This window comes from Zonotrichia leucophrys, chromosome 3 (genome assembly GCF_028769735.1).
Source record: "Zonotrichia leucophrys gambelii isolate GWCS_2022_RI chromosome 3, RI_Zleu_2.0, whole genome shotgun sequence".
In the NCBI taxonomy this organism is placed as follows: domain Eukaryota; kingdom Metazoa; phylum Chordata; class Aves; order Passeriformes; family Passerellidae; genus Zonotrichia; species Zonotrichia leucophrys.
The window spans coordinates 19066577-19210755 of record NC_088172.1 but is presented as its reverse complement, the minus strand read 5'-3'; the positions used below and the strand labels follow the sequence as shown (position 1 = coordinate 19210755).

The window sequence follows — 144179 nt, the reverse complement described above, 5'->3', positions numbered from 1 at the left end:
TTGTAAGCATCCCCAGTATAAGGCAGAGAAAGTTTTAGTTGGACACAAAACTAATTAAGTGCTTCGAAGTCCTGTCTTCTTTTTCTCCTGAAGCAAACTTGGGCAAGTTGTGGTGATGTGCTTGTGATGGAAACAGTCTGGTGCTATGATCACTCTCAGTAACTTGCCAGTTTCATTCAGTTCCTACATAAATGGTAGTGAAATGCTTTAAATCCTTCTGAAGTTGCTCATAGGAGATAGGATTGTCCCATACTTCTGGAACATTAAACATTATAATCATGATGACATCCTTATAAACACGAGTGAATTTCTTTATAGTTTATTAATGGCATCCTCCTGGACTTCCACTAAGCAACTTAAAACCAAATCCAAATGAACTAACAAAAAGGTTTGTTTCAATATTACTGATGACTTTTCTTCATTCATAAAGAGAGAAAACTTCAAGTCTGAAGAGCATTTGCATAGTGGATGTTTTTAGGATAACCTGCAGCAATTTTTAAAATTGTATTTTCAGAAAATTAAAAAAATCTTATCTCTATAGTTAATACTTAAGTATCTGAGTTTGAAATTAAATTGTGTATTTACTGCTAGCAAAGTGTATGAGGCTTGCTTCCATAATCAGTTTAGGCAGCTTTTACACTGCCTCTCTTCCAGTGGAAGCACATTCAAGGATGCCTTTGTTTCAGCAGTGTTTTGTTTAGCTTTGTTTCATGTGAGTTACACAAAGCTTTCTTAGAAACAACCTTTTGCACTTTAAAAAGGGAATGAATCTGAAATAGTTTTTGATTAGTAGGATATGTTATGTATAGTTGTACTATGAAGCAGGAAAGTGTTTACGTTCTAGGAAATGCATCCTTAAAACCATTTTCTCTCCCATAATTGTGCTGTTTAAGCAAATCATCTTTTAAATAGAAATATAGGACAGAATGTTTGTTTGGGGTTTTGAGTTGAATTGTCGTAGCAGGTGTATGGCCATTGAAATGTTCCAGGTGGCTGGATTCTACTTGCCAGTGGAAACCAGGCTGTGGCTGTAAGCAGTGTGTTTCACTGTCAGTGTGATTTCAGAGACAAGGGAGGCTTTCATATCTTGGCTTTTATTGTTAGGCGGATTTGGATTCTCTTTCATTTGCCAGAATGTTTTAGGGTGATACATAGCATTTGCACACCTTTGTTTTCTGGAGGAAATTCATACTCTAGGGCATCTCTTAGTGAGATCTTATCAGAATAGACACCTTGTGCTTTATGAGAACAATTTGTCCTCTTAACTACAGGGGTATGATACACAGCAGTAGTTATGTTATGGAGAGACTGCCTTTGAAAAGATGAAAAACATGTTGAAAGGAGGTAAAAACGTCACTTGACTTGCTGGTGAAATACTGAAGCAAAATGGTCTGTTACCAATCAGTTAGGCTCATTAACAGTGAAAGGAGAAGAAAAATGTGTTTCCATGGAACATAATAACTGCTAGGCTGATAAATATTTTCTCCCTCCAAACACTTCTGGTTTTACAAAACAAGCAGTGTTACACCACCCACATACCCATGAAGCTTAAAGCCCTAAATACAGAATTTGCCTTCTTTTTTTCATTCCAGTTACTGCTAACAAAATGTAAATTTGTGTGCATCTCACTTTGTGTTTGTTGCTAATGACTGAAACCAATAATATTTTTAATTTTTGTTGATCTTAGCTTCCCCACATATGAAACACAAGAAAAAACTTCCAAACTCTACCTGTGTAGTAAGAAAACCAATTATAATCTGTAAAATTCTGTAAGGGGAACTGATTTTTCTTTCTTCATGTTAGGATATTTGCCTGTAGCCTCCTGTCTCAAAGCATGGTCCTGAAGTATTTAATAAAATGAGAATGAGCTAATAAATTACTGCAAGTTTTTAAAGAGAGCTTCATTTTTGGAGTAAAAATCTGCTATCTATTACCTGAACAACATTGAGGGGTAATGGAAACTTGCTGCCATCTATATCAGTTTTCATTAATACATCAAAATAAGGAATCAGTTTCATTTTTGGCAAGGAAAACAAAATCCAGTAAAAAAATCAGACTGAGAGGTTGAATTCACTATCATATTTCCAGCCCTCTCCCTTTTTTTCATCAAAAAGCATCAAGTTTTAAAAAAACAATTTGGAATTAAGATTTGTCTGCAAAATAATATTAGCCTGCAGTCACAGCAGTAGCATTCATTGCAAGGTTTCTCCATTTTACTTTGTGGAAGTATAATTCTTGTGTTTTGCATAGAGCAGGTACATGCAAATATAGACTAAAGGGCATTTCTAATTGTTCCATTCCATCTTTTGCTATTGATACAACCAAATCATGAAACTGCTTTCATAAATATAATGCTATCCACAGTACTGTGCAGACCTGGTGAAAATTCTTTGCCAGAATTGTTCCATTGTTTCTATTTTACTTTGTAGTACTGTAGATCAATAATATTAAAGAGTAAATTTTCTTGGGTACAGGCATCAGACAGGTACTGAATTTTCCTTACAGCTGAATGTCAGCATGAGGAAAAGCCTCCTGCCAAAGGAGAAGGCAGACAGGGAGCAGGAGTGCCCTTAGCTCTGTGTTCTCAGCTGAACTGCAGAGGGCATAGGGATGTAGAATCTAGTGATGTTCATCACCTTTGCAAACAGGAGGCTGCCACTGCAGCTGAATCTATGCCTAAAATGATGAAGGGATTGTCAGCATAAGCGTAATTTGAAATCTGTCTGTTACTTTGGGAGAATGGTCTTTTCCTGTTTTTACAGAATTTGGCAGGCTGAGTTCGAGAAGATTTTGTTTAGGATTAGGGATCAGGGTCGAACAAGGATGAGATGTTTTCTTGGAAGAAGTGAAATGCTTCACTGTACCTATGTTTATTTTTAGAGTGAAATTGCTTTATGTCTGCCTAATGAGCTTAAAAGTTGACAAGGATTAAGCTGTGTCTTGAAATACCCTGAACATTGAGAGATGGCACATTAGCTAGTCTGAAATACAACTGTCCAAGACGCTAGCAAACAATTTCACCTAGTGTACTGTTTGTCTGATTAGAATTGCTATCCCCCTAGTTAATATTCACAGAAAGCAAAGTTTCTGTTTAGGGGCACCCTATGTTTTCTTATTCAAGACAAGTGTGAAGAAATATCAGGAGATATCCTGCCTTGCATTTTGAATTGTCAGGAGGAAAGGGAGACGCTGCTGTGTTGTGATCGTTTGTGCTGCTTTCCCATTGATCAACTAAATTGACAATCACCTCCAGTGTCCTGAGCAATGTGGTTTAGAATAAGCAGGAATATGGGCTATTTACCAGCAAATAGCAGTATCACTGAGTGTCAGTGCCGTTCAAAATGTGGTTTAACAGCAAATCTCCTGGAGGAAAAGGCCAATCATGCCTTTCTTGTACAATACAAATAATCCTGTGATGGGGTTATCATCTCTTCAAGACTCACAGAAAGGTCTAGGCTGTTTTCCAATGAGATGCTGGGATACTGTCCATTTCCTAGTGTTTTCAGCCATCCTAAAACTGAAAGCAAATGAAGAATCCCAAGGGGACGACCTTCTTTGGCAGCTGAAGATGAATCAGTGTGTCCAGCATGAACAGTCTTGTCCTATTTCCTTGTCGTTTTCCACCTTAGATCGAATAGAGATGGTGACATCTGGGTTGCTGGTAGCAGCAGCATATCTGTGTGTGTGTGTGTGTATGTGAATGTAACCGTTCCGCATTTAAAAAGGAAAACAGAAACTTAAAGAACTGTTAAATCTGAATCAAATACCTGTTAAAACACATGAAAGTCACAATGTGCTTCTGGTTGCCCCACTAGAAGTTTTTTTTTTGTTTTGCCGGAAATTGTTTGTGTTTGTTTTCTCCATTGATGTACCTTATTTGGCATCAGGCTGCTTTTTGCCACTGGATTTGTATTACTGTAAGAAAATGCAGAAATGAGATTTAAAGAAAGCTTCAAAGAAAGATAAAGGTTACTTCGAAAAATTGCTTCTAAAATTCAGCACGTAAGCAACCTTGACACAACTTGTCATGTATAAACTTCTCAGTGAGAAAGGTGGAGTATTTTGGATACAAATAAGTAATGGACATTTTGGGATAACTGAACTATAATCACTTTGTAAATCAGCAATCCTTAAAAGATGAGTTAAGTGTTGTGGTTTCTATTGGTACCATTCAACAAATGAAACATTTTATTTAATGAATAATGAAGAGGGGAGTGACTTGATAGTTTTTTTAACTCAGGTCATGAGGTGAGATGGTCACTAAAGATCTGAGTATTCTTGTTTTTTTTCTCAGTACTACACTTTATTGAAGACTGTTGTCCCTCATTAATTCTTCTTTATGATGCTGAAGGTAGGCTTGGTCGCATGCTCTTACAAGTCCTTAAAGGCTTCCACTATTCTCAGCAGCCTCTGCTTGCTCTTTGTATCACCAGTAACACCCATTAACTGGCAAAGTGTCTCTGTGGGACTGAAGGTACTTCTAAAGGTAAAAAAGGGAAATGCAGGATTTGCAAGAATCTGAAATACCTTGCAGAACTTGCCATTAGTTTCTGCACTTCCATACCTCAACTGCTTGCTTAAAATCTATTCATTGCCTTTTTTTTTAATGTCCTCTTTCCCTCAGGACTCTATTAAGTGGCTTCCCAAGTCTCCTAAACTGCACAGTGGCCATAACTGGAGCTCCCAGGGCTCTCGCTGGGCCTCACTGAAAGGGAGGGAAGGTTTTCCTGGTGGTAGCCTGTACAAATTCAGCTCTGCCAATGGGAAATGGAGAGAAGGGAGGATCAGTCCCGAGCAAGAAGCAGAGGAACTTGAGGATCCTGATGATGTAAGTAGTCTTGAAATTGGGAGAGACAATGTGCATCTGTGAAGAGGCTGCAGCTGCTCATACTGCTGTGCAGCAGAGCACGTTGGGTCTGTGGGACCTGCACTGCTCATACTCTCATGTCCTTGCTTGTGCTGAGGGTACAGAGCTATGTTCAATATTTCCTTCACTTTGCTTGCAATTAATCCATCCAACCCTCAAGAGTACAGTTTGACCTGCAGGTTAAGATGGGTAACCTGAGCAGTGATGAGACATGTTTTGTACTTTACCCTGCTTACATCCCCAGTCACCGCGCTCCCTCCATCTCTTTCAGGTAAGTGGGCTGCTGGCAGCACTTGGGGCTCAGCGTCTCCCTAGGCCTGGATGCTAGAAAAGCGAGGTTGCAGTGCTCCTCCACTGCATCTTGATTTTGGGTGCTGCTCCTCCAGAATGCTGATGCCTCTGAGCCCCTGCCTGCTGTAATTTCTCCTGCCTGTGCCTGCCAGGTGTCTGTCACCTGTGCTGCAGCCTGCTTGTCCTCTTGGTCCTGGCCTGGGAAAGGGAGGTGGGGATTGCACTCTTGCAGCCTTTCCCTTTCAGGCCATTGCTCGCCATTCTTCCTGGTGTTAGCTGGGAGATGAGGCAGGAATTGGGGCTCCTGCTCCTCTTCCAGGACCTCTGCTTCCTTCCTAGCCCCTGTGGGTGCTGCTGGTGTGCCCCCTCCTCCAGCCTGCACTCCTGGCTCTTGCTCATGGCCTTCTTCCCTGGCACCCACAGCCCTGCAGAGTGTCCAGCTTAGTCAGCCTGGCACTCTAAAGAGAAATCTTTCTCAAGAGAGGAAAGGTAATAAATGTTTTATGTGAGTCAAAGCTAAGCAAATTCCCTTTTAAGTGAAAATGGGAAGCAATCATGCCTTTTATGCTTTCCCTGGGGTTGGCAATGCTTTTTTCCATCCTAACCAAAAGGAGATTGTGGGAAAGTGCCAGTATAGATTGAAAAATAAACTGTCCAGTGGGGTTCTGCACAGCTGTTCAAGGTAATACCACTGCTTTTTATTTTGGTATTAAACTTCCAGGCTTAGAAAAACACTTATGGGGTTTATTTTCAGAGGTGTTGATGTGTGTTTGCTGCATCGTTTTACTGCCAACAGGAGAGAGAAGGATTTGGGCAATACAAAGATCTGATTTGACAGGAACTCATCAAATTAAGGAGCAAAAATCAGCTAAATATAAGTAAAGCTTTCCTTAAATGTGAGCAGAATTTGAGCACTGTGTCTGAATTTAATTTAACCCCTTACTAGGAATAACTGATAGCTGGAAAACATCACTACATTTTGCAGTCAGACTTGTCTGAAGCTTTAATTGTTTGGTGGATGTATTTTAATTGTGTATACCTCTCTTCAAGCCCTTGTGGTTTAGCTAAGCATTGGGTGACATTGTGAACTCCTCACTGCATCTCAGAGTAGGTTCACCCTAGGGCCAGGCTTCAGAGTAGGCTTTAGTATGCATCACCTTTGAGGTTCCATTTCCAAAGGACTCCTAAATCATTTAAGTTTGCATCTCTCCACTCACTGCTATTTGCAACTGAAGTCAATCCAATGACTGAAACAAAGTCTTGGATACATAGATGCAAGGTAGGGCCTTGCCTTCCCTCTCACACCTATGCTCCCAAGAATGGAATGTGAGTTTTGAGGAACTATGAGAAACATTTTATTTTCTGTATGGAAATACCTTTCCTTTGCCCTGTGTGTGTGGTTCCTTCCCCCAGAAGAGTGGATTCAGTGCTACAGAGCTGCCAGAGGCTGCCCAAAATAGTCGAGTTCTCATTGCACTGCCATTTTCACAGGGCATTGCAGGATTTGTGCACATATGGATATGTGTGTGTTACCTGTGCTTGTGTGTGCCAGAAAATCTAGTGAAAGGATGTACAAAATCCCAGTCCTCTCCCTGTTCCCTCAAGTTCAACCCCAGCACTGAAGGCAAAACATGCCCAGAGAAATAACGGTAAAAGAAATCTTTGTATGTTTGCTGTAAAGTTCCAGTTTTGTTTTCAATGAAATAAATTCTATCATACAGCAATGTGAGGGTGAGGAATGAGTCCATGTTAGCACGGGTAAGGTGTGTGTTTCAGCTTCTCCTTGCTGTTGCTGTGTTCACCTTTTTTATCTTTAACCCTCAGGAACCTATCTCCAAGTTTTCCGGCAGCCTTTTTGATAGCAACGAAAGCGTGCGAGATCAAAGAAACAGCAGAGCAACGCTCCAAGAAAAGCACAAGTTGGCCATGAAGGGGAAGGCTCTTGCAGGGTCTAACAGCAGGATGCAGCCACCCGTGTCAGCAGCAGGCAGCTTCCCCAGCCAGGGCGGCCGTGCCACCGAGGAGCTGCGCGCACTGGATGTGCCGCAAACCCCGCTCAAGGTCTGCAACTGCTGCTGCTGCTGTGGGGCACTCCAGTGTCTGTGGGGCACTCCCTGTGTCTCCCTGTGGGGCACTCCCTGTGTCTCCCTGTGGGGCACTCTGGTGTCTGTGGGGCACTCCCTGTGTCTGTGGGGCACTCCTGTGTCTCTCTGTGGGGCACTCCTGTGTCTGTGGGCACTCCTGTGTCTCCCTGTGGGGCACTCCTGTGTCTGTGGGCACTCCTGTGTCTCTGGGGCACTCCCTTGTCTTTGGGGCACTCCTCTTGGGTGAGGCAGTTTATGAAAGATGCAAAGAAGGGAGGACATTGCATGGCAGATGTCATGAGGCTTACCTTAAAGTGAGTAAGCTGAGGGTTGTCATTGTTCCCCATGGCTTACATGGAAGAAGAATTTCCTCTTTAAAAACCCCAACGAAGCCCACTTTCCTTGCAGCCATGCATCTCACTTCATGTATCCAGCATTAGTATTTTGAGGCCTAGTCAGAGGTACGTGCAGGTGGGCCCTGAGCTGAATGCAGTTCATTCAGTCCATGGTTTCACAACAGTGATGTCTTGCATGTGCCAGTGTTGAAGCACCATTTTTCACAGGGCTGGGCTCTTCAGGAGCATGTCTGCTGGTGTTGAGAGTGGGAGGCAGATTTTCAATGCTCACATAATTAAGAGGCAATTTTTTTGATTATTCAGGTCACTTATCCATTATAATTCTTTTCCAGGTAACCATTACTGTGTGCAGTCAAATGGGGAGCCTTGGTATTAGCATTGCTGGTGGAAAGGGCTCATCTTCATGTAAAGAAAGTGATGAGGTGCATTTCATTATTAAAAATTTGTCTAGAGATTGTTACGAATAGACTGATGAGTAGTTCCTTGATTGTTGTGTTTTGTTGTTTGCTTTCTGACATTGTCCCTCCTGTAACATTTCCATCTTTCTAAAGCTAACAAGGGTAAACAGATGTAGCTTATTTCCCTGAGTAGGATCTGGCATTACATTTTGATGGAAAGCTCCAGAAGGGATGATTTGGGAGAGATACCCAAATGAAAACCAATGATTTTGCAAAGGCAACCTGATGGCTGAAACACTGTTGCCCAGTTCTCATTTTCTGCCTTAATTTGGGGTCATTCCCTTGGCAATCTACATGCCTCTCCCATCTCATTTGCTCATTCCCAGGAGCTAACTTGATTTGAGAGAAATATTTCACACATATTCTCACTGATTTTTCTTTTAAGTAAATCTTTGTTTTCCAGTCTGTTCCCCATGGCACAGTGCAAACAATTACTGACTTTTGTTCATTGTTGTATGTGTCTGCCATGGAGGCTTTTTTTATTTTGTCTAGCCAATGTGCTAAGGCATCTAGTTTTTAATTTTATGGAGGCAACAAAACAATAATTCTTGAAAATTAATTACTTCCCATTTGCTTTTTATATCAATGGGAGAACAATGCGAGAAACTGTCCCTTCTGAAACCTGTATTTTGTGTTACCAGGGGATCCTGATTGCACGGCTGCCAAAAGATGCTCCACCAGACTTGACTGGTGTACAAGCAGGAGACAGAGTGGCTGAGGTAGATGGGTTGTTTGTCACTGTGGAGTGTGTTCTCTTGTTGTTGTCTTTAAATCAAACCACTTAGAGTTGGGGAGCTTGACATCCACATCTAGGCTGGCCTTAGCTTTTTAGATGCTTGCCATTATGAAGAAATTATAATAGCATTAAATTGTTGTATTCCTTCTTATTGTGTTCTAGTTGTCAGATCTTTATGTTCAAAGTGCTTAACAAAATATTATTCACTTAAATGAATGATTTACAAAGGAAAACAATGGTCTTTAGTGGTTATGTAAGTATAAATGAAGTATTTGATCCAAGAAGCTTTCTTGTGACATGGTATTAGATTTACTAGATGAGTTCATTACACTTGCAGCAAAGAAATATAAACTAGATGAGCTTGTTTCCCCAAGGTAATTTTTGGTGGGAAGAGAACAGCTCAAAATAACTCCCCTGATGGAGGCTTGCAGTACCAGGGGAGAATGTGCCTCTCAGGCTGCTCCACATCAAGCCTCATCTTTCCTAGCACAAGCCACATTCTTGAGCTTCAGAATTTCCCAAGAACAATGGGGGAAAAATGGCCACATACAATTTTGTGTTACATACTTTTGATGTACTGTTTGCTTTCTACCTGCTGGGAATGGTGGAGTAGGAAGAGAACCTCTACAGAATTACTTTGAAGTGTAACTGGCCTGTATTTCTTTCAGCTCTTGTTCTCTTAAACTGTCATTTATACTTGGTTGTATTAATAGTTTTTGTTTCAGCATGGTCCATGTTGAATTAAGGTGGGATAGAGCAAGCAATATTGTCTGTCTGTTTAAATTGACAGGAATAATGATACAATCTGTATCAGCCAAAGACTTTAATGATAAATTAATCTAATAATTTTGTAAAACTATGCTATGGAGTTATTAATAGAGGGTGGTGTTCCATAATATGTAAATATTGTGATAGTTTGACAATTCTTAAAAGGTCAGCTGTAGATAAAAATCTGTATAATTTTGCATTTTTTCTTTAATAAAAAGTATTGTAACAAATGGGAGACAATGTAAATAATTCTCTACATATTTCACATTATCAGATGATTAGGGAAAAAAACCACAGGAATTTTAGTTACTGTACCTTTACTTTCTGAGCAGAGCTTCTGATCAATTTAGTATCTTAAAAATCAACCCCATTGCTCAGGTTCCTCCATAAGGCAATCATTAAATACTTATTTTGGGGACTATTTGGAATATACTAGGTGTTAATGTCTATTTACTTAATCAATAGTGAAATAAATGAAAAAGAAGAAATTTCTGTTCTGTCCTGTTCTGCCCTGCTGTTATTGTAAAAATAGTTAGAATTTCTCCATCTCCCACAAGATGGCAGAATCATTCATCTGTTTAAAGCATATAGAAAACAACTCTCTGCTTTTTCTGTGTGTGTGTGTGACAAGAAGGAATTAATGGGGTGTGCTATAGAAATACTGCTGTTTTTACCACAGGACTAATCTGTGTACAAATAACAAGCATATTTCTCTTGACACTGTGTGTTACAACTTCTTATTCTTGAACTGGTAATTTCAACAGTTCAAATATAAAATTCACCAAAAATGGGAAACAGCAGGAATTGCAATTTTATTTGCTTTTGCTGTGCAACCACATGTAGCAATAGGGCTAGGTGTTTGTATACTAACTTGAGAGGGAGGGAACTCCTCTTCTTAAACAGCATTCAGAATAAAAATATGTTCCTGGTGTTTTCTTTTAAAGGCAACCTTTGTTTCAGAGCCTGCTGCCCTTCATGCTGATCCTGCTGAAGCTTCCCCCAAGGGCAGCCCCTCCCCGACAGTCAACCATGTCATAACAGTGAGTAGGATGCCCTCAGTAAATAACAAATCTCTCTTACCCAAGAAATTTGTGTTGTCCTAATGTTTGTGTTGTTTTTACATTAATGGTAGTAAAGACTGGAGCAGAACTCAACACATGTCCAAGATCAGAGACCTACCAAGGATTTAGGTGGCTGTTCCTGCAGCTGGGACATGGCATCTGGAGGGGCTCAGCTCCTGGGTGAGCACCCAGCTTCTGAAGCACTCTGCTTTGGGGACTCCAGGGTGGTGTCCCTTCCCCCAGTTTGAATCATTGTTCTGTTGTCTGGGCTCTGTCTCTAGCTAATGCAAGGAGCAGCATTTCCAGGGTCCCTCTTTTAGGAGGGAGAGGGTGAGCTGCTACCTGGAGGTGGTGACCATTTTCCTCTTCTGACTGGAGGGGGAACTTGTGTCACAGGCTAAGCCATGCCTGTATTTTAGGTGACTGGTGAGAGAAAGCTCACTGCCCATGTCACAGAAGGCAACAGCTGGGCCTGCAGGGTGGCTTTTAGAAATGCACTTTTTTGAACTTCTCTAGCAAGTTCAACTCTCTGAAGACCTACCCTCATCTTGGTCATCTATGAGTACCACTGATGAAACTATGGCTTTACTAGGAAGATACAATAAGATCAAGGTATCTGAATAATTAAGGTCAAAAAGCATCTTACTTGTGTGAAGCTTCAAGTTCCAGGAAGCAACAACTGTTCCTCCTTCAGCAAATGCCAGAGGAATGCTTTGTTTGATTCGTCTTCTTTCAGTCTTTATTTAAATCTTTCTCCATGAATACCATTCACAACCCACCTAATCACAAAAAATGAAAGTATGTATATTATATAAAAGACTGTAATCAAAGACCATATCAGTGTTTGTAAACCATTTAGATAACTGAAGTGATTTGTTAGTTGACTGAAAAAGTGAGCACATAGATCATTCAAGTGTTTTTCCCTGGTTTCCTGTGTTAATCATTGTCACTGTCAAACTGTGTTTGACATGTTGAGCTACAGCTTTTGTCCATGAGATAGACTAAGCAAGGTTTTCCCTTCTATTAGTTGCTTAAGGAAACTTATTTTGAGGCCTCTGGCCTCCAACATTATCTTGCAGATCATCATTTAGACCAGTTTTATTTTTCACCTTAAAACACTCTGATAATTTTGTTGTTTTTTTGGTCCAGTTTTACCTGGTAGCTGTTTCTTAGTCTTTATCAGCATTGCATGAAGCATGAGGCTTCCTGTTAGAGGAACCACTGTTGGAAGGATTTATTCACACATTGGCAGTGGCCTGGATCTGTTGCAGTAGTGTCTGACTTTTAGTATTTTCACCCAAAAAGGAGAAATTACTGTATTTTTATGTTGGATGTCTCCCTTTAAAGTTCTTCAGATGTAATGGGGGGAGGAGGCAGATTAGACTGAGCTACTCAGAGCAGAGTACTCAGAGGGAGTAAACTGGCTGAATAAATTGAGTGTCAAAAGTGCAAGTTCTTTTGTGAAGAAACATTTGTATTTCTGGTTTTGTTTCTTTTTTTTGAAATCAAAATCTTTGTGCTGTAGCAAATGATACATGTTATTTCCTGTAACCTGGAGCAGCATTCATCAATTTTAGGGATTATGGGCTTGTGGGGAGTATCCTGCTGACTTGGGACTGTTCAATTTCTCATCTGTTCTCACTTTGAAGTCCCTCTTATTTCTCAGTAACTGAAAGAAATCCTATTATCTGAAAAATGTTTAGAGCCTGGCTTCTCATGGAGGACTTGCTTTGCATGTTCAGATAAGCAGGTGGCAGTAGGACCTTAATGCAGAATCTTCTTCTGTGCTAGGAATATAGGAAGGTTCATTTCCTCTGTGTTTCTGATCAGGTTTCAATAGAAGATGTTTGTGTCTACATCAGGGGAGGGAAGGATTGAAGCATAATGGCAGAGAAACCAGAGACTCCTATTAGTATTCTGCAAAAACTGAGTATGTGCCAGATGGTGTCATCCTTCTTCTCCCTCTCTTCCGTGTCATCATCCTGCCTTCCAGCAGATACTGTCTTCATCTGTTTATTTTTATTGAATTTTAATAAACATCCTCTTTGCATATGCTCTCTGTGATAATATTTGTCTCATTCTTGTAGGCACAGCCCAGCCCATCTCTGAGCCAGCTGCTCTGGCATTACAGCAGGCAATGCTGCTGCCAGGTTCAGGTTTCCTCTCTGTTTTCCCAGACCAGGCTTGGTTGCTCTAACTGCTTCTAAAAGGCTCATGTAATTGTCAACTCATCCAGCCAAACTCAATTTCAAACCCTTTGTGTCAGCTTTGGGATTTCATGACAGTGTGAATGACCAGTAATTAATTGGACAAACTAAATGTTTTTTCACAGTGAGTCATTGTTTTGCAAAGGAAAAATGAGAATCTTCCTTGGTTTTAATTATAATTGAGTATTTTGCTGACATGTAGCTAGAGGGCTCAGAACTTTAATTACAAGTAGATAGCTTTTACATACAGTATTTTATAAACTTGCCTCAGTTATGCTAATCACACTTCAAAATTATGAAAATGTATTTATATATATATTAAACAAAGTCTTAACATTTGAATTAAACCTAAACAAAAAAAAAAAGGGATATAAACAAATGCCCATGCTGACTTTAACAGAAGGAACTTTAACTTGAATTCTGAAGTCTTCATTTCCAGTTTTGTTATTGTTTCATATCCATCCTCTCAAACATAGAGCCAACTCTTCACAATCTTTCTCCATCATAAATATTTTCATTCAACCTCTGAGTGAAATTCCCAGAGGATTTTGTCTGACTGAATGGAGAGTGTTGACAGGTTTCAGCATTTTCTATAATTTCATAATTATTTTCTATAATTTAATTCTATAATTTCATCATCATGCCATCTTCTTTGACTCATTTTTGGGGCTATTAACATAATAAGGATATTAGGTAGATTGTAATTAAAATCAAGTCTTCAAGATATTTCAATCTGGTATTTAACTTAAATTGTTAGCATATTATTTGATTTAATTTTATGCCATTGCCCTGGGAATTTCCTCAATTGTATTTTTTCATTTAGTTCACCAGGGGTACAAGTGTCACTGATAGTGGCATTTTCAAGGATGGGTAAAGTAAGATTAACACAATTAAAAGTGATTGTGTGGATAAATAAATAAATAAAGGGTGAAGCTTACAGTACTGAAAAAAATCTGAAGAGCTTCTTTAGAAGGCTAAAAGCGCCAATTTTTTGGCTGCTCTGTTAAAAATCCAGAGATACCGAACGTTCCTAAATCTGCTGAGAAAACAGACAAGTGTACCAGAACCTGTAATGTGTATCAAAATGAAATCCTCTGGTGCCTGCAGAAGGTGCATAAGCAGGTACACCATCTCCCACACTATGCAGGTCTTCTGCCTTTGTCTCATATTGTTCTGTTCATGTCCAAGTTGTGAGAAGTCTTACATGGATGAGAATCCCAGCAGATCTACCTGCTTCATTTCTAACTGATAAAAGGCTTTCCAAGAAAAAACCTTGATCCACTTACATTAGTTAAAAATCTTCAAAAATCTAATTATCAAGCTCTTTCTTTATTCATCTGAGCATGTTCTAAACATATCAGAAAACTGAAATCATACAACATAAAATAAAACTTTTGTTGCTTCAATCATTGTCTTACTTTGTTGAAATTTAAAATCAAAGCCAGTGGAGTACTCAGGTCAGAGGAGCAGAATAAAAGGAGACAACTAAAGTGAGATTCAGAATGTCCTTATCATGAACAAAGCCAGGTTTCTTCTTAAGCTTGTTTCAAACAGGAAAGACCTTGCTCACATCACATAGAGTGTTTGACTGACCTATAGCACCATAAGATCTACTACTTCAAGTTTCTTATGAGGAACTGTTTTATCCCTTCTCCAAAACATTTTCATGACTCTTTTAATCTTACCAGGGAAGGGTGTTTGTGTTTTTATGTTATTCTTTTTTCTATTCTGACGAGCTAAGTTTGTTTAAGAAGTCAGGAATCCAACTCTCCCCTGCCTTGCATCTGGTGCAGGTTTACATGTGTTTCTAAAGAAGCCTGTGAGCCCTGTTGGGTGAGGTAACCTTAGTCCTGCTGTGAGCTCCAGTGGAGTGTGAGCACCCATGTGCCATGGGATTGCCTCCTCCATTTCATCTCCTGGTTTGCTTCTGCTTTTATCTAAGCAACTGAGTAGTTCTGAGTCACGATGAAAGATGAAACATAAAAGGTGTGTGTTGTAGGCTCTGTGTTTGTCTCCATTGTGTAGTGGTTAGGAACTTATTTTGTGAATTCGAAATTAAGTTCCTGCTCCCAACAAATGCATCTGTTTGCACAGTGTATCTTTTTCCTCTCTTCCTTTTAAGTAGTTTTGTCACACACTCAGTCAAAACTGACTCATTTCAAACTTTAAGTTCTTGGATTTTGCAAAGCTTGTAATTAACAATGCTAAATAGGAAAAACCTTTTAAAAAGACAGGACATTAATTGATCTTTTCAAGTTACCATATTAAAACACGTCCAAGTGAGAGAAAACCTACAAAGTGAGCCCATCATATGGTAGACAATATGAGCACTGCAGACAATATAAGCAAAAACATACAAAAGACAGACTCAAGCAAGGCACCTTGAACTGTGCTGTAGGATAGCATATTATTTGAGAATAAAAGAGGATAAGTATTTAAAGAACTACACAAATAATAAACAGTGTCCTCTCTGGTGAAAAGCATCCTCATGGACTCTGGGAGTGCTGCAGGGGAAGAGACTGCACTGAGTTCCTGCAGGCTTCCAGACAGCCACTGCCTTCCACAGGGGTGATGAGTTTTCTTCAAAAAAAATCAAAGGATTGGCAACTTGGACCATGGGTAGCACTGCTTATGGGGGGCAATGCCTTTTAAGTCTCCTGATGTGGTCGGAGCAATGCATTTTCTTTGATGTTTTCATAGCATCAGGCCATAAATGATTACACAGTTATATGAAAGCACTTATATAAAAATCTGTAAGTCAGGTTCCAGTGTCAGGGAAGTCACTATCCAGTGGTACATTAGAAGATGAAAGAAATGGACCAAGGACAATTTTTCATACACAATTTGAATCATATAAAAGCCTTTTGTGCTTGCCAGCAATGCAGATATGACATGATGAGAATTGATCTTCCATTTTTGTGTTGAGTTTGACACAGCTCCATCTTTCTTGCCTTGTGCATTGCCCTTGGGAGGCGCTTGGCAGAGAGCAAGAACAGAAAGGAGCTTTGCTCTAAATGTGACATGACCAAATGTTATATATACTGCATGCTGGAAGACAGATAAAATGTGCAAGATGTTCTCTTGCTATTCCAAGAAGTAGAGAAAATACTCAGTTTTAAAACTGGACTATAAAATATATCAGTACCTAGAAAATTCACTCAAATTTCCATAGAATCATGGAGTGGTTTGGGTCAGAATGCACCTTTAAACGCCATCTTGTACCTCACTTGTAGTGACCAGGGATATCTTCCACTAGAGCAGGTTGCTCAGAGCCCTGTCCAACCTGTCCTTGAATATTTCCAGGAATGGGGAATCCACATGTGTCTGAGCAACCTGTTCCAGTGTTTTAGTGCTTGTCTGGTTCACTGACTTCCAGGAAATCATACTGAGCTGAATTAGATTTTGAAATTAATCACTGTGCACAGTGTGGGAACAGCAACAGGGAAGAGGGATGGGCTGGTGGGGCAGCCCCTGCTCAGGCCCTCACCAGGGCTGCACACAAAACTGAGGCAGCACTTCCAGAAGCATGGTGCCAAATGCTCTGTCAGTGCTTGAGAATGCTGTGGCTGCTCCAAGGGCAAGGATGAACTGAATTATGTGCTGCCCTCTCCCAGCCCCGAGCAACAAAGGTGTTGTCATGAGCTGGTTGCTCCCTGAGTGCAGCAGCGCAGGTCACACACATTCCCTTGTGCAGAGCTCTTCTGTAGCCAGGTGTAATGAGGAGCTTCATCCATGCCTCACCAAAGATTCATCTTCCCCAGAGTGTAGGAGAGGTTTATATCTCTCTCTCCATCCGACTTTACAGTTTCTGGGGTTTGGCCAGAGGTCAAACACAGCAGTAAAATAACCTTGTAAAGTGCTGGGGAAAGGGATGCAGCCAGGGATTTCTACAACCAGGAGAGCTGAGGGTGCACCATAAAACACCAGCTTATTGAAACGTCCCTGGTATGCTGTGAAAAAGGAGCTGTGTTGAACGCCTGGACGGGGTTTCCAGGTTCCTGTGTTTCCATACCCACAGCTGGGCATCCGCTGGTTTGTGTCCCCTTGGCCCTGCCCCAGCTGTGCCCTGGCTGCTGTGCCCGCTCTCGCCTGGAGGTGGGGTTGCTTGTGAGTAATTAACTCACAGGGAGATAATTGGATCTCTTTCTCTCTTTTTGACTTGTATTTCCTTGTTTCTTTTTGGGGAGAAGGCTGTTTTTTTTCTATTGCTGCTGACATCAGTTAAGAGCACCATCAGATGCTGCTTTGTTGTGAACTGTGCAGCTCAGATCTGCCCTTTCTCTGATGTTCTGTTGGATGCATTTTTGCATCCTCTTATAAAAATTTTATTTAAAAGTCCAGCTGTGTAATGTTCTTTAGGCATGAGTAAATGCCCTGCTTTGCTAAATTCAATTTAGACAGTTTCTTCTGTGAATACAGTCATTATCAAATGTGATCTTTTGCATCTAGCAAAGGACTGTATTCATTGTTTAGTGAGAAGTCTAAATTTCCTGTTCAGGTCTAAAAAACTACTTCCATCCCCAGTGATGATAAAACAGGTAAGACTAAGTATGAAATCATAACATTATTCATGAGGTTTACATAAAGCCCTGCACATGCTCTCAACTGTATTAATAATTTTGTTTTCCCCAGTTAAGAGTACTATCCTTAACTCTGGGGTCAGTGCAAATCAGCTGTAAAGTCAAAATTTCAAAATATGTATTATTCAAATACAAATTTCAACATGAGCAGAGCTAGGCAGGCATTCCTATTATAGCTGGGGAATATTTTCTTTTAAAATTTACCTGTTTGAACTAGAGTTAAAAGTATGTCTGGTTTTCTTGCTAAAAAAGGTCAATCCAAATTCTTTGTTCTTGCCCTTATTCCATCAAATTTTGGCCTTTCCTGTGTCATTTCACCTCTGTCCCCAGCTGCTGGCCTTGCTGCCAGCTGTGATTTGCCCTGTCACTGCTGGCTATGCCTTTGATGAGAAGCTTGGGCTGTAGCTGTGACTGTTGCCTTGAGAACTTCCCTCTCTGGCTAATATTGGAGTATGGATCTATGGAAGGGAAAGGCTTATAAAAGAAAAACAAGATGCTGGGGTTTGTTCTGTTCAGTTTTAGTTTAGAAAAAAAATATGAAAAGACATAATGAACCATCTTTTATGGACTATTCTGCAATGTTTTGGACAGACATTTTGGCTAGAAGTAGGCAAGGAAAGCGTATGTGCATCTGGAAGTTAAAAATTATTGGATGTTAACCTGTTGGCAAGACATCTCATTTATCACATTTTATTTTAAAAACTGCTCTCAAGCATCATGGTTGTGGGATTGTTCCTATCCTGAATTTTTGCAGCCAACACTGCAGCTGAATTGCCCCAAGTTGTTTGGATGGCTTAATTTTGCTTCATCCTGCAGAGGACCAGGCGTGCACAGGCAGCCCCCTGTCTGTGCTCCAGCTGAAGGACTCTGAGTTTCAATGTAGAATGTTAATCCTATTAAATGAGAGCATCTGAAGTAATTTGATTTTTAGTTATGTGTGATTTAAAAAAAATTGAATTTTTTTTTAGCTTAGAAAGTCTTAGTGGTTATGTTAGAAAAGTGACAGAAACAAGGTAATGGAAGAAGTTTTCACAGAGAGCCCACTGGTTTTGCTACAGGACATGTCCATTTTGAAGTTTACTTTTTAGGCGCTGAAAATGTCATTTCGGAGGAAAATGGAAAAATAGTAACTTGTTTCAAGTAATTAATTATGCATTTTTCTGAAAGAGTATTTTATGTATTTTGACAATTTGAGATTGAATAGTAGTTCCAATATTATTTAAATAATGATATTTAAAGTATGATGACGGAAAGTGAGTAGGAGGACTTCGCAATTTCAACAGAAGAATTTTAAACAAGTTCAAACACTGCTGAGTAACCACCAGTAGAGAAAACAATGGAATAACAGGAAATCTAGATAATTTGTCCTCCTACACTGGCATCAATTTTTTCTGCAGAATTATCTACAGAAGATGGAAGTTTCACACCTTCCCACATGCCTTAGACAAGCAGCTCAGGTGCCTGTAAGGAAGGGTTTTCCATTGCCATACTAAATGTCTCTGTGTTGCCCTGTTTGTAATGGGCAGTGGAAATGCTTCCTCTTTGCTGTGCCGTTTTTTCACATAGGAAATCTGTCCTATCTTCCCTCAATCATGCTGCCCCAGGAAATGTACATTCAAATACAAATAGTAAAGAAAACTCCAAGAGCAAAGCTTTCCTATTGATAGGGTACTGCTTATGTCAGTGAAAATAAGCAGGGAAATAAGAAAGCAAAGGTAAAATCCCTCTGGGATTCTGGGAAGAGAAGCACTGGCTTTGAGAAAAGGATATAACAAAATATATACAAGTTTAGTGTTGGGTTTTGTTACTTTCATGGTGTGTTTTGTTCTGTTGTTGTTGTTTTGTTTTGTTTTCACAAAACTGAAAGAGTAAAGAAAACTGATAAATCTGGTATTGTGATATTCCTGGAGCTTGGGTGAATGTGAAGGCAGTGATAGAGAGTGCTGGGCTCTTAGGGGATGGTTAGATGAAGATGGTTAGGCCACTGTGGTTAGAAATGTGATGTGTATTGCTTACATTCATTTTGAGTTGGTTTTACTTTATAGAGGAGCTCGATTGATACCTCTGCTGCAAGAAGAGAGAGACTAGAGGCCTGAGCCTCTTTTCATTTAATTAGACCTCATACAAATGCATGCTCTGTTACTTAGCTGCATTTGGAATTGCATAATTGACACCATCCTCAGCTGAGAGTTGTTTTTTCATTGGTCCCTATGATTCAGGTTTGAGGAAATGGGCTCCTCAGCATCCCACCAGGGAGAGAGGCACAGAGGAGGAATGCCTGGCTGCAGAACGAGGAGCAGCCATGGTTCAGGGACAGTGGTGGCACAGGTTCACACAGGGGGGTGTGCAGAAAGCAGAGGGCAGAGGTGCAGCTGCACTGAGGCCAGGACATTTGACTTGTTAGAAAGACTCACCAGAATGTCTCCAAATCAGTGAGAGTCAGTGTCTGTGTGAGCTTTCACCTGCCTGGAGAGGGCACAGAGGGGCTGCTGTGGATCACACCTGAGCCCCTCTTCTCTTGGGAGTGCAGGTTTCCAGCCTCTGTAGCACTTCTGGGCTCAGACACTGTTCAGCCTCTGCTGTAGAAAACTGGTTTATTCCTTTAGTGCTGGTTCCTCTTTACCTGCAGCAACATGAAACACTAGATGTAAGACTTGCCCAACACCATGTGTTTTGTGGAGCAGTTACACAATCACCTCAGATATGTTGAAGGAGCACTTTTCATCAATTAAATTGATTTTATAATTTTCAGGCCTAGTTCCATCATAATATTTGGAAGACAGTATGCAAGCAGTCATGAAATGTTTGAAGAAAATCTCTTTTAGAGAATTAGTTTCAGTTCTTTGGGAATTGGGTAGTAGGAACCATGATGAAAAAGAGTACTTAAAAAACTGACATTCAAAATGGCTAGGTCTTGTCTTCAAAATGACAAATAGGTACAGGTGACTCTGCATTGCTAATGAGATACATGTCAGTCATGGGGAGGTGTGCACATCTCTATTTTTGAGCAGCACAGTACACAAAGGAAGGTCTTCCCTGAGCTTTGAACTGACAGCTCAATGAAATGCAAAGCCTGGTCCTGGATATGAGTGTAGGTAACTGGGAGCACAGACCTCTGCAGTAGTTCTTGAGCTGTCAGCATTTCATTATGTGACCCAGCAAAGCACCTGTATGTATAGATGTGCATTTGCTGCACTGCAAAGCAGCTGGCTGCTGGCTGTTGTTAAGCAAGAAGCATATTTCAGCAAAGATCAGAACTATCCAGTGCAAGGAAAGCTTATAAATTATGTCATGTGTGCATGACAAAAACACATCTTCCCAGGATTGTAGCTTTGCCAGTGCTTAGGATATATATCTTTAAACAGAAGAAGGGGGAAAAAAGGTACATAATTGGGTGCTCAGTACACCAGGGTATACACTAGATTTATACATGGTTTTAAAATTAGCTTGCATCTATCAGGGGTGAGATTCAGCTCTGGACTGACACCTGCACTTTGGTGTCTGTGTGTAGTGTGCTGTGAGCCAAGGGGAGTTGGACCTAATGCTAGGGGAGCCTGGGGAATAATTCCTTTTACTTCAATGCAGAATCCTCCTGGCTGAATGTGCAACACCATAAAGCATCTATATGCTTGTGTCATTTCCTAAATCAAATAATGGTCTGCGAGGAAATAATAGTTAAACAATTGAATTGAATTGTGTGATGTCAACATTAAATGTTCTCATGAAGTAGAAGTAGCTGATAAATAAGAAGTTCAACTTTCCTGAAAATTTTCATACAGCTAGTAAGATGGCCACTTTATTTATTACACATTATCCTCTTACCTGTTTGTTAGATATATTGGATCACCCTTATATTTTCATTACATGTTAAACTTTTTTGGAAAGCAGTAAAAAGGAGGATGATTTTGTGCATCAGAGTGAAATTTGTAATAATCCATTCATTGAGAAAAACAATTACTGATACATTATAGGACTATACATCAAAAGCCTGACACTGGGTTTTTTTCCTCAGTTACAGCTTTTAAATTAATTTTAAAACATTGCAATGATTCTCAAAGAACACAAAGTTCTTGTCCAAACAAAATACGAATCAAACTCATGTATGCATATTTTACTGTCAAATTTAAACATTTATATTTTCTCTTAATGTTTCCCTTAAATATGTTTTGTCTGTAAAGAAGCTGAAATATGCAATTTTTCAAAGATCAATAATTGATATGATTTATGGTTCTTAATTAATCCTTTATTGCTTTCAGGGGGATGAATTGAATGAATGATGAAGTTAAATTAATTTTTCATATTTACTTGTCTTTATTTTTCAAAAGTATCTTAATCTTCTTTTCACTTAGAGAAGGTTTTTTAAAAAATTAGCTAATGAGAGGAAAAGGCAATTTATCCTAATTTTGCTTTATCAGTGGCTTTTTGGCATAAAACAAAAAATGAAAGGAGGACCAAGGGGAATCATCCTTTATTGGAAATAGTAAGAAACAGAGAGAAAGGATAAGGAAAAGTCTGAGGTACTTAATGCCTTCTTTGCCTCAGTCTTTAATAGCAAGACCAATTGTTCTCTGGGTGCCAGTCCCCTAACCTGTAACACAAGGATAGGGAGTAGAATGAAAGCCCCATAGTCCAAGAGGAATATCCAACACCTGCTGCAAAAGTTAGACACACACAGGTCCATGGGGACTCCAGCCAGGGGTACTGAGAGAGCTGGGGAAGTGCTCACCGAGCCCCTTTCACCAGCTCTTGGAATCCTGGCTAACTGGGCAGGTCCCAGCTGACTGGAGGTTGGCAAATGTGATTCCCATCTAGAAAAGGGGCTGGAGGGAGCATCCAGGAAACTTCAGCTCGACTGACCTAATCTTCTATGAAAACGTGACCCACTTAGATGTTGTCTATCTAGAATTTAGAAAAGCCTTTGACTTAATTTCCCAGAGCATTCTCCTGGAGAACCTGGCTGCTGATGGTTTGGACAGGGACACTGTTGCTGGGTTAAAACTGGCCCAGAGGATGGTGATGAATGGTGCCACATTCAGCTGTGGCTGGTCACTGGTGGTGTTTCCCAGGACTCAGTACTGGGGCCAGTCCTCTTTAATATCTTTATCAATGATCTGGATGAGGGCACTGAGTGCACCCTCAGTCAGTTTGCTGGTGACACCAGGCTGGGTGGCAGTGTTGACCAGCTGGAGGGCAGGAAGGCTCTGCAGAGGGATTTGGACAGGCTGGATTGATGGTCCAAGGGCAGTTGTGTGAGGTTCAATTGAGGCCTAGTGTCAGGTTCTGTCCTTCAGTCCTTCAGTCACAACAGCTCCATACAGAGCTACAGGCTGGATGCAGCGTGGAAAAGGACCTGGGGCTGCTGGTTGATGCCCAGGTGCCCAGGAAGGGCAGTGGCATCCTGGCCTGTACCAGCAATAGTGTGGCCAGCAGGAGCAGGGCAGGGATTGTCCCCCTGTGCTCAGCACTGCTGGGGCCACACCTCCAGTGCTGGGTCCAGCTCTGGGCCCCTCACTGGGAGAAAGACACTGAGGGGCTGGAGTGAGTCCAGGGAAGGGCAGTGGAGCTGGGGCAGGGTCTGGAGCACAAGGGCTGTGAGGAGCAGCTGAGGGAGCTGGGACTGTTTGGCCTGGAGAGGAGGAGGCTCAGGGGAGACCTCATTGCTGTCTACAGCTGCCTGAGATTGTGAAAAGGTGGTCTCTTCTGCCATGTAACAAGTGACAGGGCAAGAGGAAATGCTCTGAAGTTGTGCCCGGGTAGGTTTATACAGGATATTAGAAAAAAAGTCTTTATAGAAAGGATGTTCAAGCATCAGAACACATTGCCCAGGGAAGTGGCTGAGTCACCATCCCTGGAGGTATTTAAAAGCCTTGTAACTGTGGCACTTAGGGACATGGTTTAGTGGTGGACTTGGCAGTGCTGGGTTAGTAGTTGGACTTTATGATGTTAAATGTCTTTTCCAACCTAAACAATTCTATGATTTTCTATGGTTTTACACCTCTCTCATATTTTTTCTCATCACCTGTTTCCCCTGTCTCTTTAAAATATTCCTATTAAACACTTCTCTGCTCTTGATCTGATTATTTTCTCTGAAATCTTTCCCATCTTGCTGAAGATACCTCGGATAATCCTCACACGCCCGTCCACTTCTGATGAAGATGCCGACCAGCTGCCCCCAGACCCGGAGGACTTTGAGCCTGAGGAGCCTGACAGCACAGAAGGCCATGCCTATTCAGACTGTCTGAGCAGTGCTTTCTATCCTCCCTAATAAAGTACTTTTCTGGCAGGAATTCATGGGTGGTTTTCTTTCCCATTGTTTGATGACATTTAATGTAGTACTTGAACCGCTATGCCTTATTTATAGTGAAAACCATGACATGGAGGATGGATTTGTGAGGAGACCCTGCTTGTATTTCTTTGCCTTGAACTTCCTTCAGCAAGAACTTGTGAACCAGGAATGCACTGGGTCAAGTTTTGTGAATGTCACCACATGTTTCAGTAGCCACTTGTAAAGGTACCCTGCAGCACCTAAATGTAATGAGAAAAATGCAGGTGATTTTTCTTCAGAAGGTACTTTACTCATTTGGAAACACACTGAAAGCAATTATATAGTTGGGTGGGATTTTTAAAATCTTGTGTCCGTGATTTGTGTAAACAGCTCATCCTTCTATCTCCTCCCAAGTTCCTTTGATTTGTCCCTTTTAATGTCATTTTCTATGAGAATTAAAAAAAAAAATCTGTCTTTAAATAGTCCTTTTTTTTACCCACTGAGAAATGTTATCTGTGTTGGAATTCTGTATCTCATTCTGTTGTAATAAAGAACAGTTTCTCCAGTTATATCAGTAATGTGAATGTATATCAAATTTGAACAGGACCTATAAGTTGTATTTTATTAGATCCAAATGCAGGAGGCACATTATGCAACCATGTACCTGAGAGTGAAGTGAGAAGCAATTTCTTATGCATGAGGAACTGTCTGAAACTTCTTTTTTTCCCCCCACTTGCATATAAGCAGAACACTTAATTTGCCTTACTGCAGTATGCCTGTGTTTCATGTATATGTGTGTGTGAGAGAGGTAAGCACTTAAGAGCAAATTGTCCTGTACAACACTTTTCAATCCTTTAATTCTCTTCACTGCTATTCAGTGCATTGGTTTCTAATGCATTTTAAGCTGTTTAAGAGGAACTGTTTGGGATTGTTCTTTTTTGGGGGGTTCCATGGTGCTGCCTTAACTTAGAGGTAGGGTCTGGCCCTGCTACACTTGATTGCCACGACTTTCTTTTCATGTACATTAAGTGTGCGTTTATGGTTTTTATGATGTTTTTACAGTTTGTTTTCCTGTAAATGTAATATAACACAACCCAGTGACCTGGTAAATGCTCATATTTTATTCACATTCCTGAGAAAGATTTCTCAGGTGATCATTCATAACTTCATTGAATGCTGGTAGCTGGCTTTTACAGAATTAAAAAGTTCCCAGGAGGGTATGGCTGTCACAAAGAGAACAATATCTCCTACTAACAAAAGGGATATTTTATTTTGAAGAGATGGATTTGTGCTAGCATTATGATACCAAGTCAATGGCATCCAGTTAGGTTTTTTATTATCTTGTACATCTGCATTTTAATTGATGATAGCAATAGGAATATAAAGCTAACTTCATTCATTTGCAAAATGAACATTATCTTAAAATCTCCTATGACTGTAATATTAAAGACTGTATGATGTGCATAAGCATAGGCTTAAATGATATTCATAAATGAAATTTTTTAAAAAATATTTGTTTCCCATCTCTTTTCTTCCTCCAAAATATACAGGGTTCTTCCACTATGACTTAATGTTTGATCAGTGCACGTTGTAAAAATATCAAACTCAGAACCCACAAATGCTTTGGCCCTCTAGCTAGTAATGTACCATTTACTACTACTTTATTGTGTCTCCCATGACTGCAAAAACCCACAAACCTCAGCTGTTATAAATCAGCCTTAGATTGCAGAACAAGTTGTAGTTGAAAGCTAGTAAAAATAAGAGTTCTGTTGAGAACTTGGTATTTTCTTCCTTTTTACTTCTCATGCACATGTGTTTGTTTTAGATTTTCCATTAGATCTTGGAAATCAAAACAGTTGCTAGCAAAAAGACCAGTTTTTAACCAAATGCTGTCGCCATTCAGGTAAGTTTTAAACACTGACATTTTTATCTGTCCTTCTTCACTGATTTTCAAGGCAAATTTCCTACTGCAGTGTTGAAAATTTTGCTATGAGTATAAACTTACAGTGTTAACACTCTCTATGGACATGCAGCTCTACAAAATATATCAATCAAAGCCTATGCTTATTCAAGCTTTCATTAAAAAAAAAAAAAAACAACTAAAAACAGTGGCAGTTAATTATGTTTTGCTTTTGCTCTGCCAAAGAGGGGCAGAGGTAAAGGTCAGAAGCTGGTGTCCTTATCAGCACTAAGTCTCTTGAGGTTTGGCTGTTTGATAAGAATGGGCAGAGACAGAAGGTGGAGAGGCTCAGTGGGAGTTGGTCTTTAATGACAGCTCATATCCTGTGTCCTCATTTCCTGCTGGCCTGGGAGTTGAATAGAAAAAGTTACTGCCTGGCTATGGACTACTTGGTTTCTGTGGGGAATGGGCTTCTCCTCATTCTCAGCTGCCACATAATTTAAAAGATAGCTATGAAGGTATATAATGATTTATTAGTGTATTTCATTAGCCCAATCTCGGTATTGTTGTATCCATTGTTGTGGAGGAAGGCATGGCAAACAGTACCAATCAATTTGGGAGCAAAGATTTTTCTTTGTGCAAATAATCTATTGATGGGTATTTACAGCCCAGGATAATTTGGTTTGCTGGGATTTAGCAGTAATATTCAGGGACATCATGTATATAGCTGAAACAATGGATATCTGACAGGAGAGAAGTCTGTTGTTCCATTCCTGTCTGTACTCCTGGAGGACAGTAGATGTAGGAGCTGCCAGCACAAGGATAGTCCACTTTAAAACAATTAACTTAAAAGACCCTCAAAGAGAAGAATGCATGTACAGCTCCCCTGGATTGCCATGTCAGAAAATTCAGAAAAGGACCTGAGCTCTTGGAATCAATTTACTGTAATGTTGAAATAATCTTCCTTGTTTTCATCCTCAAACATAAGCAAACTTCTCTCATTGGAGAATATTTGTCAAGGAGCCCTCTGCTCCCTGTCCATGACAGGTAGGACTCTGCTTGCTCACACACAAGGCAGGGACTTGTGGTGCCTGTGCTGTTTTCCTTTTCCACACCTGCTGTCTCCTGCTCTGTGAGTGTTTGCAGAGCCCGCAGGGCGGACCAGGGAGTGACAGCAGCAGCTGTCGGGTGCTGTGGCAGGAATGTGGACCCATCTCTCCTAAGGATCAGCTTCCCACCCTTGGCTCCTGGCTGCCTGGAAGGTAAGCCTGCTTCATATGCTCTGTAGCTCTGTCATGCTCTTGGTTTCTGCAGAGATCCTGCCATGGAATGCCAGCTCAAAATGCTGCTGGGGTTCTGTGATTCCAGGCGTGTGCATGTGACCTGGGGTAGCACAGGGAATGCTTGCTGGCAGGGCAGGATGGGGCTGAGAGAAGGGAGAGCACCAGAAATAATCTGGGAAGCTCAGCTTCTGCTGGACTGGCACTTACAGAGGCACTCTGCTGAGTTTGGTGCTTGTTGTTACTTTCAACTTTTTGATTGAAGTGTGGGACAGAAATGATCTCAGTATTAGAGCTTTAAAAATCACTGTGAGAGTATTAGTCTTAGTGTTGTTAACTGGTAAATGTGACTTACATAGATGGTTTTCAACTGAGTATGGTCTCATTGACCACATCAGTATTAGTATAATCAGAATTAATACTTCTGTTGAATTTTTATGATGTGTCTGATGCTGAGTAAATAAAAGCTACAGGCTTAGGAGAGCAGAAGTGCAGATGTGTGACGTGTGGTGCAGCCACTGGCTGGCAGCCCTGGGCTGCTACTAAGCCAGGCTGAAAATGAAAATGTGCAAATTTAAAGAATTGCAGGAGCCACAAGAGTGAAAACACAGCTGAGTGTGACACACAAACTTCATGATTGCATCACAGGCATTCACTTGCTTTCTTCTCCAGGAGCAGCAGATCAAATAAGCACAGAAAGCACATCTGTTTAAGTGCCTTATTTACACAATACTGTTATTTGGGATATTCAGCACTTGCATCTTACAAGAAAGCCCACAGCCCTCTTCTCCATCAGCTTCTTCTCTTGGCCTCGTTTCTCTTCTCCTGCTCTGAGAAGCGAAACAGGTGTCAAGAGATGAATAACTGTAATAAAAAGAAGCAATTGGAAATAGCACAGTAATTTAGGCAATGTCTAGAACGTGCTTTTTACTTTGCACCTGTTTGCCCTGTTTCCCCTTGTGAAATAAAACAGGAAATACACAGTTACTAACAGTGTCTCAGGAAGTTCTTGGAGTAGAATAACCATTATTTCTCTGTAGGAATAAGAAATGTACTATCATGATTGTATAAAACCATGGTCTTTCCTCAGGTTTGGTGAGGAAATGCGATGCTGAGCAAGGTGTGGTAGGTAATAAGGTGATGTCAGCTTTTCTGTGCTATCTCCAGGGTCCTTATATAATAGCATTTGGGCTACAGAAGATCTCTGCATCCACTGTTTCCTGGGCTCCTTGATTTTAGTGTGAGGGCATGAAGTTTGGTGTCATATTCCCTTGCATTCATAGCCTTTTTTTCATGTTCCCATCTCCAATGCAGTTTGCTCCAAGTGCCTTGCAGTTGCACAGGCAGCAGCATGATGCATCCAGAATATGAATTTCCATTCATGAGAAGTGGAGATTCTCAAGTGAATGCTTTGGATGCTGTTACAAGAATGTTAATGGGAAACCTACTTGTGAAATGACATACTCTCACCACTATCTTATGTTAAAATTATTGAGTACAGTTCACGCCATAATCAATTCCTTGTGTCTTTCTGTAGCGATTGTTTTCAATATCAAAGGGTGAGCTGACACATGAAAACAGTGTTGGACCATGCAAGTAAAGCCTATAAACATATTTGAATATTAAGTTCTTGGGTAGTTAGGATGAATGCTAAGTTACATGCAACATAAACAGCAGATAAAAGTCTGCCATTGCTTGCCTGTATACCTCTTGAGTCCTGCATTGCTGGTTTCTTCACCACTGAGAGCCTGCTCTCTTACCAGCATGGATGGATATCTGTTCCCCAGCCCAAGGAGGAAGTGACTCCCCTGGGAGCTGCTGTTTGCAAGCCTGCTGACACCCAGGGTGTCCCAGCTGCCAGAGGGACAGGGCTGGGAGGGCACCGAGCCACACAGCTGAATGTGCCCACCTGAGCTGCTCCTGTCCTTCTCTGTCAATTAAAACCATTGCAAATGGACTTCATTGCAAATGAAGATTCAGGGGGCTGGAGGGGCTTCAGGTTCTTCACCTGCACTGCAGGAATGGTCAGTAATGTAAGCAGCAGCACAGTGCAAGCTGCTGTTTGGAGCCCACTAAAGACCTCCTTTGAGGACTTTAAGTGGTGCAAAGCCATTATGAAGTCCCTTGTCACAGGGATAAGTCTCAGCCTCACAAAAAGATTATGGAGATATGAACTTCTTATTACTGTTTGCCTTCCCACTGAAGAGTGGAGAACTGCAGCTCTCCTCTGGGTATTATGTCACTTACTCTTGCTCCTTTTGTTCTAGTATTTCCAGGAGACACAGTGGGGTGTATTTTTACTTCATGACATCAAGCTCATATTTTTTCCCTCTGCTGCAGCAGCCCTTGCAGATTTGACTGGTTCTTTGCATTTGCCTTGCCATATTTACTCTTCTGATGGCTGTCTTATACTTCTGAAAACACAGGTAAAATAAAGGCTAAAGAAAACAATTGTCACTGAAGTAACTTTTTGTTCTGAAGAATGTTTCAGAACAGGAGCAGTCTAAGGTTTTAGCAGCTTTTCATATATAAGGTATAAAGACTGCTGGGAGACGACTGGCTACCTTTTCTTCCTATTCAAGGCTCTAAAGATCATGTGAGTATTGTGTCTCTAAAGAAACATGCAGAAAGAAGTGTGCCTAGTTAGGGCTCTTGAAAAATTATAGATGAAAAATGTTTCAATATTTATTTATTAATTTATCCTATCTGCCTATTTATCTATTTTATGAGAGTCTCCTTTTACCAGTGTGTTGACAGGAAGAGGTGGAAAGGATGTGTGTTTACTGGGGATTTAGTGAGATGCTTACACAGCCAGCTTTAGAGCATGTCTAACGAACCACAGATTACCAGAGAGCACATTCTTCTTTAAGAGTAGGAAACATTTTCTGTGTTACTCTGTGTCTCCATGCTTCCCCTTCCCTTGCAGGTACATGCAGAACCAGGCTTGTGTGTGAATCACACCTTAGACAATGCGAGCCCAGCTGATGTGGCAACAGAGGGGTGTGTTGTAAACCTTGGCATCCTCAGCAGAGCTGCTGAGAGATTCCTCCAGCCCTGCAGTTTCTAATATTGGCCTCCTGACTTTGTCACTGTGAACCAGAGCCAGGTTATTCTTCAACAGTCAAGTTACAAACTGCACAGCCACCCTCGTGTGGCTGTCGGCTCCATGCTACTTGTTCACTGGTCATTTCTTCACAATGCCTGATTTTGCATTTCAAAAGTGCAAGATGTCACTCTGATATTAGGATAGGAGAGTAGTCTGTGCTTGAGGGAATGTGGGGATAGCTCAGTCCCAAACACTCAACAGGGAAAGACCAATAGTTATTGTGAAACACTGTTTTAAAGTGCTTTTCTGGATGCTTTTGTCTTAGCATAGCACATGTGAATTATACTCATTATTTTGCTTGCTCTGTGAACTCAAGGTAGTGCTACTGAGACATAGCTATTAATTTTCATGGACTTTTTTGGTATGAGCTTTTGGGATAGAGAGGAAAAAGGAGAGAGTGAATGGGGCTGGTAACCAAAATCCATCCTGAACAATCTGCTGTGATACCAGCCCAATGTTTATTGTTATCAGAGGCAGCTGTCTGCCCTCTCTCCACACTTCTATTTGTGGATTTTTGATGGCTATAAATGGAAACACACGCTGACCAGAAATCACCACGGTGCTCCTGATACTTTTCTGTCCTGACTCCAAAAGTGCAGGGATATCTAACATGTAGTCAGGTTGAATCACTTCTGCTCAGGATATTAGGTGGTTTTATTCCTCTGGGAAATGGAGTTAGGAAAACATGAAAGCAAAGCCTCAGGAAGAGAAGCTTTAGAGGAAAAGCAAATGGTAAGATATGTTGAGAAATGTTGATATTTTAAATTTTTTAAAATCTAATTATAAGCAGGAAAATAAATAATCCATAGTACTATATAGGAGTATTTCCTGTCTTCCTTTAACCACTGACCTTGAAGATTAAAACTTCATTCATGTATATTAAATTAATTATGACAGTGCATTTCTGTGGAAATTATGGAAATTTGTGAATTCATTTTGTGTGCATGTGAAATGCCAAAACTGAAATGTGGTTAAACTTTGTTATCATAACCGAAACTGATAGCTAATATCATTGATTTTCTTGTCTTTTTCTTAAGGGACTATATCTTTGTACATTATGTTCCATAACTTTAGATCAGTAAATGGCAGAAGAAATTACTTGTGTCTGGAATGAATCTGAAACTTACTGAAAAAAGGTGTGACCAAAACATATTAAGAGAAAGTGAAAACAGTCAAAACACAGCTTATTCCTAATTAGCTGAGGCTTGCAATGCAATTTGTAATTTGCCTTGCATTAATGAGTTTTTTCCTTGATATCACAAAAAGGGCAGTTTATTCTTGGCTTTGCAAAGCTTTGAAGAAAAGTGGTCATCACTCCTGCTAAGAAACAAATTAGCACTGAATTTTTTAGCACTTAAATGGTGGTATTGCATTGATTTGGTTTCTTAGTGGGCCAACCTTTACTCCTGTTTAATCACAATGTTGGCCTCTACCAGCCTCAGTTAAATTAGTTTTGGCAAGCTTGTGTGTTAGTTAACAGTTTTCCATACCACTTCACCAAGGCAAGTGCATTAGGAAATAAGGAAATAAGAAAAGCACTAAAACTGAAAGTAATGACCTGGTCTTATAGTACCTTTTCTTTAAAAAAACACTATTTATCTAAAGAGTAATATCTGAAAGAGCATTGCTAAAGCTTCATTGCTTAAGTTCTAATGGGAATATTATTTATTGTTTTAATTGTTCATTTTCTCATTAATCAATGAATTAATTCTTTAGACAGTGCCCGAATTTTCAATTTGTGGCTGATATATAAAATATAAGGAAAACATCAAAATTAAAAACAAGTATAAAATCCACTTGATCTTTAAGGAAGGTTTTGAAGGAAACCTTTGACATTTTGTTCTAGCTCATGCAAAGAGAAAATACATAGCAATTTAATCAGCCTGTATGGTTATCTAATTGCAGACCATATCCTCATGCACAAAGAATTGAGCTGCCAACCTTAAGTAAGGCTTTTCCAGAATGCAGAGTGCTTCATTTGGAACACTAATGATCTGCTGTTGACCTTCTTTGTGTGCATCATTTACTAATTTTAAGAAGAGCAAACTGGAGCAAGCAGGGCCGCCGCTGCTGGGAGCCGTGCTCACGCCCATGTCAGGTCACACTCTGTTCAGTAATTTCCAGACTCAATCCTCCCAGCACGTTGAGCTGAGCGTGTCCCTGAGCAGTGGCAGGTCACGCTCCTGTGGGTGCTCAGCGAGGGGATAGAGCTGCCTTGGCTCAGGGGGTTTCGCAGCACGCTGTTGACAGTGGAGGGAATGCCTCTGCTCTGTCCTCCCAGCCCCTTCCCTGTCCCCTTCCAGCTGAGCCCCAGCCTCCTCTACTTCCCACCTCAAACTGCCTCTCCCTGTTCAGTCTCAATGCCTTTCGTTCTGTTTGCTAGATTGATTTCCCTTTGCCCCCACATTTTTTCCCTAGTTTTGCATCTCCTGGATTTTTATTGATTCTGCTCTTTACTCTTAGTTACATGCTGGTCAGGTCAACTGACTGCATGGGTGCAGTGTCAATCTGTGGTACAGATACTATTTGTACATGCTCTGGTGGATGCCTGTTCACATATTTAACTTCAGTAGAGCAAATACATACACTGTTCCATGCTCTGCTTCCAACTCCTGTGCTGCCTTTTTGCACTTCACCTCAGTTGCCCCACTGGTGTCCTGATAAGTCTGCTTGTATTCCTGAATCATGAACAGCCTTGCATGTGTAAGAGGTTGTTTTCAAGGACATGATAGCTTTCCCAAATTCCCTGTGTTTCCAAGCTGCCTTCTACAGTATCCCGCTTACCATCTATCTCCTGGATAGGCTGAAGTCAGTTTTCCTAAAGCCCAGGGTGTGTGTTTTGGTACTTGTCTTCCTCAGTTCCCCGCAAGGTCTTAGGCCTCACTCTTTCACAGTCACTACAGCCCAGCCTGCCACTGAGTATACACATCCACAACCACTTCTTCCTGGTTTGTGAATAACAGATCCAGCTGGGTGTGACACTGCTTGGCCCCTCCTGTGCCCACATCAAGTAGCAGTCCTTGATGCCCTGTAGAAATTGTCTGCATTGCTTGTGAGGTGCCATAATACCATTTTGTTCTCTGCAGGTGTCACAAAAGCTTAAGTCTCATGTGAAAAAACCCAAAAAACCAGGTGTGCAGTCCAGATACTTTCTTGAGTTGTTTAAAGAAATTGTGAGGAGCACTCTCCACTTCCTCATCCCTTCCATGCTGTCTGTAGCCCAGTCCCACTGTGATGCCACCCTCACTGACCTCTCCTCTGATCCTGACCCACAAGCACTCACCCAGCCCTGTTGTTCAACCTGTACAAACGTTCTCCACATTTTAGCTGCTGCTTCACACAGAGCTTGTCTTCTTTTCCCTGCCTTTCTGAAGAGCCTGTGTCCCTTGCAGCACTATAGCCATGTGAGCTAGCCCACCACATCTGTTATTTCTGTAATGTGGTAGTTCTATGACCTGTATATATTTGTGTGTGTAAGACCAATCGTTGGTTTGTATGCCTTGTTACAAATACTTTCTAGCTATTTTCAAAAGAACAAAGTCTATGTCATCCTGAAAATACTCTGTAGCATGTCAATCAAACAGCGACCAGTCCGTGCTCAGAGTCTAACACAGAAGACAGCATCACAGACAGTTTTATGAAGTGGTAGTGTACCTTTACATTCACTGCTTACTGTGCATGAGATAAATACTATAAAATTCTCTACCACTTCAGGCTATTTCACGTAATATTTGTGAAATTTATTGTTAAAGAATTCTTATCCTTGCTTCCTGGAGGAAGACTCAGCAGCCAGGATGAGAGAGTCTAAAAGTCTTTGTGTGGAGCTGACTGTGAGAATGGAAGATAATGGAGGGCCCATTTTGTGAAGGGAAAATAGAATGACTCAATATAAAATAGACTGGACTAAGTAGATGGACATATGTGCCCTTTTCAGAGCTTTGATAGCTCAGAAGGACCCAATAATTCCAAAGTTTCCCTAGTGAAACAACGGCTCACCTCAAAATACTCTGTTTTCATTCTGAAGTCCTCATCCTTTAATGCATATTGCCTTATTTGAATATATTTTAATTATATTTAACACTTGTCTCTTTCCTATTTGATCTCTTCTCTCCCCATGAAAAACAGCAGTATTGCATTTAAAATGTTTAGTTTGGTATATTTAACGGGGAACATTTAGTCTTTGTACTTTAGTTTGCATATTAAGGGTTTTTCTTTACTTTCTTCTTACATGGAGTAGCAACAAAGAACAGTTGTTCTATAGAGAAAATACAGTTCTATAGAGAAAATAGATCAATCAAATGGATATGTGAATCAGAAAGGATGCCATGCACTCCTTAAAAGGTTAGGTTTTGAATGATAGAGTTGCAGGACTTCATTCAGAGAATTAGCTTTGCTTTTCACAAACAGTATGTGGATACAGCTTTACAGAGCAGGGCCATTTGGATCAAACCAGCGCAAGTGAAGCAGTGGTTCATCTTCGTACTCTGGTAGCAATATCAGAAGTCCTGTCAATATCAGGCCTTCTCCATGGCAAGTGTGGGAAGTAGAGATTCCTTGAAGAAGGCAGCCTGTTTCCTGAAGGGTGCCGCCTCAGGGAGCCCAGGCAGAATGAGGATGGTGACTAATGAGGTGATGGCAGGTCCTGCTTGCAGGTTTTGTTGTTGATTTAACGACTGTAAAGCAGGTGAGAAGCGAGTGTGAGATGGGGAAGGGTTGTTTGAAAAGCAGCAGATAAGGGAGCTGGGTGGAGGCTGGTGGGATTGGCAGGGCAGGAAGCGCTGAGTACAGCGGTGCCTCAGTGGAAAGAAACCCTTCTGCCAGGCCACCCTCAGTGCCATGAGGGCTGGGGTCAGGGATGGCAGCACTCCTGGGGTCAGAGATGGTGGCACTCCTGCGGTCAGGGATGGCAGCACTCCTGGGGTCAGGGATGGCAGCACTGCTCCTGGGCTGCAGGGTCAGGGATGGCAGCAGTGCTCCTGATGTCAGGGATGGCAGCACTGCTCCAGGGCTGCTGGAGTCACTTCTTTTCCAGGAGCAGGCCCCATGGGCAGTCTCTGCTGCGCTCCCTGGCTGTGCAGCAGGCAGGTGTGCTGTGGCCAGAGGTGTGCTAAGGCTCCATGGGACGCCACAAGGAGGGAGGAGGAGCCGAGGGAAGAGTGAGTGTTTGTCCCACCTGGACAATGGGATCTTCTTTGGCACAGCAGAAATCTCCATGGCTGAGGAGCAAAGGGTAGTTTGATAATTTGGTGCTGAAGTTGGAGTATCATGCTTATTTCATGGCATAAAATTAAATAAACACAAAAGTATCGGGTCAGAGAAGGCTTTATATGAATACATATTTAAATTATTCCTGTTTCTCTAAGAGGAAGGTTTTGGTTCTTGCTGTGGAGGGTGTATGCGACCTCCTCTGGGAGATTTTGTCACGCAGCTGAATTCAGGTGGCTGAGTTGACACACTTAAGATTTTTTGTGTTACTTTGTCCTAAATTACAGCAGCTCTTGCAGAAAGGGTTGCTTCAGAAGATCAACTTTCAAATAACCTAGAGCTTTGTAGATCAGGACTGAGGCTTTGCAGTTGCTACAGCAATAAGATCTAACATGGTGGCAATTGGACCTTCCACACCTGCTGTACAGGTGTAGGAAAGTGAGCAAGGCAGAGCTCCAACCAGAGCAGCATTTCCTCCTGCATACCTAGAGCTGCATTCCTGCCTGTGTGCAGGCATGGGTTACTTCAGCAAGCAATCGCCCAGAAGGAGGAGGAGGAGGGAATTAATTGGAGCCTACACGTAGCAGCGTATTTTTAGCACTGTTGATGTGACATTAAACAGGACAAAAGAAAGTGGGAAGTGCTGAATCTTGGTCTGCCCTTCTTTCTAATCCTGTCACGGAACAGAAATGCCATGAGGCAAGAGGGGGCTTTTCTTTAGGCTGATGCCAGTCTTAGAGAGGCACTGCTGGAGCATTTGAGGCAGGCTTTGGTTGGAGGTTATGTGAAACAATACCATACAATATCACACAGGGGTTCAGAAGAGGAGTGCAGCAGATTCCTGTGGGGTCTTGAATGTTGTGGTAAAAGAGGCTTTTCATGAACAAGTAGCAATTTCCTATTTAAATGTTTTGGGGTGAGGAAAGATAGGAACCCCTGTAACAGTTGCATCAATTGCTGTCACAAAGTCACGCAGGGCAATTCAAGTGATTGAATTTTGGATGAGGCAGCAAGAAAATGCCTCATAGCAAATGCCTCAGTGTTAATATGGAGAGACAGCCTGTGTTGAGTAATTAAAGCAGTTCTGGGAAACAGTTCTAGACATGAAACTGTCTTGAAATCAGTTAAATATAAATCTTTTTCTGTGGTATTTTTTGAGACTTCCCTGAGTGATACTCAGGTATAACCTGAGTGTTATAATAAGTGAGAGACCATTTCCAGAAATAAGTTTGGCTATGGAGACTGTTATTTAGAAAAAACCAATTTCTTACAAAGATTTTCCTCAGGAACATCTGAGTTATGGGTGATACTTGTGAAGATGTTCACTGCTGCTGCTCACACTGAAATTCAGAATGAATTCTAGGAAAAGCTCCTTCATTAGAAGTATAGTGCAGCACTGGAACAACCAGGGAATTTTTGGACTATCCACTCTGGCAAGTTTTCAGGACTTAACCATATGAAATCATGGCCTTACTTTGGCAGTAGTCTGAAGTTGAATCCATATGCTGGAGTGGATAATTTTTTCGAGGTGCCTTCCAAACATTAATTTAATTTTGAACTATACTACAGCATTTGTTATGAAACATGCTTATAGCTTTTCCCATCTGCAAATCTCCTCACACATTAAGTATGGATACACAATGAGACTGGGCTTGTCATTAAGGCATCCTTAATGACATTCCGACATTTTAAGCCTGATGTTTTCAATTCACTCTTCTTTGAATTCTGAAAGCACTCAATAATACAGTGGCAGCATTAAATCTTTTGCTTTTGTATGACTTCCTGAAAACAGAGATTTTTGTGGTTTAACCCCAGACAGCAATTAAGTACCACACAGTTGCACACTCCTGCCCCTTTCCCACCCCACATTGTAGAGGAGAATAAAAAAACTGTAGAACTTGTGGGCTGAGATAAAACCAGTTTTTATCTATTTAATACAAGTTTAACAAGTTTATTTAACAAGTTTAGTAATGGAAACAAAATGAAACAATAATTGTAATTATAATGACAATAATGAAACAGAGAAATAGAGAGGAATAAAAGCTAACAAAGCTTTTATACACAATACAATTGCTCATCAGCTGCTGACCAATGCCCAGCCTGTATCTGACCAGCAATCAGCTTCACCTGACCAGCTCCTCCCAGTTCATATACTGGGCATGGTGTTCCATGGTATGGCTCATAGCTTTGCCTGGTTCAGGTCAGCTCTCGTGTACCTGCTCCCTGGCAAGCAAGGGAAACTGAGAAGTCCTTGATTTAGAGTAAACACTAGTTAGGAAACACTGAAACACCAGTGTGTTACTAAGACCTGTATCCCAGCTGAAACCAGCACAAACTACTTGACAATGTACAGAATTAAAAGAGAGGAACGGTTAATGAAAGGGATAACAAAGGCAGATGTTAATGAAGCTGGGCTTGGAGGACAACATGCATGTGGTGTCCCACATTCCTCCCTAAGGGGAGGGGGCACCCAGGATTCATAGGTGCCTGTGGTCAAAAAGGAGCAACAAAAGTCAGAGGGTCTACAAAAATTTGCAAAGTTTTATTAGTAAATGATACACATGGCAACTGGAGTGTTAGTCCCTTATGATATAAATACGCTGCAGTGGATTTTGAGTAAGGAGTAAGAAGAGAGGGAGAAAGAAGAAAGAAAGATCGCCAGTCCTGGCTCCAGCATCAGTCCTGCTGATGGGTGCCCAGGGTCCTGGATCACATGTGTGCCTAGGTTTTGTGGGGTTACGTTTTTATTGATACTTTTTGCCTGTTCTGGAGCTAAGTGTCTCCCTTTCTGTGCAAATTAGTTGCCATATGCAGTTCATTCTTCTAGATCCTTCTGGAAACAGATTGGAGGGCATTGGGAATCTTTGGTGGTCTTGGTCCCCCTCTCCTGGGTTGGCCTTTTGTTGGCAGCCCATTCCTGCTTCTAGACCTCATTCCAGTACTTGTGCTGTGCTGTGCTTGCTTATCTCCAGAAACCAGAACAAGGATGTTTATCCCAGAAAAGTGCTGCCCTACCTCAGTATGGCCTGCTTCTCCAGTCCCATTAAGTGAGGCATCAAGCCTCCCTCAAGTGACGGTTGCTTATTTTCATCTCTCCTTGAGAAGATGATTCCACTGGACGAGGAGAAGCTGGAGGGTAGCCTATATTTCACTTTTTAAGCATGTGGTCTGCTGCACTGAGGTTAGCAAAGGCAGGCTGAAGAAACACAAACTGTGTGGAATGAGTTTGTGCCCCAGGGATGATGAGGTGCTGCTGAGTACCTGCCACTTCCTGCCAGGATAGAAAATGCAGCAATTCCTGCTGCTCCTTAATTTCTAGGACCACCAAACCCTTTCCTTCCTGTGGCTTCTCCTTCAGAGGGAAGCCCTACCCTAACCCCTAAGTTCTCTGTGCCAAGGGAGCAGAGCTTCAGCTCTTGACTGAACATGAAGGTCCTGCAGGAAACCTCTCTGCATTTAATACTTCATTTTTGAGAGTTAACTGTTACCTTTTTTGAAAGAACTGATTGTGACCTGTAGTACATATTGCAAAATAATTTCTGATGAAAATTTTACTACACTAGTACCTTCCTGGTAACAAAGATCCATTCTTGAGGAAAAAGGATAAAAGCAAATTTGCTGAATGCCTGAATGTCGGTGAAAAATTAATTTAGCTCAACCACTTTTAATTTGTTCAGGGTTCTCAAAAGTAGAAAGTAACTGGTTGAAGCTTTTCCTGTCTTGAATTGTACACGAATGAATGTATTCATACCCCAGAACTGACAGAAATCCCTAAAGCAATTTCACATTTTTTTCTATGAGACAAAAAGTGAATCATTGCCATTCTCTCTTTGCTGTTTCATGTTTCTTGTTCTTGAAGAACATTTGGAAACCAAACATGGGAAAATTATAGTGTTTTATAAATGTTATGTTTTTAAATGATGTGAAATGAACCAATGGATTTGCTTTAAACATTTAAAACTGAAGATTCAGGGAAGAGCCATCAAAAGTTGTTCCCATGTTGAATAGATTTTAAATTGTTGTTATAGAAACTCCATGCATCTCATAAAATGTTACTGACAGTACATTTATCACCATTTTACTCCTTGGAAATACACCTGTTGGTGATGATAAAAAGAATGTTTGAAAAACATCATTAGATTTCTCAGCCTCAAGCAAGAATTAAATGGTTTAATATACTTTTTTAGTAAATACACTTTGAAACAAATCCAGATCAAACCCGAAACATCAACTTTGTTAAGTGATAATCAAACAAAGAGTAATTCTTAGCAAAGCTCCTGAGCCAAAACTCAGTTCTTTAAGTCTGAGACAACAAAAGCAAAATGCAAAGTATCTGTATTTGAAATTCCAGCAGAGGAAAGGGCATGATTTCTCTTTCTCTCTACTTTTCTTTTATAGATCATGTTTTCACTAATGTGACAGAACAGATCTCAGTTAAAAATACATCAGCTTTCCTTACAGCAATCTCATTAACAATCTTTTAGGTGAATTGACACTGATATTTACATATTTTAAAAAATCCAAAGAAAATGTCAGGTGGTTTTTTTTTTTGGGAGAGAAGTAGCTAAATCTAACAAGAAAGATTTCCTTTTTTTCATTTCATTTTATTCTTAATAACAATATATTCTAGTTTACAGTGTCTTTTTCTGAGAAATAAAGTGTATGTGCTGAAGGATTATAATGATAAATGATTCATGTAGTGGTTTTCAGCTCCTTCCCAGTTTCTAAGTCTTAAAAGAAGAAGTCAGGGCTGTGCACCTCCAACCTTGCCTATGACTTGTGGTGACACAGTGCTGCATTGTGTGATGGATTGCCTGGGGCTTTCAGAGGCTCCAGAGCACTTTAAAGTTTGGGAAAATTGATTATCAGAGCAAATTTAATTTTCACTTTTTTTCATTTGCTTTGTTTTATTCATAAGTGTTATGATAAAAGTGTCTATAACAGGATTACGGGCTATTTCTTTGTTCTCCAGTGGTGATTTTGCTTAGGAATCACCATGACCAGCTACATCAGGATACAATGGGATCTGAAAGAGAGTAGTTACCCACAGTGGTATTGTAACTAAAATGCTGTAAAATAAAACCTAGTATTTGATCCTTCTCTTTCCAACTGAATATTTTTTGCATTTTTTCAGAATGTGCTTCTTGACATATATAGAAAATCTAAGTCAAATGGTTGAGATGTCTAAAGAAAGGGAAAGTTGTAATTTTCACCCTTCCACATAATGACAATCAAAGGGATGTGTCCAGAAAATGGTTCTGCATACTGCAAAGTGCTCTCAGAAATTATCCCCTGGCAGCAAGTGTGTGGATAGCACTCTCCAAATTATTAGGGACAATTTAAACCAGTTTCTTAAAATCAGCTAAATTTGTAGATATTAGTCATTTTTAAGAAGTGTTAATGATCAGACTGCATGACTTCTAGGAGCACTGCCTCTATGAATTGCTCAAGTACTGCAGATAGGAGTGTCATGTAAAAGTACAGAAATAATTTTCATGATGCTCTGGGCAGTGTATGTCTTGGGAGGGGTGTGAGATTGAGATTAGGCTTTGCAGAAATAGGATATGCTTTGACACATGCTGATTTTCAGAATATCCTCTGGTGTAGCAATTTCTATGTTATTACATATTCCTCCAAATTCAAATTATTTGAAATAATAATTGACCCCAGTATTCTACAGGAATCTCTTTGCTGTTCCTATGCTGGAGTTTCTTGATAGGAAACTCTATTAAGGACAGAAGTACTTATATACTGTTATATTTACAGTGTATTGTAGATTTCCTGTAAAATATTATTTGTCTGTGAAATGGTATATTAATTAGAATTTTCTAATTAATGTTCTTTTGTTCTGTTTTTATTACTATTTCTCATACAAATAGACTACATGCTATGTAAAGTGATGATCTGTAGCATGTATGAAACACTGCCCTGCAGTAGAACAGATGCCAAACAATGAAGAGCAGTGCTTTTGTATTTGCAGGTGTGGGACAGAATTTTCAGCATAAAGTGTGAAGGGAGTTGATAAGCTGTTTTGTAAAACCAGCTTTCACTTTTGAAGCAGAATGCAAAGGTATTTTTAGCATTACTGGATGTTTCTGAGTTCAGTGCACCAGCTTTTCCTCTCGAAAGAAGAGACCAGAACTTGTTCAGAGTGTGACTGTCCCTGCTCTGAGAGAATCAGGCCATTCTGGAAGTATCCCTGCCAAATATTCTTTTTTTATCTGGGAAGTGGAGGAAATTGTGAGAGGGATTTGAGTACTGCAGCTTAGTGAACATAAAAGGAATCAGATAATATTTGAATTCCAAATGATTGCTTTGGAAACCAGTGAAGAATCAAAATCATTGCATAAATATTAATAATATTTGCATCATCATTAGCATTACTAACATTGTGATTTTCTGTGATGCATGTTGCAATTTCACTCATGAATCATCTACATCAGGGCCTTTAGCTCAAGGTTAGGAGTTGCCAATAACTACTCATCTGCAGAACACTTATATACTAAATTCTTCATATAAGTTCTTTGCAAATGTCTTTCTAGTTAAGATGTTTGCTTTAAGCTGCTATTGAATATGTAGAAAAGGCATAAATTCAAGTGATCTTGAAGCAATTTCAGAAGACTATGACCAACTTATTTCTTCCCATCTGATGCATGAATAAACATCCCAAACTGTTATATTCTTGAATTCAACAAATGGTTCTCTAATTAAATATGTGTAATTAAAAATATGTAGATTTCATGAACAGAAAGTTATTTCTATAATTTAAAATGTTTTTGTGCTAGAAAATGAGGCATGTTATAAAGCAGTTTTAATGAAGTTTTAAAACCATAATGATATAATTAGTTTAAAATGTTTTCTGTGCTGTTACTTTCATTTCAGAGGAATGAACATATCTGAGAAAAATAATCAGAAAGTACATTTATGTCTATTAGCTGTGTGCTGAAATCAGTTATTTAGAATTCCACTGAAGTGACTGGCTAGGTATTATTTGGAATGGCAAATACTCAAGCTGTTTGGGACCATTTACCCACACAAGGCTCTTTTTAACTTTAAAAATAGGTCAATGAATTATATCTCAGTGAAGTTTATTTGCACCAGCCAGTTACTTTTCAAATTTGTTTTATTATGTTATCACCTCCTTATTTCACATTTTTGGCTGTTATTTTGATGTGTCATCCCTGCCTGTCCTCCCCCAGCTGAGCAGCAGCATTCCCCTGTCAGGAGCATCTCTGGTGCTGGGTTTTGTAATGTGGATTTTCCTGAGCATGGCTGCTGCCTGTCAGGAGATGTGGTCTGGGGCACCTGAGTAACAAACCCCAGTCTGGATTTGGTGTGAGATGAGCACCCAGGTGGATGCTGAGCTGAGCCAAGGCAGTGACAGCTCTGCATAAGCAGCAGTGGTAGCCTGGGTGCCTAAGGATGCTTTATCCCCATATTTAGGCACATGTGAGTTTACAGGTGTGGAAGAGGGATGGGCACTGAATGGAGGAGGAGTAGGGACTGAAAAGTTGAACCTGAGAGAAGCATAAGTGCTATTTTGAGTTGCTAAATTTGTTTTGGTGGGGATCTTCAGCACTTCATTGTTCCCTGAAGCAATGGGACTTAACAAAAGCATTTTACTCTTTGCTGCATATGCCAGTAAAATCAGTGCTGCAGGGGAAAGTACTGGTGAAGGAAGAAGTGGGGTGAATCTGGGGGGCTCTCTGCACTCACTGGTGCTGTGGCAAAATGTGGCATGCACCACAAACCTTTTTAGTACTGCACCCCATAGACATGGTTGTAATACACACCAATTCGACAAAACTTGAGAAGAAAGCTGATAATAAGACAGGAGAGGCAGGGAGTCCTAAAAATTATTAAAAGAAGGTGGGAAATAAGTAATAAAAGTAATTCTCCCTGAAATGGGAGAATCGAAAGAAAAGGGAAAAAGGTAATTACTTTTGAAAAGTGAAGTAAAAAAAAGCCTACAAGATGGTGGGAGTGAAAATTAAATAGATATGTGTGAATGAAAGAAGTTCATGAAATGTGGGAATAGAGATGAAGAATAAAAAATAGGGGATGTGTTGGGCTGAATTTTCAGCAAGCTTATCTTTTAATAATTGATGTGTGACTAGCTTTATTTTATTTGTCAATGTAATAATTCCATCATTTGTACCTACTATTAAGTTTCCTCACACTTTTGGTGAATAACTGTGTAGAATGCACAGATTACTTGAGAGAACACCTGTAAATATCTTCTAAGTTATGGCTCAACAGCAGAAATTCCCTCTGCTAATGTGTTTATAGCAACCCTTTGTATTGGTAAAGGGATTCTCCCAACATCTGTTAATTCCCCACTAGACGCTTAGAAGCCTCTTTCATGAAAAAGTTTAGTTGTGTTTTTTCACATATTACAGGATAAAGGATTTCAGTAAGGAGACTAAAACCTTGTTGCATTTTTCTTGCTGGCTTCATCAGCACAGTTTTTCCCGTGGGTTGATGCTGATACTAGGGAAAAAAACCTCTTTTCCTTCTGTACAAACATGTTTTGCCATTGATTTCCATACCTGAGCCTTGCTGAACTGTAAACAAGATTTCCCTCCTTTCCCTCCAGCACTTCATATAAAGCACTCAACTGCACTTGTAACTCGGTCTTAACCAATTGTTTTTGTGCTGATCTATAGAAATAGATATAGATAGGTATACAGAAGATTTTATATCCTGCAACTGCTGTATAACTAGAAGACGTATTTCTGCTCAGGAAGCTGGGAGTGATACTTTGCATCATATCTTAAAGTGAGAATGCTTCAGCTCTTTTTTTGACTTATTTTGCTATTATTATTTCTATGGTTAATATCTCTCCAGCATTGCAGACAATCCTCCTTTGCTGCTACTCTTTCAGTGCCATGGCTGCCTTCTCACTCGACAGCACTAGGCAATGTGTCACATCTTTGGTTGACCTCTTGCTCTCCTGTATTTTCTGAAGTGTTTACAGGATTTGTGGCGCTCCTGCTCGCTGCACTCCAGGCATGTGAGGCAGCTCACAGGCTCTGCTCCAGCCTGGCAGCAGCTTTGGGCATGATAACAAGAAATGTCCTTTTACAGCTTTGCAGTGCTCTGCAGTCCCATGGTTGGTTCTTTATTTGAGTCTACAGATAACCTTGTATTTTTTCAGCATTAGGGAGCCTGAAGTAATATCAGATAATATAAATTAGGTGGTGTGGTTGCCCTTGTTGTTTGTGGGCTCTTACAAGATTCTGTTTGGGTTCCTTTATTTTCATTTTGGTTGTCTTCTGTCACTTTCAGGAGCAACAGACTGAGTGCTATTAATTTCTGACAAATTATTTATTTTTTTGGCATCTGGTTGGCACCTGTTTCTCTCTGATAAATACTTAGGGCTACGACTTTGTGTGGATCTGTGCACACACTTCATTAGCAGCACTTCTCCACTGATTTTGTTTGGATTGCTTCTGTGATTCACTATCCATAGGGAATGGAGTTTACAGTTGAAAAATTTGATAACTCCATGAAAATTATTGTTGTAAGCACTGTGTGTCTGGCTGCTAATGCTGAGATGAATGTAAGCACTGACTGTGTGTCCCTTTAGGAAAAGCACTTGCACTGTTAATTGCCAGTGCTCAGCTTCTTGTGGCTCCTTTTCTACAAATACAGCCAGCTTTGATTATATACCATTTTGATTTGATTGAAAAAAACAGCAACAAGGCCCCAAACACTACAGATTTTTTTAAAGCTTACCACCACAGAATGCAGGTTTATTCAGACAGCTGGCTTGCATCCTGATAGAGTCCCTGTTCTGCCTGTTATTATGGGCTCTCTGTACAGGCTTGGCTGCAATAAAATAGGTAAAATTTGAGGGGAACCCCTCAAACACACACAAACCTTTTTTTTTTAAAGGATTTTCTTGAAAACACTTGTATCTATTTCCTGGTCTTAGCAGCATTTAATAGTCCTAGGGTGTGTGTGTGTGTGTGTGTCTGTTTCTACACAGTTCTAAAATAACTAATGTACACTGAGTGTACTGGAAAATAATAGTAATTAATTTTTCGCTGAACCAGAATGGGATGAAGGAAATGGTAGTGACTTAGTGCAAAAAAAAAAAAAACTTATTCCTGTGTTTATTTGGATTTTTCATTATTTTTTTTCTGTAGAGTGGATTTAAAAGTGCTCCGAAGAAATTGAATTAGCATAATATGACAGTTTTTCTTCTCTAACATAATTCTTTCAGTCAAAAAGTATTTAATATAAAGGATATGTGTCTCCTTCAGCTTGGCATAAGAGTTCATATTTGGTAATGCATAGCAGCAGTGGCTGTTGAAATACAGTAGTTAGCTTGATGGCTAATTTAAAAGTAGAAGGAAAATGAGATGTTTGGATAGAAGGAAAAAGAATGTCATATGTAAAATACTTTTAATCATAAACATGTCAGAGCTTATTTTGTGTTGCAATGATAGCTCACTACTGAGTTCCAAAATATTATTGGGAAATCCCCATGTGTTTGATTCTTCAGAAAACAGGGTTTAAGAAGAGAGTTTTGAGCCCTGGTTTGGTGTTTCACTGTCATAGAAAATAAGGGACAAGAGACAATGGAGTAAAAAGAAACATTGCAAAAAGCAACCTTGTCTCTTACTCTTTGTGTTCTCCCCAAAAAGATGGAGGTAAAACTTCAATTAGCAGCATTAGTCACAGGCTAAGATTTGAGTTCCCCAGAAAAACACTCTGCAGTCAAGTTCTGCTGCTATTTTTAGCAATTTTTCAGCTTTGCTTGAAAGGGTGGAAGATGAGACCACTGCTGGTGAGTCACGTTGATGACAGAATGGATAATATCAAGTAGGTGTTTGGCTCCAACACCAACTCTCCTCACCAGTAAATATCTCTACTGAAATAATGTGTCAGGAATGGAAGACTGGACCAAGCACAAATGTTTTGAAGTTATATTGTGAAGGCAGATAAGGTGATGGCTTGCATTTTTTGTTTGTGCTTTGGGTGCTTCCTGGTGTAAAACTGAGGCTTAACCTGCATTTGGTCATCCTGGAAAAGAATGGTATGAGTGAGGTAGGACTATAATGTTCCGTGCTTGGCTCACTGCTGTAAGAACAGTGTTGGCAGTATGAGGTCAGAAAACAGGAATGGATGACTGAATTGGAGATCCAGTCCATCTAGCTCAGAGTCCTGTCCTCAGCTGTTACTTGAGGTTCATGTTTATCATAAGAAAGGCCTAGTGAAAAGAATAGATATTCCTGTGTCTTCCTGTTCCCCTGAGCTTGGTGTCAGTGAGTGGATCTGTACACTGTATTTTCTTGGGTTTTGATCTGTTTTCCTTTTTAGCATCTGGAACTTCCTGATGCAGCAAGTTTCATAATAATTATGTGTTATTTGAGCTGACACTTTTGTTTGTATGATAAATTCATGAGGTGCCTCATGGCAATTTTGTTCTTATCCCAAGAATCCATGACACTGTAGTAGAAACTTATCTTTATACAGACTTGTTTTTCTATACAATATTATAGTAGTCACAGTCTTGTTCTAAGTACCCACTAGCTCATATTTACAGGGAACCTTGTGCATGAATGGTCCAACTAATGTTGCTTAGACAGGAATCATATCTCCTCTTTGAGATGTCTATAATGTACATCTGAGTGAGAAAATAATCTGATTTTTTTTTGGTATCAGTTAAAAAAAAAAGAGACTGTGATTAATCTGACCCATATTAAACATTTACCTTTGAGTATAAAGGACTGCATCTCAGAAGTACCAATTCCTCTGTTTTGTATATAGAGACAACATGGCTTAGATGTAGATTTCTGTTCTGGACACCTCTGCATTTGGTCAGGTGAATATTGCTTTTGGGGATGTCATTCACTGTGGAAGAAGAAATATACATTATCCTGGGGGAAAAACTGCTTTATGAATCATTCACCATATAATAAACTGGTAAAATGCATTTTACTTGCTCTCCTACCTCAGACACTCTTTGGGCAAGTGGTAGCCAGACCCTTTGGCGCTAGCTAAGATGCTTTTGGAGTACAGAAGGAAATAGCAAAGGAGATTTTATACATGAATATACATGATTTATATGAATACTCTTTAGCAGGGTTTTTTTCCTTAATGCCTGACATCATGGTGTGCCCACAATTTATTTCTTTTTGGTGAAATTGTTTGTAATCTCAAGAGAGCCCATTCCTTGGATGATGTGCTTCATTTAGATTGTGAAGAGGGCTCCCAGCACAGCGTCTCTTCAAAGGTCACCCAGAACATTTTGATTAATGCTATCTTGTGTCTGTTTGGCAGCTAGCAAAAGGGAGAAAAAGAAAACAGACAAAAAAAGCAAGGCAAGGTGAAATAACCACTTTGCTCCTTTAACTAAAGCAAGGTGGCAGATAAATGTTATCGTCACAAGCACATGGTGTGCAGTGTGCTGAGGAATAAGAGATGATCCCAGGGCCAAGGGAAGAGGAGAGCTGGTCTCTGCACCTGGGAGATAGTGAGCCTCAGCTTGCAGGTGCCTTGGTGGTGTGCCTTTAGTTGAGAGCTTGCCATCTTAAATCAATTCCAAACATTTGATCTCCCTGATGGCTGAGGGATCTGTTGCTGCCACACTGAACACTGGCACAAACACGCTGCCTGCCGATTGATGTTGCCCTTCTGATGTCAAGTCTTTCCTGCTCCTGATGCCAAATCCATAGAGTTCAATTCCACTAGGTCACTGGAAACTGTATTTTGATTTTAACCATTTTCTAATGGGAAAATACGAGAGAAAAAATTTATTCAAAGACATAAACAGCCCTAGACCGAGCCACCTAAGTAAGCTTCAAAAACCTCTAGCATTTGCCTTACCCTAGTTAAGCAGTTTCTATAACTAACAGCAAATGATATTTAGTTCCTAGTTGTGCTTTCTGGCATTCTAGCACTAAGCTTTCCTCAAAAAAAAAAAAAAAACCAAAAAAGAACTTTGGACCTATTTCTTGATATTTCTTGCATTCCAGCATTCATTCCCACTACAATTTCAGGTGCCAGCATGATATATAACAGTATATATATACTGTTTAAATTTTATTCAAGATCTATGCTATGAACTTTGGATGTGGCAGGCAGGCTCTAAGTGTTTGAGACCTACAAAAAATTTCAATATTTTACTTGTCTTCAGAAATAATTGAAGAGGAGAGAGTGGGTAGACCCAAGGTTAGAGTCCCTTTTCTCCTACTAATTTAGTGTCTGACCTTGCCTCAATTATGTGATTTTCATTCCCCTAAATCAGTAATTTAGAAATTCTTATTTTGGCTAACAAGGCTAATCAATGGGCTGAGATTCATCTCTCCTGAATTTAGATAGCTGCATTTACATCTGAAGAGCTTGTCCAGGTAGGGACTTCTGGGGCATTATTCTCTGATGTAGTTTAGATGCCTGTCTTCACTCTAAGTGTCTAATCTCTCTCCTTTGGTCATAATGGAGCCTTGAGCAAGCTCACATGTAGATTTGGTAAATACCTATGTTTCCTTAATTGTCTGTATAGGAAATGCCCCTTGTAAGCTTGCAGAAACTTTGGCTTTTCATATTATTGCAATGCTATTTTTTTTCTGTTAAATTGAACTAATTTAATTAAATTTAATTGCTCAGAGTTATATTTGATGTGGAACAGAGGTACCAGCAGGCACACCAAAACTTTAGATGTGAATTTCAAGATATACACAAGTGAAAATGCAGGGAAAATGCAGACTGAAATCTGGGCACAGTTCCAAGAAACAGCCATTGGCATTCCTACTGCTGTGGAAAGTGTCAGGCTATATTAAGGACCACTGTTTTTGATTGATAGCAGAGGGGATTCCAGTCTGGAAAAATATTTTCAGCATGTTAAGTATGTCAGGCATTTATTATCTTACACACTCTTGTCTTTTCTTTATGTTTTCTGAAGCTGTTTTTTCCCATAACCTCTTTTAATATCCTACTACACCCTATATGTTCTTTCTGGTACATTGGGCAGGGCTCTGCTCGTGTTTCTCTCTAGAACAATAAAGGATCAAATGGTCAGAAGAGCATTCAATTTGTACTGTTAATTATGTGAAATTAAGTACGGCAGTTTCCAAGTTGTAATAACCACAACTCCTTCCTCTTAGGGAATGTTGCCATTTAGACATCACCACTGCAGTGGGATTGATCCACAAGGCTTGTAGATTCCTTTATTTAATTGTCAAACAGAATAGGCCTGGAAGGTTACTCTCGTTGCTGTGTTTGTGAATTCAGGACAGTCTCTGATTTAGTAGCTACTAGTCAGGAAAGAAAAAATCGTGAAGGGACATCACATGTCCTGAGAGAGGGCAATCACACCCAGAGAAAAAAAATGGCTGTAGGATAAATGTAATTATCTGTATTTTCCTTGGCAACCCTATTGTGTTTTGGGAAAATAGAATTAAGAAATGTGAAGAAAAAAAATCTGCTAATGGGATGATTTACATATATTTAATAAATGCTTTTCACCCAGTATTCGTTTGTTAGAAGGAGATGGAAATTATTTAACTACTGTGTATTCACTGATCATCATAGATACAGTCAGTGTATCTGCCCTCAAATAATCAATGAAAACTTCACTTAGACTGCAGAGAACTTTTCTATGCCTTTGTCATGAAAGTACAAGGCAGAAATATGTGGAAATATCCCACTTCCATTGCTTGAATTTTGGTTAATTTCAGAGTGTAAATACTCTGTTGACTATGAATTAAAGCAGTAAAATTAATTTTTTAATTCTGCAAAAATTCTTTCAAGAATTAACTGAAATTATAGCAACAGATGAACCAGTTGATTGTTCTCATCTAGCTTTCTATTTCTGTTAGAAAATCATAATGCAGAAAAATTCGGTTCTAGGGAAAAATGCCTCACAATATAAAATCTTTACAGAAAAAACAGGTTTTCTCATTTAAACAAGAGTGACTTTACAAAGGATATTCTGTCTACAAATAAAGAAGGACATTCGTAGGAAGAGAGAGAATTGTTATTGGAGTGATACATTTGTACCTATGGACATTTAGTGACACAGACAGAAATTAAATCCAGGATACTTATCAAAGGTACTGACCATGGAACCCATAGCAGGTAAATGCACTTAGTACCTGTTTGACTGAACCAGATACTCTGACTCATTGCCCCTGGTGTCAGATTAACCCAATTTCCTTTGTGCTTGCACTTATTGGACTGAAATCAGAAATCTTTGGCAGTAGTTTTTTGAAATTATTTTTTCTTAGGCTGTTTTGTTCAAGAAAACTTAATTCTCAAGGGAAAAATTCTACATTGCCCAAGGTAAAGCAAAAATCTGAACAGTTGAACTAAGGAGACAAAGAACATTACTTGCAGAGAAGGAGTTGGGCTGGAGGAGAGCTGGAAAAGAGCTGCTGCTCTTTCTCTCAGTCACATTGCTCACTGGATTGCTCCTCTTCAAATCAAGCAGGCTTAACTGAGCAGTTTCCTTCTTACTGCTGAAGTTGAGTAGTATGAAGTGGAAATAAGTATATATAAAAGTGTTAGCCTCAGTCTGCTGTAATCAGAATTGGCTACCCCCCCCAAAAAAAAGAAGAAAAAAAAAAAAGTGGTTAAGAAAAAAAGAAAAAAAAAGGTCATTTAGCCAGTTTTACTGACAGTTGATGTGGTTATTGCAGGCTCTCTAGAAGATTCTGTACCTCCACTTGACCCCAGACATGCATGAGACCATGGAGCTGGCTGCCTTCTCTTTGTTGTGGGCCCCTCCCCTGCATTTGTAAAAAGATGCCCACATTTGCCTCTTTTACAGCCCCAGAGGGGTGTCTTGGAGGGACATCTTAAGTTTTGTCTCCCTTCCCACCCCCGAGCCCACTGTTCTAAAGGTTCTGTAAGACTTAAGAGAGAAGGAAACATCAGCCCTGAGACAGAGCACTCCAAATTTCTGTAGATTATGTAGATTAGTCCAAGAGACAGTGCAATATAATGGCATGTAGATTATTTTCAGCTCATTTGGTCTCAAACAAATCTGGTCTCTTCCTATTTATTTTCCAGATTTATACCACAATTCTTGAGCTAGAGATGACAGAAGACAAAAAAATTAAATGGCTCTTACTGACCATATTTGCCAGCTAGCTTACAGTGCAGAGCAAGGAAGAAGTCTCCTTTTCCAGGAACAGAGATGAAAAGCTTTTCCCACCCAGAATAAGATTTAGACATAATTCAAATATCTCAGTCGAAATTCTGGAAAATCAATATTTAGTTCAATTCAAGTAATGGGTTTTCAAGGTTTACATATATGAAAATTTCCCCAGCACATCCATTTCAGCTTCAATGGCTCCATTTTACAGTATATTCTGAGTATTTTGGTGCTGGTCTGTAACCATATCTCTATCACAAATGCAGAAAGCAGAAGTTATTTTGATAAGTCCTTTGTTACTGTGAATTTGATCTGAGCCCCCCTCACAGAATAGAGATCTACAGGGTGGTCATTTCTGTTAAATACAAAGGGAAAGGGAAAAGAATAATAATTGTCCCCTTTCAAAAGGCATCCTACTGGAGTGGCACAGGGGAATGTGGGTGCCTCCAGCATCCTGGAGACCCAGTCTTTAAATAATTTCTTTAAACTAACCTAAAGATGCATCCAGCACCCAAATTTCATACTCTATTAATAATGTCCCTTTATTATTGGTGGCCAATAATCAATCATAAAGACTGAATATTTTCTGAATATAAAGTAGTGTAATAGAAGAGGGAATGAGCATTACCTGTTGCAAGAATGGCCTCTTGCCTGGTGGTTGGGGAATACATGGCTTTAAGTTTCTTCAGGCAGACTTTATTCAGAAAGCTGGTTTGCAAAGGAAAACCAGCTGCCTGTATTACACACCCACACTTGTTTGGTAGTGTTTCCATCTCTGTTTTGCCAGCCTTTTCCTAGTGTAATAAAAAGAATATTTGAAATTGAAACAACTTATAAAATCAAACAACTTATGGAGGATAGCTTATGGAGGATATGAATTAGATGCTAAACAATATTTAGGAAGGTATTTAGAAATGGGTTATATGCTAATGGGAAACATTGTGACAAATAAATTATAGTCATTGCTATAGATTCATGATAATGTTAGATAATATTTTATATAGGAAATACTTTTTGAGCCTTGCCTGTTTTCCTGTGCTACTAAAAGCCTGATTGCTGAAGTTTTGCCCAGAATTTGCATTACTGTCCTGAGGGGTTATTTCAGAGTGCTGGATGGCACTGGAAAATGTTTCCTGATCCCCAGCTGAATATATCTTCCTGCTCTGATTTTTTCCCTGCTGTTCTGAGATGTGGACCAGTGAAGCCACGGGGAGATACAAGGAGTGCTGGCAGCTCCCATCAGCTGGAGAAGAACCCCACAGTCCCTTAATCCACCTTCAGATGAGTTTTGCCTCATTAATGAATTCCTCCTCAGATACTTCAGATTTTTTGTGCTTTCCTGAAGCTGCAGGATTCATTCTTTACTACTGCACAATTTTAGCTCTATGGAAAGTTGCTCCATCATTATTGTAATGCTTTCTCATAGGCACAGCAGTGTCAGATTTTTTTTTCTGTTTTGCTTACTATTACCAACATATCCAGACAGCTTTAAAGAAAAAGAAGAGACCTGCAATGGTTTCTATGATGTTGGAGTGCTGCTCTGCAGCAGAGTGTTCTACAGGAATGGTGCAATATGGTATGTAGTGCTTTGTATGGAATTATGCATCAAGAGATAGTATAGATGAGAAGAAGTCTGAAGCTGATCACTAGGTGATCTTTGGTTTAACCAAGACCTGTGTTAATGAACCAAGCTTTGTTTTTCTTAAGAGATTCTGCACCCCAAAGGAACAAATATCACAGTGATTTTGTGGTTAGAAAGCTATTTGCTACTTTGTCACATTCAAGGTATAGTTTAGCATTTGCCTACAAGTTGTGGGGACTGTATAAAAGAAAACATTTGCTTTCCCTTTCCTTAGTGTCATATCCTTGTCAATTTTAAGGCTATTTGGTTTAATTTAAAATTGTCTTTCATTGCAGTACTTACTGCATGGATCAAGTATGTTTTTGGGAATGCCTTTAGAGAATTTGGGTTTGACAAGGTGCAGTGATATTTATACACATTTATGTACATTGAAGCATGCAATGGATTCTTTTTGGAGATAACAGACAGATCCTGAGACTATTGCATTTATAATGGTTTTTCTCTGTCACTAGAAATGAACTTGGCTGGCTGTCATAAAAAAACTTCACTTCCATAACAGGCAAAGAAATGTAATTGCTTTTGTAGATTTGCACACCATAAGCTCAAGGGCTCTAGTGTATTTTATCACAGTTGCAGCTGACTGATGGAGATTAACCTCATGCTAATCACTGTAAATGTAAAACCTTTGGTCTCAGATGGTGCTTACTGCAAAGATCACTGATGTAATTTGTTCATATAAACAATAAGGGGTTTTTTTAGTTGTTTAGAAGCCTTTGTAAAATCTGACAAACTAATACATGACTTCTGACCATCTCTAATATTTATGGTGCGCTTTCAGTCATACAAGATATACTGCTTCTAAATTTGGACAGAAAAGAGGAAATATCTTCCAAGTTGACAGCATTTAAATCCTTTAAGGCATAAAATTTGTGAAGTAATGATATTGTTAGCATTTTTGTAAGTGATTCTTCAAATATTTTACTCCCTGTCATGTGTCTTGCTTAATGAGATGGATATTTAAGCCAAAAAGAATAATAAAAAAAAAAGATTGTTATTCTGGAGACTCATATAAGGAGTAAGATATAATACATATTTTACATTTAGTTCTGAATTGAACACAGTAATAATATCTAGCCTTGTTAATGCTATGGTCTTGTGTCTCATGTTTTGGGAGGATCTAGTGCAGGATTAGATGAGGTTTCCATGACAGGATATAACCCAAGTCTACCCTGTGCTTTCTTTTCTCTTTAGAGAAAGTAAGAGCAGCACATCTGACCTCACATATGCATTTTCATTAAAGTATTCTGGAAAAAATTTGATTACATTTCTTCACAGAAATCAATGAAAATCTCGGAGTGAAAATCTCAGAGGCCCCTCTGGTCTCAGAATTTCCATCCCACCTCTCCCCTCCTCAGCACTCATAACTGGTTTGGGCAGGTACAGCACTACCTTGTCCCCCTGTGGTCTCAGTGAGCCATGGACACATGGTCAGGGGCTGTGACCTGGGCCCCTGCTGCCACCACTGCAGGCAGTGTTCACCAGAGCCTGTGCAAGTGGGAATGAGCTACAAAGGACTGGTCCCAAATTGCTAGAGATTTAGGGATTAGTCTTTCCTGAAGGTGATACTTGGGCCCAGAAAAGCTGCATATGAGTGTTTCTAAGGGGTGTTTTTATTTTATGAAGGCTGGAAAACAGTAGTTAGGCTAAAATGATGCTTAGTTTTTTTTCTCCTTTATCGACAGTGGAAAATGCACTATATCTCTTGCATAAGTGTTTGCAGTGGTCTTTAATAAAATCTTCACTGGGAGAAAACCTGTAAAATTATTTCAAGGTCTTCTATAGGTAATCAGACATTTCTGTTATACTGCCATTATTGTATTACTAGATGGTATATGTGGTACTAAAAAAATGAGGCATCTTCATAATATAAAAGCTATTAGAATATTCAGCTGCAATCACTGCCAGCCTTTTATAGTGCCTACATTGGCAGAACCTTAGTTTTCGTGTAATGCTTGAAAGTTCATTACTTATTCATCAGCATCTTAAATTAGACAGCCTCAGTATCTCAGCTCTCTGTAGCAGGGCATGTTGATTAGTGTTTCTAGAAAGATTTGGCATAAGTGAGGTTGATGCTGGCAGAGAGAGGTGGGTAGCATATGTAGTGCATTATCACTATACGTTTTCAGTGTTGACAGGAACAGAAGGAAGCTGACATAACACATCTTGATAAGTAATACTGCTATTACCAGTGTCACTTTTATCACCAGCCATGCAAAACATTGACCTAGGACTCTGATTTGATATTAAAATAACATTGGTGTGTATTGACATATATATCATATTGATTTTGTCATGACATTTCTTGGCAGGAGTATTATTGTATATTGCTTCAGTTTACTTGTTAGTGTTGCCCTTAATATCTCCTTCAGAAAGCAGTAGTTGTTTTTGTGCTTTTTTTCCCCCTAGTGACAAAGATAGTACTTATTGGTTTGGATATGAAATGCTTATAGTTAACATTTTCAAATGAGAGGCTGTCATACAATTAATTTCATTGCCAGCAATTCAAGTAGTGAAAGATTCAATGTCATTCAAAGATTTTTTTTCAGAATATAAATCCATTTTTGATAATTCCATCAAAATCTGGAACAGCATACTTTTTCTGTTAAAAATGGAATTTTACTATTACTTATATAATGTTTGATGCATCTTTAAGATGTGCCAATCATTTGATTGCAATTTAAAGATGATTAGAGGTTGCTAACTTCTGAATGTGAATGACTGGTATCAAAACACCAGGCTGATCTAGCAGAGGTACTCTGGAAAACACTATGCTGCAAATTGCATAACCCTCCAAAGTACAGGGATTTTGGGGTGATATAACTGGCATGGACTCTGAAGGGGTGGTGGGAACCTGAGCTGTGAGGCATTTGCTTGCACAGGTTCATGATGACACCGCTCTAGATCTCACTGGAGTTGGTTTGGCCGTAGACTTTTATTTTCACCATGTAGGTACTGTGGGAGTGTACAGAAAGTGAGGGGTTTTGTCTAGGGCACAAACAGCTCAGCAGCACACATTTGGACAAAAAAGATCTTTTGTCAGAACTGAGAGTTGCTTGCTGGAACCTCTGAGACGTGAGAGGTGGGACCACAGTGGCTCTTAGTCCCGTGTTGCCTTTGCAGGACTCATCTGCAGGTGCTGTGTGGTGTTTTGTTGGTGCAAGTAATAGGAGCCTCCTCGAGCCAGGTCTCATAAGCTCTTGGAGGTCTATTTCTCACCCAAGATAGCTCAGCTACCTTTGGAGGCATAAAATCAGCAGGATGGCTTCCGTTGCAATGTTGGAAACAAAAAGTTTTAATAAAAGGCAAAATAATAAACTTCTTACAGGGAAAAACCGAGACAGGTGCAGGAGGTTCTTGCTCCTGGTAAAACACCTCACAAAAGCAATTAGTTTCTTTGTTCTCTTCTTTTTCTAGTAAATTGCCCAGGTGGGACTTTTTGGCTCCAGTCCAATTGGCTATCCTTAAGTTTGAGGTGAAGTCCCCTAGGCCTATGAGGTGGCTTTTTCACCTAATTGAGGAGAGAAACTTCTGGGCTCCTTTCGTTTTTGAGGGGACAAAGGATAGTTTTGTCACTCTGTCAACAAGGGGCACAGTCCTATACATGCACACAGGCATATCCCCTCTAAAGCTTGGAGGGCCATGTTTGAAGGAGAGGAGACACCACCATGCTGTGACCATCTGGATGGGAGCCACTTTGGTGTGGAGGATGAGTCATTTGGCTAGCACAGAGCTGTGCTCTGCTTATTAAATTAGGTGACGTGTTACACAATTAGCCTGTTTTTGCGCGGCTGGTGACCCAGACTGGCTCAGGTCTGCCGAGCTCTGGAGCTTAGGAAGGGATAATTTGGATCTATCTGTAGCAATCACCCCGGAAAGTTGTGACTCTAGAGTGGTAGAGCTGCCTCGGGGAGCCATCAGGAAAAGCTGCCTGTGGAAAAGCACCCGAGCCCCGGCCCTTGGACGCGGTAAGGCCCTGACACAGCCCCGGGGAGCAGCTCCCCTGCTCGGCATTCTCAGCTGTGACTCCTTCCAAATTTAGGCCTCTAACGTAGGGATCAGTTTCTTACGAGAATGGGGCTGTGAAAAGCGCCCCAGTGGAGCAGCCAGAGTGGTGCAGAGTCCTGTCTCAGGCTGAGTCTGAGAGCTGACACCCAGAGAGCAGTGGCACAGAGGGGACAGCGTTAGAGCTGAGCTCACATCTCCCCATTTGCTGGGCAATTACAGTACTTCATCATTAGGCACAGAGTATGTCAGTGAGTTTCTCCTAATGAAAGTCTTTCATGTTGTAAACTAATTGAATATTCACTGGGCCAGAGCAATTTAGGGGACCTGAATTGTCCTTTCCATTCCCATGTCCTGATCAACACCTATTCCTTAGCTGCTTCTACATTGCCCTAAATGTTAATTATTTATATGGATTTTTTGGTGGAATTTCTATGTATTTGTTAAATGAATCCTTCTTTGTTACCTTTTACCTAGTAAAAGGTAGTACCCAGTTACCTAGTATTTTAACTTTTTTCCCCTTAAATATTCTGATTTTTGGCTTCCCCCCACCCAATGATTCAATTTTCCTGAGAAAATTTCAAGAAGCTTTAAATGTTTCTCTGCATTCTGAACAGAATTTGTGTGTTTGAAAATCTCTTACATTTGATGTCAAAATCTAACAGCAAACCAATTCTTGGTGAATTTTTGTGCACCTTCCTTTGCTGCTATATGAATAAATGACATTCTTTACATATTCTTCAAAGATGTCATGCCTCTATTTTATTTTAGATTAGATTTCATTTTTCAATAATTTTATTGTCATTTTATAATATGAATAAGAATGAAGAAGTTTTTGCATTGAACTAGCTCTCATTAGGCTCTCAGAAGTTTGATAATTTAGTGAGTGAATTTTTACAATTCCTGGAAAAGTCAATGTGAACAGGGAAGAAACATGAAGCTTTACCAGAGGGTTTATCTGACTGATCAGTTGCAGTGATGGATGCAGTGTATAAGAATTCTTTCCCAGAATATACTTTCTAAGTGTGTATTTTTGTAACAGATGTTTTAAAGTGGTGACAGCAAAGGAAAAAAAAGAGAAACAAAAAAAGCAAGATAAATATCTTAGAAGTGAAGTAGAATTCAATGTTGCTGGCTAAGAAATACTGCAAAAGAGTTTTTTAGGATGTTTCAGGCTTGTTTTACCAGTTATGAAAGGCCACATGACTGCAAATGCTTGACTAACACATTCAAATAAGTCATCCCCTGTTAGCAGAGACACATTCTCATGCTACCCAGGGAAGAAGTAATGGTAGGCTATTTAAATAAATCCATTTGCACCACAGTATTTTTTTTATTTTGCCGTTGTGGATGTCCAGCAGTCCCTAGATGATTGATTCACTATCTGTACCTCCACTGACAGATAATAACCTTTAAAAATAGTCTTGCAATCAGATCCACATGTTCCAAGAGAGACGAACTAAATTTGGATGAGAAAACAACTTTTGAAGTGTGCCCCATTGGTAATTAGGGTTGAAACAAGCTGATAGTTTAGAATTTGGTCTTCTGAAGTGATACAGCATAATTCTTATGGAACTGCTCCTTTCATTAGCCTTCATGGAATGAAGTGTATTTTTAAGTAGCAGGTGCAAATGCATGAAAGCCTATTTTATTTTTATTATGATGCAATCTCAAAAACACTATAAAATCTTGCTCAAGTCTATTTTTTTCATTTAAAAAAATCCATTAAACTATAGAGTTTCATGTGAACAAGGCCTAGTCTATTGTTATAGGACAAGTGTATAGTCTGCTGTTTACAAAAGCAAATCCCAAATTCTTGACACTTCACCTCCACCCACATAACATTCTCCTGTTTCTCATTTAAGCACACACACACAAAGACACACACTCACTACAGAAACCATGCCAAAGCCTCTTAATCCTGAATGCTCTATTCAATGTCTGAGGTTCTAGTAAATTGGAGTGAAAATGCAACAACTAAGAAATATTTTATGTCCTATGTAGCAGACAAGGAGTTCTTAAACCGACCTGATTTTGTTTTTGTAGCACAAATCACTGTCTATAAACCTTTTTGGCTGTTGAATTTTGCCAAGAACAGCTGTGGGTCAGAACAACCTTACATTTTGTGTTTATTTAGCATTAGTGAGGAGCCAAACAAAAATGTCTGCCAATTGCTTCAAATCTGTGGCTGTGTGCATTTCTCGTATGCATTGTTTTGGAAGAAGAATAAAGGCTGATGGCAGGTCAGATGTGCAGATCCTTCACCTGCAGCCTTCTGGCTCGTTTGTGACCATCAGGTGCTGCAGTGGCTCTTGGCTGCTGGCAGGGAAAAGGCAGGTTCCAGTGAGTGCTGCAAAACAAATCCTGTCACCTCACAGTCACCTAAAGCTCCTTTCTTGCTCCACAGATCCTTCTTCCAAGGCCTCAGTGTCAGGATTTTTGAGTCAAATGCTTCTCCAGCTCTGGAAGGTTGCAGCACCATTTTAACATTCAATAACTGTGTCTGACAACTCTGACTAGGAAAAGACTTTAGCAGGAGGAAGGTTTCAACCTTTGGCAATCCGTTTTCCGATGCTAATGGTGGAAGATGTCTCTCAGATCTTATTCTGAAAAACACATCTGAGAAAGAGACATCTGAAAATAGTCTGGTAGCTGGGTCATTCATCAGCACTGTAGGAAACATGGAGTGAGTTTATTCTTGTCATTCAGAGAGACATTTTCAAAAGTAATTCTGTCTCTCCATTCTGGTGCTTCCACCGATTATTCCCTCCTGGATTCAAGGCACCATCCAGATAAAATGAATGAAGCCAAAAGTTCTGTTAAAAGGTTTTCTTCAAGCAAACTGACTTTTTTAGTGTGGGAGAAAATACTTAAATGAAAAATTTCTGGTCCACTGCAGAACTGCAAAGGAGATGGATCTCCTATGTACAGTGGCAATACAGAGTCTGTTGAGGCAACATGCAACAAAACACAACATCTGACTTCTACCAAAATTAAAGGCAACCTTTTCAATTAGTGGAATTTCATAATCTACTAGTATATTTTGTAATTTTCTAAAAGAATCTTTCTTGAAAAGCAGTGTAAAAGTTTTTTTTTTGGTACAAGAGGTCTTTTAAGTTACTTCAAAAAACAACATCAATTTCCTTAACTTTTAAATTCTTTTCTTCATGCTGATTTCTGGCTAGTTAACAAACAAGACCTTATAGGCAGGGCAGATGCAAAGTCAGAGACTGGAGCTGGGAGACAAACACTGCATGAGGGAACAACTTTTTGGGAGAACACCTCAGTGGTTACACTTTATTTAAGAGTCAGAGAAGGGGTGTTTGAGGGAAGAGGGCTGGGCTTGTGGGTGTATCTGCCTTTTGCTCTTCTTGGGTGCCTGAGCTCTCCCCTTGACCTGTGTTCTCTGCTCTTATCAAAACCTCACCTGGATACCTGTGGCAGGACTGAGCTCCTCCTCATCACTTTTTTCCTGAAGAAAGAGCTGTAGCCAATAGGAACATGAAGTCCAACACTATGAAAAAGAATTTGGCATAAATGGTACAGCAGTGCCTTTTTTTCCGTAAAACTGAATGTAGAATATGGTAAAATAATCCAAAGATTTAGTGAAAAGTGTGCATAATTAAAATTTTATTGGATTACCAATACATTGCTGTTAGGATGGTCTTGATACATGACCTAAAGTTTCAGGAGTTTTAATTTTTTTTTTTTTAATTTGAGACTCACTATACTTCTGTGTAATGTAAACTAATTAAACTGTTCAGAAGACATTGATTATGAACCTTTCATAGATTGTGCCTTGTGCAGGAAGGTAGGAGAGCTTTATTAAAAATGCTTGTCATTTCTTAATATTATTCACAGGACATATAATCTCTGGGATAAAGAATACTTGCAAGAGTCATTTGCTGATGCAGAACAAGGACTTTTATTAAGTCCAAATCTGTTTATTATCTGTAAATCTTCTAACTTGTTGAAACATTGGATGAAAAAGTAATGCATGAGTTATAGGGTCTTTTCTGTTGAATTTAAATGAAGGATATATTTTTGATGTCTGGTTTAATGATCCCTGCTCTTGAAAATTAAAACTATGACTGATATCTCAAACTAACAAACTGATAACTGAAATGCTTTCACTTTTAAAACCTTATATTAACCTCCTATTTAACTTAATTTGAATTTCAGTTTCAATCTTCATCGAAGATATATTTCTTCCCTTTTCAAAGCAAAAACCAAGTTCAGACACTCAGAATCATACTTGTTTTCACTCAATTCTTGGGTGAAATTTGACTTACTTCAAGTAACTTTAAGAAAAAATGGTCCAAAGTTATTAAAAAAAAAGTAAATCACCATTTCTTCCGAAATCTTGTGAGATTCTCCTCAATCCAGACATTTTAGAGCACTGCACTAAGCAAGAAATATTTTCCCTGAATCTGTCAGCTCTGATTTTGGGAGATTACAGATTCATCTCCCATTAAGGCAAAAGGAGCAAAGGTCTCTTTGAATGGCTGCAAAATTTTGGGCTCTAAAGCCTAGAGTTTGAAGAAGAGGGCATGTGTCTTTAGCTAATAAAAACAAAGTGTAAGAGAACCTTGACTTATGGATGCTCCTAACGTCATCAAAGTGCTAAATCTCCTTTACAGGAGGAGGCACAGAATCCATCCTATGGAATCTATGTCAGGAATGTCACTTAATGCGCAGCTTGAGGGTAATCAGTTCTCCCTGGTGGTGAGGGTGGTTTAAGAATCTTATGAAACATACTGGAATTACTGCCAGAACCAACCTTGATTGTACTGAGTTTATTTTGGGGTATTTTAGGAAATATAGGCTTTGACCTGTTCTAAGGTGACAAAAATATTTATAAAATCTCTGATATTGTAGTTCTGTCAGTAAATAAATTCAATTGCTTCTTTAAACAATCTAAAGCTATGATTATTACATTCATGCCTTCCTCCAATTTCCTAGGATGAAGATATAACATGACAGTACAAATATACAGGAATTAAGTACTGAACCTACATTGTTTCTTACTACCTGCCGAAGTGTTTTCCATTGCATTGTCACTTGTATTCTACTACTGGGAACTTCTGAAGAAAGTATCTGGAGACAGCATGTAGATTTTTGTTAATTTCAATTAGGTCCGTTCCCTTTTTTATAATCCTTTGAGCCTCTGATCCTTTTAATTAGTTTGTAGCATCTGTGCATGAGTGTTATTTACACATTTTCAACCGAAACACCAAGGTAATTTTTGTAACACTGACAGGGTTTTGCTTAAATTTGAGAGACTCTTCTTTAGAACCCAGGCATTAGTAGCATACTTTGTCTTCAAGTGTTTTCTCACTTCCCAGATTTGTTGTCCAAAGAAATTATGCTTGTTCTTGGTGCAAAATGTACAGTCTGCTGTTCTCCTACAGTTCTTCTATTCTTTCTCCTACACTCTAAAATATCTGAGGAATGGTACATGACTGTATTTAGTGAATTACTATGCCAAAGTGGAAAAGTAACAATTTTTTTTAATGAGACAAAGTCAAGCTTGTATATATATAGTGTAAAATTATTTAATAACTAAAAGTTATTTAATTGGACCAAGTGTAACTATTCTTCCCAATGGATAAAGTCATATGAAAATGACCCTAGCACTGTCAAACATGCAGTATTCTTGGAAATCTATCTGGGAAAGCTCAAGTTAAATGTTTAAAGACAGCTGCTTTTAAATGATTAACACAGAGAAGAAAACAAGATTCTAAGTTTATTATCATGCCCTCCTGTGAATGTGCAGAAGAAGCCAACAGCCATTCAGCTTTACCTTATTGTTTGCTAGTAGCTGAGTGCCAGAATAATTACTCTTTGTAGCCAGCATTCTTCTGGGCCCACACAGACCTACTCAGAAAATAGCTCATTAAAAGGACCTCTGAAAGTCCTTGCTGAGAAGGGGAAATTATGACCTCTTCTTCAGTTTTATCATAGACATTTCGTTGCTGCTTTTTTAATGTTCATTTTTTATTTATCTTTCAACTGTGCTCTGCATACTACAGGCAGCAGTCTGCAGAAGGAGGCATCTGAATTATCCACCCTCTGAGTTTTGTTGGTAGGGGACAGGTAAGAATGCTTGTACATGAGCTTGTATTGATTATTCCTTAAATGCCTGGCACAGGTGACTGTAAACGGTGCAGCTTCTGATTGGATGCCTATTGCTGATAATACAAGATGAAATATTCCATTTCTTAGGGATTAAAATATTAACTGCCTTCCCCTATGTGTGCTTTGTTTAAAAGCTGAAAATGTAGCAGCAGATATTTCCAAAGTGCTCTGTGTATCCCTAATGTACCATCAATGAGAACTCTGTTCTCTTCTTTGTGGAAAGGAGCTGAGGAATATGGGCTAGCTGGTATTACAAGACTTTCACTGCTGTCTGCTGAAATGACAGTAGAAAAAAAATTATGCCAGATTAACTGGAAGCCCTCAGTCTGGGCATATGTGAAGTAGATAAAGACTAAGGTTTTAATTTGCCTGTGTTGAAATCTATGACAGCATTGCTGTTCTTTTTTCAAAATACCCTTTTCTGATTGATAAAAAAGCTTGTTAAATGCAGAGGTCAAATGGTTTTTTGAATATTGGAAAACATATTTGAGAGTATTTCACAATAATTTAGTGAGATAATACCAAAACATGGAAGATGTGCTATTATCTGTCATTGGTATGTGTGTGGCAGTTGTATTTGCCTTTTGAAAATTTAACACAACTCGTTATTAATATTCTTTGGATCCCAGCTCCAAAAATATAGTTTCTCAGCAGTACCAGTGCCCAGATACAAGCTGTAGCAGTGTGGAAAAGGAGATACCTATTGAAGATGTGATTCTTATTTTAAAATAATAGTAATAGCAGAGTCCAAACACATGAAAGAATCTGTGCTGCCAGAAGCAAATCACATCAGCCTTTACTTTCCTCCTGCCAGATCAACTATTTTTAAATGAATATTTACTTTCCACTTAAATAAAACTTGTCCAAAACATTTTAACTCTCAAGATCCATTGCTTTCTGCAGTTTTAAAAAATGAAAATATTTTAATAAACTAAACTGAAAAAGTCATCAAAAACTTAAATGTGTTTTTAACAAGTTTCATTTAGCTGAGAACAGACAGCAGTAATAAAAGAGGAATATTAGAGGAAAAGGAAACTTTTAGGAAATCAGAAAGTCAAAATGAGGAGACAGTAGTCAGTGGAGACATGCATGTAGTAGCTGTAGGTCATGTATAAGCATATCACTGCATTTTGGTGTTTGGATGAGAGCAGCTGGAGCTGGTTGCTTGTATCAGGGCAGGAGGTAATGACAGGATCTGTTAACCTGGGGCATGGGAATGGGAACATTAAATCTTACAGAGGTAGCTGCAATCTCTGAGGGAGGAGTGTTGGAAACTGCCTTCTGTTTCTCCTGGAAAGAATTTTCTTTGCTGAAAATGCTGGCAGTGAGAATGAATTTTAACCTGAAGCTGTAGTCCTCTGGGTTAGAGGACAATTTTTCTTAGAGTAAATGCTGCAATTAACAGGTGACCATGGTACAAAGGGCCACTGGTTGTTCATTTCTTCCTGTCAGTCTTGGGTGACTGGGGTGTTCACACTGTGCTGGAGTGTTTTGGATAGGGTTACACCTGGGGAAACACAGAGAAAATGCTGTTGTGAAACAAATGATGTTGTGCTTGCCAAAATATTGCTGAAGTGCTCTTGCTGACAGCAGGTTTGCCCTAAAGCACTGAGAGCCCTACATCCAGCATGTCCTCATAAGGGTCCATGAGGGATTTCACACAAAGCTGTTAACCTGGAGAAGTTTGAAGTGTAACTCATCTGCTGAAGTGGGGCTGTTCCAGTCCTTCAGTTGCATCTAAGCAAACCAGCAAAGCACTGCTTCAAAACTGAGCAGAAACTTTGCACAATGCTCAATTTCATCTGCTGTATCCAAATGACTACCAAACCTCAAGGGAGGTAAGATCAAATACCTTGTGCAACTCATGCAAGCTAGAGAAGCATCTATAGAGATGCAAAAATTTCTAGTTGCCCTAATTGGAAAATTAGCAGTCTAATCACAGAGTTATAATGTTATTAATTCCCTTTTCCCTGACAGGAACAAGTTGAAGGAAGCACTTCTCAAAAACAACATTTATATGTGCCCTTTTTCTAGTCAAGATATTAAGAAAATGAGCTGTTATTAAAGCAGATAACTTTTCACAGGGTGTGTTTGGTTACTGAAGCAGCTTTCTCAAACCCTCATGCACTAACTCATGCCCGGCTGGAGGCACAGCCCTTTGTGCAGAAGTAGAAGGATTTACTACTGTGCCTTTGGCTTCTTAGAGAGTGAGCTGTATGTGTAATCCTGCAGTCTTTGTCTGGGTACAGCAGATACAGGGGGGGTTCAACTTGTTCATTGCTGATTCCAGTGTGTCCTGGGGGTCTTGGGCTGATACTTGGTATTCTGAATTTATCCTTTATTTTGGATTCAACCTGACCACTAATCCCCTGAGTTTATCCATTTGGGAAAGACTTTTGTGCACTACCTCTCACACTTACCCTCTCTTCAATCTGTTTTCTCTTAGCACCTCCTCATTGTACTGTTCACCCAAGTGCACTCAAACTCTCATGTGCACTATATGGGGCTTATATAAAGGTGTAGTCTAGGTACAGACATACACTTAAAGTCCAAATGGTCCTACTATTGCAGCTCAATGGTCTCACACTTGAAAGCAACCTAGACAACTTTCTCTTTTCTACCTCTTTTATTTTCTGTGTATCGTTATGGAAGCTGCCAGCATCTGCAGCTGTTTGCAGGAAGGTGGATGATGGTGGTGGTGGGGCTTACCCAGTGCTTTGGGCCCACTTGAAGCTATTTTACTGTCTTTGTTCACAGTTTATTTGTTCCTCCTTCATCAGCCAGCACATCCTACATCTAAATGTACTGGTGTTTGATATGTTTTATATATGCCACATAGAATGTGTTCTTTTCTTGCTCTGTTATCCTTAATACTAGCACACAAGGTTACATTCCTGTAGTGAGTAACAACTTTTTACTAATGATTTGTGCTTGTAACCCTAAGGCTCCTATTCCACACTTGCACTTTCAAGACTTCTGCTATTATCTTGTCCTTGTACTTTTGGAAGCATCTTTTAAAATCCTTTGTTTTTCTTCAACAGCCTTCAAGCTACGATAGCATGACATGTAGTATTAGCACATATATATCCTTTTTCTGGAGTCACTCTGTAGTTAATCCAGTGTACAAAATTAATGGTATAATGGTCTGCTAGGAGATTAGCTCAATTGGTGAAAGCAAATGCTAAGAATGCTCAAGGCTGTGGGTTCAATCCCTGGCCACTCACAACACAAAAAATTAGTTGGACTCCTTGTTCCTTATGGGTCCCTTCCAACTTAGACTATTCTGTCAATAAGAGGGTGCAGTTTTCAACACATGCAGGGGTATGTGCAGGCACAGCTGTGATGCTGAGCACCACCTGCTTCCAAGATGCATTGCTTGCAACAACGTCACTGGTGTGCTCCCAAACTTGCTCTGCAGTGTGTTTTTGGAAGGAGAACAGCAGAGATGCTCACCTGTGGTGGCAGCACCACTGGGCTTGGTGCAGGCAGGCAGGACTGGCAGTGCTTGGGTGTGGTGGCACAATGTCATGGGAATTGGTGGCATGTGAGCCCCAGCTCTGCAGGGAGGGAGCTGCTCTGGCTGAAACCCCTCTGCCCTCAACCACCCGGATATTTTGCGATACCAAAAGGCAAATGGCTGATGTGGGATACTATAAAATTGAAGTTCCTTCCTAGCATGATCCCACAAGACTGATGTCTCAGCTCTGACAGATGTAAGGAGGGATTTATTTATCCTCCCAGTGCCTGATTTCAAGCAACACCCTCTTATTGATAAGCACAGCTTTTGGGAAAACACAATGAGGGGAATTATGTCAAATAGATTAATGAGAACATGCTTTAAGGTTGCTGTGAGGGTGACAGCAGCATTTTTGGGACTCTCTTACAGGGCTGAAATTGCAAGAAACTTACAGGAAAAAAGAATAAATTATAATTTTCAATTTCTCACTGAGTAATCAAGTTGGAATTGTTGAAAAATGGACTGGAAAATGGGGATCTGTTTTGCCTCTGTGCTATACTGATGTGACTGAGCAGTGTGCAGCCTTTTTTGCTGGGCAAAGGTATCATGACATTGCATAAGCATATATTGTGTATGTCAGTTTTTAAATGTATCTGTTAATGTGCTAGTATGAATCCTTTACATATGAAGGCATAAGTCCTGTGACCTTCAAGGACTCCAGTTTTAAGGCAGATATTTTTCTTTATCTGCAAGCACTGGATTTGATCTGAAGTCACATTTCCCAGGAAGCCTTCTGACAATGATCAAGATAAAAATATTTGATAAACAAACCATGTTCATGTTAGACAGCACCAGTTTTTTGTTTTGTTTGGATTTTTAAAAGTTTTCTTTTGCCTTAAAACTTTTTTTTGTCGGTCCTTGACTGCTTTCTATGGAAGGCCAGATGGCAAGCCTGGCCACACTAGTGCAAAATCAGCAACAAGATTTCAGCTTAATTTCTGCTTGATCCACACAGCAAAATGAACACAGGACAGCCAGAGGGAAGTGGTGATTTCCTGCTGAGGGAGAAGCCAGGGGCAGTGTGGGTGTGGGACAACCCAGCTGTGGTTTTGTACATGGGTGATGGACTAGGGCAGCTTGGGATGTTACAACACAGTGTTTTAACTTGGGAGATGTTGCTTCTTAGGGCGTTTCAGAGAGTGAAAGCAAATAAGCAGTTTAAGGGTGCCAGTGACACTAGAAATATAATTTAAAGACCCAAAAGACCCAGATCATCTTAGGGTCTAATATTTTATGACCATTTAGTCACACCGCATTTAATTAAGTCAAGTAAGCATAACAGACAAAGTATTTTACTTGCCTTTAGCAAAAGGAGGAAATTAAATGTTATTTTACTTACTTTTCATCAAACTTAACGGCATATGTGTAGAGCAGTATCAAAGAGCAATTACAGTTGTATAAAGTCTGCTGGGCTGAAGAGCTAATTAAAATGATGTTTGAAAAAAACCACTTAATCTGAATGAGCTCTTGCATTTTGAATAATAGATGAAATTTTTTTACTATTATTCATTTGCTCTTTCTAGTGCTTTTCACACATCACACATTAATTTTCAAAAGATACTTGTCTGCATTTGTGCGTGTGTTGATGTAATGAAAGAAGCACAAATGATTTGCTGAAGGTGATAAAATGGGCACATCATAAAGCTTGGGGAAGCTTCTGGGCCACAGTTATCCTAGGAACTTTGGCACAAACTTCTTCTTGACTGTAATTTCATTCTGGACCTTTGGAATGGGTTTAGCTTTTTCCTCTGAAGTTTCACAGAGAGAAAGTTGGTGTTCAGATGATCATCTGCTGCTGTTTGCAAAAGGTTTTAGAAAAGCCAGAGCTCATTACACGATAAACAGCTAATCCATATTAGCTTACTGTGATAGCTGTGACGAGTCAGGATATGAAGACAGGCTGAAGATTCTTACATCTCATTCACTGCTAGTTCCATCTGACTAGATTTTTCTCTGTATTTTTCTCTGTCTCGAGAAGGAGGCAATGTCTCTTTGTGGTTTGACTTTAGTCTGAACATAGAAAAGGAGTTTAAGGAGAGATTACAGAACTCAGACTGTGTTTTTGTATGGCCCCTATCCCTAGCTGGGTGAATGGTGTTAGCTGTGCTCTCTCTGAGTGTCAGAGCTATATTTATCACTCAGGAATTGTGGGCATGTGAATTTGTGCTCTGACCAAAACAGTGCTTCAGTCAACATGTTTCTATTTCATTATGTACACACTTGTTATTTTGCTATTATTTACTCATAATTTCCTTTTCTGTCCTTTAAACAAATAAATATCTTCAAAGGAAGAACTAGATGTTTCAAGAATGAGGTTTTCTCAGAGTGTTGTTTTATTAATAGAATGACTTACATTAACAAATCAGTGGAAGAAGTGGTAACGTGACCCAGCATATTGAATTTCACTTTAGCAATCTGTATTCCAGAAGGAAGTCCTGAGAAGCAATCATTGACAATAGAACCTCTATTTAAATTACAAAATAGGCAGCATGCTGAATGCATATGGAGCATATGAGAGATCAAATAGAAGTGTTCATTTATGTTCATAAGGTAACCAAGACAATAAAAATGGGCTCTACAACTAAGGACTACAGAAGCTGTGCTAATGAAAACAATAATTAATATAATTTAAGTTACTATCCCCAGGGCAGCTGTAAATTGATGGTATTAATTATGCAACAAACCTGTTTGTAAATTGATGACATAGGAGCTCATGGAAGTCATCTAGAATAAATTTTTTGTTTTGAAGCTTTTTGTCAATATATTATGAAGCTGCCCATAGGCACCAATGGATATATATAAAGGTTATTTATATTAAACTCTACAATTTCTATTCTTAAAAAAACTAGTTAATGTGAAGGCTGCAATTATAAACAATCTGGTATTTCACGTGCATAAGATTGATTATATAATATAAACCAGAATTCCTTAGTTATTGAATTCAACAGATGTCACATTTGGTATTTTTCTGCCACTGTAACTGTATTGATTCAAGTGAATTCCAGCAGCAGGGAATGTATGATATTGAATTACCTCTGCTGCTGCTACTGATTATGAAGGAAAGATGATAAGAAGTTTAATATATTTTTAAGATATACATTTGAATTTGAAGCTTTTTTCTTTACTGTTTACCTCTATATATCAGTGGCTATTAACAGATGTAACGAAGTGCTGGAGGTCCAGCCTGTTCATGTCTTTTCAGTTCTTCAAGGTTAGAAACATCAGCCAGAGAGAGAGAGATGGTAAATAAGATGAGTATACAAAAAACGGATAAAAATCTTTTTTCTAAATGAAAAATTAAATTTTAAAATGTCAATGTATTTTTACTTATTTTTAAAAAATATATATAAAATGAAAATAAGCACTTAAAAATAATTTAAAGCCACAAGTATTCATCTTTTGTTTTCCCTCAGTGGCAATGGTTGTGTTTTTTGGCTAGTCATGTGATATTTGCTTGTCTGGGTTTCTGTGAAGCAGCTTAGATTGCATGACCAGTTTTACCAGCTGGAAGTACCTGTTTCTCAATTGCTGTGAGTGAAACTAAGAGGAGCACAGTCCTGTCACTGCTCAGTGCAGTACCTAGCAACTTGAAACTGTCTGAAATGCAGTAATTGTAATTGCTTATGTATGCTTTCTAAACTTCAAGAAAATAATGTGCACTAGGGGAATATAAATAATGCCATGATTTAATGGCATCTCCCACCTGAAAAAAAAAAATCTTGTTTCTCTATTTTAATGTATTTTCCAATCATAGTTTTAGCTTGCAAGCAATTTTGGTGATTATTTCCACGATGTCTTTAGGCCAAAGATGGTAAGGTTTTCTTTGTGTGTTCTGTAATTTTTCCACCAAAGCAATAAAATGGGAAGTGCAGGGTAAGACACATACAAAATAAGGTGATATCAAGATATCTCCATTACTGTGCAACAGCCTGGAGCCTCTAGTCTAATTTCTTGTTTGTATTTCCTTGTTACAAATGTGCAAATAAAATAATGGGAGTTTAGCAATGCTGACACATTATATTGAAATTTGCCATAAATCTGTTTGTGTTTGGGCTTGCTATTGCACACTTATTCCCTTTCTTCCTTTTTCTTTTATAAGGAATATTTTGCCCTCTGACTTAATAATGTCCAGTGATACAGAACAGCTGCTGTCAAGTGTCAAAACAAGAGCATGACTAAAGGGTGATGTAGAGGGGGAAAATGTTTTTGAAGACAACGAAGGTAGTCAAAGTCCTCAGCTGCACTTCCTAATTAGAGAGAGAAGATGAAAGCAAAGCTACAGGTCTTCAGGAAAGCAAAGGCCATCTCTAGCTGATTTTAGTGTAGACCCAGGCAGGGTGCAGTGAATGGTGTCAGCTGTACAGAAATCACTAATGCTGATGTGTTGCTCCTGCCTGTGTGCAGGTAATCCTGCCCCTTGAAGGCCCCTTGGGCTGGGGGCTGCATCCCTGGCTGTGTCCTGGGGAGTGGCAGCTGCTCCCTAGGGAGTGCATCCTTGAGTGCTGATGGCACTTGGCTGGCTTTTATCAGGTGCACGGACCAAGTGTTTATTGTGCTGGCTAATAATAGTCAAAAATTGTGTTGGTCTGTTATGAAAAGCAATGATCAGACTCAAGTACCTTAGCTCCTGAGAGAAGGACAGAGCTGTTGTTTCTCCTTCACATAAAATAACATCCTGAGCTCCTGGCATGGTGCAGCATTTAGCTGTTATTCTTTCACTGTTGATTCAGGCCGTGCATTTTTTGTTCCAGTGCTTGGTCACTTGTGTGAAATGGAGGGGGAGGTGAAAGTAGGAGAGCACCTTGTACCTGCACACTTGGATGTGTCTGAGAGAGCACAGTTGTTCCAAACTGCAGAGGAAAGAGGAGTTGACTGCATTTCTACATATAACCTGCCTCTGTTTTGCCCAAGCACTCCAGGAGACAGCTGTTAGTAGAAGTAACTAATATTTGCCTAGAGTTTTTTTAAAACTAGAAATCTGTGTCCATCATTTTAATGTTCCAGCCACAAGATGATCAAGTAATGTAAACCATAATTCTGCTCTGTTCCATAATTGCTATTTGCTTATGGATGCAAATTACAATGAAGCATAATGAGAGTCATAGCTCTTCAATTAGTTTCACTTTAAACAAGCAAGCGAGCAAAAAAAAAAAAAAAAAAGAAGCGGAGGCAATAATCATGTTTTCCTGTATGATTCAATACAGTTCAACCCTCTGCATATTAGACTTCATTGAAAAGACAATTAACAGTCATAAGATTTACATAAGATATAACAAAGGAATATCAATCTACTTCATAGTTTTGAATCAGAAAAAGAAATTTTTTAGACCAACAAGTCATGGGAAAGTCAGCATGTCAGGTTCAATGGTTTGGAGTGTGGCTCCCTCTATTTACCTGGTCATGTGCAGTTCCAATTCCTGAAATCTGGCTAAGCAATTGAGAGCTTTACCATGATGTGGACTTATTCTTTTCCCTGGTCCATCTCCTGTGCAGGGGATTCAAGTGAACGGAGAGCACTGTGATAAAATCAAACATTTAGGTGAAAATGCCTTCATTTACCCTCTCTCGTCTTTGTGCATTCAGGCCCTATATACACAGTCCTGCTGAGAGGGCAACAGGGGGAAGGAGAAAAAAGCAGACAGACAAACAACTAGTTGGTATAGGTGGATGGAAAGCCCAAAGAAAATGGAGAAGATACTTAAATTGCAATTTATTTCTGATATTGCTCAGAATTAGCTGCATTTACATTAGAAAATGTGAACATATTTTGCTTTTTTTTTCAGAGCAAAAGTTTTTCCAATTTGGTTTTTATTAAGCAAATACTCTAGGGGCTGTAATTTGCCCAGATGCAGTGGTATAATTGAATTTTTGGTCTACTAAAGTGGAGTTAAACAAAGATAAAAACAGCCTTGAAATGGATTAAATATGGTTTCCTGATTTTGTTATGGAAAATTGAAAGAATAGCAAGCTATCAAGCAAAAGTTCTCCTGTCTGCTGAGCCACCACTAGAATATAGAGAATGTTGATGATTATAACCAAGGCAGTGTTTTGTCTGTTAAATAAGGCTTTAAAACACAATTAGCCAGTTAAAAACCCACACCAAAACAACTACAGCTAAAGTTAAAAACAGACACGTAAGTTATATAGATTCATTATTTCATGTTATTCATATTATCTCAACTCTGATAAAAATTGTCTTCATTTGGATAAAGAAGTTGAATTAATTTTTGTTTTGTAGGTCTCTTCTCAAGAATCTGGGACCAAACCATTGACCTTCACATTCGTACCATCCATTGGACAGCTTCCAACTCATTTTGAGGTTGTGGATATCTCTAAGTTCCTTGTGACAATTCCAGAGGAACCAAAGGATCTGAGCAACCAAAAAATTGTAAATAAGGTAGATTTTTGTTTGCATTACTTTTTCCACTTTTTCAAAAGATAAAGAAAATTTTATTCTGAGCATTGCTGAACTGAAGCCCTTTCCCTTGAGTGGTTCCTTGGCTTGTGCTTGGTTTAATTACCAAGATGTGGAATCATTGTGCAAGAGAAGGAGAGTATCTGCTCAATAGCTTGCTTTGCCTTTGCCAGACTTTATATTGGAAGGAAACCCTTGATCATCTCAATTCTGTGCTCTGTCAGTCATGCAGTGGCAGAGGGGGATTCCTTCTTAATCTTCATGACAGCAGGGGTGGTGTGCAAGGAGTGTTATTACATGGAAATGGACCAGGAGTTGTTCATTGGATCCTGGTTTCAACAAATGCCAGTGCTGTGGCTTCCAGAAAGAAAGGTGCCAATTCCTTTCATAGCTGCATAGTAATGCATCAAAGTGGAAGCGAGCTTTTGATTTTTGAAAACTTTTCCCTGTGATTTGCTGCAACAGTGAAGCCAGCAGTGCAGCATTCCTGGCTCTCCTTCTTTCAGTCAAGCCTTTGTTTGTTTCTTTCCTGCCTCACAACACTTAATGTGTTATTTTATTCCATGCTGCTTGGAAGGCTACCACAATCCTCAGGTTAATAGTAGTGCTCATGGCAATTCTGCTTTTGTGTAACAGCTCTTTCCCTGGAACATTGCTGGGGCTGCAGTTCTGGGTGCTTCTCCATGTAATAAACTTTTCAGAGGAGTTCACAGCCCTGTGACCTGAACATATTCCAGCATTTCAGTGACCTATCTCTCGAAAAGGGGTTAGGTCTGGGCAAAGGGTGGATGTATTTGTAGAGACATTCTCTGGAATATTATCCCCAGGTGGTTTAATGAATTAGTTACATTTACAGCTGCTCAGTATTGGTTTTGTTATAAGTAATGCCCAGGATAAAGCAGAATAAGGTTATCCTGATTCAGGTTATCCTCTTCCCCATGTGTTTCTCTGTAGACAGAGGAACCCTTTCTGGCCGTTGATGCAGTAGTGAGGCCTTCATAGCACAGATTAGTCCCTCTTCTAAAATGTCTAGAACCTGAACAATGTTTTGACAACCAACATCAGATAATTAACACTGTCAAACTCATAGTGCTGCTATCCCCCTTTATGGTCCAATATTTTTTCTAAGAACTGAACTCCAGGACTCATGGAGCTGCCAGTGAAGTGGAAATTTGTAATTACTGTGTTCCTCAAGCAGCACTCAAATATGAGCCCCATCTGGAGTCTTCCTCTTGCAGTACACAATATGTCCATTCATTTACCTGATTCCTCCTCTGACAGAAACATGATTTACAAAGCAGTTTCAATACTGAATGCTTTAATGATATGTGTGTCATGTGTGTAGTCTGTACTATTCCTGCTTTCATCCGAAGCATGCTTGAGAAGTGACATACTGGATGTGGAAATTGCAGCAAATACGAGGAACAATTGTGGTCTGTGCTCCGAAGCTTGAACATACAGCAAAGCTCTCTGACCTCTGAGTCTGTTTGCTCTCTTCGAAGAATGCCTTGTCTTAAGGGCCTTTGTTTCTTCGTTAATATGTATAGGTTTTGTCCCAGATTTGTCTGTCAGGCTGCTCTGAGGAGCATTGTCTGCTCCGTGGATGCGGCGGTCGGAATGCCTTCCCACCGTGTCTGGTGTAGTGCGGTGTGACAGCTCACTGGGTTCGGCTGCACCCTCCTTCCCAGCCCCTGAGCCGGCCCTGTCTGGGGCCACCGCTGTCTCAGAGCCCCCTGTTGCTCTGTGAGCTGCTGGGAAGGCAGCCCCCTCAGCACTGGCTGTGGGCTGGAAGCTGGGACTCCCCAGGGAAGTGGCTTCTGCTGTGCACTCATGCCTAAATTCTTCATTTGCCTACTGCACTTTTGGTAGTGCAGAGACAGCCACTACCTAAAGCCAAAATTGCTTTACATTTTGGGGAACACAAATAAAATGCAGTTAATTGGGATCTTTTTCCTTGTGTCTTTTGCAGTCTGACACAGTCTCTGATGAGCTGGTCTTAAAGAGTGGGGCCAAACAAGGCTGCGTGTCCACTGTCTGTGCAGACAGCACCCGAACGGCTTTCCCGTCCCTGGGCTGCCATTCAAGCAGAGGAGAAATGCAGGAGAATGACCTTTTTAAGGCTGAGTTTATCCTGATTACGGATTCCGGTGATGAAGATGAAGTAGCTGCTGCCTCAAGCAATGTTCATCAGCCTTCCAATGGCTACAGTCCCATCAGTGCTCAGCTGCTGACCACATCCCACCTTTCCCCTGGCACCGAGGCAGGGAAACCTCCTGGCGATGGGCACCTTCCAGGTGTTGCACTTTCCCACAGTACTACTGATCCACAAAAACATCAGGTAATGAGATCTTTAGAGATAACCCTTGCTTTCTAAACCTTTCAGGATATGGAGCCAGTTTGTGCAGCTGGTGGGTGAATTTGTTCTTTAATTAACATTTTCATTGGCCATTTCTGTAACGTTTGGACCTTAAGGAGGTGTCCCTTACCTTTTGACTTGCTGCCTCTCCAGCCTACCCATATGATTCTGGTGTGTGTGTGGAGCAGATAAGGCAGATTTATTCTTTCCTTTAAGAGCAGCTCATCATGACAGCAAGTTAATCAGGAGATGTTAGGTTCCTAGCTAGTCTAAATTGGGTAAGGTCATTGAAATCAATGGAGCCTCGAGATCATTTGAATTTTTAGCATCAGACTTCTCAGACCTAGATTCTTTTTTCTCCCCAGCACGTCTTGCAGTCCTTTATGCAAGAGAAAGAAGCTGTAAAGTCCTATTATTCTGATTGCTGGTTGGTACACCTGACTTTGCACAGGTGTAAAGAACTAATGAAGATGAAATTTCTATTTTATGTGGACCTTTATAGGTGCATTTATCGACTTATTAAATTTTCAGTTCTCCCTGGGGCATTTCCAAAAAAGAGTCTTTGAAATGTTTCATTTACAAAATACATCAATCCAAAGTACTGCATGAAAAGTTAATGTCTCCCCTCTTGGGAAGAACACTGATGTATATTGAAGGGTGCATATACAGTGGAAAATTCTACCTTTAGCAAAATAGCAATGTTCATGTCACATGAAATAAATTCAGGCATTTCCTTTGACCTTGACTGGGTTAGCATCACTTGAAAATGCAATTCTTCATTGATGATTTGAAAACAAATGTTAAGCATGGCTACTTTGTTTCTGAAAATGATTTCCAGATTTCCTATCTTGTGTTGAAATACTTTTTCTGCTCAATTTTTCATAAAAAATTCAGAGTCAATTTATGATAGAAGACATTGTGGATAAGAAATCCACTCTGGTTTGGGATTCACAGCATATGAAGTGTTCATTTCTTCTGAGAAAGTCCCAGTAAAGCCAGTGAGATTTTCCATGAGGAAGGTTAAAATCATAGATAAGCATACATAGAGGAAGCAGCCTGTAACAGAATACTTGTTCTGAGGAAATACAAATTTACTTTAGCAATGTTTGGGCTTACTTGGGTATTTTTTAAAAAAGCCTCTACAGAAATTGGGTAAATTTTAGAGTACTATACAGAAGAGTTCCTATGTTGAATCTTTCTTAAGTTTCTGATGACTTGAGAAGTAAAGAGGGGTTTAGCTGGTGAGGTTTAGCTGGAGAAGATAAAGATTGCACAGAATAAGAAATTAAGTTCCAACTTTTCTAACTGTCCACCTGAACAGGAAGAGAGGCACTATGTAATATGGGTAATTGCATATCTTGTCATTATTCTTTAGTGACAAATTTTCAAGACTGTGCTTCCTCAGTCTTCATTATCTCAGTATCTTTAGCCATCTCTATGGCTTCATAAAAAAGATGTTTTTACTAAGCTGCCTTTCACTGTTATTCTGGTTCTAAGATGTTTCCTTAGGCATCACTCTTTCTGACTTGTTATCTGATGAAGGATCATCAGTTCTGAAATGAGGGAATAACTACAAAAAGATTAAAGATATGCATTGTTTATCTGTTGGTACATTTCCTTTTTAAAAAGGACTCCATGTATGGGCTACTTTTTCAGTTCTTGGATTATAAGGGCAGTGTCATGTCCTTTTTAAGAGTTATTACATGTAACATTATGTTAACTTAAAAACATAATTAGACAATGAGCTTCCTGTCAGATGTGAAAAAAGCAAGGACCAGTATTGGGGACCATTGCATTGCAGAAGGGATCACTCTAACTGACCCAGAGGGCTCATTCTGCTTAATACATTTCTGACTTTGTTTAAACAAAACGAAAAAAGGAAAACACTAAAAAATTGGAAATTTCTGTTCTGTGAGACATAGAGGTCCTGACTGATGTTGGAAAATGCCACGCTATATTCAAAGTCTGAAAAAAAAATAACCTGTTGTTCTGGTCACATTTGGAACTTCTTGGTAATAGTTTAATGTTTATATGTTGTGTTGGGGTTCTTTTGCCCCCTTTTTTTTTTTTTTAATGTTAAAGAGAGTCTAGCCATGCAAGAGAGTCAGACTGACTCCTGCCTTTGGGAATTTACCCTTTGGCTTGAGGTGGATGTCTGCTTCCCAAATGTCAGGCATGGGCTCAACTTGGAGAAATTTCTTGACTTGCTGTGGGGGGTCAGTAACTGGAGGGATTTTTAGTTATTTAAAGTCACTTGATGTTCCTCAGTCCATTGAGTGCCATCTGGTTTGGCTTTTCCAGACAAATGAGTCGGGGTCCCTACAAAGTCATGCCATTGCTTGGACAATGCACCTTCCTTGTTGGGAGAAACTGGACTAAATAGCATTTATATCAATTGGGTCTCAACTCACAGATTTACTGTGTTGTCTCTAGGGATTTTTTCAGGTTTTCCACAGTTTCTGGTGTTTCCTTCTGACTTTCTGGTTCTCAGGTTGCAGTCTTTGTAGGTAATTTGTTTTTAATTTTTCCTGTCTATAAGGAGATTCTACTGAGGTCAAAGCATGGTTAACTGGGCCCAGGATCAGGTCTGAATTGAAGACATGATTCACTCAGACATGATTTCTGCCTTTTGGGGTCTCAGTTTGCACACTCTTTGCTTTTTCCTGTTTGACCAGCACATCTTTCAGGGTCTTGCTGATATAACTAACCACATATTTTGTGCCCTTCCAGAACAGTGTGACCTTACCAGAATGACCATTTGCCTTGTCTCCAGCTCAGTTCTGCCATTTCCAATGTGCTAAAGGTCTTCTAGGCAAGGCTCAATACCAGTATTATGTCCACTTTGAAAATTCTGGAATGATTAACTACAAGGCATCAAGATCTTTTTCAAGTGCCTTTATCCCTTTGTGCTAGTGTAACCTTGCCACCTATTTCAACTTTTCTCATACATTTCTGGAACACGTAGAGGTACTCAGGAGAAGAGAAAACGGCTTGCAGTTGAATCACAGACCAAAGAAGAACAAATCTACTTTGGTCACTCACTTCTGCACTAATCCAATTCACCTACAGGAGGGTTTAATCCAGTAAAGAAACTGAACAGAAAAATTCCACTGATTTAGGGAAGTTATTCTATCTCACCTGGCACTGCTGAGGCTGCAACTGTAAAGCCATGCTCAGTTTGGTGGCCAGCAACCTTCAAATTCAAGAGAGATGTAAGGAAGGGAGTGGGGTCCAGCACAAAGGTGTAAACATGTCTGGGGCACACGTGAGCTGAGGCTGAAGGAGCTGGCTTTGTTGACTCCCACCAAGAGACAGCCAAGGAGGCGTCTGGGAGCTGCCCAGAGCCCCTTGCAGGGCAGTTATGGACACAACAGAGCAAACTCTCCTCTGCAGGGGCAGGTGAGGCAGCAAAGGCTGCAAACCCCAGCGTGGGTGATCCCATCTGGAGCCCAGGAGCAGCTTCCTCAGTGGGAGGTGGTGCAGCACTGGCACAGGCTGCCTGGGGGTGCTGGAGCTCCATCAGAGCTCTGGGGACGGAGGGGACACAGGCACAGCTGACTGAGCCACTGCTGCTGGTGAGAGCCTGCTTTGGGTAGGAGGCTGCACTAGATGACCTCTGGAAGTTGCTTCCAAGCCACTTTGATTATAATTCCCTGATCCTGTAAATGAAGTTCATAATCTATGGATGTGGTTATTAATACTGCGTTGCAATAGCAAAATAATTTCTGAATACTTGATTAATGGCTCAATTAGCACAGCATATGAATGTTCAGTGGTATTTAAACTGGAAGAATTCTGCAAAATGTCTTTATCTTACTTGCGGGAGCATATTTGTCATCATTTGTTCACCATGAACATTTTTGTAGCTGCTTGTAAATCTTACTAAGTTTTAACTAATTAGAAGTCGGTGCACATCATAAGATTTTATTATGAAGTTTCATATTTGTTCCTCACTTTCTTTTAATCTGTTGTCTTTGTAAGGGAAATTTATCTATTCTAGTTTGAAATACAGAGATTAAATACCCTAATTCTGTTTTGGTAGTTGATTAACTTCCAGAATTCATTATTAAATTCAGGAAGCTGCTCCAAATTATCAGATTTATTACCCCGCTGCTTTTCAACTTGTTAAATAATTTTATCTTTCATGACATATTTAATAATAGTTTTTCATAATGATTAAATGCTGGTAAATGATTTTCAATTTCCAGTATTTTTGCTTCTTCTTAATTAGCAGCATTTTCAACAAGAGGCCTAATTTCTTAATTGAATAGAATATATATACAAGGATATAAACAACATTAATTTTTATATCCAATATTTTCCCTGTATACATCCATTGACTTTCCACTTTGAAATGTGACACCTTAACACGTGTAAAACAGGAGAAGTTAGTGTTGTAAAGGCATTTGGAGGTTTTGTGTTCATTCCTATAAATCAAAGCATTGACCTGGCTTTTCTGAAGTTACCTTGTGCAAAAAGCGTCTTTGGTTTAAAAGGCTTGCTATTTGTATGGTGTCATTTAGCAAGAAGAGCTCACTGATTTTAAGTTATAAGGGCTAATAGGGTTTTGAAGTGTGTGTTTAGCCTATATTTAGGCATATTTTTGCCTTTGAAAGCTTTTAAATCTTCCTCTTCTGTTGCAGCTTCTTCCAGCATATGCTCTCACTTGAACATTAGTTTTGTTCTTATTTTTGTTTTGTAATATATCAATACTATATTATATAATCATAATCATCATAATTCGTCTCTATTATGGGTAAGACATATGTGTTAAAAATATAATTAATAAGCTGAGCCAAAGCCATGAGAAAGTACTGTGTTGAAACTGAATCACATAATAATAGTCTTTCATGGAGCTGCATAATATTTTCAGGGTATCTAACAGCAGTTAAATAGGTGTTCTGATATTTACATCGTTTGATGAAATTGGAGTCAATTTCCCTGCTTTGAAATTGCTCAGTCAAATGTTAGGTGACAATTTGTATCCTTTTGGTTTTACAGTTGACTTTAATCATGATTTCATACTGCTATGCTTTATTCATATTGTGCATACCTCAGTTTTTAATTTCAGCATTATAATAACTTGGAAGATTTTGAGAGAATTTCTTTCTTTAGAAGCATGAAACTGTATAACAGGTTGATAATATACTTGTATGCTCTAATTAGTTTTGACAAATCCTAATTAGAATAGACCCAAGAAAAAAGACACTCATGAAAGAGCTCATTACTGTTTTATTAGTGTATCGAAAGACTGTGGAGAAGGGGATAAGGACTCTCACATGCCTGCAAACTGTCAAATGCTCTGCTCTGTGAATGACAGGGGAAGTGAAGAGCAGACTGGATGTCTGATTTAAGTAGTTCCAAGCAAATTTCTCATTCTGATATCACAGTGCTGCAGAAGGGCAGTTTGGTTGTTTACTGAATGAGAAAAAGAACACTTGGCTTGAATCCTACTTTCAAAAAGGCTGCTTTCCAGTGAACTGGCAAAGTGAGATTGGGCACTATTGCAATTTTCTTACCTTCCATTGTGTTTGCATAATGTGGATGGCATCCCATGATTCCGGACACTCATGGCACCCCTGTCTTGGCTTCCACCTAAAAGGAAAAATACTGTAGCCTTGAACCTTGTTTACATCAACAAAACTGAAGTGTCATAAATCCACAGTACCACATAGCTTGTCTGCCTCAGTCACCTCCCCATAAGGACCTTATCCATCAGGCTCTATGGCCAAGCTTAAAACAGCCCTATGCTTTTAACCCACACAGCAGTACTAATGGAACCCTATACGCATGACCACAGGACTGAAATGTGAGGTGTTTAACAGTTCCACAAGTTCCATCTATTTTAACAATTCTTTTTTTTTTTTTTCCTCTCCAGTTAATTTCTACTCTTTCCACCTCTGATCATCTTTCCTCTAAACCACCTGCTGTCCACTTAATTTCTCCAATTAATCAGAAAGTAGCGTGTGGTGCCGTGGTTAACATGAATCAAGCCTCTTCGCTGGAAGATTCCTGTAACAACTGGCAGTCAGCAACCAGGTTTTCTAAGCAAGAATCATCTCTCTACTTTCAGTCTGCTTCCCATAGCTCATCTCCCTCAATGTCTAAAATATCCTCTTCTGCATCAAAGAGTTGGTACTCCACTCCTCGATTGTCTGATAACCTACAAACACCAAGTCTCTATAACCCTGACTGTGTTTGCAAAATGGGAGGCTTCACCACATCCTCTGTTCAGACAAAGAGTCCAAATCTTTCCTCCAATCCTCCATGTTCAGCTGAAGTGCAAGGATCTTTAGCTCAGTCTATATCCCCGAGTTCCCCGAGTTCTTCCAAAAAATTGAGAGCTCTGTCTCCTCTTCCTGTACATATAATAACACATCCATTATCTCCTAGCCCTAAACCTTTGTCTCCACCCTCTCTTTATGGGTCCTCTTCGACCATATGTAGTATAAATGAGCCTTGCACACAAACGTTATCCAGAGGAAATTCAGCCAAGTCAGGAGTCAAATCCCCTCTGCCAACCAGACTGACTCTCTTAACTGCTATTCTGAGATCAGGCTCCTCTCAGCGGAGGCCGCTTTCTCCTGCTTCTTGTCCCACATTTTCCCCTAGCTCCCTTAGTTCCTCAACACTTGCAATAGATCAAAAGTTCAAAACAACTCCCCCAACCCCCAAGAAATCTCTTTCAAGCCCTCCTATAAGGCCAGATTCCCCCAGCAAAGAGGATTATTGGCTTTCAGGATGGGCTCAGCATCTGCCTTTACCTTCCAAGCCTCATCCCACCCCTCAAGTGAGGTCCCTTTCTCCTAAAAAGCCCCCTCCCATTCAATCGCTTTCTCCAGACTGCCGAAATTCTTTGTCATCCCCTCTCTCCTCCCATAGAAGATCAGTTGCCTCTCCAGATTTGCAGTCTTCACTGCGTCCTCCTAGTGCCCCAGCTCCCTCTTCCATTGCTTACCCCACCTCCCCTTCTCCAGAAGGGCTGGGCTGTTCTGCCTCCCGCTCCCGGGCACCTCAGCAGTCTCAGAGAGTGCACACTTACTCACCCATCTTCACTTGCCGCTCATATCCTTTGCTTGCTTCTACCTGTCCTAGTGGTGCATTGTCTCCTCCCTCAGAAAGACACTCATCTCCTTCCCCAAGTTTTTTGCACTCACCTTCTAGATCTAGATCAGATTCATCCCAAACATCTGTTCATGAGATCAGTGCCTCCTCTCCTACCCCTTCTGGCATCTCAAAGCAGTGGCCTCTCCCACGGCCTCACTCTACCCCACTGGTTCCACAAACTGGTAGCATTAATTCCCACCCACTACTATTGAATTCTTCATTGGTGCAAGCAAATTTTAGGTCTAACTCCTCCTCTCCGAGACCTGAGCATTCTGCCACCTCGTCAGTGTTAAAGTGCAGATCTCCCATCTCAGACAAGGCACCAGGCACACTGCCATCAAGACCCAGAGAGCTGACTTCACCACAGTCTTTTTCCCTGCCTCCTGGCCATGAAAACTTCAAACCCAAGGTACTCTTGGTGCATGCTTATTTTATAATATTTCTTTGTCCCTATAGGAAAAAAATCACACCCATGTTGCAGAATAGTAAAATAAATGGGATGTGGAAAAAATGTGGAAAAGGAACAGGTTTTGTATTAATAGTGAAGATAGTGAAAATTAAATCCTACCCTTCAAATTGCTAGCACTGTGTTCTGTATTATGGAGAAGATGTTGTAGGAATCCTTTAGCATAAAAAAGAAGATACTTTATTCTTGAGTATGATGATTTACTACTAAAGATGGATTTGTGTGCAGTGGCTTTGATGTACATTTGGTACACATATTTGTGAAGCTTGCCTAAAATCCTGGTGTATCAAAAATCAACCATGAAGCATGTTCTATTCACCCCCATTCTAAAAGAAATCCTTATGTGCTCCCAGGGAAAGTAATAGAAGTGTGGTGATCTGAGGTGCAGGGCTGAGCAAGAAGCAGTTTAATCTAGTTGATGTGAACTAGCTGTTCCACTGATAAGTGATTCCCAAGCACCCAATGCTGCCTGTCCTCCTCGCTTCCCTGGAGGCTTTCCTCACCCCAGCCACCCTGGGACTAGCCTAGGGCAATAATGAGCTCAGCCTGAGCAAAGGCTTTGTGGCCAAGGGCCAGCAATGGAAGATGAGGACAATCTCCTACCTCTTCCCTTCCTTTTGTACTCCTCTGATTTTGTTGTGCTAGACATTGGATGAGGGGGAAAGAAAAGCCCAGCTTCCTACAGCCCAAACTACTGCAAATACCAAAGTCTCACACCTGGCAGATCAGCCAAGCTCCTGCTGTTTGTCATCCCCCCAAAGGCGGGAGAGCCATTGCAGGGTGAGAATGAGCAACCGAGGCAATTTCTGCAGGAGGGCTTGGGAACCAGCCACACTGTGGATTTAAAGGTGTAGCTCAGAAAAGAGAAGGGAAGGGAAGGGTATCCCAAAACATGCAGCAGGTAGGTGAAAACAAGAGGAGCTACTATGCAAAAAGGAGGAGTTTGTTGCAAAAGGCACCAGAGCTGCAGGAGGCTTCCCAACATTTTTTATCTTATCTTTGCGCTCTGTGCTTTCCTTGTGCTGTGTTCCCTTCCTCCACTCACATCTGAGCTCTGTCCATCACACAAAATCTACCATAGTTTATTGATTTATTTCCTCCCAGCACAAAGTTACAGCCTGGTCTGCCAGATCAAGTTGTGTCAGATGTACTCAGTACATGTACAGTTTGGCTGTGGCAGGGGTGACTTAGAAAATGTTAATTGGAAATGAGAGGTTAAAATCAGCACAAAGTAGCAATTGTCATGAATGGTTCTTTTAAAATCCAAATGAGCCAAGAGGAGCCATTGTGCCAAGCAAAGCTGTACAGTGTTGTTACACCCTGTCAGTATTAGTTAATGAAACAAAAAGAGATATGAAATTGTAGAAATTCCAAGAAAAAAGACCCTGAGACCAAACTGTAACCCATGACCAAGCCTACAGATTGCAAAATAGTTGCTGTTCCTGCTGGCTGGTGCATCGAGCACTGTGAGGTTTCTGGCAGTAAGGAAATTCTCTGCTTTTGACACAGAGCTATTGCCTGAGTTTATATTTGCAGAGATTGTTATACTTCTGTCTTTCCTACTGTCCCTTTTCCTACTAATTCTGCTTTATCGTGCAATATGGTAGCAATTTTGAAACTGGCCCACCATCCCATGGAGACTGTGAGAGTGTCCACCAGTATAACAGACTTGGACCATTAGTCCAGTCTAATTTTTAATCTTGTAAACAAAGCTGACTCAGCTGGAGATGTGGAAGACCTAAATTATCCAAATCTAATGCAGCTGGGTGTTCAGTGCAAGAAAGGTCTCTCATGGCTTTAAAATGTGAGTCAGAGACTTCATCTACTGCTAATACTGCCCATTCAACCCCCAATCTGCTCACCTATTTCCACCCCTAGATTATGGTTTATTTTAGCTCGATGAGCTTTGCTGATGTATTAATGGTAGAAGGCTGTCCAGTGATACTCCAGCCTCAAATCTCAATATATTTCTAGAGAAAAAAAGAAAAGTTTTGAGGAAAGACAACTTTAATATCTTAAGCAGCATTTAGGTCTCTGTAGTAGTAATCAGCTCAGCTTTATAACTAGACAAAAAGCAGATAGCTTTATCTGACTGGTTGATTCATGACAAAATCTTTTCATGTACAAAAGTACTAAGTGAACATCAAGGGAAAAATACAGCATCTAGAAGTGCTTGCCTTGGTGTGTATAATTTGGCATGTGTAATTTTTCAGCCTTAATGTTGCTTCAACAGTCATTACAGCAACATTAAGGCACACATTAAACCAACATCTACTAAACCAGAATTCGGACTGGCACCAAAATAACGCAAATCAAAGGATAACCTATTCATTTGTTTAACTGTTTGTATATGTATATATAAGCATGTGCTTTCCCTTGGTTTGTATTTGTAAATGATTTAAAAATGGGAATGTTTTTCAAAGTTAATATAAACATGAATCCACAGATCAGCGTGAAGTGCCAGCTTTGGGTGACCACAGGAAATAAAAGCCCTCTCCCTAGACTTTGTAGATACTTTGATAATGTCCTCATGGACCTAATATAGCAAAATGGACAGTGAAACACAGTAGGGACAGATAAATTCTGCAGGAACAGTTGTTAGAATAACAACTATAACAACTTCTAGCTTTCTGTTTTGAAAAAAAACTTTGTAGTGGTTTCATGGGGTATCATTCTTCTACAGTCTTTGATTTTTCCTATTTGAATGTAGCTCAGGAATACATATAGGTCTGCACAAAACAGCTGGGGAACAAACTGACTTTAACAACATGGAGCTCAGCACAGCTGCAAAATGTACCATAAAGCAGAAAAGATTATTCATGAGGAGCTCTAAGCTACCAAGGTTGGTAGCACTGATTTTAAGCCTTTATAGCACATGTCTAGCAGATTTTGCAGTGCCCCATGGGTGCCCTAGGTGATCGTTTGAACAAAAAAGACAAAATTTTCCCCCAAACTCCACATCTGACACTTGCCCAAGCTCTTATGTTGGAATTGGTTTGCTTTTGGCTGCACTGTGGTAAAGGCCAGCAGACCTAACTGTCCACAGCTGTTTAAAATTATTCCTTGATTCCTATGAAGAAGATTATTATATATATTTAGGTATTGAAAAATTAATTTTAAAAACAATGAAATAATGTGTAAAGAAACATATTCATATAGGTGAGAAACTGAGTTAAAGACTTTCCACTCATCAAGACCTGCGAAAATAGCACATTGCTCACAGGTTCTACAGTATATAGAAGTCATGAAGCACATGAAAGCAGTATAGAAACTTTCACAATTTAAGAGTCTGTTATGTCTTTGTTTAGCTAATATAATAGTACAACTAACCTCAAAGTGATCATAGTTTTCTTTTCATATATGATGCACATTTTGTGATATGTCTTCACCAGCCTAGGAGCTGTATTTCACATGTTCAATGACACAATTTTAGTTGAATTTCAATTATAATCAAACAAGAATACATTTTGTGAATATGCCTATTTTAATATTTGGAATTCGGTCTTCTGTCTCAGTGGTCAGTATTTTATTTTAGTTTAAAATAGCTAAACAGAAGCTTAGTTATGCATAACTAAACTTTTCCATATAGTTTTTGTATATGCATAAATTCATCTATGGAGCTCTGCAGTGTTGCTGTCTAAATGTTCAAAGGGCAGGATTCACCTCACATGACTTGACATTTGAAAGTTACATATCCAAGCACAATTTAGGTGATTCTATTACAGCTAGTGGAGAGAATATGGTGTATTTAGAAGATGATTTTATTTTACCTTTCCATTTGCCTACATTGGGATTAGATTAATTCTATAGAAATGGCTATGATTATGAAAAGCATCAGCGTTGACTGAAGAAACTGAATGATAGACATCTAAGTTAGAATTGCTAAATCTCAAATGAATTACTATTACTATCCCATGCTCTAAAGCCCCTCCCACTAAAAAACAGAAAAAAGTTCAGTTCCAGAATTTGCATTCATCTGCTTTGTCAAGCTGTTCATTCAATATGATTGCTGTGATTACTGACTTCTTGAATGACTCATTCTCCAGTTTCCAACTGAGTGAAGCCAAAAGCAAACAATATTATATAGAAAGAATTAAAAGGTTGTTCCCTACACTATTTCAAGGCAGTTGTGTGGATAAATTTCTTATCTGAGTTAAAATTTTTCCCCCTCTGCTGTCATTGAGACCTTTAGTAGATATAAAGAAAATAAAAAGTAAACAAAAGAATGACCCAAAGTGCAGCATGCTGTTTCAGACTGTTATCTCATAATCACCAGTATTTACTGTTGCAGATTATGGTACATTAAAAAAACCTGACCTGATTAACAAATAACCTTATTTCTGGCTGACTGTCGCAGAAATAATCAATCACTAACTTAGAAGTCTATTTTTGTGTGAATTTATGACTTTTTTGTCAGATTGTTGCCAAAAAGGGAACAATGTAGCAAATATCTAAATAGTAATAATAATAATAATAATAATAATAATAATAATAATAATAGTAGTAGTAGTAGTAGTGAAAGTTCTAGCGGTCATGTGATTAAGAATCCTACCTCTTGAACTCCTCTAAATATAGAAGAGACTCACCAGTCTTCTAAAAATTACTGAATTCAGCCTCTATATTGATAAAGGAAATGTAAAAAATAGTATTTGTAAAGATTTAAAATTAACTGAGCAAACAGATATAGTCTAAAATATAAATTATTTGAAAAGAATAAATTTTAAGGTTCATGTTCGAATGTTCATACCCAAACTCATACATTTTGTATGTTTTGATTGCCAGTTCTGTTAGTTTTGTAAGAGTGTGAAAGTTCCTATGCTTATTTTGTTTGGGAGGTAGAGTTATTTATTCCGGAGATGAAAAGCTGCATGAAGATTTAAATGGTCTATCTACTCAAACAAGCAGTTCAGCATTTAAGGATCATAATCAGTCTCATGAGAGCCAATCACAGAAATCTCTCTGATTTCATGGTTCAGGACCACACCACTCAGCAACAGTTGTTGAGGTGGATGTACCGACAGAAGTAGCTGTACATTTTCATATCAATTCGCAAGAAAACTTGGGAAAAAAAACTTACAGCCTCCCCTGATACGCATTTAAGGGTAGCAGTCAGCAGAAAGTGGTTAAACTTACTTTGGAAGCTATAAGATAGAGGGAAACTTGTTTTGTCCTACTTCATTACCGAGAACAAAACATGTACATTACCAGACTTTAAAGCCTTGACAGAAACACTAGATTTTTAAAAATAAATAGTTTTTCTAGGAAATTCATAAGTGTTGTTTTGTTGCAACATGTCTGCAAGATGATTGTAATTGTCTTTCATTCTGTCGTACCTTTCCCCTCTCTCCCCTCTCTCTCTTCTACCCTGTTTTACTTCTCTTCCTGCTCTCTGGTTTACCCTTTTAGCAGTACAAGATCAAGACAAGCTACAAGGCATTTGCAGCAATCCCTACAAACACATTGCTTATGGAACAGAAGGTTAGTGTTTGCTCAAAGACATGGGCACTGCATTGTACATTTGAGACCATTCAACTTTGTGTACAAATTCAGACATGTCTGTTGGGGAATACTGCAGAATGTGAATTCTGGGAACTAACTACTCAGGATTGTAATTCCAGCCATTTTATAGGTCATCCACTTTCACTGAAGATCAAAGTTCCAGTAATCTGAATTTCTGAAAACCTATTTACTATAAAAAAGGAAAAAAAAATTCCTCTGTCCTAAAGGAATTGCAACTTTTATCGCAACATCTCAAAATCTGTTTTGTTTTTGGACAGTGTCTGAAGCACTGCTGTTCTGGGACCTGACAATCAGTAGATCTTGGTCAGGTAATGATTATTGGACAGCTGTGCCTATACCCATAAATTTAACAACCAAAATTATGATATTTTGACCTGCTGTTTTGTTAAACTGAGAATCATCCTGGCCAGTGTTCTGACCTCTGTTAACTTCCATTCTTCCTGAACACTGTGAGAGCTAGTGGGCCATTCTCATTTTGTAGTTTATGCTAGCAATCATTTTCTGTAGGACAGGCAGATAGATTCAAACCCCAGACTTCAGTGCATTGGTTTACCTCCAAAGTCACAGTCAACAAAGGCAGGGCTGTATAGTCTTATTCAGACAATTCAACTTGGAGTGTCAATTGAAAATGTAAGCTTTGCATTAAGGGTTCCAAATACCCACAGACATTTATTTTGAAAACATTTTTCCCAAATTAATTTACTCAAAAGAATAGCTAAGTTTAAGAAAAACTTTCTCTGATGATCAATGAGCTAAGTGTCTTGCATGTTTAAAGACATGCTTAATCATGGCGACATTCAGTTTGTAACTTTTCAGAAAAAGCTTTCTGTTCAGGACCTAGTTGAGGAATTTCCCCTCTGATTAATTTCTTTAAGCATTCCTGACTACACATCTAAATATTTATACACATATACAGCTCAGTTGTTTTCACTAGTAGTTTACAAAGCCTGAAGTTATTGGTTAGGGTGAACTTAACTGTGTACAATATTTGAAGATTATAATTTTTTCCTTGAAATGTTACTGATTATGATCTAGTAATGATCAGTTAAGTGCTATAAATCAGATTATTTTTCAGAAAAAAAAAGAGATAATCTTTTCCAATGTTCTTTTAATCTTGAAGGATTTTCTTAATCTTTTGAATAAAACCTGATCCTTCCCTTACTTAAATCTTGAATGCACTAATGAAGGTTATGTTTGCTTTAGCTTGCAATGTGTGCAATAGAAACGGCTCTGTAAAGGAAAATAGCTGATGCAGGAGATTCTACACCCCTACAGAATGTATTTTGGGAGGGTTTTGTTTGAGCAGAAAGCCTGTTAGCGGGTGGAAGAGTTTGGTGGACTCCTGAAGTACCACTTCACGGTTGACTTGACCTGAAAGGCACTGTTTGTGCCCTCTGAGGCTGCACCACCCTGCAACCCAAGCCAGGTAGGTGACCCTGAGCAGGACACTCACTCTGAGATCACACTCCTGATGTGAACTGGTGGGTTTATGTCAGCTGTCCGATTGCACTTTTTCATAAGAAAATGGATTTCCTTTTGACAGTCCTGCTGGCGCTGTCTTGGGCATTGACTCACAGCCTGCATGTTACTTAGCCCAATACATGAAACTGATTTGTGCAATCTAATGCCAGCACCTGTGGAAAAAGTAACGACTCAAAAGATATCTGTGTTTAGATAGACTTTTAGTCATCCATGGATTTACTGAAAATCGTAACTTTGGTGTATTCTTCAGTAGTGAGAACAGTCATGTAGTACTAATAAGAAATCAATTCTCTGTTATAGGATTTCCCTTCAGGAGAGACTCCTGACTAAGTAACTTTGTAAGTGTATGTTTCAGCATTGCCTGAGAACATGCTTTTTCCCATCTGGGGAGTTATGGATAACAGTCTCCTATTGATCTGCAGCAGCAGCTAATTGTAGTGTTCCTAAGCTGGTCCTGTTGTGTCAGCTGATGAGAGTTTAGAGTATGACTCCTATGAGAAAGCATGAAGAAATCACATGGCACACTCAGGCCCCATTGTACCAAGTCTTAATATCCAAATATTCTTCGGAAAATGTTGGGTAGGGAACTCATGATACGTTCTAGCTCAACGAGAGTAGTTATGCTGTTCCCATTTTATGCAAAGCATTTTATACGCAGCATTTAAAAGAGTGAGATTTAGGACAGTAAGATTTTAACTACATAAGTGATATTTTATTAACATCTAATTATTATTATATGATTAGAAAACCAACATAATTTTAGATATATTTTTTAGCCTAAGGTGCTAAAGTAGTGTTTTGCTATGTGATTAAATTAGAAATGCATGTTATCAGAAGTAGGCTTTTTCCCACTGTGTGAGTAATTATGTTATTTAATTTAAGTGGTCATGAGAAATAAAATTAGTAAGAATTATGTTGTGGGTGATCTTAGTAACAATTCATCTGCAGTATTAATTGGGTTCCATGACAGAAAACTGCTCCTCATGGGCCATGTAAGGTGCAATGATTTGACTGCCTCTGAATTTTCTGTTGATATCTAACTTTCTTTATCAAGTTTCTTTTCTGTTTGTGTAGATGTTTTAATTTAAACTGGCATTTTTCAACTTTAATTTAAACTAGCATTTTTCAACCTCTGCTAATGAAACCATTAGGCTGTCATCACCTTAATGTTTTTTTTAGAACATGCTCTTATCCTCCAATACTCTTACTCAAAGAGAGTTGTTTGAGTACGTGCCCATTAGTTGAGAAGAAAAGGCTGATTGGCTCTATATGTGTATACTTTGAGAAACCCAAAAGTGGCTTAACCTCATCAAGTCTCCTTATTGGCAAGTTTCCCAGCTGTTTGAGTTTGTATGAACCTGATGTTTCTCACATCATTTCTGTTCTCTGCTCAGAAAAAGTGCTACCCAGGATATCTCTTGGAAGACTGGGCTGTAACTTCCTACACAGCGAGAAGAACAAAGCTTGTTTTTAGGGGACTCACCCTCAGCATGGGCAGACTGTCAGGGGGCAGCAAGAGGGGACTGCTCCTCAGGGAACTGAGCTGGCAGCAAGGACGTCAGGACAATGTCCTCACCAGGACGGGCACATCTCCACAGTGCCTGAGCAGGGATGGCAGAAACGCTGATAATGAGCTGGTGATACCCCGGGTCACTCAGCAGTGCCATCACAGCCACACAAATCCAGAGCTTTGAGTCAGACCACAGGCTGTGATACTGAGCTCTTCAGCCCAGCAGATCATAGGATCCACTGGCCAGAAGAGGAAGCTGAACAAGTTTAAAATAGGCACAAGGCACAAATTTGACAGAAAGAATTAATTAGCTATTAGAAAAAATTGCTGGAGACTGAAATAAGCTTTTTATCACAAAAATTGAAAAATCAAGACAGGACAATTTTCTGGCTTCTCATATTCCAGATAGTCCTGTGGTTTAAAGACGTCATACTAGGTGAGCACTGTCATTCCTTCTGGCCTTATTAACACTGAAACAGTGAGTCACATTTCTGCAGACACTCACTCTTGTGTAAGTTCTACAATTATACGGATGCGGACACAGTCTAATTCAAAATTCCCTTCTGAATTGGGTATTATTTAAAAAGTAATGTGTCTGTTAATTTGAGGTTGTGTTTATTAAGTATCAACTACAATGTCTTTCAGTCAAAATGGATAGATGAAGAATTTATTTCCAGGCACTACAGCAAAATTCATAATTTTAAATATCTTGTGTTAAGAAAGAAAGGCAATAATTTGTGCAGTTGTAGAGTGATAAAAGGTCTGTAATAATAACCAAATGTGCTAATATAGGAACAGCCTCTGAACTCCTTCTTTCTTTCTTTCAAGGGCCTTGAAAATAGTGTCTTAAAACAAGTACAACTTCATCTTTAGGATTATGTAGAATTTTATATGTAACCCAAAAACTGTTGTAGGCTTTGGTTTACAAACCAAAAAATTATTCTCTTAACAGTTCAGTCTTCTTTGGTCTACAGCAAGCTCTATGCAGGTGAATATGGTTTTTTGTATTTGTCCAGCTACACATCCCCTCTGCATACTGATTGGTATGAATTTCTCTTGTCTGAGCATCATTTTGGTGGAAAGGAAACCTCAGGGCTTATCCCACACTTCTTCCATCCCACACGTCTTCTGAAAAACACTAGATAGGACTGGCTGTGGATGGAAGGCGTGCAAGTGTTGTCTCATTTGGATTCTGTTTATCAAGTGATGACAAGCAGACAGCAATAATTTCAATTCTAAGTAAATGTAGAAAAAGTAAAACAGTCTTTCCATATTTTGTTACACTTCTTGGAAAACTTCAAAGATCTGGTAATTGTATCACCTGCAAAAACAGACTAAAGGCAGTGCTGCATATTCTCTTTGTGGAAGAAAAAAACAGAAAAAGGTATTTTCCTCTGCATGCAGAAAGAGGAAAATAAGGGTATGTTGGTTGGGATTTTTTATTTTTAGATTTTTTTTTTTTAAGTGAAAAGGAAGAAATGCAACTGAGGAAGCATGGCAGCATGCAGCTGCATTGAAGACCCAGCTTTAAGTTCTTGCCTTTAGGAAGCTCTTAGTTATTGTATTATCAAAAATCCATTGCTATAGGAACTGATCATAGCAAATGCTATGGTCTCTCCTTGAAATCATACAGCAGGAGCCCGGAGGACAATTTTTCTCACTCAGGTGATTGACCTAACTGCTGGACAGTTGGCTATTATGAAGCATGTCAGAACTTTCTGGACCTTGAGAGCATTTCTGACAAGACTTTGCTGAGAATATTCTAATAAAAATAGGTTTTCCCCAAATATTTCTGGTGTGCACTTACTAGGTGAATTTCTTGCATCCAGATTATGTGTTCACATCAAAGTGTTTCTCAAGGCTAGAGACAAGTACCTCGTGGTAAGAAAGAAAGGCAATAATTTGTGCAATTGTAGGACTAAATAAAAGACCTAGTTTGTCTGAAATAATAATCAAATATGCCAGTGTAGGAGCAGCCTTTGAGCTCACTCATTTTTCATGGGCCTTGCAGTTTTCAATATTAATTATTTTATGGGACAGAAAATAGTAGGTATAATTTCAGTAAAATTTTCAGTGTAATTCCCCACATCTTCAAGAGAGAAGTTAAAGGAAATAATGGTATGTGAAGTTCCATTGTATGGTGGGATTTTTTCACACGTGCTGAGGTCTTGGGAAAAGATAGAGATGGGGAAGATATGCTCAGTCCAGGGTTTTCAGAATACAGTAAGAAGAAAGCTATGTCAGATCTAGGTCACAAAATTAATTTCTTTCTATTGATGTGGTCCATTGGTGGACGAAGTTGTTTTCTATATATCCTATATGTTGTCTGGACTTTTCAGTCTTCTAATGAAATACTAGGTGTTGTGCTTGGGTCATTTACCAGTATCCTTTCAGCTCTGATACAGTTTTAGCAATCAAAAAGGAAGAAAGAGGAAGGAAGGGTTGTAGTCATCAGTGATGTCAATGGCACAAATGCATCACACCCCCAAAATTGCCCTTTTCAAGGAAAAAAAAACAGTGGTTCAGCAACTGGTTATTTCATTTAAATTGCTTTACATTTTCATTATCTAAATTATGATGTTCTTTTAAATTGTGGTACCACTGTTGTTTCATATATAATCAAAAATTTGAATGTCTAAACAAGAATGTTCCACTTCTAATATTGTTAGGCCATCAGCATAGGAAGTGAATCTTGAGTACTGTTGATAGTGCTAATCAGCAGCATGTAGATAGAAATTAATCATAACATTTTTGCATGATGACACCAGTAATTTTGAAAATGTAGTTGTACATTTTTATCTCTTTATTTTTTCTATGTGGAAATGTGAAAGAAGGCATGCTGGGAAAAAATGAGATGTGTTTTGAAAAGCTAACAACAGATCAAACACAACCATTTATCTTAGTAGAGGTGGTAGGGATAGTTATAGAGAGTATAATTTCCTGTTTCTGCTCTTTGGAAAAATCAGCTGTTCAAATAAGAAAAAATGAAAAATAGGAAAAAGAAAGAGTGAAAGAGAGAAAGAGAGAGAGAGAGAGAGAGAGAGAGAGAGAGAGAGAGAGAGAGAGAGAGAGAGAGAGAGAGAGAGAGAGAGAGAGAGAGAAAGAAAGAAAGAAAGAAAGAAAGAAAGAAAGAAAGAAAGAAAGAAAGAAAGAAAGAAAGAAAGAAAGAAAGAAGTGAAATAGTGAATGAAATTAGATTAATTGGTTTGAAGATTAAAATTTTCTTTTCCCAAAAGTACAGTAAGGGAGAACACTGCAGCTTTTTCTAGCGTGGCTCCTGCATGATGGCTGTGTCTCAGGGGGACTGTGGAGAGCACAGACCTTGGTGCTGTGCTCACCTGCCTTCCTTAGTCACTGAAGGCTCCAAAATGGACAGATATTTGGGAACTGAGCTTCTGAAATGAATAGATTCTTAAATTAGCCATCTTGGCTCTGAGCAGAGACTTCTGGATGTAGCTGTAATTTCTCTGGAAAGATTCCCCCAAATCTTCAGGGTAGTTGTTTCTTACTCTTGATTTTGTTCACCCACTATTCTGGTGAAGTGAATATGAAACAGCAACTGTATTTTTTTTCTTAACAATCCCTTTATTATGTTTATTATCTTACTGGTTTATTGGGGGTTTTGAGAAGCTTAGATAATGCCCCATTCCAAATCCATGATTGATTAAAAGTTTTTCCTAACTCATATTCAAACTCATCATCCCTCTATATCAGGCTGTTTTGTCAATCCTGACCCTAATAGGTACTGAAATGACTTTTCTACTTAATTTTGTTGCTTATTGAACCAGGGGCACTGTATTTGAGTGCAGTGCTGAGCTCTCTTTGGCTGAGTCCTCCTCTTCAACAGGATTGTCTTTCTTTTTGAAACTCTAACTGGATGACAATGATGAGACTTCAGAGATGAGAAAGGCTATTTATCTTTTCTTGGTCTGTCTTGGGATAAGATTACATTAATTTCTATATATCAAAGTGAATCACTTACTTTTCACCTTTTGAACTGAAACTACTCTAAGGCCAACACATTTGTCATTTGCCAAGAGATAGAGAGAAAGGAAGAAATGTTTGGAAAGCAGTCACTTTTAATTTTAGTAGAAGACATGGTGTTCCATGAATGTGCTTTTGTGCAAGATCATTTGTGGGTGGTATTATAATAATATGAAAAGTAAATTATCACTAACTTTTTGCTTAGGTGTACACAGATGTATGCTGCCAGTAGCTGGACAAGGAAAGAAATAAAATGTAGTCAGCAAAGTAAAAGTCAGAAATAAGTGTGCTTCTTTTCTTTTTTATTTTTTAAATATTCTGACATTTCCATCACAGGTCCACATACATCTCCTGTATTTGGCAGCCCTCACACCCACCTCAGTGGCACCAACCCATGCACACAGAATCCCACATTCATGAAAAAGGGCTTAACTGGAATGCTCTTTTTACTCTTATACTTAAAAAAATAATTAACAAAATGAAACCTTACAAAACCATAATGTGTTAAACAAAAATACTCCGCAAACCCTGCGGTTCCCTTCCCTGTAGTCCAGCTTCAGCAGACACATCAGCAGGCTTCCTGAGTAATTTTTGGTCTCAGCACGGTGTCTATTTGAAAATCACTTCAAAGCAAAAATGGGTGATGGCAGGAAGAATGTGCTTCACAGATGCTGGATGAAGATGAAAAGGGAACTGAGCAGTGGATTTTGGCTTTTGAGGGTGTTTTGTGACCCTTATAAAGTGGAGGGATTGGCAAACTGATTTCCACTGTTCTCAGACCTGCTCCAAGTACCGGTAAAGGGAAGTGAGCGGTATAGCCAAACACAGAAGCTTGTGTTTTGTTTGGAGAGATTGCATATGTGCTTATTGTGAGATCACAAATACAGTATGGAACATATTTTACTGCATACATTTCTGATTTCAGGCTAAAATCCAAGAATGGCAAACACTATTTCTGTTGCAAGGTGACACCACCATCCTCTTTAAACAGGAGACACTTTTCACAGAAAACATCTACCGAAAGAAAGAAAAGGGCCTCCTGTGTGTTTGGGTCCCTGACTTGTCCATCTGCTCACAGGTGGTGGCTCTCTGTTGACACACAGCAGGCAGCCTCCAACACCTCTGTGGCATACAGTGCACACTCACCGTGACACATTTACTGTGAAGAAGGTGGCATTATTGAAGGAGAAGACAACTGGAACTGGTATTTTCTGATTTTCCAAAAGTGGAGATGATTCATTCTGCTTCAATACTCTCTTCTCTGTAAACCCATACCCATACCACTCTGAATCAGGTTTTGGGAACCTAAAGAACATTGCTAGGCCTGCAATTTCTTTCTTTTTCATCTTTCAGTGGTGAAAGAGAAAGTGCCACCTTTGGAAACAGAGTATTGGAAAAAGTGTATGTTTGTTTGGTTTTCAAAATTTTCAACTCAGTATCACATCAATATCTCTTGAATTGCAGGCATTAGAAGAGCCAACCAAGCCTGCTGGTGCGGCTGAAGGCACTGCTTTGGACACTCATTCAGAGGTAGTGTGTTATTTATCTTTCAGATCTACATTTGAAATCAAAAAGCAAAGTTTAACTGAGTGATCCATCCTCCCTTTTCAGATGTGCTCCCCTGCCCAGCTCAGACAACAAACAGAAGAATTGTGTGCTGTCATTGATCAAGTCCTGCAGGACCCCTTGACTATGGTAACCCATCAGTATGTGGAATGGACTTATTATCTCCTTTCCCTTTTGTCTTCTGTCATTAACATGTCTATTCTCTGTTGAAAATAATCTTCCAGCGCCGGTGTGAGTCTTCTCCAAGTTTTCTGCAGATGAGCACAGAGTCAGATGTTGGCAAGGTAGGTGGCTAAGTCCATATCCACAGCAAGGGCTCTTTTCAAGTAATTATAAAGGCAGGCAAATTCAGTAAAGGCAGTAGGGATGGCTGTGACAGTAAAACCAATGGCAACTCAGAGCTGCAGCTGAGAAATGCAAAATCAAAAGTGTTTGATGGCTAAAACAGCATGGAAAGACAGAACTGTAGCCCTGGACCCTGTGCAGTCTTTGCTGCAGGATGCTTTCCTGAAGTCAGAAGGAGATATATTATGAAAGAGAAAGAGTGCGTTAAGGCTTCAAAGGCTAAAAATCTCTCATACCTTGCCTGCCATAGGGCAGGATGTCTGGCCTTCTCCCAGACTTCATCCCATCCACATGTTGTTACTACAAAGCAACCAATGTTTCTAGCTTTGGTGGCTGGAAGCATCTTTCAGAACATAGGGGTTTTTCAAGTTCATTATTTATTTTAAAATAATGGGAGTATTAAATTAATAGTTGGACTAGTTCTGAAGTTCTGATTTCATTTTAAGTCTCACCACTCCTAGAAGGAGGATGTCTGCAATATCTCTTTCTCCTGGATGACTAAGAAATTGGTAGTGAGAGGGAAGGTTAATTTTCTACTTCTAAACTTCTGGTTTCATTAAGTTATGCTGATGTGCCTTCTGGGTTCAGAGGGATGGCTAACCAAGGGAAGAAGATCTTGTATTCAGTTTGGTCCAGGTAAATTAAAGTTACTCGTCTCAGCTATGTGAAAGTGAAAATGGCAGAAATGCAACTAAAAATGGCAGGAAAGGAATTTCTGGCAGATGAACACATAAAAAAGTTAATCCATTCAAAATATCCTGCTGAATATCCAGTCCACCATGCAGGAATAGGGCACAGGTCCAGCATTTCTCAGTGGCTATATTGAATATACAATTCAAATTTAATTTCTGTTTTTGAAAGTATTTCTGTCAATCAGCATGCAGGGGTGAATTGGACTCCAAGAGGCTGAAAGACAGAAATGTGATAGCAGGAGAAGGATGGGCAGACAGTGTAATTGAGTGTGTTTTCCAATGCCTGAAGAATCTGGAGTGGTTAAAATGCTGCTACCAAACTGAGTTAGAGTATCCAAAAACCACTTCCTTGGGCAATTGAGAATGCCAGGCATCTTTTAGCAGTCATGAAATCAAATAAAAGCAGCATAGGGACCAAGCTAAAAGTGTTGAGGATCTCAGAATGAGGTCAAAAAGTGCTTAACAGAGGGTAAAAGAAGGTCATAGACATGGAAGAACAAAAGAGCTGATATGCCTTAGAATTGTTATGGATTAGTCAAATTAAAGCAAATTCTTGCAAATGAAAGCATAGAGATGTAATATTTTGTATTCTGTGAGCAAATGTAACTTCAATTTCATGGGGCAATGATACTTATGGCTATCTAATAATAAGCATTTTGTTATGAGAGTTCTCATATTAAATGCCAACCTCAATAGAGCAGGATCAATGTTTTTGAGCAGTAAAATTAAGTAGTATTTTCTATAATAAACATACAAGCAAAGCTTAAATATGCCTTAGTCTCATGTATGGTGTGAATATTTCTGGAAAAATTAAGTTTTCCTGAATTTGAGCAATTAATAAAGTCTAGAATGTTGAAAATCTCTTGGAGTTACTGTTCAGAGTAGCTCAATATATTGATTATATATCTGTTTGGTTTTTTACAAGATGTCAACAACACTGCAGAGAGCAGCTGGGCGTGAAACCAGATATGTAAGTACTTTTACCATTGCTCTCTGTTTTGCATGCAAAAATGCTTACTTTTTCTGCTCCTAAACAATCCTGGGTGAGTCTGAACAAGCACCTGCTTCTGATATCAGATGTTGACTAGAATAGACAAGCAAATATATTATAGTGCTGGCATTTGAGACTTGAAGTGTCTCTGTAGGAAATCCATCCCAGCTGGAGTCTCTCTTCACTGCTGTGTCTGTTGATAATTTTACCTGTGTAAATATGATGTTAAAATTAACCTCCTCGCACACTTTGCTGTTGTTTCCTTCAAGCCTGGGGCAAGAGTTCAGCTGTTTGGTAAACAGACTGTTTGTTATGGGTGCTGAAGGGTGCATTTCTCTGGACTCAGCCTGCACTGTAGGGGACTTGCTTTGGTAGAAGTCCTGTAGTTCTTGCTTATCCTTCAGAATCTGGGATTGATCCAAACTTTTCTTTCCAAGATACAGAGCTGGCTGAAAACCCACGGTTTAGATGGATTGAAGCTGTTTTGTCACATACCAACATATGTTGAAAATATCTATATTGAGTAATTTGCTCAATTATTGAAACATTAAACCCAATTAACATATTAATTCTCTCTAGTGCACACACTTACTGCAGGTTCCACATTTTACTTGCAACTCATTTAGTCATGTGGTGAGAAATCTCAGCTTCCTATTCATCATTCAGCATTCCTATTGAATCTCAAATCAAAGCAGTACTGGCAAAGCAACAGAGCTCTCCCAGTTTTATGCCAGCACAATGCTTGACTGATCAATTCAATTTTGCTTCCTGAATGTGGCAGTATGCATATTTTATTGCATACTGTGATTTTTGCTTGACAGATTGTGCTGGCTCATACTAATTAGGACGAATATCAGAGGAGAGCTTTTTAATGAAATAAAAGAGTGTACTTCAGAGGTAGTCTTTGAGAACAGAGTGTATTTAATAACACTCCAGTGCAAATCTCCAGCTCCCAAAACTGAAATATGGACATATACCATAATTTCAGGCACCCAGCTTAGGGCAGCCTAGGGATGGCATGGAAAATCACCCTTACAAACAGTTTTTTTCTGTTTCCACCAGAACTTTCTAGGCGAATGAAACAAATCAATAGTTAAAAATGTATGTGGGAATAACACAGAGGTTTATTGGAAGGCCAATCTTTCCTATAAATTGTCCAGGTGTGTTGAACTTTTTGTGTGTCAGGAGACAGACTGGGGTCCCCAGGCTGGGTTGTGGTGCCTGATATATCCTGAGGGATGTATCCTGAGGGATATATCAGGTGTCTTTAATAGCATAGGTGCATCACAGCTCTTTCCTCCTCTCTCACTCTGCTTCCTTAGTAGGATGTAAAAAGGCTATTTCTGCCCCAGTTAATAATCCAGGAGTTGGTTTGCCCTCTGGCCTTTAGAGAAAGGACACACAGAAATGGTTTTCCATAGAGTTATCTTCTTTTTGTATTTACAATATCTAATATTGAGATGCTTGTCAAAATGTTGCTTTGAAGGCATTTTTGGTTAAAAGAGGAGCTTAAATTTGTTTATGAGTAATGATTAAGTGTTATTTATAACCACCAGATGTAAAGGTATATGTATGTATACATGGTAATATTTCTAATTACTTTAATAGGTTATAAAAATATAAATGGATGTTGAAATAGCCTGCCATTTAACAATTAAAATGTCATAGATTTGCCTTGGCCTCAGCTACCTTTTATATTCTCATGAACTTCAGAACCTTTCAAAGATGTAAATGATTGTACAAACAGCAAGTGGGTGTATAAAAGGTATGAAAACTAAATTCAGTTTATACCAGTTGACAACTAAGTACCACAGTTGTAATTTAATGACATTTAAAACTGTATGGTGTTTGATATGATTCTATTCATCATTTAATAATAATGCATCTCTGTTGGCTTTAGGGATGATACTGCTGATTTTTAATAATAATACAATTATTCTCTAGATAGGAATTTCTCATGATTAACTTGAAAAATAAATGTCCATATTACTGACATGTATGCTTAAACAGGATTGTTCTGGTTCTCCTACTATAAAGTAAGAAAAGGTTGAGAAAGTACTCAACCCAGTATTATTCATAATGTTAAAAACATTGATGTTGCAAATTAACAAACAATAGCAGGCTCAGAAAAATAAGATTTAAATTTCAAGATTAGATCAAGATGAAAACCAGAAATTTTGTTGCAGTTGGAAAAAAGAATTCCTAAAATCTTAACAGGCATTTGACTATATCTAGAAATAAACTGGAAACAAGAACGTTTTATATTCTTTCATACCACTGTGTCAGTGGGGAAACCTTCTCTAGCTAAGTTAAGCCTAGTGCTGTTCCTGAATTTTTTCTGTCATCATTGTAATCAAAAGATATTGCATGTAATACTGTATATATTCATCTTTTTTGCAGGCCAACCTTTACAAATCGGTGCCTATAGTAACTGAGAGTCAGCTGGTATGTAGAGCACAGCTGTGATACACTGTTTTCAAAACTTGCACAAGACAAAATTTTATTAATTATTTGCTTTCTTAGTCCTTTGAAAAAAGGACTAAGACTAAGAAAAAAGGACTCCAGTCAATATCTTTTTACAAAGCTGCATGGCTTCTACAGAACTGTATTGTTGTTTTCTTTTTCTGTGCTGAATTACACACCCATTTCAAGTATCTGTAAATCCTGTCACTGCTTGTAAACCCATGGGCCAAATGTCAAACTACAGAGTCATGCTGGATCTTGAGGTGCATGACAGCAGTAGAATCAGCTGCTGCTTCTTGGACTCTTTTAATATTCCACTTGTGCAGTTTTGTTTAAATGTGAAATGATTTTAGCATCTATTTTCTTCTTACACTCTATTTTACATCAAAGCTGCTTTAATGAGTGAAAAGCAAGGGTAAGATCAAGTAATAAAGGGAGATTATGTATCAGATGTTCATTTAAGCTCTGATCACAAATTCATCTTGTTGGAGACAAAATTTCTGAAGAAGAGTCAGAAGAGAAATCACGGAGCCTGCCCAAGTGACAGTGATCATTAATGGATGCTTAGGGAAAAAAGGAGATGTGGATGAGAAATTTTTCCCTTGTATTTTAAATAATGGAATCTTAGGGACTTCCTGAATCAATTTCTTCTCCTAACAAGCTTTGACTAAATCTGCTTTCATTATTTTTCCAGTTACTTTTTGAATTTTGTTATATTTTGATCTTTATTACATTCTCTAGCAGTAGACTTTACTTTTAAATTATCCATGGTGCAAAATAGTACTTTAGTCCTTTGTTTTAAGCCTATGACTTGACCTCAGTTCTTGTACTGAAATAGCAAATAATTTTTCTTACTTTCCTTTCTAAATAATATAAGTTTTTCTAGATATTGCAATAATATCTAGACGTAGCACTACCAGTCATGTCTTTTTCGTGTAGAAAATTAAAAATTGCTTTTTCACTCTTTGAAAAGTATGGATACTGTCCCAAATCACTGATGATCCTTCTTGCCCTTCTCTATATCTTTTTCAGAGATTTGTTTTTGAGGTTGGGAGACTAAAACCATAAATTTCTCTTGTATAGCTCTGAATACAGAACATTCTATTTACATGAGGATGTGATAAGGTCCTTTATTGCTATTTCTATTCCTTTCTTAATTTATAGTTCTTTATTTAGTTCTTCCTGCTTGTATTGAGCAGCAAGCCAATGTTTGCACAGAACTATACACAATAAAGTCAAGATATATTTCCTGAGTAGTGAGAGCTGGTTTCTCAGCTAATTAGCTTATTGGTGCATGAGCATGAGGAAATTTGGGATGTAGTTTAGCTTTTTGCTGTGAAATGTGTCAATGCTGAATTCAGTTATGTTTCACCTGCCTTTTATTATTCATTTACTCAGTATTTTAGGATCTCTCTGTAAGTTTTTGCACCAATAGTTTTAGTCCTCTAATTAGTATTACCGCCAAACTTTGTCACCTTACCAGACAATCTTTCTGTCTGATCTGCATCCATAATTCGAAGCCCAGATTCCCGAGCAGATTTCTCAGGAACTCTGTGACTTGTTCCAACCCTGGTGCTGGGGACAGGGACACCTTTGACTACACCACATTGCTCAGAGCTCCATCCAACCTGATGAGGGCTGGGGCATCCACAACTTCTCTGGGCAACCTGTTCCAGTGCCTCACCACTCTTAGAGTAAATAATTTCTTCCTAATACGTAATCTAAACCTGCCCTCTTTCTGTTTCAAGCAAATCTCCCTTGTTCTGTCACTGATGGAATGGGGTTGCAACTGGGACCTGACCCACCAGTTTCAGCAAGATCTCAGGAGCAACCAGGGTCATAATAACAGGGTAGAAAATTAGAGGCGAACGTGCCCATACCTCTGCCAACATTCAGTCTTCTCATTTTTTGGACAGATACTATGCAAGGCTCATTTTCATGAAAAGTTCCTGGGGGAGGGTGGCCATGTCCATGCTGCCCATAGAGAGGCACCCCAGCCCAGCCTGTAGATTATTTCTATTTGTGCATTTGCTGACCTGGGCCAAACCCATGCCAGACAATGCCCTGGCACTGGGTCAGTATCACTGATTATGGGTCAGCTCTGAAACTTGTGCTTTGGCCCTGTATAATTTGCTGAAAGTTCTGCGCACATACAATGGCAGCCCAGTGCTACCATGACAGCCTTTAACCATTTTTTCATGTTGTTGTAGGAAGACCAGCGATTTCCTTGGCAAAACTTAGTTTTAAATTGTTTCTCAGCATGTCAGCTGTGACATTTGTCATCAAAGAAAGAGTTCAAGTTCTTAGTTTTGGATCAAAGATTTTATGTAGTTTGTCAGAGTGCTAATAAAGTGTTTAGAATTCTGGTTGCTGGCTGATATCTGTCACTGTTAGCAGAGTCAGACATAAACATATGACTCAGTCAGCATTTGAGTACATGATGTTGTTTAGAAAATGCTTCCTTAAAAGCATTTCTACAGCATGCATTTGGAAGAGGTTTCTTACAAAAGGAGAGTAGTTTATCCTTGATGATTTCAGGTACCACAATGGGCTTTTGATTGCATGGTTACATGGTGTGGAGGAGTGCCAGAAGACCACATGTCCTTTGTCTGCATAATAATGACTTGATAGCAACTGCACCTTTCTTTTTAAATTTATATTTACTTTATTTTGAAATCCAGACATTTTACAGATGCTTTTCAGAAATATTGATAGAAAAATAAGCATCTTTTGGTGAATCCTACAAAGATATAGTCGTGAAATATGGACTAGAAATTCATTGAATAAGCACTGCATCTTTGAAAGAGTTGATCTTTGTAATGAAAATATTTTTGATCCAGCTTGACAGTTACTACTCTTTAAAAAAAATTAATATCACTGCATGGCTGATTTTTTGCTTTCAGTTGATTTTTCATGCTTGATGAGACAAATGAAAGGGCCCCAATCTGTGTAGAGGATGGTGAGTAGAAAACACAAATCTAAGAGAAGATATTTTGCTCCCTGGGCCTTGCTCTGCCCAGGAGTGTTGCACTCATGCCTGCCTCTGCTGCCTTCACCTCAGACCCTGGGCTGAGCTCTGTCCTTTCCCAGGGCAGAAGCAGAGCACAAAACACCCTCCGCACCCTCCCCTCAATGGACATTGCTGGATGCCTGCAGATCCTGTTTTAAGGGGATCCATGACTCAGTTTACACACTACATCCAGCAATCTCAGCTGAATCATTTTAAGCTTACTTTCATAGTAAACTTCTCTTTTTCCAGACTGACTGATGAACTGTATTGCTATTATAAATAGACAGCAGGGTGTTATTGAGTATACATATTTATTTTATAAATAAATCTAATAGTGAATCAAGTTTCTTCTCTGCATTTTTATACCCAGTTGGATACTGTAGATGGGAAGCTGTGACAACACTTATTTCTCAGTCCCAGCTGGGCAAGCTGCCTCTCTGTGCTGCAACCATAGAAGGAGCTCAGTAGCAGTCCTGTTGTTACTACCTTCATCAGTTGTGACATAGACCACATATTTTCTATGGGTTAGTCATAACAGAAGAGAATACAACTGACTCATTTAAAAGTTTAAATTCAATCATGGATCTTGGAAGACTTGACTGCTTTAAAAATTCCAGTGAGAAAGTGTACTTTTTCTTCCTTTTTTGGCTCACTGAACCTGTCTATTTTAAAATTATCCCTTAGCCTCTGTTTAGAGTTTATGCCACAATCCATCTTGTCAGATTTTACAGTAAGAATTAAAAAAAAATATCACAGATATACTAAATTGAGAAGGTAATAGTCAAATTTTTTGGTTCACTGGTTGACAACCAAGGAATATTTTCTTGGTGAAATAATCAAATTTGTCTGAAATGATAGATATCACATATCCATGCTGATCAGATCCTCTAAAAGTGTACTTTTCTGACTGAATTCTTAAAGATACTGTCACTGTCACCGAGGTGAGTGGCTCCAATGCTGGCATGATTGGCAGTGGAGCACTGCAGTGGGGTGCAAGAGGGGCTTCCTGAGCCAGGGGAACCTCAGATGGAGCTGGAGAGAACTGCTGGATGGTCAGGCTCAGAGAGTGGTGGGGAAGGGGGTTAAATCTGGCTGGTGGCCACCCACAAGGGGTGTTCCCCAAGGCTCAGTATTGCAGCCTGTTCTGCTTAGTATCTTTATTGATGATCTGTGTGAGAGGATTTAATGCACCCTCAGCCAGTTTGCAAGTTGGGTGTTGATCTTCTGGGTAGGAGGGTTCTGTGCAGAGGGATCTGGACAGGCAGGGTAGATGGGCTGAGGCCAATTGTATGAGGTTCAGCAAGGCCGAGTGCTGGGTCCTGCCCTTGGGGCACAACAGCCCCATGCAGAGCTACAGGCTGGGCCAGAGGGGCTGGAATGGGGCCCAGTGGGAAATGGCCTGGGGGTGCTGGTCAGCAGCAGCTGAACATGAGCCAGTGTGTGCCCAGGTGCCCAGGAAGGGCAGTGGCATCCTGGCCTGTTCCAGCAAGTGTGACCAGCAGGAGCAGGGCAGGGATTGTCCCCCTGCACTCAGCACTGCTGGGGCCACACCTCCAGTGCTGGGTCCAGCTCTGGGCCCCTCACTGTGAGAAAGTCACTGAGGGGCTGGAGTGAGTCCAGGGAAGGGCAGTGGAGCTGGGGCAGGGTCTGGAGCACAAGGGCTGTGAGGAGCAGCTGAGGGAGCTGGGGGTGTTTAGCCTGGAGAGGAGGAGGCTCAGGGGAGACCTTACCACTGTCTACAAGTGCCTGAAAGGAGACTGTAGCAAGGTATTGATAAGACAAGGGGAAATGGCCTCAAGTCATGTCAGGGAAGGTTTATACTGAACATTAGGGAAAGTTTCTTCAGGTTGCACAGGGAAGTGGTTGAATCACCATCCCTGGAAGAATTTTAAAGATATGTAGATGTGGCTCTTAGTGATATAGTTTACTGGTGGATTTGGCAGTGGTAGGTCATTGGTGGGACTCTATTATCTTAGAGGCCTTTTCCAATAAAAAAATTTCTATTTTACATATGTATCATTTACAGCACCTGAAATCAATATTAAGTCTTTATTTTTGGTACTCTGTCTTAAAATTTCCACTCATTGGGCATAATATTCTGCAGGTATTTAAAAGATTTGTAGCTGGAGTGCTCAGGTACATGGTTTAGTGGTGAACTTGGCAGTAGTAGGTTTATGGGTGGACTCAATGATTGTAAGGGTCTTTTCCATCCTGTGTGATTCAGTGACTCTATGACTCTATAAAATCCAGGATTCAGTGGCTCTATGACTCTGTAAAATCCAGCACACAATCACTGGTATTATTGCCCAATAAGACTTTTCCTAACATGCTTCTGCCTGGGTGTAAGTTAACAGCATCACAGGTTGTCCTTGCTTCCTTCACAGTTTTGAGGAGCCCAGTGTAAAAGCAGATGTGTGGCTGTGCATAAAGTGTGACTTGAACTAATCAGGCTGCAGCTGAACAGCCAGAAAAAAAACCAAAAAAAACCAGCCAGCAAAACCCACAAACCATGGTCTGACAGCTCTGTAGCTATTTTTTGTCAGTCAAAAACACATGCCAGTGATGAAGTTCTGTGCCTAAAAGCAGCTCTTGGCACTTTTCCCCACTATATGTATTAGAAGTAGTCCAGGCAGCATGACACCTGAATAATTTTGGTGGTGAAACACATAATTAAGAAAATTTTTTAAAATATACAGTACAGCCCCACCAGAATTGACTTGTCTAACAAATATTCTGTAAATGGTAAGGTGTTTTATGTGATTCTTCTTCCATCTCTTTTCTCCTGGGTGTGCTATGGGTCAAGACAAAACCTGGTGTTATTCGTCCTGTGCTGGTGAAAGCAAAGAGTGCACAGCAAAAGGAGGAGCCCTATCAACCCAATCCTTTTAAAAAGTACCTTGAAGAAATCAGTGATCAAAATATTGAGCAGGTGAGTAGCTCTCACTCTGAAGGATTTTGTAGCCTCAGCTAATTTCCCTAAAGATGAAGGAATAAACATAGATCCTTGTTTTGCTCCTGTCTCTTCCTTTTTTTTTTTTTTTTTTTTTTTTTTTTTTTTTTTTTTTTTTTTCTGCAAAGTGAGATGATTCCCCAAGGGGCACCTGGCTCCTAAAGGAAAGTCTTCAAGCTGAGATGGGCAGCTGGGCTTTCTACAGGGCATTTTTTTGGTTATGTAAACACCTGTATGTTGAGGAGAGGGGCTTTTCATGATGTCTGTAAGAAACATTGTAAAAAAGAGGATTGAAATCCTTCATTTCCCTGTCAAACAGATATCTAGGTCATATCTACTAGAAAGTGCTTCCTTCATCTGGGGCCCAGACCTGAATTCTCTCTGAAGCAAATGATAGTGAGAACTGGGCAAGGCTCACAACTTCCTCTCCAAGGCAGACTGCAGAGGAGCCCCAGTGTGTTTCTGTTTCACTTCCAGTCCATATCTTCTCCAGTCCATATCTCCCCCAGTCCATATATAGCCCAGTCCATGTCTCCCCCAGTCCATTTCTCCCCCAGCTCCATGTCCATCTCCCTCCACAGACTGAGGGTACAGTAGTACCACATGTGATGCTGGGGCAGCAAAGATGCTGACTTCTCCCACAGCCCTCTGCCTGAAGCTGTAGGATTACTTTGCAAAAACACATCTTGGGCTGTGCTGACCTGTGTGAGGCATTATCTCAGAGAAACTCCAGATAAATGGCTGTGAGAGCCTTTCCTCATGCATTTGTGTTTGTGCCCATTATTGGGAAAAAAACCTTACATATGATGCACAATCTGAATGTCCCTGTAAGATTTTGTTATTAACCTATCCAGTATGTTCCAAATCTTCCATCTGGAGGGAAGTAAAATGAAACCAATAGTCCTCTTGTCAGACACAATGTGAATAAAATACCTTACTAATTGAATTTCTCTTACTCCTGTGTCTCCTTACGCCTCTCTACTCATATTAGACATTTTTGCAATGGCAGTTCTCTCTTCTTCCTTTTAAAACAGAATTTAATTAAGAATTTAATTTTAGCTCTTTCCATTCCTCTCCATAGCTCTGATTTGATGTAGAAAAATCCAAGAACTCCTCAAGAGTACTGCAGCAGTACAGAGTTAAATAATTGTGGTATGAGTGAGTTCCAGCAACACATACGGGTGGCATCAGAAGGTTTCCATAGAATGTAGAGTTTATATAAAATATAGGAAAAAATGAATAAAAAAATAGTGATTTTCAGTTTGACTTTGAACTTTTGAGGTTGATAGTGAATATTTGAGTTCAGTGACTACAGGTGAGTTGATAGTGAGTTATTTATGCTTTAACTTACTGAAAGCCTTCAGATTCCAAGGTGCTGTGCTGCCATTTTCCTGGGATGAAAGAGCAGGAGAGTTATCTGGACATTTTACTATAGAGCTTTTGCCCTAGGCCACCTCAGCAGAGCCTTCCTGTAAAGGCAGGGGCAGTTCCGACCTCCCTTTCATCAGGGCTGGACACTGATTATGCTGGCTATAGCTTTACTGATGAAAGTATACCAAACTTCCTCTTTTCAGACAGATATAAACCTGGGGTTATTGCCAGGGCTTGAAGCATTATGACATTTGAAGCTGTGGAAACCAATCAACTTATACTTTATAAACTACTTGTGGCACGTATTACTGAAATACTGACAGCATAATAAGTCTAATGTTGTTGTTACAATAGAAGGCAAAGTTATTTATGTGAAAGCTACACATTAGAATGAACAAAAAAATACTGCATTGTCTTTAATAGATGGAAAAGTTGATTTCTCAATTAATAGGTTCAGTTTTGCTTCCTTTATGTAAATAAATTATGTTGTACGCTTTGTAGTACTAACAAATTGATATCTTTGTCCTAAGCTAAGTAATATTACAAGTTCCTATAAAATACATATTATTTTAGAAGATCTTTATAAAGACATCTTTGTTCTGAAAAAAGAAGTAGTGACTTGTATTCAAATGGATTCACTTAACAGAAACTGGTTTTGTTTGTGTGAGAAATGGCTATATGATTCTTGTGGTCTCACAGAACAATTAATAGTATAATATTATGCTGATCTAGGGAAACACTGAAGTACCAAACAAGACAGCATATGCTCTTAATTTCAGCTCCTGCCTCCCAGATCAGGTTCGTGGTACTGATATCATATTCCTTGTGGGTGGAGGGGACTTGGATGCCCAAGTGAGGATGTTCACAATCTTTCAGCACCTGTGAAACTCGCCTGAGGGATTTTAGTGCCTGTAGGAAGGCTGCAGCACTGACTGTGGAACTGGGCTTGGTGCCAAGACAACAGCTTGAAAATTGCTCTGGTTGTCTCTAACTGTGGGGTTTTTAGCCTGTAAAGACTAATGACTCATTCTCCCCCTTCACCTGCTCTCAGTAAAAGCATTTTTGGCTGCATATTGGCTGACTTCTAAAGAGGGGGAGTTCTTTCTACCAATATTTCCCCCAAATTGGGTGAATTAACTGCTTGCATGGGATATAAGAGCTGGGAAATAAAACTAGGAGACTGGAAGTTAGGCATTCTGTTCTCTGTGGAGGAGCTGGTGCTAATCTGTCCTCAGATAAGAATTTAGGAGGCATTAATTGTGGCTGTGGGCCAAAGTGCTCATGCTGTTACAGATTTTCTCTGTTTTTCTTTGCAGATTTTCCCAGTCATGCATGGGAGGTTCAGCTCTTACATTTCTATTCTCTCTGAGTTTTCTTTTCCTTTCTTTCTAATACTGTTGCCAACAACAACCTCTCTAGGTAACGTTGCTGCCTCTCCTTCATGTAGCCCATCTTGAAAGGACAGACCCTTTCAGGCTGCATCTTTGAGGAGGGTAGAGAGTAGATGTGATTCCAGATGGCATCAGATTTATTAATTTATCTCTTTTGATTTTTCTTAGACCTCTGCATTACCTCCCTGCCCTGCTGAACCTCTCAGTGTGACACTGAGCACTGGTGACTGTGTGGGTGACATTCAGTTTGAGACATAATGATGCAGCCAGCTGTAACTGCTGACCTTCAGCTTCACATCCCTCTGTTGAACACACTGGGTGTTCTGCACACCATAGTAGCTTGTTTGTTTTTTATTTCATTGAGAAATGTAGTTATGTGGAAAAGTCAATTTCCTTTAGAATGGAATAGTTTTTCATTTAACAGGTAGATGATCTCACGCAGATAATCCAAAGTAATTAACAGAGAAAAAAATATCTAAATTAGCAAAGATCATCTGGAAAGGATGTAGTTCAGCTCACAGATATCTTTCATCATCTGTGTTCTGAGCACAGTGTGTATAGATTTAGACTCAAGTGCCAATAAAATTTATAAACCAAGGAAAAGCCCCAATTTATTTTGTTTTTTTTTTTCATGTTAGCATATGCTGCCACCTTTTCTTTTTGTTTTTTCCCCCACCCTGAGGGCCTTTAGAACTGGTATTACTGTTACCTAGTGGATATCCACACCTCAAACAATTTTTACAGAGAGAGTGTAATGTTTTTGAGGTTCCAATCCAACACTATTAAGCTTCCCACATTTTTAGATGCCTTTACTGGAGATTGTATTTTTCCCATCATGAGAAAGAAGTTTTTTTCCTCTTCATCCATTTCAGTAGCATTCCAGGATTTTTCTAAGTATGTCCCACTTTGTTCAAAAAAGAACCATGAAATACACTGGACCTGGAAATTAATCTGTAACAGTGCTGATATGACAGCTTTATGAAGATTTTGATTTGAAATTGGGGAAACAATATTTTTTGCAGGAAAGTTAAGCATTTTGCTACATAATTATGTGAAATGACTCATAAGGAATGTTAGACAATTCATGTGCTTGTAAATATTTATTAGCAAGAATGTTTACAGACTCCTTTGTAATTTAAAAAATAAATTACTTTGGGCAATGGAAGAAGGAGATAAAGATGAACTAAAGAGATATTAGCTCCATTTGGTGTGAACCTGTGTGACCAGTTTGCAGAAGTTTAGCATTAATAGGGGCAGGCCTGGTGCCTTTGAAGAGGCACGGCAGGAGGCAAGGCTGGTGTGAAGTGGCTGGGCTGCTGCCCAGCTCTGATCCTCTGCTTGCTCATGCTCACTCTTTTGGAGGGCAATGCATTAGCTTCTGCTGGAACTAATCACAGCTCTTGTCACAAATTTTCTGGTTCTTTGGCTCAAAGGCACAGCACAGTGAGTTGCTGGTCTAGACCGCCAGCCAACTAAGTGAGAATCCAGGATGTATTATGTCAACAGCCTTGATAAAATCTAAGTGCAAGATGTGTGCCAAAACCTGGGTATGCCTCCTTGACTCTATCCCAATTCTTTTGAAAATCTCTTTTTAAGAAGGGTTTTATCCTTAGGTGCAAAAAGAGCATACATATTGGGTTTTCTTAACGAGAAACACTACTAACTACTGACAACTTAGAGCAGCAAAAATTATTGTGTATGCACCTTCACTGGTTTAACACCTCAATGTCTCAAAAGTCTTGTTGGAGTCTTGCTAAAAACCCTGGAGTGCTCCTGCTCATATACAGATACAGCTGTCTTTTGTACCTTTCAGACATTTTACATTGGTTTTGTTCCTGTTTTATTAAATTCCCCAAACATGATGATTTTATCCTAGCACAGGATCCTTTAGGGATTTTCTTTTCTGTTGCTTGAGCACCAGTTGAGCTGCAGAAGGGAGTTGCACTGGACCCCAGTCAATCGAAGTATAAGTGGTTTAATGGGATATCTGCTGCAGGTTTTTGTGTGTGCACTTTCATGCCAATCAAAATGTTAAGTGTAGATCAATTGTATTGGCATAAAAGTTCAGTACCTTTCCTGGATCTATCAAGATCTAGGAGACATAAAATGGTGCAAGAAAAGCACTTTGCTTTCTGCCCAGACTTCTTTTTTATTTTTCTGCACCCATTAATTTGTTTCTGTTTACTTTTTCATAGACAATTGTCTCCTACACCCTCTGTATCCAACTAAACTGATCCCTCCAGCTAAGTCCCCTTTGTGTCCTTCCTCCATCTCCCCCACTGACTGTCCAAACTCTGGACTTTCAGCCACTTCTGTTGTGTGTGATGTTCATGAGAATCCTTATAGCCCTTACAGACACAACTTTTTGTACAACAAGGTGAGCATCAAGTATAGTGTGATTCAGGATCTGTGTAGGCTGTTATCCTTTTAATTCTAGGCAGAATTCAGTTGAGTCATTAGGATTCAGTGCTGGCAAGAGCTATGGGAGATGTATCTCACATGAGCCTGTGTGTCCAGCTCCCCTGGAGATATTACAGCTTTTCCTTTCCTTGACACGGCTCGTGTTGGGTCTGGCTTTCTCTAGATCAGCTAGGACAGGCTCCCACCACTTTTCATTCAAACTATTTCTTCTCTAAATCAGTAGAAATCTATTTCATCCCTCATGCTAAGATTAGTTTTAGTATTTCCCCTCACTAAAGTAATGGGGTATTTATTTTTTCCTTGGTGATTGAGAAAAGGGAGACTAATCCGAGAGAAATATAGACTTTTCCAGTGGCTCTCTCTGTCATGCTGACAAGCAGTTTTCTCTCGCCAGTGCAAAGTGAATGATATTCTTGCTGACATTTTTATCTTCTTTGAAACAGCACTGGAGAAGTTGGACAAAAATCTCTGTAGTCCGAGGTGTGTGGGTAACAGGGCTGGCTAATGAGTTTGTAAGGTGAAAATTGAAGTATTTGTGCCTAAATTTGCGCCTAAATGGAAGTATTTTGATGAGCAGCTGACACAAGATATTTACAGTACCTCAAGAGAGCTCCTGCCCTAGAAAAGCATCAGTTGTGGAAGTTCATAAAAGATGCTGTTTGAAACCTCTCAGATGCATCTCTTCTACTTCCTCTTTTTCTAACGCAGAATCTGTCTGGAAATGATCAAACCTTGTTTCCAGGAGAGACTGTCCCACTCTGAGCTGCACAGTGTACATTGTTTGGGATGCAAGAGGTTAAAATGTTGGCATTGGGTGCTGTTTATTTAATGCTGTGTCCTGGTTTCCTCTTCAGGGGAAGTACCAGGCTGAAATATGTGTCACTAGTTTCAAGCACGTTTGACAGGGAGTCAAGACTGCTTTGGAAAAATGTGTAATCTCTGCAGAGTATACATGTTGATCAGCTGCCAGGCTCTAAAGAAAAACCTGGAAATGCCTTTCTCCATTCTAGAAGCATGGTTTAGGTTAATAGGCAATGTCAATAGTGTTTGATATTGGCCCCTCCATCCCATGGGATTTACCATTTTACCCACTTATGAGGATAAACCAGGAATAAAACTAGAACTAAAATCAACCTTCCACTCTTACTTTGAGACAGCCTGAACAAAAGCACCTTTTCCCATCTGAGAGACTGGTTAAAACAGAACAAAAGTTCTGTTTAAATTTTTACTGAACTGGGCAGACATATTTGCTTAGGCAGAAAAGATTTTACAATGAAATATTTTGGAGAAGTTTCCTGGTTCATTGTAGGCATGCACATGAACAAACGAATAGTTCACATGACCAATAAATCCATTTCTATACAAGGAAAATGGATATTTACTGTTGCTAATGAAAACAATGCTAAAAACTCAGAAATTTGAATAGAAAAGTGAATAAGTCAGGAAAAAAGTGTCTGAAGGTAACTAAGAGAGTGTAATTTTTTGGTATATCATGTCAGCTGTTCTTTGGCAAACAGAATAATCAGATGTCAATACTGGGCTATTTTAATACAGACAGAGTTTTTTCCACCTCAGAAGCAAATATTCATCAGTTAGATTTTTTTTTATGCTTCTGTTTTGGTCTATAATATTAACATTCATTGATAAACAAAGGAATATTAATTTTGATTTTGTTTTCATAATCAATATTTAACATTTGATTCAGTATATGCTGATAAAATTCCTAACAATATTTGCCTACTATTTCCTGAACCACCCAGCTAAAGTCTTAAGGTAATAATGTTTTTAAAAAGAAACTATAAAATTTATAAAAAAATATAAGAACTTGCAGTAGCAGAAAATATAGCACAGCAGACACAGGATAAAGTGTCGGCATTTCAAACAGTTAGACCCATTCTGTAAACAACATCCTGACAGCATGGGAATTTCTTTCTGTTCTCTACTAAACCTGGACTATTTTCTCTGTTAGTTTCCTGGATTTTCCCCTTTCCACTTGCCATCCTTTAGGATAAGGAATAACATGCAGTGACTCACCTGCTGTCTCTCCAGCCACCCAGTAAACACGTGGTCAGTGTCCACAGGGTCAATCTATGAACGATGATAAGTTTCTAATTACGTGTTGTGTTTTGCTTCACCTTCCACTAGAGGGCAAAACCAGCTGGTATAAATTCTTATAACCATTCTAAATATGTTAAAAATGCAGTATTGAAAAAGGACAGGAGGTCACATTGAATTAAGTTATTTTCCACCAGTGTTGCCTCAGAAATGGGAAATGGAAACAACCAAAACGATTACCTATGTCTTATATTAGGGAGACTGGATATGGTGAGGACCTAATGCCAGGATCATGTCATTTGTTGGCTCAGGGTATAAGATAATATCAGCTTTATTGATCTGAAATGCTTATTGTGGTGTTGTTCAGGCAGGCTTGACTTGGTGCCAGATTGTTTTTTTGAAGTACCTGAATCTCCATAGGTGATGAAATTACAGAGATCAGGCTGAAAGATAGACCGGGCAGTTTTTGTGGATTATAACTGTTTGAAGTGATGAAATACATAATCTGTATACCAATAATTTCATAATGTGCTTTTAAGATTTGATAGAAGGAGGCAGTGGGAACCAAGGTATTGTGTCTCTCTCCTCACATCTGTGCACAGGCTACTTCTGAAATAAAAATGTTGTCCACTTAATTGAGCTGATTCTGTTCTTACTTGCCTTGTTATCTCTCTTGTCCTCTCCTTCCCCACTCTGTTGCCCAGCCACCAGGTGCTTCTGCTCTTATTTAAACTCCCCAGACTTTAATAATTACATGATTTAAAAGATTTATTGCTTAAAAAGCTCCTTTTCCTTTTGATTGCAACAAAAGAACTCAGGAAAAAGGAATGACATAAAAGTGTTGCAGTGATGGAGAGTCAGAGGAAATGTGGAGCTCTGTGGTTTGCTCCAAAGCATAGTTCTGATGGGAATTCCTCCAGTCTTTAAGGGAGAAATGTGGAAGAGCACAACTCTGCACCTGGGATACTGTGTCTAATTCTGGTCTCTGCAATTCAAAAAAGATGCAGACAGGCTGGTAAGAGTCGAAAGAAGGGCCACAGATGTGATCAAAGGACTGAGAAAGAGAACCTGCCCTAAGAGGAAAGACTGAAGGAGTTAGGTCTTTTCTTCCTGGAGAAGGAAAGGCTCAGGGAGGACCTCTTCACAAGATTCTAGTACTTAAAAAACAGTCAGGGAGAGGACAGAGGCTTTCTCTTATGGAGCCACATGGAGAAGACAAGGTACAATAGGTTCCACTAGCAGTAGGAGAGAATTAATCTTGTTATACAAAAGATTTTTTTTTTGTGACAGTGACCAATCACTGTAACAACCTCTTTAGAGATGTTCATAATCCCCACCAGAGGTAGTTTTCAAGACGTGTTTGGACAGGGTGCTAGGTAACCTCACCTAGGCTCTGTTTCCCTCAAAAGGCAGGGCCCTCCCAAACGGTGCTCTTCTAAGATTCTGTGCTTTATAGGAGGCACAGGAATAGATGTAAATACCTCTCAGGGCAGAGACCACTAGCTTTTAGAAAATTAGCTATTTTTTGAAGGAGAAAGGAATGACCTGCTCAAGCCAAGAGACAAGAACTGGATGAGTGTAGCTCCCTCAGTCTCTAAGTCTCCAGTGCCTTTCAAACTTTTCTTTCTGGCACCAAGGGCTGAATACACAATTTATGAACACTCCTGTGAAAATCTCCCTGTTTGTTAAATATTTAGCGGCACAACCTTTGAAAATGGATTGGAGGGAACTGCCTTTTTGCAAGCAGTGTGAGAAATGTTAAAAAATTACCATTTCTGTCTGGTCAGGCATTACTTATAACAGTAGCAGAGGACAAGTTCTCTTTAATCTCCAACTTTGTGCTCAAGCCAATTTAATTTTTTTCCTTAATGGTCTAAATGGAATTTTCTTGAAACCACTAAATGCAATCATGCCAAAAGTGTCAACTTTTCATAATCACTTGCAGATTTCCAGGCTCATAGGAAAGCAGAATATTTAAAGGGAGTCTTTATTATTTTTTAAATGAAATCTGTGGTGTTTACTTCATCATCCAATCTCCTACTCATTGGAGTTTGTATTTGATTAATAGTAGCATAGTGGGAAGTGACATTCTGTGAATACAGCAGCCTTTCAAGGTTGCCATGGAAAAGCACTTTTCTCCCAGACATCATCCCAACAGCTTTTATTTTCTGGAAGACAGTTTCTTTCTCTGTTTTGAACTTTGGTATTTAAATGTTGCACTTGTGTAGGTGTATTGTGGTTGATCAGTCTACTATCTGTGACCCAGAAAAATTGCTTTGGTGTAAAAAAGATATCAGAGTCAGTTCATTAGTGCTGAGCTACAAATTGGACCTCCTCGTTGGGAAAATATTAATGATTAATATTGCTGTGTCTTTGTATATTATTTTATAGCATTCTTGGGCTTAATGATTTATTTTAATGATATCATATTTATATGATATTTCTACCACTTTTGACTTGGTTTGATAGATTTTATAGATTTTATAGATTTTATAGATTTTATACTGTGTCATTTCAAAAAGTCTAGGGACATTGAAAACATAAATTAACCCTTTACATTATATAATTTTATTTCCCCTTAGTTGAAAGTATTCTTTTCTGTGCTTCTGTGGGTGGTTTACCATTTATTGTACTGAGTATTTCATGTTCATTGTCACTCAGATAATGCAGAAAGACATAAAACTGTTTAATGAAAATATTTGCTTGTTGTACATGTTTAAATTAATGTTTTAGTCTTCCTTCCTATTGTGAAGGAATGTATCTATGTTTAATATGGGTCTAGAGTGCCCAATTTATTTTCAAAGAGTAACTTGACAGGGTAGTGTAAATGTAAATGTTCTCTGGTTACTATAGTTGAAATATTCTTACTTCCTATGTATGTTATCTCTCAGTGGTTCCAGTTTTAAGCTGGTGCCTCAATTAGCAAAGGCTGCAGACCCTCCAGAGAGGGACTTGGATTTGTGAAAAACATCTTACACTGAGAACAATTCAGAAAGCTTTATATTAGTTCAGAGGCAGCTGTGATTCATAGCACGATAAAGATCAACTGACCTTTTAAAGGCAAATATGTCTTGCTGATTACAGAACTAAATGAGCAAAGGTCTAATGAAGATATTATATAACCACCTCTTTCTAAGCCTTGTCTTAGTCTGTAAGAGGTTATTTTGGGCAGGTATAAAATTTATCTTTGAAATTACGTGCTGCAAGTACTTATACATTGTAAAGATACTCTGCTGTCCTCACTACAAATTTGCAGCCACAAATGCAGATTTGTCTGGTTTGCTCTTTCACTGTTCTTAGAAATAATAAAGAAAAAATGCCACATCAAGAGAAATCTGAGTAACATCTGGAAAAGTTAAAAATTGTTGATTAACCTTGTAAGAGTAATGCAGAATTTTTTAACTGTCACAGGAAAAAAGAGTGGTAATTATAAAAGCAATATTCATCTCCCACCATCAGCAGACACAATATTTTCACATTTGCATAGGAGATAGGACTTCTTGCCAGCTGCTTTGACCTGAAGATGGAAGAATGCCAATGACAGAGTTTGATGAGGTCTCACTGATACTACACACCCATAAAAAGTACAAAGTCCTACTTGCATTCACATCTCAGATCTGGTGGAAACAAGCACATTCCTGCATGACTCTGAGGGGCGACAGTGACACAATGTCTAGTAAGAAAGGGCTAATCCAGCCTCATTCTGCCTACTTCATATTCTGAAGTAGTATTTGGAAGTTGGCTGTGTCATGTGCAGCCAAGAACACAATAAAAAATAATATTTTTAAGGAAAAATCAGTAAGAACAAGATTCTGTAGCCTTTTGGTTAAACTCAGGACAGGTATGGGACATTTTCTAAACAAGGCAGACACATTTTGGTTTACACTGACACTTGATGGAAATAACACATGTAATCAGCCTCTGGGTCTTTGGGCTGGTGTCAGCCAGGCCAAGGCATTTGTTTCCTTTGCAGCTGGCAGAGGCAGAACTGAATGATTTCAGGCAAGATCTGAACACCTTGCTTTCAGGGACCTGCAAGACTAAGTGTTATTTCAGCAGAAAAAGGGTGCAGCCCTTGGCTTATGTGTTCTCTATTCACTAAAGTACTACTTAAAGTTCTTTATAAATGAGTTATAAGTTGCTTCCTTAAGACTAGACCCACCTGGCTAGTAGAATGCATAGACTCTTCTATGATACTTCAAGGGGTTTTGGTCAGAGAAGCCTTGTGGAAACAGAGAGGACTCAATATTGTTTACTAACTATTTTTCTTCATTATTATTTGGTTGCCTTCCTTGCCTTCTTTTAATTAAATATCTCCAAACCAATTAATATTAAGAGTACCTCTCCATAAAATAGAAATAATTTTCCTCCCTATGGAGACTGTCACACAGTTTGGCTCTTAATTTGAAAAGAGGATGCTATCAAAATAAGAGAAGAAATGCATTTCTTGGACAAAAAAAGGTAATTACTCTTGTCAGGTCTAAGGATGGACTTGAGACCTCATATTCAAGAAAAAAGGTAAGGCAGAATCATGACTGAGAGGGGCATTTCAGGTTAAGAGAGCAGGCAGTGAGTACCAGCAAGAAAGGCCAGGATGAGATAACACAATAGAAGTGCATTTTTCATTGATTTTCTCTCTGTGCAATTTGAGGTGTTCCTTTCTCAGGTCACTGCCTGACTACAGAGCTTTTCTTTCTTGTGAGCAGTGGAGAATTCTTCTCAGAGGGCTTAGTTGTACATCAGAAAGTGAACAGAATATGAAAAATACTTTCCTTCTTCTCTTTGAGGTTGACCCTTCTTACTTTGTCTGGGATAAAGATGTGCCATATTCTGATGAGGCAATGAATATCTCAGCTCTAGGGTTTTTTCCAATGGGATACACTTGCCAAGATGCCACAGGTGTTGCTAGAACTTTGTACCTGTATGTCATCAATAATTGCCTAGGCTTGGTAATCGTGGGTTGCTGGGTTTGGAAGCAGAATATCTGTTCCACGCAGACCATCAAACACCTCCTGTGAGTGCAGCAGCAGGAGGTGGTGTAAGGTCTGGGGGAAGCCTTGGCCTGATTGACATTGGGAGCCACAGGAGTGTCAGAGGGAGGGATGTTGCCATTTGGAGGACCTAGGTACCTTACCCCTTCCTTACCCTTCTTTTGCCTAAATTTACTCCTTTATAAAAATCTATTGAATAAATAAACTTGTTGCCTAAAATTGTTCCCTTCCCTTTTCATTTTTGGGAATAGTAATCACAAAAAAAGGAAGTTAAATGGCTCAAAGCTTCTGTTGTCGATAAAGTAGATGCCTTCTTCTCTGGGAAGAAATCAGGGCAAATTTGCAAAGGAAGAGAGAAATATATAACACATTCATAAAGTAATTGCAGAAAATTAGAGTATATTCCACTTCAGTATATTTCTTTGTGTACACAGCCAGTTTAGCAGATCAGTTTTGCTTCTCAAAAAGCACAGTGTAAAAATCAATTTTCTTAGAAGAGCAATATTTTTAAGCAACATGTAATTCGCTGGTTTACTATTTGATCTAAATGCCAAAATAAATTAATGCCTTTGATACACTGGAAATAGCAGGCTTCTTCCAATCTTTTAGAGAATACTCAAGCATTCACATATCAAAACTTTCAGCAACCTTTTCTTTAAACATGATGTCTCTATGTCACACTATAAGAAAATGTCAGAAGCTTATGATCTTAACTCTGCCTTTATAAACTCGAGCTGATTTACCTGCATTCTAATTAAATTCTCATTGATATTGGTATGGTTCTAGTTTGAAATGACTTTAAGTGAATTATCTCATACTAAATGTATCATAAAGTAGGTGCTTTTGCTGTGATTTTTACTTGAGATGCCTCTTTGAAATTCAAAAGGAATTTTCCCTTCCCCACCCTTTTAATTATGGGAATTTAATATAACAGAAAACAGGCCATACCTTGAAATAGATTTTAAAACAGACAAGGAGTAGTGAGAGTCTGCTGAGCACAGATCTCAATGCCTTGCTATCCTTAGTATGTCTGAGGGTATTTGCTTTAATTTTAAATTTTAGTGATATTTTATATGGAAATTGAACTGATAATGGATTTCTTTTTCCTGTGTTTAACCTCATGCTCTCTCCAACCTGTGACATCTTGGCTTGGCAGCCCAGTTTTTCCATGGTGCCTATTCCAGAAAATGAGATGCTCATCTCCAAGGAGGTAATCAGTTGACATTTAATGGGTTTAAGCATTTGCATGCTAGCTTTATCTTCTATTTGCATAGCCCATATAAGGTTGACCAGTAAAAATGTGCTGAGCTTCCAAACCTGCTCTTTTTTCCAGAGCAGACTACATAAACATTAATTGTTCTTAATGATCAATGAAGGAAAAAACCCAGAGTTGTTTTGCCAACTGGTGCTCATGTGAATTTGAAATAACAGTAACATTTATACTCCAGGTTCCTGATATGTGCTGTTGGGATGTTAGCAAGTGGGAATGGTTAAATTATGCAGCCATATTTAAATAACACATTCCACAATTTTCAGTCACTAATATAGCTTCTGTTTTAAATACCAGGTACTACAGCTATCAGAAGCACTTAGGATAGTTATTAAGAATTTCATAAAAGACAGTCAAGAAAACATAAAATTTAATTCAAGTATCAAAATTCAGTGCCAGTTAGTTTTTTTTTTTTACTTTGAAGAAGAATAAAAAACTTTTCTTGAAGTCTAAATTCAGTTGCCAATTTCCTACTACATTTATGTGTCTAAACTGTAGGACCATAGTGGTTACCACTGTAGACAACTCATTCAGTGAGAGAAGATGCAATCTATTATTCATTATCAATTTTCTCTTGAGACAGAGCATATAGAAAATAAAAAAGGCCCAGCTGGCACTGGCAAGTCCTTTTTTCCAACAAGATCATGAGCATGAAGATGAATTATAGCCTCAGTGTCGGAATAGACATATGTAATTCAATTAACTATCACGCTCTTTATCTGGCTTTGGAATGTAATAGAACACCACTCATACGGGACATTTTCAATACTATTTTGGAAATTCACCCATGAAAGCATAATTTAGTACCAATAATAGCAGTATGAGAATGTTTATGACACAAGAATGATTTCTTTACTGCCAAGACCTCTTTTACCAGGTGCATTCTCACAATTATTTCACTAGTTTTTTAATGAATGTAAAAATACAGATATGAATGGTATTTGCATATTTAGAAACAGTTTTTTAAAAAATTTATTATTTTAAAATTAGTTCTAGTTTGTCTGAAAGCAGCCACATGATAATTTACATATATGAAATGCATGTTTGCCAGTCATTTCTACCAAATGAGTAACTTCCTTTTACTTTTGAAAAATACTGTGGGAGTTTTGGGGTCAAGCTCTTCACATTTTGGAAGTGGAGGATTTGCCTGAATTCTGAGTTTGTTGACAACATATCAATATATCCTCACAGTTTATCTCAGTTTCCACTGGAAAAAAGATAAAAATGAAAAGAGGTTGATATCTCAGTGCTTGGGTGGATCAACAGACTGCAGTTCTGCACCAGGAGTACCTAGGCATGACCGTAGCCTCTATTTTCTTGTGCATCCCTGGCCTCTCTGCACAGGGTGTCAGGGACTTGGAGCTGTTTCATATCTCTTTTTGTTTGAATCTCCATCACAGCCCTCCAAATCTCCTCCTTTGTTCCTTGCCTTTGACATTTCTGCTTGTTTTTACACCATCAATCTCCTTTCCTCTGCCTCCCAGGAGCCACTTCTTGATTCTCTCAAAAGCAGGTGTTACAGTGTCTGCTATTCAAAGAAAAACCCAAAATGCCCTCACAAGGTGAAGTTAGACTAAGAAAACCTTTCAGATCTTCTCAGTTAGGCTGGGTTTTTTTTCCATCTCAGCTGTAAAGTTTTGGAAATATTATTGAAGTAATGGTATATCATTAGAAGGCAGTGAGAAGGACTAAATAGTTCTGAGGATAAATTTGGTTTTGAGATTAAGCAGATTTGCAGTACACCAGGAACTCTAAAAAGGGTATATATGCACATACATGTATAAATGTGTATGTGTGTGTGTGTGTGTATATTTGCAGCCTCTGATGATGTAGATGATTTTCCTGTATTTGAAAACAGAGGGAAGCAAAAAGCTAGATCCTTGTGTCTCATCCTTCTACTTTACAATTTGCACACTGAGGAAGAATTTTGCAAATCTAATGGAAAGACTGATACTTTCAAAGAGAATTCTTTAAGAGACAAGACACATAATTCAACTATTAAGATTATTAAGATCATTATTAAGATCCATTCAGAAAGTGAAGGATCTTGTACTGACATAGTAAAGTCAGACACAAAAAAAGTGCAAAATTTCTTTGGTTAGAGGCCAGCTTGGTCTGTTCCAAGGCAGGTAAAATATATTAAAACTGTCCTCTAAAAGTTCCCTTATATTTTAAACAAGCACTTTGAACAGAATTTCTATTTACATTTTCAACAAAAGCTTAAATGTAGTAAAACAATGGGACAATTTGTACCATGATCTGTAGAACAACTATATCTGATGAAACTGTGGTTGCATTTATAAGGACCAAAGACGATTGATGGGAAAGAAGATTTACAAGTGCTGTTATCAGTACACTTAGTATGTCCTTTGATTAACATCTTATTGGATGACTTATAATAATGTTAGCTAGAGGCAAATAATTAGCTTTATAGTTGAAAAAAAAGTGTCAGATATCATTTTGTACAGCTGAGCAAGCTGACTGCTGGTTCCCTGGGGCGTGTCACTAATGAGTATTTTGCCACTGTGACTATGCAAGTGGACTCCAGTCCATGCAGAAATATCAGAAGAATTGTGTCAGGCTCACCACAAGCTGCTTGGGAAGTAACATCAAGAGATGACATATTTACTGTTTTCGCTATTACAAATCAAAGAAGGCCTTTTTCATAGAACTGTTCAACTCGTAAAAAGCAAATGATCCAGTATTTTCCCAAATTTTTAATCACAGTTTTAGAAGGAGGAGGTGACCAGGGCACATCAGGCTGGCCATGTGAAGGCTGAGCAATCTCTTTGTCACTTTAATGGGTGTCAGAGAAGACATAAATGCATCTAGAGATGACCCCCATTTTTCATTCTCAGTCAAGAAGAACTGAGCAAAGGCATCTGTTTCCCTTGAGATCTGTTGCTTGAAATGGAAGAATTCAGCATTGATACTCAGAAGGAAATCAACATTTATGCTGTCTTGGAGACAGACAGGACAGCAACACAGAATTAGGTGCAGCTCAAGTTATGTGGGACAGCCCTCTTAGCTGACCTGAGAGTAGTGGCTTCTTGGAGATAAGTTGTTGTCAAGCTATGTCTGAAAAACGAACATATTTTCACCACTTTCTGTTTTATGTGGTTGGGTTTTCAGAATTGTATGTTATAATGCTTTCCCTTTCTAGTGCATTAAAAAATGCAAGGAAGGTCTTGGTTGATGATTTTTAAAATCCCAACATCTTTCAGGCACCTGTGTTGTTCCTTTTTATTTGGGAACCTATCTTGACTCTAAGAACAGTTTATACTGAATTCCTACCTTATGAGTTTCGTAACCTACAAATCCTCATCCTAATTTAATATGTCTTCTTTTTTTTTATCAGTGAATTCTGTTTGGATGATGAACTGATTAGGAAAAAAAATCTGCCAAGTCATAAATCCAATATTACTCTTACTGCTATCATAAGACCCTTAGATCATTCTCCTATATTATCTAAATTATTATCTACTCTCTTTATCTAAAATTTATATAGGCTCATACTTAACTTTTCCTGCAATGTTCCTCCTTCAGAATGAGAAAGTAAGTGTGATTTGTGCACTTCCAAAAGAACCCAAATGGATGGACAGATGCTCTGTGAAATGTAAACACCTCTAGGAAGGAGTGAGAGAGGAAATGAGGGAAATGTGCTGCTAGTTTCTCCTTAGTAATTTGTATTGTTTTCCTCAAAGCAAAGTATTCACTGGAAATAATAATAATAAACAAACAAATAAAATGGAGGTACCTTCTATTCAGAAGAATAGCATTTGTGTAATTTTAGCATCATTCTGTTACGGCATGCACCAAGTAAGACCTGTGACTTCCCTGTGAAAGTAAGAAAATAAATAAGTGATATTCTCCTCCTTGTGAAATCCTTCTCTACTACCAGTGCATTTTAAATGGAGGAGGTGTGAAGGATACTCTTTGAAACATAGCCAAGTAATATGCCAATAATTTCTGTCTTCCTTTCAAGAAAAGCTAGTGCTTGCCCATGCTATGATGTGTGAATGGTGTTATAATCAGTCTCAGAATTTTACTGAGTCAGGACCTTTAGAGTGAATGTTGGGCATATGTACCTGTATAAAGTAAAAGTATGTCCTCATTACCCTTATTCATCTATGATTTACAAAATCCCAAGTCTACAATTACAATTACTAATAAATGACTAATTATAGCTACCAATACAATTACTTCAAGTCCATGTAATCTTTTGCTGAAGTTGAGTAATTACTCAGTTTTATCTGTTTGTTTTGTTCATGAAAGATCTGCAATAGTTACTTGAGAAATCAATAGCATTTCTAAAGTCAACATTGTCCTAAGGATAAACATTTATAAAAAGACCCCACAAGAGAAAGTTGATTCTATTGACTTTGGTGGCGACAGGATTTTACCAACTGTCTTCTGTGCAAAGTAACAAAAGTTCTTGAAATTTGAAATTCTATGAAAATGTCAATATGGTCCAAAGTTTTGTTTTGCATTGCTCTTGGTCATTATTTACTGAAGGAGTGTTCCTGCTCTGAAGTAAACAATAGTATTAATCATTGATAGAGTCTACCTATAAGAGGAAAATGTAGCCATTTTATGAAAGTGTCCTTGTACTACAGAATTTATGTAAAGGGTTTTACTGTAAACAAAAGCTCCAACCTAAATGACATTATCATGGCAAAGTGATGTTCTTTCAGTTAAACACTCTCCTCAGTGGACCCTGAATTATTCTGTAATGATTCAGCTCTTGCTTACTGCTCAATACCTTTTCAACTTGTAAGGAAGATTCCAGCTTGTCAAAGCAAGGACCTAACAGAAGCAGAGGGAGCCCCACTGGAAACACTCCCACTCACAGGTCAACTTTATGAGAGAACCTACTTTTTCCATTTGGCAGATGAGATAGATCTTTCCAGACATGTTGCAGAAAAAGAAGAGTTGCTGCTTGTGCCTTCCTAGGAGACATAACCATGGGCTCTTCACGTGTCACATCACAGATGTACTATTCACTTTTTGCTTTGCATCTTGCACATGTTTGCAGCCTTGTTCCTCAGGCAGTGGAGCTGGTGTAGACTGGTATGGCAGAACATTGCCGCCCCTTCCTCTCTGAAGTAGGGGTCTCACTGCCCTTGATTTATTTTGACCGAGCTAAGGAGTGCAACCCTAAGCTCTCTCCATAGACTTATAGCAGTTCATTTAGCTAAAAATGTAATGACCCTGAAAATGAATATTAAATGTATGAATAAATACTGTTTTTACTGAAGGAATGGGATTTTCAGGTGTTAGTGGTGACAAATTCTTTAACCTCTAAATTGGATGGGCCACTGAAACAGTTAACTGTTGCCTTCTGACATTTATAAATAGAAAGGCAGGTCCAAACAATGCACACTCCTAAAATATCAAATAAAAACTTAAAACATCAGCAGAAAACCTTTCTAGTTACTTTATACTTGAACAGTGCTTTAATTTTTTTTCTTGAAAATTTTGTATGTTCAACAGGAAATTTATATTCCAACAGGTATTTGGGCAATATTTTAGTCAGTTTCAACTATATCTTCTTGTTTTAAGTAAAAAATTTCAATTATAGCCTACTGACTTGAAAGGTCATATTAGATCACCATGCTGTAACAAGGAGAAAACATTTCATGCATTTATAGAATTTTATTTGTATGGGGATTGCATAAAAATATTTACTGTTAGTATATTAGCTTTATAAATTTACATTTAAAGGTCTGAAAGGGTAGTAATATAAGAATGATAGAGAAAGTTTGAAATATCAGTATGTGATTCAAACTGCAATTGGAATCTAATTCCACCTGGCATTAAGAAACAGCTGTTGTTTCTGGTCCCCTTCAAGGAATGGCAGGAGTTCTGAGAAGCAGTTTTAGAGGAAAAGAACTTGCCTTGAGTAGCTAGACAGAACATAATTGTAGGCTGAAGAAGTTTTTTTTTTAAATTATTCCATACTTAGGTAAGGCATAAGTAATTAGAATCATAGAATCAGATTTAAATTAGCTATAGCGTTTGACCACTCCTGTGATATAAAATATGTTTCTTTATGGCTAATTAAAATTTCCCCCATTGCTGCCTTGTTTTCTTTCACCATGAAAATCTGGGCTGTCATTAAACCTTTCTTGAATGGCTGGAAAGGCAAAAAAAATACCCCATGGTCTACTCTTTAGGTTAATTAAGTGCTAACTGTAGCCGCCCCTCATCTGTCACATATCTTTCCCAGAAATCCACAAACACTTGTAACTATCCTGATACAACCCAGAGAAGTGTTGTATAACATTTACAACTGTTCCTGCATTTGCAGTTTTTATTTTTGTCTTCACTTTGTTTTCACTTTTTATTTTCATTTTTCTATAGGTTTCAAATGAAAGAGGTTCTGTTTAGATATGATGGTGAGTATTATTATTTTTAAAAATATGATTACAATCAAAATTAGAATATGTAGCTACTTCGGTGTCTCTTTATCAAATTTTTATACTTTTATTTGAAAAGATGATAGGATGCTTTAGGTACATGATTCAGTGTTTGGACAATAAGATGACTACATTTGGTGAATGATTTTCTATGAATTATTACCAATGCAAAATAATTCCAATTTTTAGCATGACGGAATAAAGTCACAATAGAATTAATTTTAAGTGGGATTCAATCAAATGGTTGTAAGAAATTGAGGTATACCCTGGAACTAGATTGTGAAAGGATGTCAGGGAAATAAGATAAATTTTTTTCTATTTGAGCACATAACCACATACTGCCATTAAATGAATGGTTTGCTAGAGTTAAATACATTGCAAATAATGTACTATGCTTTAGAGCTGACTTAGCAAGAGAGACCAGAAAATAGGTGATTCTGAAAAGTTCAGTGCCTTTTATTCCCTCTTTCCTTGTTTCAGTCTTCACAAAAAAACAAACAAACAAACAAACAAAAAAAAACCAAAAAGAGATTAATTATGAATAAAATTTTATTTCTATTATTATTAAGAATTTGTGAGTAGGATCATGAAGAGAAATGGAAAATGACACCTGAAGGAATACTGAGGTAAATTGGAGTATTCATGATGGAACAGCCTAATGAAATTTACCCTTAAAATACTTAACCTACGTAATTTCTCAAACACTAGTGACTAGCAGGATGAGTAAGTTTCCAGAAAACTGGAGAAAGGTAAACACAATGTTCTATCTAAGCAAAAGAGGAAAGGAAAATCTGAGGAATCACAGAAAATTCAGTCCTAATGGCATTTCCAAGACACTGGAACAGAGTATTAAACAACACATTTGTGGGCATCTAGAGAATGGTAAGAAGATAAGATTATTTGCACAGGGACGCGTCAGAAACAAGTCCTATCAAGTTGATCTCATTTCCTTCTGTGACAGCAAGGCAGATACAAGGACGTGTTTTATACAGTGTATCTTCAATGTAGTCTCACATGACATCCCTAAGCAAGCAAAGTAAATTAAATTCACATAAGGTAGATAGGTACTTGATTGGAAAGCAGGACTCTCAGAAGGGTTATTTGCTGCCTGAGAGGGAGAACATCTCAGTGACTTCCAGAATGTTGTCTTCTAGCTCTAGCACTATAAAGCTTTGCTATTAACTACTTTCTCAATTACATGAACAGTAGGCTTACCAAATTTACAGATAATGCCCAATTGGGGGTATCTGCAAGCAACATGGAAGCCAGGATTTTAATTCAGAAAAATTCACTTATATTAAAGGAATGGCTTGAAATAAATATGATACAATTGACTGAAGAAAAATACTAAGAAATGTGATGTGTACAGACAGAAAAAGAATGACAATAATACTGCAGGTTAGAACCTGAGGATTATAGGGGAGGAAAAACTGAGTCTGAGTAGAAGAAGTGATGCTTTCAGGGAGATGTTGAAAGGAATGTTTATAATATGATGAAGATAATTACTCTTTTTATCACTATTAGTGCAAAATCAGTGGCATAAGATGTGGGAAACAAATGGGAGATTTAGAAAAGATGTAAAGGCTTCAGCATTTTCACACAGAAGATAAGGACATAAAAAAAAAGGACAGAGTAGAGGCACAGCAGTTTCTCTCTTCATAATGGAGTATTATAAAGGGATATTAGTCACTTTTTCATCTTTCCTATGAGTAGGAGAAAAAGAGATGAGTCTAAATTTCAGGGAGAGAGATTTAGTTTGAATTTGAACAATTACAGCTCTGTGAAAATTTAAGTCGCAAAAGCAGTTTGCCTCAGGCTGCTGCAAAGACAGGCAAGCTTCTCACGAGATAAATCTGATCTGCCAGCTCTCTCTTCTCCCACAACTATAGGACAAAGGTGGAGTCTGAATATATCTTTTAGGTTGTTTGTTTTTTTTTTTTTCCTGTGAAACTATGAATTCGATTTGTTAGCCAGATCATCAGGTTGTATAAATTAGGAAAACTAAGTGACCTCAGTGTGTGTTATACATCTTACTAATCTGTATTTTTGACAAATTGTGTTCATACGAAAATTCTTCTTTTGCAGCCCCAAATTAGGATCAAGAGCAAAAACTGAATTTGAAGCCTCTTTCTATATTAAGAAGGAATCCACAGCACTGGTCTTATTTGAAGCACCATTAAAAAAAATTGCTTATGGTATGCTAGTTGCAAGGCAGCAATAACAACGAAATATTCTTTCAAGAAATAATCTTATGTACTAGCATAATTAACCCCAGAGATACACACACACATGAATATGCCATTTCTTGAAGTGCTTGCTGATTTAAGAGATGCCCAATATAACACAGCATATTTTCTTTAGAAATAATATAAATGTTGAAATTAAATAAAGCTGTATTTTTGATGCAAAATGTTTTTTGTGATTCTTGTTTTTACTCCTGTAAATCTGGCTCCATTGAGACAGAATATCCATCCTGAACTAGGTAAAGTGTCTAGGAGAGGTAAAGGGTCTGTGGAGCTAAAGCTGAAGGAGAGGCCGCGTTCCAGAGACAGCGAGGAGACAGAGAAAGAAAAACAGAAAAACCACGAGGTCAATCTGCCCCCGACCTAGGAATTCCTCCGATAAAGAAGAATTAGTGCTAAGTGTCATGCAAGATGAATATGTATGAACTTATTGTGAAACTGTATGCATATGCATTTGGAAGGGGGATAAAAGGAGGTCTGAAATCTTCAGGGTACGCATGCCCTTTTGGGAGTCTTGCGTCCGGCGCGCGTCGTAATAAAGCATACCGGGCTTTACAACTTTTACAAGTTGTGAGGTTTCTTCTTTCTCCGCAAAACATTTTGGCGAGCCAGGCAGGAGTTCTCTGTCCCGCGGGGCAGGGGGATAGACGGACCTCCAAGGCGCCCCAGGATTTTTTCCTGGTGGGCTCCGCTTGTCTCAACTTGCCACCTGCGAGGACAGACAACGACCCGCTGGCCTGCGGAAGAGAATACGGTATGTATGGGGCCCCAGGGGGGAAGAACAAGGAAAGAACAAGGGAATTAACGACCCAGAGACGTCTGGGATCAGCCGATAGAGCGGCTGTATTAGAGACGGGGTTCGTTCCATCGTCCTGATAGAGCAGACTGCCAGCGGCTCCGGGTAAGCTAGCTGCAGCTGATAGAGCGGCTGTATTAGAGACGGGGTTCGTCGCCTCGTCGTCCTGATAGAGCAGGACTGCCAGCGGCTCCGGGAGTAAGCCGGGTGAACCCGTGTATGCGTGTATTAGAATTCAGATTCTGATAGGGCAGAGCTGAATTCGCGTATGTTTCTTCTGTTTGTGCGTGTGTGAGTGGTGTCCGGACACTGTGTTGCTGTATGGTTAATGTGTGTGGCCAGTGCACTGTGTTTGTGATTGTGCAGGTGATATGTGTACGGTGTATAAAAGAGAGTAAATCTACAGTGCCCTACAGTGCGGGGATGGGTCAGTACTCCCCGTGTTTGAAGCAGCCGAGTGAGGCCAGAGGCGCCGGCTGCAGCAGGCTGCGGGGGCAGGGAGAAAAGTGCCCGCGGAGAAGTGAGTGGAGGAATGTCAGTGATGGTATTTATCGTGTTTGAATGTAGTGATTTGTGTAGATTTGGTACATTTTAACCGTGAGTATGAGCTCAGAGAGTTCCTTTGCCTTGGATGTTTGGACTTGATCTCTAGACTGTGTGCTGTTATTTTGATTGTGTCCAGGAAAATTGATTTGAGTAAATGCCGAATTATGGTGTGCTGTGTTGTGTTGAGAAAAGTGAGCACTTTGAGAAATAAGCCCTTTCCAGTGATTTTGTGTGGTGATTTTTTTTCCGCTGCATTGTGGTAATTTGATTCTCAGATTGTATAGTGGTGTTTGTGGAGATTTTAAGATTTTGTTGCAACAAGAGTAGCATTTACATAGGAGAACTATAGTACGGTGATTTATGTTTAACTTCGATAAAGCGAGTTAAAGGAATTCCAAGAATTCTCCCCTCATAGTAATTCAAGCCATGGCTCTAGTGAATTTGAGATAAGGGGAGGGGGGGGAGTGAGTGCGTGTGTCTGTGTCTGCAGGTATATCAGAGTTTTGGCTGTGACTAGCACAGCCCTTTTGCAAAGCAGCAAAACAAGTGTAAGTAGACACAGTGCCTTAATTAGATTGTGCAAGAAGAGAACTAGAAAAGACTGATATTTGTAAAACAGAGTTTATATAGAAGAGGTGAATGAGATGAATTAGTTAATGAGACTTATGAGATTTATGAGACTTCAGTTGGTACTGCAGTAAGTCTTTACTGGAAACAATCTGCTGTAGGATTTAAAGTTCTCTGTAACAAACAGAATAGCCTCCCTTTGTGAGCAATTTCGGGAGCCTTTGGTACATCAAGAGGCTAGCAGGCTGTGTGAGGTGACAGTGGCTGCGCCCTGGGCACAGGGACAGCTCTGGCTGCCCTGTCTCCCCAGGGAACACGGGAATGGCCTGTGGGCAAAAGCTGGATGTGCAGGTATTATTGCAGTGCGGTGTTTATGAGAAACACTGGTATTGCTGTTTTGCTGTTCCAATAAGTGTCAGGGTACACGCCCCGAGTGTAAATTAAAAGTTTCTGGTCAAGCGGATTCAGAACCTAAGGTCTTAGAGCTTGTGTGTAGGAATCACATCTGATACCTGCCACCTGGAGCTGTGTGTATAGGAGGAAAACTGAGAAACTACTGTGAAAGTCTGTAAAAAAGTTTGAATAGAAGCAGGATAAGGCAAGGAGAAATAAATAATAAGAACTGACCAGAGCAAACAGGTTCCTAAATTAGCCCCTTTTGGGAGGGCTCATTGGGAAGGGGTTGCCAGTAAGAGCAGCTCAGAAATAAAAAGATTTATAGTGCTTCATTGCTGTTAGTACTGTTTTATAACAGGAAGATAAATGGGATAGTTTTTGTATGCTGAAATGTCTTTTGTTTTAAGAAATCACCCAGAATGACAAAGAGACTGTGAGATCAGACTGCTCTCTGGTCTTGGCCCCTGAAAAGGAAAACAAGGCAAAGAGAAAGCAAATCAAACATGTTGTTCAGCATGCAGCATAAGATAGCAACGTATGAAATCAGGCAAAGATTATCACGCTGAAATGCGAAGCAATCACAGTTCGCAAAATGAGTACATATGATTTGTAAAGGCTTCCTCCCAAGGTAAGGGAGGAGGGGTAAAAGTAACCTTCCCAAAAGGAAGAATTTTTGTCAGCACAAGGGTCATGTGTTCAGTTTTAAATAAAGCTTTAGTACCTGTGGAGAATGTTTATGTTGTAGTGTGGGGAATGAACAACTGGCCAGTCTGAAAAGGCATACTTTTGCAAACCTTTAAAGTAACATGTGTACTATGTGTACCTAAAAGCTTTTGTACAATTCGCTCAATTTGCTAAACATTCTCAAATGAGAAAAGTTACTCTGGAGGCAAATAATATAAAGATGTTAGGCTTAATATTAACAGACACTGAAATTAAGAAAGACATTAGTAAGGAGATATTAGAATAAGTAAATAAGTGTTTTCAAGGGTATGGCCTCTGCTGCACCAGGAGAGTGAAAGATGCTCCCCCATGGGATGCTCCCCATCAAGCTTAATGAAAGAACACAACCAGTGAGAACTGAGTAGTACCCTCAAAAGGAAGGTAAGGAAGGAATCAGTCCAATAACTGGTAGTACTGGATTAAGGGCTGTCAATAAGATAACACAGAATTTGTACCCTGTGGTAGCAAATCCATAGACCTTACTAACTTGTTTAACACCTGAGCTAACCTGGTTCACTGTTTTAGGTCTAAGAGATGCCTTCTTTTGCCTCCCTATCCATGAAGCCAGCCAGAACATTTTTGCATTCAAACACAAGCTCACACAGTCCATGTGCCTGAAGGCTTCAAAATTCTCCACTCCGATTGGAGAACAGCTTGCAAGGACCCAGAGTCCCGGGAAGCTCCACAAGAGGAAAGGAGGCTGTTGCAGTACATAGATGGTCTTCTAGTAGCCACTCGGACGAGGAAGCAAGAGAAGCCTGGACGGTAAGCCTTTTGAATTTCCTAGGACTCCAAGACGCAGAGTCTCAAAGAAAAAAGGCACAGGTAGTGAAACAGAAGGTAATCTACCTGGAGTAAGAAGTGAGTGCTGAGCAGCAGACTTTAAGGCAGGGAAGCCCTATGCCAAACCCTGAACCCCAGACAACGAAAGAACTCCAAACCTTCTTAGGCATGGCAGTGTAGTGCCAGCTGTGGTTCATAATTGTGGACTGTTCTCCAGACCCCTCTATGCTCTTATTGCCAATGGGAACTGAGATCTCCAGTGGACAAGAGACACCACACGGGCCTTTCGCCAGCTAGAGAGTCCCCTCATGTCGGCTCCAGCTTTGAAACTTCCAGATGTAAGTAAAGCATTCTTTCTATTTTCCATGCAAGGAATTGCTCTGGGAATATTGGCTCAGGACTTGGGTCCATACCGGGGGGCAGTTGCTTACCTCTCTAAGCAACTAGATGCAACAGCCAAAGGATAGCCAGGTTGCCTCAGAGCTGTAGCAGCAGTTGTGCTGAACATTCAAGAGGCACACAAGTTTATCCTGGGACAAAAATGACTGTGCTAGTGTCCCACACAGTGTCTGCAGTACTGGAAGTAAAGGGTGGCCACTGGCTTTTCACCAGAGAGGTTTCTGAAATACCAGGCCATCATGGTAGAGCAAGATGATGGAGAGATAGTGGTGACTAATATTGTCAACCCAGCTTCTTTTCTCAGTGGAATCAAGGAGAAGCAGTACACCATGATTGCCTAGAGACCACTGAAGCTACCTACTCCAGCCGCCCAGACTTAAAGGACACTCCTCCGGACGATGCAGAGACCTGGTTCACTGACAAGAAAGCGACATTGCAAAGTTCACAGTGACTACCTGCAGAGAGGTAATAGAGTGTGGACCCTTACCAACAGGTACCTCTGCACAGGATGCTGAGATAAATGCATGGACCCATGCCTTAGAAACAGCAAAAGGCATTCAGAGTTGTGCATGCACAGGGAGCCATCTGGAAGGAGAGGGGACTGCTGACCTCACAGGAAAAGAAGAGACAATCCAGCTGCTGGAAGCAGTTCGGCTACCTGAAAAAGCATATTAAGGCACACCAACAGTGAGCTTAAAATTGGAGGAAAGAAATGAGCTGGCGGATGGAGAGGCAAAGAAAGCAGCAAAGGGTGAGGTACAGATTTTCCTCGAAGGTAAGCCATAATACAATAATACTAATCAAAAGAGACGTACAACTGCAAGGGGTGGGCTACCATTGAAAGAGAGCTAGTAATCCCTCCCATTTCGTGGTTACTAGTGAAGGAAGGGCACTAGAAAACACACTAGGGCCTAATTACTTAAAGCCTTTTATAGAGTGTGGCTCCTTTCTCAAAATGACCGAGGCTGCGAGTGATACAGAGTGCACTGGAATGAAGTGTTGACTTTGAAGTAGTAATTCCCACAGGCTTTCTAGAACACACATCTGATTGAAAGGACTGTTGTATCATTGTCAGGAATCTATATGCCACTATCACTCAGGTGAGCTGATAATGTGATCCTTGCCTCCAGACTAACCTCAAAATACCCCGGCCAAAACTTGGTCAGACTGGGAGAGGCCATGGGCCTGTATAGCAGTGGCAAATCAACTTTTCAGAACTCCCAAGGAAAGGGGGTATCAGTATTTACTGGTATTAATAGATACATTTTCAGGGTGGCCAGAAACATTCCCCACCAGAACTGTCAAAGCTCAAGAGGTGACCAGATCATTTTTACAAGAGATAATACCACGCTTCAGAGTTCCAGCCACAATATCCTCAGATAAAGAATCACCTTTCATTTCCAAAATAGTGCAACAGATTAGTAGCCATCTGGGCATAGATTAAGAACTTCACACCCCATACTGCCCCCAATCAAGCGGCCAGGGGGAGAGAATGAATCATTTGATTAAGCAGCAAATCGTAAGACTGGGGCAAGAAGCTCTTCCACTAGCACTATTGCAAATTCAAACTAAACCTTTTGAGCTAAAGGAATGCTGAATCCTTTTGGAATGCCTTATAGAAGACAATAGAATACAAGGGGAATGTCCAGAATGTCCACTTACATGGTGGCATTAAGCAAACAGCTCAGAGTAATTGAGAAACTTGTGGCTGGAACTCGGAGCAGGGAGTTGGATAGCCTGGGGTTGATGTATATGTTAAGTCTCTTACAGAGAAGACTTCGGAACCACAGTGGGAGAGACCACTGCAAGTACCTCTCACCACCTTCACTGCAATCAAAATCAAGGAGCAGAATGCTGGATCCATCACTCTCGGGTGAAGAAGGCCCAGAAGCCCCTTCAGGAGTGACACCAGGAGACAATGAATTGAGACTAGAACTTATTCGGGCAAAATGAGTATATTGCGGTCGGGAGTAGCTCATACTTTAGTGTACAGAATTGTTTTGTATGGAATTATAACTGAAGTTTTAGAACTAGAGAGTACCTCTACCCAAAGCAATGCTGAATGGCCTTGGTCCCTGGCATTTAATCAGTATACTGGATCCATAGGAAAACCTTTTGAGATAAAGAAGGTTTATATTAAACATATCTACTGTAGTAATCCACGAGAATCAAGTATGTGAGCAGTAAAAATAGCAAGAACAAGAGCTGTAAACACTTCAAGGAATCTGAAGAGAAGAAATCAAAGTAAAGTGCTTAGTCATCAATAGGATGGCTTATGAGAGACCAGATGTAATTAGTGTCTGAACCTCCCCTGGTGTATATGAGCACCAGGAAGTCTGTGATGACCTAAGTGAATCAGACTGTTGGTGTAATTTCACCCTGACACAGCCTGTAGAAGTGACCTGCCTTTGAGCTCAAGTTACTGTCAGATTTTCATTTGAATTCAAAGTGGACACTGCACTTTTTACCACAGCGGGGCCTTATAAGGTGATTTTCCTTATTTATAGCTGTCCTTTTCCTACTGAGATTTGGATCAGTGATTGTCCCAGTCTGAGGTGGTTGGATTCTGCTTAAAAGAGGTAGAGAGAGAGAGACCCCTCAGAGCTCAGCAGCAGGCTGTAGGATTTTGAGCATCACTTTTGTGCTGAGTGTTTCAAATAGCAGAAACCTGATCCCAGTTTCTTCTGAGGCACTGCAATGAATTTAGGCTTTTCTCTCAAGATTTCCCCTCCATTATCTTCTGCCCTGAACACAGTCCACAGCTTGATCTTAGCTAAGGGCAAGGTGGGTGACCAGGAGAGACATTCCTGCTTGCCACACATCTGGGAAATCAGGTGCTTTGGAGGGAGAGAGAGAGTTAAGATTCCCTGAAGTCTCTACATTTCAGAACAAACATCTGTCTCAAGTATGACCTAAACCTCTGTCAGATACACTTGTGAAGTGTGTCTGAATTTGTAGTAGGAGCCCAGCACATCCCTCTGGCAGGGAGGGATGATCATGGACAGAAAGCAGTTCCTGTTCCCCATAACAAACATCTAACTGGCATATTAGGGACAAGATTAGGAGTTTTAAATAGAATTGATTCAGAAATACTGATGAATAAACTGGCTGCTGCAGCAGTAGCCTAACAAAATTGAAGCAGCCTTTATAGTAATCTCTACTGGCATTAGGAACTAGCCAGTGACAGATTTCAAAAGTACTGCCAAAGTAAAGAAGTATGAACAGGCCGGGGACCAAGACCACAAATTGATAGTAGGAGCACTTAGTATAGTTCAAGATAATGTGTCTTTAGCTTTCAGTTGTATACAAGCACAGTTATGGATACGAGCAACAGCAGCTCTGATCATATAGGAAAGGGGTGAAGGTAATTTTCCAGCTGAAATTCAGAAAATTGAATGGGATAATGCAATTGATTTTGAAAGGAAGTTTTAATCCTGGTGGATTATGGTGAATTTCACCTATGATCCTATTTCTAATGTGGCCACTGCCTTTGTGCTTACCATATGTAATGCCACTGTTTATGTTATCCATCCCATCATTGCCCTAAGATTAAACCATGAAGAAACAACACTCTATCCTTCAGAACATAGAGTGTGGGCACAAAAAGATGAATGAAAAGTGGCAGGTAGTAAACTTAGAATCCTGCATTACTAGAGAACAAATGGGATTCATTTGTGAAAGCAATACTGCTAATGCCCAGGATGTGTTTGGACACTGAACAGAGTAATTGTCACTTTGAAATTCATCCAGTCACTGACCAGAAAACTGTGCTCGTATATACTGGAAAAGGGTGTATGTTTGAGAACTGCTTGTACTGCTGTACAAATTAATAGCAATGATGTTATTCTGTCTAGTAGAAACCATTCTAATTCTGTATTTGTATTTGTAATTTTGTTAAGATTATTGGGTGTGATTTTTTGTATTTGGTACCAGTAACATTCCACCAGCTGATTACAGCCAATTACACAATGTATCACAGACTACCACCTACCCCTATCGGGTGACCTTACATTGGTAAAACAGTTAATTAAGCACCAAGACCTATTAGAAGTCTTGAAAGAAATCCGAGAAAGTGGAAAGAAAACCTTAATTACTGTCCAACATGGTACAAAAGAAATAACCAGAGTTCTACAAAGAATAAAATACGGATAATCACTGGTGAGATGTGATCTTTGGGTGATCACCAACTGCAAATGGAATCTTTGATAAGTTGTGCCACCCTATTCTAGTTTTACTAATATTAGTTGGGATAAGCTTAGGATTATCTATTACGTTGTTAATTTGGAACTGGAGAATGCTACAACGAATAGCTGTACTAACCTCTTTGTCAAATGTACATGGGAAAGCGCTAAGAGACACTTATGGTCGTGGAAATTTTCCTTAAGTAAAAGAATTTACTTATTTCCTAGGAAAGGGGGAATGAGACAGAATATCCATCCTGAACTAGGTAAAATGTCTAGGAGAGGTAAAGGGTCTGTGGAGCTAAAGCTGAAGGAGAGGCCGCGTTCCAGAGACAGCGAGGAGACAGAGAAAGAAAAACAGAAAAACCACGAGGTCAATCTGCCCCCGACCTAGGAATTCCTCCGATAAAGAAGAATTAGTGCTAAGTGTCATGCAAGATGAATATGTATGAACTTATTGTGAAACTGTATGCATATGCATTTGGAAGGGGATAAAAGGAGGTCTGAAATCTTCAGGGGTACGCATGCCCTTTTGGGGAGTCTTGCGTCCGGCGCGCGTCGTAATAAAGCATACCGGGCTTTACAACTTTTACAAGTTGTGAGGTTTCTTCTTTTCTCCGCAAAACACCATGGGTTTCAATGGCTGAGAAGAAATGCCACCATTGCTGGGAAAGGAATGCTCCTGTGTGCTTTACCTTGGTCACATTTTGCCACCACGCAGACACTTGTATTTTGTGAAGTAGTCCAAGTGGGATTATTCACGTTGGTGTCAGCACCCACAGCAGTCAGCAGTGAACATGCACAGTGATTTTCCCCTGCCATGCAATAATTCATAGCCCCTGTGACCCTGCCAGGTGCAGAGTGCAGGCAGAATTGCCCTCTGCACTCCTGGAACAGCAGGAAGAAACGTCGCTTTCCACTTTATGCTGTTGGCTTTTTGATCTTATGCTGCTTCCACATGATGTTGTACAGGCCTGGATCTTAAAGATTTTGCTTTCAAAATGAATTATGAAAGAGCAAGGAAGCTGGTTGTCTATGCTTGCATGAGCTACCTGAGTTCTCCCCAGTGCCTTGGTCCTTTGAACCCCAAGTCACCCCTCAGGCGACTCTGACAACGCACTCAGGACCTTTCCATCACAGCCCTGTCCCAGAGTGCAGGAGATTTCATCTCATAATGAATTGTGATAAAGTCTGATAATTTCATGAGAATCTCCTGTTTTCATTAAAATTAATGTGATGAAATATTTTATGAAATACTACCATAAGGAAAACCATTACAATTAAAACCAGCTTAAGTGGAATAGTCCATAGGCTACTCAGCTTTTTGCCCTATTGGAACTGATGTAACTTCAATCAAGCCTGCTTTTAAGCTGTTGGACTCTGTAGCTATGAAAACTGAAGAAAAGGGCAGCAATTAGTGAGTATTTCTCTCTATAGGTAATATACAAATTTTTAAGAATATTGCGGAAAGATTGCTACACATTTAAGGGTGATGTTTTTTGTATTATATGGAAAAATAATAGTAGTTAACTGTATAGATCTTGTGAATGACATACCTATTAACCAGGTGGTGGAAAAAACTCATCTCAGTGAGTTCAAGAGTTTGTGGGGACAGAAATCCACACGTACAAATAGAACAAAAAAGTATAGAAAAATTTAAAAAATAGATAAAAATTCATACATATAAAACCATCTATCACTATAAATGCGTTAAAAATACTGTAGGAGCTGTAATAGATCTACCCACTAAGGACCTAATAGTATTTCTTGGTTTCAGTAAAGCACTGAAGTGGGAAAAATTAATACTTAAAGCCATGTGATCTGTGTAATTCTCAAAAGCCTTAGTCTGCTTTCCTGCTCATTTTTTTCCAAGGTGTTTGTTTTATTCTGAATTTGTTCCAACCCCAGATTTCTTTTCCTCCTTTCTTTTCAGCTTTGTAGAGCCCAAATCCAGTCTAGCATGTCTAGCTGAGACAATTGTTCACATGGCTTACATTTAAGTTTAAATTAACCCATGAGATAGACTGAAAGGTGAAAGGAACACAAGCAAGAGAAGAAACTACTGGGATCAGAGGAAGAACAAAGGAGAAATCCTTTTGCTTACCTCTGTGATTTTGTTCATCTGTGTGTACTTTAAGAAAGAGTTTCCCTCTCTGTTCAAAAAGCTTCCATCTATGAATGAAAAATGAGATTATATTGGCAATCTGTTTCTAGAAATTGTGTCCTGGGAAACCAATGGAAAAAGTATTAAGACAAAAAATCTTTAAGGAGAGATTATAAAGAGCAAAACAACATGAAAAGTGATTGCCTTTTCTGTAGTACTGAAAGATTAATGGATGCTGCTCATTCAATAATGTAATATATTTAGTCCAGGTTCTGATGCCTTACCCTGATTTTAGTAATGATGTTCTGGTAAAATACACATTCCCAACAGGATCACATTGGCTGCACATCTTTACTGAGGGCTTATGATCCCCTTTTTGCCTCAACTTCTCTTGCAGTCTGACATGCCATGTTCACCCCCCCTCTGTGCCTGCTTGAGGTGTTTCTTTTGTTGCTCTGTGCTACAACTCAAGCTATCAAGAAAATTACTTATTTAAGTTAGCCCAAGCGGTCAGAAGGGAAATGTGTCCAGCACAATAGGTGCATTTGGACAGTGACATACTTGAGAAAATCTGGATGCTGCATCAGAATAAGGACAGCCCTTGGTCCCAGGGTTCAATGGCTGGCATCCAAAGCCTGGTTTGGTATGGCACAGATCTGTGCTCTGGACTCAGCTTTAATGAGAAAATTGCTTAAATCTCGGTGAGTTCACAAGCTAAAGCTATGCAAAATGAAAAAGAAAAAGCACAGAGAGAAGGATTTTGCTAGGTTGGAAAGATTAGCAACTCAGGGATTTTTTTTGAGAAAAAAACTCAGGGATTTTTCTCTTTGAGAAAAAGAAAAAAAAATCTATACCTTAAAGTTTAAAAAATCATTGAAAGCGGAGAAAAAAATCATTGAAAGCAGAGAATCAGAAAGTGGCAACAAGGCAACACTGAGGATCAGTCTGTTAAAAGGATTAAGATACAGTCTTACTAGAAGCAGCTGAGGTGGGGGTGTTTAGCCTGGAGAAAAGGAGGCTCAGGGGAGACCTTATCACTCTCTATGAATACCTGAAAGGAATTTGTGGGCAGGTGGGTGGTCAGTCTCTTTTTCCAAGTAGCAAGTGATAGGATAAGAATGGCCTCAGTTTGTACCAGAGAAGGTTTAGATTGAGTGTTAGGAAAACATTTCTTCACTCAAAGGGTGGTCAAGCATTGAAATAGGCTGCTGAGGATGGATTCACCATGCCAGGTACTGTTAGTGGTGGATTCACCATGCCAGGAACTGTTCAATAGGCGTTTGGATGTAGCACTTGGGGACATGTGATAGACTCTGTGATCTTAAGTATCTTTTCCAAAATGAATGATCCTATGATTCTAAGTTTCACTGGTGGGATCAGATAGGAGCACACAATTGAGATGAACACCAACATGTGAATAACTTGCTTGCAACACCCGCACAATACTTTCTGAGAGCTCATACTATCAATGAAATACAGTACAATGCTTGTCTCCATCTTTGACTGGTTGACGAGGTTTGGCATTGGCAAATGCACAGTAAACATCACCTCTCTGAAGCTAAATGCAGCCATGCACAGGTTAATATATTCACAATAGTCTGCACTGATGGCATAATGAAGGTGGCATGTGGTCCATTGAGATGCCAAAATTTCTGCACCTGATTGTGTTTCTTGAGAGGTTCCTGTTCAGATTTGAGCCACGGTGACTGCTGCTACCTGTTCTGTAAGTCCTAGTGAAACACCATTATGGAGACCCCCTGCAATTGTAGGACTACATGGACACTGTGCTGTTCATGCACAGGGTCCCCCACTCTTGACAGGCTTCACTGGGCTGAGCCCAGAGTGGGCTGGCCTTACACAGCACAAGAGCAAGGCTGGCAAGAAGAATGAGATGGCACCTTCCTCCTCAAGGCTGACCAAGTGATGCAGCTGGCACAGGAAATATGCATGGTCAATTGCTGTGGTGGGTAGGGCAAAAGTGCTGTGAGGCCATAACAACCACAATAATGATGATAATAAGAATGATAATAATAATAGTAGTAGTAGTAAACCATGTAAAACCATGTAATGTATATTTGTAACACCTATAATGTAATTTTTAGCTGCGGTTCTGCCTTTTGCCTGTGGTTGTTGACTCTGAACTCATGGGCATTTATGTGTGTGCATCTTGGTGTGTGAGGAATGGGATTCCTTTGGCACGCATGATTTGGGTCAGTTGCTCTTCCTCTACCTCCAGCCCTAAATCTGTTGATTCAAACATCTGATGAATTGGAAGAACTGGTGTCAGAGACTGTGAAAAACAAGTCACACTGTGACAGGGCGATGAAATCTGTCATATAAGTGACCAATTTTCTGAGTTACATGTAGCTTGGATTAACGTCATAAGACTTGAGATAGGCAGCCCTGAAATTTTGGATTAAAATTATCACTGCTTGCTACCACACCAACAACACACAGCAGTGACCTGCTGGCTCTTGCCAATCAGGCACCCCTGTTCCTATGCCTGCTGTAAAGATACAGAGAGTGAATTGACAGTGAGAAAATCACTTTAACACACAGCTTGTCTCTGCATAAACACATCTAGGAGCTAGGCATTCACAGTTTGGGAGGATGGATCCTATTCTACCATTAGTACAAGGTAGAGACAGCACATTGTGGGATAATACTTTTGTTGAAGTAATTTTCCCTGAAAACTTTCACTGCATTGAACCATTAATAAAAAAGAGGAGTAAGCATAAAGTGCTGTGGCCAGTAGAAATCAGTGGTGTATTCTGTGCCAGGAGTCGCCAGTTAAATTTCCATTTAAATTCAACAAAATGGATGGAAGGTATCTTTGCAGAGTTTAAACTGGAGATAAGCAATTACATGGATTCTCTGATGCATGGAGTTGTGCCTCCTGGCAAATGACTGACCTGGGCTCTGGCATTGTGATTTCTTCCTTAACTGGCCCTTCATTTCCTGGCCGAAGGTCATAGTACTGCAATTCCCCCTGCACAAGGATTGGCTCCAGTCTGCTTGTGGCAGCCAGGAGAAGTGAAGGTATTATGGCTGTCTGATGGGGTGAGCTCAGCTATCCATCCTGGGAGTCATCTTCAGCACCAAGAGTCTTGCCAGCCACTGCTATCCTACGCTTCTCTGAAGCTGATGAGATTTTTATGATGCCCAGTAGGCTCAGTCAGACAAATTAGGACAGCTTTTGAAAGAAAGGCTGTGAAATAACCCTGGTGCAGCTTTAAAGAGATTGGACATTTTAATGTCTCTTTTTTTTTTTGATTTGTTACTCCATCAATCATTCAGTGCTATTAATATTTGATTTTCTGCCAAACATGTGGTGTTTCCTGAAGCTCAAGAATAAACATCAAGAACTGCTGAAAGAGGAACTAGACAAACATTTTTGCACTTAACTGTGCCAACTAGAACCAATACTAGGACCTTGACACAAAATCTTAGGACAGCTGTTATGCTTGGAACAGGCTAATCTTCAACAGATAAAAGGATCACGTCCAGCTGTTTCTAAATTATTACAGATAAGTCAGTGCAAGCTTTCACACAGTGAAGACAGAGCTGCTTGCTTACAGAGGAAAATGCTAAAAAAATCTATTTGCTGAAGCACAATGGAATAGTTTTGTGGGTTTTTTAAGGTTTGATCAGAAACCATCAACTGAGAAAAATGGGTTATATCAACTTTGCTGGAAAACAAAGGGGCTTAGAACACAAGTTGATTTTTGTGTTCTTTTCAAGGAAATCGAACACCTGTGTAAATTAGCTGAAATGATTTCCAAGCAAATTCCTTGCCTCTGGTTTATCATCAGCAGGTCTTTAAAGTTAAAAAGAGATATGCTTGTTCATTTAATCTGACTGACAGACATTTACCACATATTCTTTCTTATGCTTCCAGAGCAAGGAGATAACTAGATAAAAGTGTTTCTGAAGATTTGTAATACAAAGGAGATTTGAATTTTTCTAATTTCAGTGCAAATCAGAGGTCATTTTCTTGGAGCTCACAGAACTGCACAGATGTAAGGAAAAGAAATGAATTATAATTTCCAGAGAGCACTTCACTGTTTCTATGAATATATCCTTTCTCATCTCCCTTAT

At 39.4% G+C, this 144179-nt stretch overlaps 2 protein-coding genes across 2 annotated transcripts; both read left to right on the top strand.

Moving 5' to 3' along the window:
- The first annotated feature begins 3382 nt into the window (after nucleotides 1-3382).
- Nucleotides 3383-24055, top strand: LOC135445129 (uncharacterized). The gene is made up of 7 exons (XM_064707164.1): nucleotides 3383-3661; nucleotides 4625-4828; nucleotides 6983-7219; nucleotides 7931-8020; nucleotides 8698-8775; nucleotides 10505-10600; nucleotides 23521-24055. The coding sequence occupies exons 1-7, from the start codon at nucleotides 3383-3385 to the stop codon at nucleotides 23671-23673; spliced, it is 1137 nt and encodes a 378-aa protein (XP_064563234.1). The 3' UTR covers nucleotides 23674-24055.
- Nucleotides 24056-30628: 6573 nt separating this feature from the next.
- MLIP (muscular LMNA interacting protein) lies at nucleotides 30629-129645 on the top strand. Its single transcript, XM_064710121.1, has 14 exons — nucleotides 30629-30691; nucleotides 72807-72965; nucleotides 74953-75321; nucleotides 81218-82855; nucleotides 88319-88390; nucleotides 96873-96938; nucleotides 97020-97103; nucleotides 97199-97258; nucleotides 98937-98981; nucleotides 101403-101447; nucleotides 107279-107404; nucleotides 120811-120864; nucleotides 127288-127322; nucleotides 129429-129645. The coding sequence occupies exons 1-13, from the start codon at nucleotides 30629-30631 to the stop codon at nucleotides 127312-127314; spliced, it is 2808 nt and encodes a 935-aa protein (XP_064566191.1). The 3' UTR covers nucleotides 127315-127322; nucleotides 129429-129645.
- The last annotated feature ends 14534 nt before the right edge of the window (nucleotides 129646-144179 follow it).

Bases quoted from the DNA above. Each gene is read 5' to 3' on its own strand.
- LOC135445129 (XM_064707164.1), top strand. From the start codon at position 3,383: ATGCCTTTCTTGTACAATACAAATAATCCTGTGATGGGGTTATCATCT. The intron at 3,662-4,624 runs GTAGCAGCAGCA...TCTTTCCCTCAG, and splicing joins TGGTGACATCTGGGTTGCTG to GACTCTATTAAGTGGCTTCC. The intron at 4,829-6,982 runs GTAAGTAGTCTT...TTTAACCCTCAG, and splicing joins AACTTGAGGATCCTGATGAT to GAACCTATCTCCAAGTTTTC.
- MLIP (XM_064710121.1), top strand. From the start codon at position 30,629: ATGGAGTTAGGAAAACATGAAAGCAAAGCCTCAGGAAGAGAAGCTTTA. The intron at 75,322-81,217 runs GTAATGAGATCT...TTTCCTCTCCAG, and splicing joins CTGATCCACAAAAACATCAG to TTAATTTCTACTCTTTCCAC. The intron at 96,939-97,019 runs GTAGTGTGTTAT...CTCCCTTTTCAG, and splicing joins CTTTGGACACTCATTCAGAG to ATGTGCTCCCCTGCCCAGCT.